The following is a 140985-nucleotide window of genomic DNA, read 5'->3' on the forward strand; positions in this document are numbered from 1 at the left end:
TGCTACGTATTGTGCGTATATCGCTACTTGGTTATTGTAAACTCTTTTTCATCTAAATGTCATAATCAAGCTCAAAATGGTGAACTAGAATTGGGCTATGCATCGACCTGTATCCATTACAGACTTTGTTCAAGAGCTCCTACTGATACCGTGCACAATCTCTGCCTACTAGATTCCTATTAGTTTTTATTCATTGGAGCTCCTCCATTCCTCAAGACATCCATCTGCTTTTATCCATTGTGGCTCCTCCATTCCTCAAGAGATCCAACTGATATTGTGAACTGAGATTCAGCCTGCTAAATTCCAAATAGCTTTTATTCATTGTGGCTCCTCCATTCCTCAAGAGCTCCAACTGATATCGTGTACAATCTCTGCCTACTAGATTCCTAGTAGTTTTTATTCATTGTGGCTGCTCCATTCTTCAAGAGCTCCAACTGATATCGTGTACAATCTCTGCCTACTAGATTCCTAGTAGTTTTTATTCATTGTGGCTGCTCCATTCTTCAAGAGCTTCAACTGATATCGTGAACAACTCAGCCTGCTAGATTCCTAGCAGCTTTTATTCATTGTGGCTCCTCCATTCCTCAAGAGCTCCAACTGATATTGTGAACTGAGATTCAGCCTGCTAAATTCCAAATAGCTTTTATTCATTGTGGCTCCTCCATTCTTCAAGAGCTTCAACTGATATCGTGAACAACTCAGCCTGCTAGATTCCTAGCAGCTTTTATTCATTGTGGCTCCTCCATTCCTCAAGAGCTCCAACTGATATTGTGAACTGAGAGTCAGCCTGCTAGATTCGTAGTAGCTTTTATTAATTGTGGCTGGCTTATGACTCCTAGAAGCCGCGAGGCAATATAGAGTTAACGTTAGGCAAGCCTCTGAATAGCGACGGATCTCCCTTACTTAAGTGAACCAGTAATTGAATTTCTGTGTTTAGTATACTAAGCACGATCCCTGGCTAGTTTAAAACTTATGTTATCGTTGGTGTCTAGTACTTTATATGCTTTAGTATTAACTATGTCTTATTAATTTATTTATCTTGCCAACCACTTTGTTAAAAGTTGGCAATACAAATGGCGTCTCACATTAACGTACATTCTCAAATGTTTTATTACCCTCAGCTATGCATTACACCGTAAACAGTGCGTCGTTGAGAATAACGAACTGTTAGTACTTACCAACGCATACTGACCTTCCAAAGCTTGTACCATTCAACTTGAACTCGGCAAATCTTCCGAAAACACCTTCCAAAACATGACCTTTCCGACCAAACTTGAACTTTTTCGTCATTTTTTGGTCACAGAAACTACCTTTTTCCGGGTTTTTTTTTGGTAGAACGCAACAATAGACGAAGAGTCCCGGTACAACAGTCACCCTGTAATACCCTCAATAGGTCAGCGCTACGGGAGGTTATCGTTTGCACTTATGCACTATCGTACCTAACCTTCCCAAAAACGCCCAGGGAGCCCGCGTTGGTTGACTTTATTTTTCGCACACAAAAGCAAACGCTTACCGACCGATTGCAGTTCCGCACTGATAGCTGGAATGGCGGTTTTCCTGGTGGAAACGGTAGGGTGTCATCATTGGCTGCACAACAATCGCAACTATGCGACCGCTTGGAATGACAAAACCTTCCACAACTCCATATATATATACACGCGCGACTCCACCAATTGCTTTGTGTCTTTTGTACGGCGTTACTTTGTTACATCCACGCCTGTACCTCTCCGGAAACATGAAGCTGTTTGCCATTCCTTTGGTTTGTGTGGTTTCGATCGGCGTGCAAACTGTTGGTACGAAGTTGCTGTACAAAAATGTGGAAACGTTTGACTTCGATAACGAGCTGGATAGTCGCAACGATGAGCAGGGAAAGTCGAGATCCAACCGAACTCAGGAACGAATCAATCTTACCGTACCAGGTGAGTGTTATTGGGGTTGACAAGATCTTTGATTCACTCATTCCATTTGTGGGTTTGCAAACAAACAAGGTACTAAGTGGTGTGGACCGGGTAATACAGCGAGCGATTACGATGATCTTGGCTCCAACTCGGAAGTTGACAAGTGCTGTCGCGATCATGATCATTGCGATAATATTCCAGCCGGTGAGACTAAATACGGGCTAAAGAATAACGATTACTTCACGAGGTACGAGGACGCCAACGAGGACGTGTTGGTGTAGGAGCGGAACACTAATAGCCTCCTCAACTCATTTCCGCACAGGTTGCACTGTAAATGTGATCGGGACTTTCAGAACTGTCTACGCAGCGTTAACACGACCTTCTCCAACAAGCTCGGAAACTTCTACTTCACCGTCAGAGATCAGTGCTACAAGAAACAGCACCCAATAGTGGACTGTGCGGAGCACACCAACAAGTAAGTAGGGTTCACTTTAGTGGCACTTCTTGCTCCAAAACACTCCGTCTAATTACTTTTTTCCGCTAGAGTTTTCCTTCGCCGTTGCGTGCGGTACGTGCTGGACGCATCCCGCAGCGACATGTGGCAATGGTTTGATCTTCCGTTCTACGATGGTAACGTATTGGATGGATTTTAGACCACGCGGGATGATGTGATGGGAAGAATATTTATTTTGCCCGGTATAGCTAAACTTCCAAATTTGTCACTGTATCACATCGTAAAGCTGTTCGATTCTTCTGACTGGGACGGAAATGCATCCAACAACACAATATAGATAGATCTCGCTTTAGTGGGTAGGAAAGGGCACGGAACCGGTTAGGAATAAAGCAATCCACAATCAAATCACCTGTGTTGCCTCTCCATTCGTTGACTAGATCTTTGAGAGCTATTCGTTTTTTTTTTGTCGGAGTTTTTGTTGAGGAGTTGCCTGGCCTCGTCTACTCGCTCTTGGTCTTCTCCGCCAGGAACATGTTGCGGAAGGTGGCCGTTTTGAACAGTGGCACCGACAGGACGGCACCGAAGCACGACCCAATCCAGTACACGATGATGTGCTCGAGCGCCGAATTACCGGCACAGCCCCACTTCAGTGCGGTGGCCAGCACGGGGTTGAAGTATCCGCCCGAGTAGTTGAACGCTGCAAATATAAAGATGGCTGGGCGTTACTTTCGTGACGGTAGCTTGACGATTCTGGTAGGATTTCCCTTTACCGGCAACCACTAGGCTGGTACCGATGAACGAATCGATAAACGCGCCAAACCGGGCATCTTTTTCCGAGATCACCTTCGACGCCAGCCGGCAGCAGAGCGTGGCGAAACCTTCAATGAACGCACCGAGGTACAGGTTCACCTGGAAGAAGCGTAGCGCCGCAATTGGGTTAGAATCACACACTTACACACACATTACAAACGCACCTGAAGATCAGCTTTGCAGTCTTCAAAGGCACGGCCTTCGTGTGTTTCCGCAAGCTCAAGCCACCAGTACAGCTGCACGTAGCGGAATATGCAGCATCCGCCCATTAGCTGAGCCCAAATCTTGAGGGCAGCCTCCTTGAAGCCGACTTCGCCTGGTAAGCAAATAACACAGAAGGGTTTTAATAATGAAAATAAACTGAACTATCTTGATATAACATTCAAATGCTTCAGTACCTAAACGAGTAAAAAATCATTTTCACATGTATTAAAATAAATAGTAAGTAAAGTAATCTTACAATACATAAATGCATGATAAAGATGAAAATTAACTGTCATTTTTTTACTGCGATCCAACTGTTCTGTTCAACTGTAATATATGTCTTTGAGTTTTTACTTATGTAAAAGCATTCCACTATTCTCCGATCTCTATTTTTACGTTATTTTATGTTTCATTTTGTTGTAAGTTTCATAAGTATTTGTTATTTGTAATACTTTGAGGAACTTTAACATTCTTCCGTTCCGTTTTTATACTTTCATATTTTGTTAGACATTTTTGTCCTTTTTTTTTGTTTGAACAAGAGATTTTTCTTTTATATGTTCTTTTTTCCTTTTCGTTTTCTGCGTGTCTTTTTACTGGGTAATACTCTAGATTTACTTTTTATTTTGATTATTCTTTTTTTTAGTTTCATCCATATTAACTTTTTTTCGTTAGAACGGCCTTTGCGTATCAACTTCATAAACCTTTTTATATTATATTTAAAAAAATAATATCCTTTTGTTCCTTGTACTAAATTGTCCTGTTCTGTTTGGTCCTTTCGTTATTTAACTTTTTTTCTCTTTTCTTTTTTATGATTTTTTTCTACTTATTTTTTTTTTTAATCTCGTCACGTTCTCTTTGCAAACATGACGGAATTTGGTTCTTCATTTCGCCCATAGAAAATAGCATTTATTTCCGCTTGGCAATACTATGGCGGCACGGTTTAGCAATACGCTTGCAAGCAGCTGATGGTGAAAGCAGTTAAAAATAAATTCCCCAAGTGTATGTTAGTGGTTGAAGTTGTTGTTGTTTTTTTTTTCGTCTAAGATCAACTGAAGCAATTAAAAAATGTAAGGAACAGGACACTTTTTTTTTGCTTGTCCTCGTACATTCCACGGACGATTCTAGAGCACGCGGACAGCTTTAATGCGCCACAAGTTTCCACTTTCCATCGAAGCGATCGTGATTCGCTCACGTTTCGCTTATGTAACGGATCACACTAACCTTCGACTATTTGTTCCATATAGGTGTAGGGACAGGCCGTTGCCGAGCCCCAGTTGCGGCCCCACCAAATGGTGAGTGTGAACAGGAAGACGGCATACGTTGCGACGCCAAAATTGTCCGCCACTGTAAAGAGCAGGGGACAAATTTGAGCAATCAGCGCGTTAGAAGAGGCCGTCTAGCAAAACACGGTCCATGCCCAGCCGCGTACCAATGATCAGCTCGAAGCAACATCCGCACAGTTCCGCTGCTGCAATCGCTTCGAATATTAAATCCTTCACCAGCCCATCTTTCGACAGCCGTTCGTTTAGCCTACGCGCGACGATCGCAAAAATGCAGGTCAAAGCGATAAAAAATGCACTATAGCCTAGCTGTTCGATGGTCGCCATCGTTCGATTGTGTTACCGCACGTGTGTACTTGATCACCAGCACCACAATAGGAATAGGTAGTTTAATAAGTTATCGAAAATATTGTCACTTTTACTGCCACCAGGGACGGCGGACGCGATGTTGCCCGCGATCTAGAACGGTCACCGTGCTTGACTGTCGCGATCGGATGTAAAAATAAACTGCCAGACCAGACAACAAGACACACTTCGGCAAAGGTCTCTCCCCAATTTTTGGCTATGCTGCTCCACCGGGAGGATCTTCTCCCAAGCATCGTGCGTAAACAGCCGGAACGCGAAGAAAACGCGAGTGTGTGTCGAGTGGCGATCGTTACGAAGCTTCTAGCCGCAAACGTGTTTATGTATTATGTTTAATGCACCACTATGATGCTGCGTTTCCATGTTTCGCGATCATATGTGATCGTAGCGGTTCGTTCGGTTGTAGATAGGATGTGTGAGCACAGATACACACATAAAGTTTTAATCGTGCATGTGTTTGTTTCGAATTAGTTTCATGGCCAAACTAAATTATTGCGCTATAGCTCAATTTGCGAACGATGCGAAGGTCTTTTACGTTGCATGCACCCCAATTTCTCACTGTGATAAATGTTTTATTGTTTTGTTTTAATTTTATGGGTTCATTTATTAAAAAAAAAACACAAAGTTTTCAGATCGAAAATTGGATGATAATTGCACTGCAAGAATCACAAGGCGTTCTGAAAATACAGATACTCGAAAAAATCAAAAATACACATTTAAAACACTTTAAATCCTGTAAAACTACTATTGTTATTGGAAATTGTTTAAAAATGCTGCTAATTCTTAAAAAATCATTAACTTTCATATAGCTATGCGAAACAGACAAATCGACGACGAAGAATTATATAAAAATGAGTTAAAACTATGCAAGAAAAGATAAAACTTTAAAATTAGATTAGAAAAGATTAAGTTATATTTGAAACATTTAATAACCTCATACTTCATCGTATTTTGTAGTAAAAATATGCACATTAAAATCACAGAAATAATACAGTCTACACGCCATCACACCTTTTGTGGTAAAATTGCGCCAATTGAACTGCTCGATGAAAACATTGCACAAATCGTGCAGTTTCCACACACCGCGAATGTGTTGCACCGCAGCCCAACCACGGCAGAAAGAGATGGCTATATACCGCTGTTTTGGTAACACAAATAACGTCGGTTGCGAGCGCTGTCACTTGCGGTGTTGTTTTCGTGCCGATCGCTATCAATCCTGCACCGTGCGCGTACAGTTCTTCCCAATACTGAGCACAAAAGAAGGACCAGTTTATAGTCAATAAGATTGAAGTTACTTATTTAGAAGCGGTTTTATGTGCGGAATTACATATTCGATCGAGAGGAGTTTCGTGTAGCGCAGCATAATCTTCACCGCAGCAAGCGGATTAAGGTGTTAATGCGGAACTTTGACCACCCGGTCCCGTGCCCACCCCTACACACAACATCAAGTGTAGTGTCAGGTAGATTGTACAAGACCACTTTATCTCTTATCAGCAGTGTTCTTCAACGTGCAAGGTGAAAACATAAACGATATTGCGTGGTTGATTTGTAGTGCGAACTTGCCCAAACACCTCAGTACTTGCGTACACGGCCGGACCGGAGGACCGGTTCTGTTTACACCGCATTAGTCCCCAAATCGGATGATACAGCAACTTCGCATAAACCGGTTTTTGACCCAGCAACCGAACCGAAGAGTGCAGAATGTTTGCCAGGCGAATTCTTACCCAAACAAACAGGTTAGTGGAAAGAAGTTTAACGAAAAAGAGGAACCCCTCAACGTGTTTATTACTTTTCTGTTCTTTTTTAGGAAACCTTTACTACAATCTTCCGCTTGTAGAGTGATTTCTTTTGTTGATGGGAACGCTACCAATGACCCGAATGGGCAAACATGGATGCAAAAAGCATTACTACACCGCCGGCAGCATCAATCAGGCGGTGATGGGCCAACCGATAGCATGTCATCGTTATCGGCGACAGCCGTCATCTTGGGTGGATCATTGTTGACATATTTGATAAGCGATAAGATAAGTACGTTGAGCCTGCCATTCTTTGCTGTGAACGTGCTGTCACCGCTTTCCCTTTCGCCTTCTCATCGCGGGGGTCGCGTGGCATACTTCTCAATATTAAAACTAAACACTACTATTTACTCCTCCAGAGAAAGATACACAACATGTCTACGCAAAGGAAGATTCACTCGACACGATACGCAAGGCACACGATACGGTGCGGAAAGATCTGCCAGAGTACACGATGGATGAGATCGTGAAGCACAATGCACCGTCCGCCGGTATTTGGGTTACGTACGGTGTCGGTGTGTACGATATAACGTCCTTCGTCCCGAAACACCCGGGCAGCGATAAGGTGATGCTTGCGGCCGGTGGTGCGATCGATCCGTTTTGGCACATCTTTCAGCAGCACAACACCAGAGAGGTGCTCACGCTGTTGGAAACGTTCCGCATAGGCAATTTGCGACCGGATGATGTGGTGGGCACGAGAGATCTGCACGATCCATGGTCAGCAGAACCGAAGCGTCATCCCATTCTGAAACCGGCCACACTGAAACCGTTCAATGCGGAACCACCGGCATCGGTTCTTGTGGACAGTTTCCTGACGCCGAAGTAAGTGAGCTTTACCACCGGGCTGGGACCACCTAATTATCACTCAAGTTAACAACCACTTTCGTTTTAGTGATTTTTTCTACGTACGGAATCACCTGCCCGTGCCGGAAGTGGACATAAAAGCGTACGAGCTCGAGCTGGAGAATGAAAAGACGGGCAAGAGCAAAACGTTCCGGTTTGCCGATCTGCTCAAATACCCGAAGCACACCGTCACGGCCACGATCATGTGCGGTGGCAATCGACGTAGTGAGATGATGGACGTTAAACCCATCAAGGGACTGCCGTGGGGAGCATCGGCCGTGGGAAATGCCGAGTGGACCGGTGCCCGGCTGTGTGACGTTTTGCGCGACATGGGTGTGCGGCCGGGTGATGAAACAGGGCACGTACAGTTCGAAGGACTCGATACCGATCCGACCAGCACACCGTACGGTGCGTCCATCCCGTTGGCGAAAGCAATGGACCCACGGGGTGACGTGATTTTGGCGTACGAAATGAACGGACAACCGTTGAATCGGGACCACGGCTACCCGGTGCGTGTGATCGTACCGGGCGTAGTGGGTTCGAGGAATGTGAAATGGTTGGGAAAGATCGTTGTGTCCCGGAACGAAAGTTCCTCCCATTGGCAGCAAAACGATTACAAATCGTTCAGTCCCAGCACCGATTGGGATACGGTGGATTTTAAGAGTGCACCGGCTATTCAGAACATGCCCGTTACGTCCGCCATTTGTGCGCCAGCAAGTGGCGAAACGGTGCCGGTTGAGGATGGGTACGTGACGGTGAAAGGGTACGCATGGTCCGGCGGTGGTTCCGAGATCGTGCGTGTCGATGTTACCGCGGACGGTGGTAAAACGTGGATCGTGGCAAAGCTGGACGAAAGTGAACAGGGTACGGGTCCGGGCCGCCACTGGTCGTGGTCGCTGTGGTCGGCAAAGGTACCGATTAAACCGGGTCAAAAAGGACCGATCGAAATCGTGTCGAAAGCGGTCGATAGCAATTACAACACGCAGCCGGAATCGTTTGCCAACATCTGGAACTTGCGGGGTGTGGTCGGCAATGCGTACAGCCGAGTGAAAGTTAGCGCTAAATAATACGCCGCCAAGCGTTGATAAAGGGATCTGCTGATAAGAACTGAAAGGGAATGTTCAAGATTTCATTAGTACGATCTGTCGAAGTAATTGACTGCAGAACAGCCTTGTAAATGAAGTTTAAAGCAAGCAAGGATTCAATGCTCAAGCTACGAGGACTAAACCGGATCTAATAAGCCATTATAGGGGCAGGAATGGTCTTTTAGTGGTTGTTAACAAACCCCATTAAACTGATACTTTTATTACGAGGTTTTTGAAACGTTTTAACCACTTACCTAGTAAGTGTTGTTAATTGAATGCAGCTGAGCTGCAAGGGGGGAGGCAATGTGTAATGTAAGTGAGACTTTTTTCGTTTATGTTGATAATAAACAATTTAAAAAACAAACAAACGAATAGAAAGATTGTGCATTTCTTAAGGGAAATCAGTTTTCTTAATTTCATGTCAATTTTTAGAGTTGAAAACATATTTTCAAGACATAGCAAACACAGAAATAAAAGCTTGCGCTGTAAGAGTCACTTTTTAAAATAAAGAAAAAATGGTTTCGTATGATGACAAAAAACCATGTGCATAATTTAAGCATTTTAATTAATTTTAAAACAATACAAGCATTATACCTTGTGCACACATTGCAGTATGTACTAATCCCCTTAAATTCAGTTCACAACGAGAAAACTTGGATGTGTTCTACAGTTTTGAAAGAAAGAGCTGTATACTGAAATACTTTTCAATCCCAATTTCGATTGTGTGCAGGAACGCGCTGCAATGGGGACCCAATTGGGATGGCCACGTCTTTAAAAAGATACCGAAAGACCACCCAGACGGAGGGAGGCTTGGTTGAACGAAAATGAAAAAAAAAAACGTCCGTCGGAGGGTGCTGTGCAATGGATAAGAATGGTCGTGAGCTTTTTAAGGGAATGCATCCCGTTAAACAGTTGTATTGCTTGTAAGTTAAATCCATTCTAACGGTTCGAAAGATAACAACCAAGTGACTAAGATAACAAAAAGAGCTCCTTTAAACACTTGAACACTAATAGCAGACTACATTTGCCTTATAGATCTTATGTTCTCAAACCACTAAACTAACACTAAGTGAGCATGCAGCCGGGCAACATTGTGTTTCGTTTGTTATCGTTTTATTTTGCAACTAAGAAAGAATAAAAAAAAAAAAACACTGGCTATATCTCCACTTCATTCGTTTCCCTATATTTACCCTACACATTCTGCACCTCGGATCGAGGAACGGAGAACAGAAATTAGTCGAAAATGTAATACATACTTCCGCAGACATTTCTATTTCCAGCACTACTCTAAAACGGCACCATTTAGCGTGCCCATATCGAATGCCACAGAAAAAAAACGTTGTAATGCTTCAGCCTGTCGAACAGGGAGGATGATTTTGTTTATAATAGTAATAGTAGGAGAAATCATTCACCATAAACCTTTTAATGCTTTCAAATAAAATGCACTACACCCTCTGTATATTGCAATTCATCCCATGTGCATTGATTCCGTTTTTGTTTTGTGCAACTTGCATTAAATGTAAGCCAAATCGGTCGACACTGACGGGATAAAAAGGATTGTTGCCCCCGGGGTGTGGAAAGGAAGGTGTACGATTAAGACTACAGATAACAACTACGCATTTTACATGATACACACACACACAAACACATGTCACTGTTATTTGCGAATTGATAGTGTGTGTATAGTACTCGACGACGACCGTTGCCAACCAAACCATAACGTTGATAAGCTGCTGCACACAGTTCACTGGGTCTTGAGGAAGATCATGGAAGATCGTTCTACCACCGGGAGACAGCAACGACGAAGCCAAGCTTCAAACGCCAATTAACGGATGTAGACTAATAGCCTTCCACAGACGGTTTATTCTGTTCAGGTTTATTAGCTGCTGTAACGAATTCTCCCGCTTGTTGTGATGACCACTGGACTACCTATGCGATTTTTGTGTCTAATTAATGTGGTTGTTGCAAATATGAGTCTTTTTTCTTTGTTACGGTAGGTAGAGTTTTGCTAATTTAATTTTTGTTCTCCTTCTTTTCGGCTTCCTCTGAACCGCTGCTGCTGCTGCTTCCACTACTGCTACTGCTTCCACTGCTCTCACGTTCCGATGCCATCTGTTTTGTGGTTAAAATTGTTATAAATAATCACAGTTAAACAATGCACATACATTCTTACGATTCGGTAACGTGCGCAATTTACCTTTTTGTATGCCATTTCGAACAGCTTCAAAGATGACTGCTGCAGGGCACTGGTCGTTTTGCGAACTTCTTCCGGATCGGCTTCTTCCTTGTTTGCCAAGATTTCCCGCACCTTTGCAATTTCTTCCCGGAGCTTATCGCACTGTGTACAGAGAAAAACAAAGTCCATTAGTAACGGAGCAGTTGCAGTGTACTACAGGGTGAATTAACATAAGGATATCAGATTTAGGGTTGAATTACGAAACGTTCAAGAGCGCACATCCCTACACTAAATCAATTTTTTTAAAAACCTTTTCAATATAAAAAAAGGAATCCTTTCCACTGCCTATCATGGATTATTAGGTTATTTGAACCAAAAACGAAACAAATGTAGTGTGGTACACCCTGTACAACATTGAGAGCATCAGCTTACCTCTTCCTTTGGCAGTTGATCTTTGAATTCTTCCATCTTCGTTTCCGTATCGTGCACGATTCCTTCCGCCTGGTTCACAGCTTCGATACGGTCCTTCTTCTGTTTGTCGGCCTGTGCGTACTGTTCCGCGTTCTTGATCATGTTTTCGATTTCGTCCTTGCTCAAACCACCGGAAGATTGAATGACAACTACAAGCAAACAAATGCATTCGAATTAGTCGAAACAAATCGATCGATTAAACATCAAAAGAGTGAGTAATGCGCTGCACACTTACTTTGTTGTTCCTTGCCCGTTCCCTTATCACGTGCCGACACATGCACAATGCCGTTCGCATCGATATCGAACACGACCTCAATCTGTGGGACGCCACGCGGTGCCGGAGGGATGCCAACGAGTGTAAACGATCCCAGCATCTTGTTGTCCGAAGCCATCTCACGCTCACCCTGGTGCACCTTGATCTCGACCTGCGTCTGACCGTCGGCGGCGGTAGAGAAGACCTGCGATTTCTTCGTCGGAATGGTTGTGTTGCGGGTGATAAGGCGCGTAAATACTCCACCGAGCGTTTCGATACCGAGCGACAAAGGCGTAACGTCAAGCAGCAGCACATCGGTCACATCACCGGCCAGTACGCCACCCTGTACAGCGGCACCAACGGCAACGGCTTCATCCGGGTTCACTGCACGCGATGGCTGACGGCCAAACACTTCCTGTACCAATGATTGCACCTTCGGCATACGGGTCATACCACCGACCAGTAGCACCTCGCCGATGTCCGACTTTTTCACTTCCGCATCCGACATCGCCTTCTGGCAGGGAGCAATCGTGCGCTTGATAAGATCACCGACCAACGTTTCCAGCTTCGCACGCGTCAGCTTCAGGTTCAAATGTTTCGGTCCAGAAGCATCCATCGTCAGGTAGGGTAGATTAATGTCCGTCTGCACCGAAGACGACAGTTCACATTTGGCTTTTTCGGCCGCCTCCTTCAACCGCTGCATTGCCATCGCATCCTTCTTAATGTCGATGCCCTGATCTTTCTTAAACTCTTGCGCCAGATAGTTCAGGATGTGATTATCGAAATCCTCACCACCGAGCAGTGTATCACCGTTGGTGGACTTTACCTCGAACACACCCTTCTGAATCTCAAGAATGGAAATATCGAACGTACCACCACCGAGATCGTACACCGCAATGATCTTATCCTCGCTCTTGTCCATACCGTACGCCAGGGCCGCTGCCGTTGGTTCGTTAATCACGCGCAACACATTAAGTCCGGCAATTTGGCCCGCATCCTTCGTAGCCTGACGCTGGGAATCGTTAAAGTACGCTGGCACGGTAACGACCGCATTCTTAACCGGTGTGTTCAGGTACGCTTCAGCCGTTTCCCTCATTTTCATTAGCACGAACGCACCGATCTGGCTGGGTGAGTACATTTTACCATCGCTTCCCTGCACCCAAGCATCACCGTTCGACGCTTTCACCACCTTGTAGGACAGGTTGGCCAAATCTTTCTTGATTTCCGCATCATCAAACCGGCGCCCGATCAGACGCTTTGTGGCGTAGAATGTGTTGGCGGAGTTGGTCACTGCCTGACGCTTTGCCGGCATGCCCACCAATCGTTCGCCCTCCTTCGTGAATGCAACATGTGACGGTGTGGTACGGGCACCCTCGGCATTCTCGATGACCTTGGCATTTTTGCCCTCCATCACCGCGACGCAGGAGTTTGTGGTGCCCAGATCGATACCAATGACGGCACCCTTAACCTGGTCGGATCTGGAAACATATCGAAGGAAAGAAGGTAAAAAAAAAATCTATTAGGCACTAGATTGCAAACGATAAGCAGCAGATTGATTCCGAACTATGACAGCAACGGTGCTAACCCAGTTTTCATAACAGAAAAAATCCATCCTAGTTGCCAGGATGTTACACTCTGGAATATTCTACGCAGTACATAACACAATCCTAGCAACGCGACGCAAAACTACCTTGTTAAGGCCACAGTAGTGACGCACTTACAAACTACCGCATACCGATAACAACTCACGTGTGTTAACTTTCAATTTCACTCGCTGTTCTAAATCTGCCTGCATCCCTACACTGCCTTTGGAATATTATTTCCTTATTCCACAATTATTAATATTTCACAACCGGTCTTTATGTGCACTACATTACAGCACTGTCATGCCGCATATTTCATCATACTTACTTAAAACGGGCCAGCACATTATTAGACAGAGCTTCTCTCTGAAACGAATGAAATGCGTAAAGTTTAGGTTAATTACATAAAGTTGAGAAATGGCTTTATGCTTCATAGAAACAACGCGGTGGTTGAAATTCGTGCAATTCAAGTCTTTTATCATGCATGTCAAAATGCACACCCATCATTTGCATTACATTACCATGTTCAGCTGTTACACAAGCCTCCCATGCTTCTAACCTCACAATTCGATATCAGCAAAGATTGTTCCGGATCGTAACCGGGGGCACCGGGACAGACAAACCAAACCGGTGCGAAACAATTCTTCAACACCGCAAAACGACAACTCCCCACAATTCTACTTACATTAGACAGCAGTCCGCGGTTTTCCACCAGCGTACGGGAGAGATATCTGGCTGCCTTCAACATTTTCGAGCGAGTTAACACACAATGGACACAATGGACCACGCACGGTTCGACTGGAAAAAGTTATGATGCAATTGTTTGGAAAATTTTTCTTCAATCCTCCTCGTGCGCTTGACAGCTACGGCCTGTCAGTTTCTAGAAATGTTTTCTAGAATTTACCACGAACCCTGTGTGCACTAGGTGGTATTTTGCGTATTCCCAATACCGGTAATAATGGTGGTAATTGTGATTTTACGTAAAAATCAATGTAATGCTTGTAAACCTCTTTTTTATACGTATTCCGTTTCCTTTGAGATGCCGTAAACAAATCGGTGTTTGCGAAGAGTCAGAAAATTAAAAATTTCCTATTGCACAGTGCATGTTTACATGCCCCATTCCAGATGGCCACAGGACGGCCCACAGTGCGTAAATACGCTGGCAAATGAAACAAGAATCTGGCAAAATGCACATTGCATTGAATTTATTACGTTCTACAGTTTGAAGACATAACACGCAAATGCTTGATTCGGCATTACCCATAATTAAGTGGCTTAAAGAATATTGAAACCAAGTTAGCGACACGTTATAACCTCTACAATGGGCCAGACTCATACACACACAATGAGAATAATGGTAGTAGGCGAAAGTGAAGTAGGAAAAACGAGGTAAGTAAGAAAAGCAGATATTTCGAGCGGACCTAGCGGGATATTATAACGATATTCGAGCGGAGATATTATAACGGACCGCGAAACGCGTAGAAAAAGTAAAGCAATTCCGAAGCCGGCGCCGCTTTAAAATATTCTAGACTAGACTTCGGCGCTAAAGAATATTCCGGACTGCTTCAGAGTGTTCCAACCGTTGTTCCACCTCGGAACTTCGAGTCGTGGTTTCTCAGTTGATCATGAATTATGACCATTAAAAATAACCTAACGTATGTTTCGTTTACTCTTGATCTTGATCGCAGTCTGATGATGCGTTACATAGGAGCGAACTTCCGCAACTATAGGAAAACGATCGATTTTGAGTATGAAAAGAAACCCCTCTACATGAAGGGTGAGCAGATAAATCTTGGGATACTGGATACGGCTTGTATCGAAAAGTTTCGTTCGGTTAGCCAAATGTATTACACAGGCGTCCGTGGTGCCATTCTGGTGTATGACGTCACTGACAGGGAGACGTTGAACATGCTAGAATCGTGGATAAGACAGCTGGAAATGCACGGTACGCACAAAAACATGGTCAAAATTATTGTGGCCAATAAGATTGATCAGCCGTTTCGGGAGGTTAGCAAAGATGACGGCATGCAGTTCGCCAATGAGCGCGGCATGATGTACATGGAAACCTCGGCAAAAACGAACATAGGTGTAAAGGACGCTTTTGAGGCTCTTGTTCGTAAGGTAAGTTCGTTCGCTTCTCATGCTATATACATTTGCTGATGCAATACATCTTGCATCTTACAGATTATGGAAACTAACGGATTGTGGCCACCTGAATCAGTTAATATAAACTATAACTATAACTATAATTTGGTGGACCAGCAGAGGGCCACCATACCAGTAACCAATCAACCAGTAACCAACCAGCCTTCAATGTTTACCTCCATAATTGAGGCTATCAGCTCCATTTTCGAAAGCAACCAACGAAATGTGAACTATAATTAAAACTTTCCTAAGAGAAGGCGATCCGACCAATTCTCCACAGAAAATGTATTGTGTGACACGTCTGCAACAATCATTTGTACCCATTTCCTTTCCGGAGTCAATAATAAAGAAAATGCACAACATCCACGAATACGAGCACAAATAGTGACTCAGAATTTCTAAAAACTTTGTCTTTTCGTGCATGGCATGCCAAACAAACAATATTATAAAGTACAAGACCGCATAAACGTTCCCGAGCATAGGTTCGTACATGTACACCTCGAGTAGTACACATATTTTATCATGCTGAGAGGAAGAAAGAAGGAGGTATCAAGCGACCGCCTCAAAGCCACTCTTATTTAGAGCCCTCGGTGATTCCACTAGCTTGAGAGCTAGAAATAAATGACCCTTTCTTATCCTCCCTACTACTGAGCATGTCAGTTATTCGCATCGTTATTGTATCCAAAAGATTCTTTAAAGTTGCAAAACGATTTCCTAACAAAACCAAATAACGATATAAATGGAATGGCACGCGATCGGTATCGCGCCGATATATTTGAATTGAAACATCAATTTTGACAACCGCACAAAAAGGCTGCGTTCTTAGGCTTGGGCTGAGCCTTTATTATCTAATGTGCAAATCAACAAAACCCTGCTTGTAAGTCAGGAAGAGAAAACTTGTTAAAAAAAATACAAACTTAATGAATAAAACAGAGTCCAAAATCTTAAACTGAGAATGATTTAAACCAACATTGGAGAATAATACGAAATTTCCCCCTTACCTGACGACCATGGAATAGTCCGCTGTGCATAAAGCTGCTGTCAGAAACATCCCTGTATCATTTGTTGTTACACGTTTTTATGTGTGTTTTTATAAAAAAGGTCGAAGGGCAAACAAGGAACCAATAAAGATAATTGCTTATTGGTTCTCAAAACATTCGATCTCGCAATCTTATCAACCAGTGCCCAGAAAGTAAAAAGAAACTGCGAAACTGGCAGCAGTTTGGCGAGTGCTGAAACTAAACTAACATAACCAAGAGAAACCAAGCTCGTTGAAGCATCAATCATGGCTCCGAATGGTATTCCGAAAATGAGGATAATAGTGATAGGCGAAAGTGGGGTTGGAAAAACTTGGTAAGCAACAAAAATTATACACCAAATATGGCCGAAGTAATAGCGAACAAGCGATTCAGGAACCACTTGCAAAAACCTAATGAAATGAAGAGTCGACTCCGGCACGTCAGAATGTTCGGGCCCGATACCGGTGCTGGTGAACATTCCGAACTGCTTCAGAGTATTCAAATTATTTTGCAAATACGGGATCCATGATGTTCATGACGATTAAACATATAAATGGCGCATTAAGGTAATGTTTTCTTTACCCTTGCTTTGGATCCAGTCTAATGATGCGTTACGCGACTGGGGACGACTTCGGCCAATATAGAGCAACGGTAGGGTTGGATTGTAAAACTAAATCTCTTGTCATCGACGGTGAGAAGGTGGATCTTGCTATATGGGATACGGCCGGGACCGAAAGGTTTCGTACGGTTGGCCCATCGTACTATAGGGGTTGCCATGGAGCCATTCTGGTGTATGACGTCACCGACAGGGGAACATTGTACAAGCTAGAATCGTGGTTAAACGAGCTGGAACTGCACGGTACGCCACACGACAAAGTAGCTAAAATGATTGTGGGTAATAAGATCGACGAGATGGACCAGCAGGATCAAGAGGAAAGGATACGCAGAAGGAAGGATGGGCAGCTGTTTGCCAAAAAGCACGACTCGATGTTCATCGAAACATCGGCAAAAACGAACCAAGGCGTAAAAGATGCATTTGAGCAATTAGCTCGTAAGGTAAGTTCATTTCTAATCGAGCTATATATCAAGCTAATTCGCTAACGTAAAACATCTTATGCTTGACAACAGATTATGGAAACCAACGTTTCGTGGAAGCGAATCAATAGCGCAGCTGCCGTTAATGTACATAACATTCCGTCACCTGCGAAAAAAAGCAGCTGTTGCTAGTTTTACGGTACGATTTTTTACACCAATCACAAAAAGAGACCACTGCGGACAGCACGGTTGTCGTTCTGGTTTTATGGTTTTTGCACTGTTTGCTACCCATGATATGGTAAATAATGTTCGATCAAATCGAAACGTGTTTCTCCCTTCGGTAATTTAAAGAAGAATGTTTCTTTTTTCTTAATTTTGTTTAATACTACTCTACTGCCACTAACGCAGGGTGTTTTAACACATTATAACATAAAATATTTTAAAATATGAATCTGAGGTACATTAGAACGTGAACATTCTTGATTGGTAACAAGGGAAACTGTAATTAACTGGTCATTTAAAAAATATCTGAGCGCAAAAAATAAACAACCCGTATTGGTTGCCTTTGCAACCGGGTTTGCAAACCGTAATATCTAAAAGTTCAATCGGTAAAAAATCTCACCCGGACGCAGGACTGACTATCCAGCTACGGGTAAATAAAGTCAAAGAAAACCAGAAACGACAGGCCTAGAACCAATACTCTATAGAACCCAGCTCATACATGAAGGGAAATTACAGCCAGAATGCCACTATCAGGCTAGAAATGCCTGCAATAATTAATATGAAGAAGTTCAATCATATACACCAGCAGCCAAGCGGCATGTCACATAATTTACAGAGTAGATCAAAAACAATCATATACAACGCGCCAGTTTCAAAAAAAGGAAAATCACAAACAACAAATGTGCTAAATTGGGTGCAGAGATCAGAATGCTTCCCACTTCGATACTTGGAACAAAAAGGCTGATGGATTAACAAAACACAAAAGTCTAGAATATGAACAGTTTACAAAAGCTAACAACAACTAATGTGAAAATAAGAAAACGATGTTCAAACATTCCGACATGAATTCGTAATACAGAACAGGAACAAAGAACAAAACAATATCTAGTGAAAAGGTACAATACAAGAACATGTGGTGCATACAACGAATCTGAATCAGCAAATGCAACGAATCTGAAATAGGTCCATTTTTTACGATACGTCCATTTTTTTACTGTTAAAATTAAAAGAATCAAAGAGAAGGAGATTTCTACAAAAAGGTTATACAATTCTTAAAACAAAAGAATAAGTCTGACCGTTCGGAGCTGCACAAGAGCAAGTACGCGAATTATGAGAAAACCTAACTAAATTATGTGTACCACGTAAATGTTTATCGCACGGAATGGTGCGCATTAACAGTGAGATAAACTACGCCAGAGGCAACTAGCCAGAGGCAACAAAAACTAGATGCATTGATTACGCGTAGTGAAATGCTCGGCTATTGGTGCAAGCACCAGAGAGTTTAACGTTAGAAAAAAAAAAAAACTGTACTGAAGAATAGTAATAAGCATTATTTTTCAACAACGCAAACTTAAAGTTAGCAAACGGGGAACCTGATATATATTTTTCCCCGGAAGATCATGGTAGACGTCGTTAAAAAAAGTAAACTGTTATCGACTACGATGCTAAAATAAATCATCATACATTGACAAAAGGAGATTTTGAGTGTCATCGATTTCCAAACCTCTTAAGCCTTGTTACCCAACTTATATACTACCTAATTGTTGAACACTAATGGGCGTTAAGCCATGAATTGAAACTCTCCTCTTCTGAGCAAACAAGGAACGCGAGATTTCAAGTTGTATTGTTTAATATTGAGTCCCATCTTCCGTGCCGTACAACTAGATACCTTACAGTGGTGACAATCGGCAAGCAAACTTGTTGCAGGGAGTAATGGTTGGGGCATGACAGACACCGGTCAACAAAGTCGTGTCGATTCACGTAAAACATTCAACTGCAAGTTCTGCACTTTTGATGAAAAAGGAATTCCTACGTTACTTCGTGAATGTGCGTACACAAAACCGCTCAGTACGAAGCCCGGCAACTATGGCCATATAGCCGCCAGTCTATACTGGACACGCCTTTATTTGAATTTCAGTATCAACACAACTGACAACTGCACAAATAGGCTGCGTTCGTAGTTTTAGGATGCGTTTAATATCGGCTTAAAAATCAGACAAATTCTGCTTGAAAGACAGGAATGGAAAACTTGTTTAAAAAAAATGCAATCTTCATGAATGAAATAAAGATCACGATCTAAAGACAAAGAGAAGAACTTAACCAACATAGGAGAATATAACCTGCCACGTGAAAATGGAGTAGTTAAAAAATATCCTCTTTCCCCCATTTCACATGACCGTGGGATAACCCACTGTGCGTAAAGATGCTGTCAAAAACATCCGTGAATCATTTGTTATTTTTGTATGTGTCAGATTAAATCTTAAAAAAAAGGCAGAAGGAAAAACACGGAACCAATAAAGAGAATTGCTTCATCGCATTTCGTTATTGCTTCGTGAAAACATTCGGTTTCACAATTCCACCGAATAGTGTTTTATTGGCGAAGGAAAGCTGCAAAGCTGGGTGTCCGTGGGATAATATAGAAATCAAGCATAACAGTACGTGAAAACATCAACAATGGATCAGGACCGTATTCTAGCGACGTTCAAGATATTAATAATAGGCGAAAGTGGAGTAGGAAAATCTAGGTAAGGGTGTTCCGTTCTACAGGGTTCCGAAGCTTTACAGACGCTTCCAACGCGGTGCAACATTTAATCATGACATCATGCGAATGTCATCAAAAACATACAAAAAACACGAATGGCGCATTAACGTGTGTTTTGTCTACCCTTGATCTTTCCACAGTCTGATGCTTCGATTCACAGAGAACGATTTCGACAGCGATCAAGCGCTTACGATCGGCGTGGACTTTAAAACGAAAATGCTCGATATCGACGGTGTGAAGGTGAAGCTCGCTATATGGGACACGGCCGGGCAGGAACGGTTTCGTACGCTTACGCCTAGCTACTATAGGGATGCCCAGGGAGCGATCCTGGTGTATGACGTCACGAAGAAAGACACATTCCAGAAGCTAGAATCGTGGTTAAACGAGCTGGAAATTTACGGCACGCGCAACAACATGGCCAAAATGATTGTGGGCAACAAGATCGATCAGCCGAACCGGGCGATAACCAGGGACGAAGGGTTTCGGTTTGCTAAAAAGCACCGCATGATGTTCATCGAAACGTCGGCCAAAACGAGCGAAGGTGTAAAGGATGCATTTGAGGAAGTAGTGCGTAAGGTAAGTCCGTTGCTAATCAAGCTGTATAGTTTGGGCGATGTAATAAATCCCACGCTTGCCAACAGATTATGGAAACCGACGGGCTATGGGAACGAAACGATTACGGTGATGGCGGCGTTGATCTACATGGCAATCGAGTACCCGCGGCGGGTTCGTGTTCTTGTTAGCTTCCAGCTGGATCGTACGGGCAAATATGCACCAGACACAAAACGGGATCATCTGCAGACAGAGAGATTCATCGCATGCTTTGCAGCTCATTATCGTGCTCGCCTCACCCTTGTACCATTCAACATAATATTCACACCAACGGTACGGTGAATAAGTTTTTTTTTTTTAATTTGTTTTTAATTCCGGTTTTGTGTTTAGATAAAATATTTTAGCCCTAGTGTAGGCACTGTGTATGTGTGATTACATTAAGTTATTCTAGGCGAAAATAAAATAATTGGAAAGATTAAATGATGCCTAGGGGGGTAGATATTGCACTAATGAGAACCCAAATATAATACATTATTGATGAAGCCAAGTTGCTGCAAGCAGCGCGTACCATAAACACGATTTGGACGGATGGAAATGATGAGCCTCCTGTGGAAAACATTTTCCGGTGCGCCGAGCAAATCCCGAACACAGCCCGATTGCCCGAACATTGCGAAAGCGAAACCCAGGGAGCAATGCCCAAGTGGGCACGAAGCGAAAGATTGGCCCATTTTGAACCGAATAGCAGGATTGTTCGGCCCATAGAGAGGGCGTGAAAGGAAAGGCCGTGCTAGTTCTCATTAGTTCTCGGCTAAGGTTTGCACTTTTGATTTTAAATAATATTTGATATAATGGAGCTAATAACTTACTCGAAACTTGAGGAATGTACAGATAAACAGAATGTTTTTCATGATGTAAGCGAAAACCCATATTTTTGCAATGTTTTAATATATGCTTTTTAAATTCCCCTTACTTCTACAACCACCTGCCCGGGTAGGTCATACATTCTGTACGGGAGTTTCCACTTTTAGCCGTTGAAACGCATATATTTCCGCGTTTTATCCGTTAAAATGGTTTCACACAATTTAATCATTTACGGCAGCTGTAATCGAATATTTACACTACTTTGACGCATGGAAGTGCACACTCCCATAAAGAGTGCATGACCTACCCGGGGAGGTGGTTGTAGAAGCAGGGGTGTATTTTTGGTCATTTGAATAAAGGTCAAATGAATGTCCTAGGTTAATCACGCGCACTTCTCTTCGACGCCGGGCGTGGATATTCACAACAACCCAAGTCTCGGAAGAGCAGAAAGGCAGTGCAAATGTACGAATGGGATGGAATGATTCCTTTTGTGGAGTCTGATCGGTTGTAGGGGTAAACATTGTTCCCTGGGTCGCAACATCAGGCTCTTGCCTGTATGCAGTAAAAAAAAAAACACACGGCTGGAAAGGGACTTTTCCCGTCCAGTGTGTGGGGCGATAACGCCGGGTTGGAAAAATTCCATCAGTCACTCGGTTCGGTTCCGCACGGTAAGGACACAACACGGTGACACCTTTTTTTCCACCCGACGTTAGTTGTTGGCGAAATGTCGCATTGAGCAAGGCTTTTACCCTGCGGCACTAGAACGAGCAAATAGGGAAAATTTAACTGCGCACGTGTGCCCCTGTGTGTGTGTGTGTGTGTGGCTTTGCCGAAAATGGGGTTTTAAGGCAAATGTCGACCGTATGTTTAGTGGGTGGGAGAAAGTAAAGAAAGCCCAGCTAACGGGATAAACATTAGCAAAAGGCGTAACGTTGCCATCGGACCATTGCCAGGACGCTGTTAAAGCGCAAAACCCTCCCCAAGGGCGTCAACGCGGCGTTGGGCCCAACATCAAAGGTGCTGCCCGTGTGTTGAACATTACATCCCGATGGATAATCTGTGATAGAAAGCGTGACCTGCCGCTGCTGGTGTTACTAACCCCTCTGCGGACTGCGACATCTGATTCAGTTGATGTATGGTGTCACCGTTCCGCGCAAGGGAGACGCGTAAAATGTGTGCTGCGAAGACCACTCAGGCCCTGTTTCAATGAGGAAAAATCTTCCCAAAAAGAAAAAAAAACCTTTGGTGAACATATCAGTGCTCAGTTTTTCATCCCAAGCTCACGAGCTACAAATATCCACCGGATGCGTGTCTGGCGTTCTTCCTTACTGGTAAATCTACTCTTTTGGCACCGTGCCATATGAGCCGTCCTGGAGCTTTTTTTTTTGGTGTGGTACTTGGGACAAGTTTCCCCGTCAAGTGGTAGAGCTAATCGATATTCTAGCGCTGGTTCCGGCGGCGTGAGAGCAAGACAGGATACACCACCGAGTGTGGTCGTTCCCGTGCAGGGGAGGGGAACCGCTTGGTGTAAGACGCAAACCGGAAGGGGGACGGATTGTCTGCAGGAGTTTTCGGCAGAATATTTCGAGGCTTCGGTGCAACACACGGCCGCCGATCCGTGTGGTTGTGTGTGAAAGTGGTTTGGTGCAAAGTTTACGGCTTCCGGTTACTTCCAGTGACGTGACGCTTTAAATGTCGCAACCGACAGATAGGTCCAGAAATGCGTTGATGCATCATTAGGGCGGACAAACGAAACAAAAAGCACAACGCTCACAACAACATCATTATTATTTATTGGAGCTTCCACAACAAGTGAGATTTTGTAGCAACCAACACAGTGCTGCGTGCGGTATCGATTCAACAGGACATACAAGATCCACTGTAGGAGATAGAGTGCATAAAACAGGCTCATCGACGGTACGCACGCTTTTCGAAACAGAAGATTCCAGGGACAGTGCCGGTCAACTGTCTGCCGGAGGGTTGTCGCGACAACAAATCGCAAAGGTAAATAATACTCCGAAACAGTGATATCCAAACAAAGCGAGCACTAAACCATACATTCGTTATATTTAGCTTTTTGTTGCTTAGAAAGTTTGTGTTTTCCTAGAATTCTCTTAATTGCTTCAGCTAGACCAGATGTGTTAGGCTGAACTATCAATCCACGTAGACGCTTCCTGCACGTAGCGAATTCATACTCCTTTTTAAGTAATTCCGGGGAAAAGGCCAACCTGACCGGAATTAATGGTGACAAACGTGTCCTAGCAGCGGCTTGTTGGATTAGACAGTCTCGGATGATTACGATTCATCCTTTTTGCGTGTTACCAGCTTTACCGGTCGAACGAAATGCTGTGTCCGATTTGTCTATATCTGATCCTTCGGGACATGGACAGTTGAAATTGGCTATGCACGACTCGATAACACGCGACTCCAGAGTTGGGGAGTTCTAAACATCTCAACTGGGACGGCCCGATGGCATGATGGTAGCGGCTCCGGTCTTCACACGACAGGACTGGTCCAAAACCCCACCCGGACCAATCCCTCGTACGCAGGACTGACTATCCAGCTACGGGTAAATAAAGTCACAGAAAGCCAGAAATTGACCTCTTGAAGTTGTTCTTGCCGATAAAAAGAAGCAGAAACATCTTAACCGATTGGCCCCCTCGTGTACACCGAACCGGATTGTGCGGATTCTATTCTGTTACGTTTCAAATCAAAGCTCTAGTTATGCAGAAAGAAGATACTAGATCTCTAGACTTAACAGAAGTAGTGTAATTAAATTATGATATACTTGCGAATTTCTCAACGCATTGTTCACCACAAACGATTATTATTAGCGTAGGAAAGTGATGGTGTCAAATATATCCATCGAGAATATCCCATTAGGCACGAACTTGCCACAACTCCCGGCTACACGACAACCATTATCGGTCGTACAGACTTTTATATCTAGAACCACTGTACGGTGCTCTTCTCTTCTTGCTAAAAATGGACGCGACGTTCCAGTACGCCAATGGCAGAATTGTCGAGCGGTTTCGTTTAGTAGACCATGGATTAGAATTATCCATGAGGTTATTCTGTACACATAGCGGGATAATTAATTAAATAACTAATAGGCAGGGCTGATTTTGGATTTCCATACCAGTTCCATAACAGTTGGAAGGTTGGTGGGCTAATACCAAAATCCCATTCGGACCGTTCTTCCATAGTCAGCACTAACTATTCGTCAACGTAATAAAACATATCTAATAGGCTATCTATAACACTAGTATGAAGTAGCAGGTCGTTTTCAGTTCTTTTGAATGAACGAACCAACTTCGTTCGTTTAACACTGTTGCGGCAGTTCGCAAATAGTCCCCCGGATAAAGTATCTTGAGCGAAGCCTTCGTCCAATGTAGGAGCATTTGTTGATCGATCTGAAACGGCAGTTGGAGCGAACTATAAGAACGAGATAAAGTATGAGAGATTCAGTTCTTCACAAAGAACGAATCGAATCGCTCAAGTTCATACAAGCCTAATGATTTACATAATCCTGATCACGTTACATCACGAAGAAAAAATATTTCCAATCCAAATTTCTGATCTTCAGAGTTTTTAAAATTTTCTCAACTGTTGATCAGAAAATTCAAGTCAGCTGCAATGATTGAAGATAGGTTGTTTTTTAATGGAAACTTTGAGCTGGGCAGCTATATTCGGATAAGCTACAGTGTAGATGGCTTACCGTTTTTTGTGCCTCCTTCTATCAATCATTACGCCATTGTAAAACTTCCAGACAACTCGGACCGACCGATGGCGTCACAGAAAAGTTCCACCACACCGGCCCTGGCGGTAACGAACCGTATCCTGCGCTCACCGTCCCACGAAAGCTTCTCCACCGATCTGTCGCTAATATCGATTTCCGTGTCGTCAATGAATTCGGAAGCGACCAGCGTATTGAACCGGTCCAGCTGCAGTTTGCTGAATCGCACGATGGAGGAAAAACTTGGCAGTCTGCTGAATCCTAAGGATAGTAAAAGAAACCGGTACGGGTAGAATATTTTTAAACCTTCCCACTTTGGCACATTGATGCATAACTAATCTTGTTTTGTATCGAAATTACCTCCTTTTCCGGTGTTGCGTGTGTTTCGAGGCAGCTCGTCGACGCTGACCGAGCGTTGGAACGAGAGCAACGATCTCATACGGAACTGTGCCACACTGTCGGCCGCGCTGGGCATCCACAAAAGCTTCAGCACTACCGACATCTACCAGCTGCCCTCCGATCAGCACAATCTCGGTCGACTGTCCACATCCGAGCTGGCACTAACACCATTCCAGAAGGTGGGCTATTTGTTTGACCATTCCCGGTTGGAGCACGCGTCCCGCTCCTACTCGACCTGGGTTGCGGTGGGTGAGTTGGCATCCACCTCCCAGCTACCATCACCGCACGGTGGCCAAACGTCACAAGTGCCGACACTGACCAGCACCAGCAACCCGGCACCGAGCTTCACCGTCACGGATCTGATCAGCTCGGTAAACAAAAAGATCCGGCAGAACTACATCCGGCGGCGTCTGTTCACGACGTACCGTGCACTGGAACGGCTATCGCAGAGCGAGTTTAATCTCGATCGGCTGGAGGCGGCCGCATTCGCCGCGACCAATCCCGGCCCGACGGAGCTGATCGTACCGTCCACGAGCATGTCGAATGCGTCCGCGTCACCGGTGGGCGGAAAGTCCACCAGCTCACCGGCACCGGTCGGTGAGGGAAGCACGGCGGCGGTGCCCGAGCACGGGGCAGCGTCGTTAGCGTTGAAAAAGTCCAGCAGCGGAGCAGCTGGCGGCAGTAGCAATCCCCGGGCACACCACGGCCCCAAGAAGCATCTCACCTTTCACGACATCGAGAACGAGCGCGGTAAACCACTGTCCAAGTACGAGCGTCACATGCTTATCTTTAACTGGTTGCACACCATCGACGACACAGCGCTGGAGATCGAAAACTGATCTCCACAGGACGATCTGCGCGCCGACCTTCGAACGATACGGGGCGATCGAACTGGTGGAATGAATTGAGCGATAAGAGGTGGCTTCTTTGCTTTCCAAACCAAAGAAAGGCTGTGTGGCGGCTCCCCGGCACCACACACACCGAAGTGAGAAACAAAACAAGTGCACAAAGAAATTTATTTACACCACACCAATATGCGCACTCGAACGAAAGCTATACATACATACCCGTACATATTGTCGTCCTGCTTTTATACCCCAGTCACGAAGTGCATTGTTCTTGTAGGTTATTGAAGCGTACGCGTGTCTCGTTCTGTTAAATGTGGTAAGCTCTACGTTATATTATCGTACGTTCTATCGCACGTCGCATCAACAATATGCCACCAACGTGTGCAATCAGTGGAATACCTCGGAATACCCCGGTACAGAATAGATATTTTTGATAACAATATGTGTCAGCACCTGTCATTATTTTAAAACACGCAATCTTAACGCTTTACTTCCTTTGCAGTAACGTACTTTATCTTCCTTGGATGGAAAAGGATATGAGTTCTGTATTCCGATAAGTAATCAACCATCACTGAGCCATTACATACAAGTAGAGCGAAATGCGATAGACTGCTTCAATTCGGGGAATTCATTTCCCGTGCTATGTGTGATCGGTTTTGCGGTCGATCATACAGCATAGCCAGTGTAGGACTGACTATCCTAAGCTGAATCTAATTCTAGCCAGCAAAAAAACAGGTCTAGAATCGATAACGGTTGTAATGCCAAAAAAGAAGGTACACGAGCAGCAGGTGGAACTCTAGGATAGCGTATATGCCAATTATCTAATCTAACAGTTCAAAACCCATTCCCTCGGCTACTGTGACCACCAACGGTCACCACCTGACCCCAGATGGATCTGTGCAGGGTAAGGCTTTGTTCAGATGGGAAGTTATTACTCACTCTGTGAATCAAATCAAATCTTCGATCATCTCCAACGCTTTATTATTACATTTCTATTAGTCTGTTTAATTTTGATCATTTACAGTACATACAGAAACTTCAGAGCTATTGGAGATATTGGCAATAGGGTCATACGTTATCTTTGCACAGGCTCTTTTCAATGCTCTAAGGTTCTGTGAGTTTTGTTCTCAACATGTGCACCGTAATCAATAAGATCCTATACAAATTTGCATCTTCAAGTAAACGCTATAATTTCAAGACGGAAATACTCAAATCTCGAACAAAATTCCCATGTAAGTCGTGCAAACGGCACCCTTCTGACTTGAACAACATGTGAAGCTCGTGAAGTAATATGAATTACACTTTTTCTCAAGATATATTGAATAGGTTCTAACAGCAATATAGCTTCCAACAGCAAAAACCAGAAACAAAAAGTAATATCTACTTTTCTTGCACGTGTATTCGAACTTATTGATCACGGAGTGCATTATTGACCCAACAGTATTAGCAATATTTCACTAGCTAAAATCCGGACTCCGGAAAACATTTAATATGATGGTTGATGAGCAACCACATGATCAGAATCTCGACACCTTAGACAACTCTCGTCTGTAGGAAGCCTTAACTTCCAAATCTCAATACATACCAATTCCAAATAACAATTAAGAGACTAGCCAGCAAGAACCAGAACCAGCCAAACGCAACCAAAACAACGTGAGTGATCTACCGGACGGTGGACGACGAGCAATGTAATGTACGCTTGCGGGCTGCACGATAACATAAATAACCAAGCCACATATTTTTAATCTTCCTTCATACGTACGAATAAGCTGCATTTTGCTGGAGGTAGAACGTCCACACACCACCACTGTTGAACGTAAAAAAATATATGACGATCAAGATCGAGGTTATATTTTTCTGCCCCCGTTGTTACAATGTCAATGTTTCTACTTGTTGTAAAAAAAAATCCCGACACCTTCCAAAATGGTACCGGAGTTGAAAAGCACAAGCGGCCATATATACCCCGGCGGGCTTTGCCCAAAAAAAACCCCTTTTTTCAGCCACACGCCGACACTCGTAACGTATATTCGTTTGTGCGTTTTTATGCGCTATCGTTTTTCCGAAACACACACAGTTTTTGATACACAATTCTTTATATAGACATAAACAATCGTTTTAGATAGTGCGGATTGTTAACATTTGCTAGAATAATGGTATTGTCAACAGATCCTTTACAGGCTTGCATGCGGGCCCCGCTGTGAAGTTTGCGTGTGTTGGCTAGGAGCGAACGAAATGATGGTTAAGTGCTTTTTGCTTCGTATGTATGGCAAATATTTTAAGTGTAACGCGACCCAAACGACTATTGTGAAACGGTTGAAAGAAGTTTTGAGTTATGCTAGTGAAATGCGCGATTAGCAGAATTAACAGAATGAAGAAGGATGTATTAGGGTGTAAAAGGACGATTAGGCTCGCGTCATGTGTGCAGTTGTTTTGTGGATAACATTCACCCAAACAGAGATCCAATCTAAATGTCGTATTATGCTGAAACAATTTTACAGGCTACACATAACATATAACAAATATCCTTATACCGAAATACCATCGTACTTGTACATAGGATAAACTTGAAATAGTGGAAAAACATCTAACAATAAATTCTTACAACATTACCGTGTGTATTTTTGTCTGTTCTCGGGTTTATAACTTAATTTCGCACGCTATGTTCAAGATTTTCAATCAATTTATTTCCAAAATTCGTACATTGTATAAAATAACGAAGCTGCTGCTACTGTAGCACTGCCACTGTCTGATGGCGCCACTTCGTGTGTCGGTAAGTTCTGAGTACACGTATTGTCTTATCCCTTTTCCTCACTATAATACTTTGTATTGTTGCAAACCACTAAAACAACTGTTTCGATCGTGTAAAACAACGATCCTATGTCGGGAGGGGCACATTTTGTCTGTATTATATGCATGTGGACGGAACTACGTTCCCGTATCAATCATACTCGTTTCGATGCAATGCGCAAGGAATGTTACCATTAGGTGGAGATCCTAATGCGTTAGGCCTGCAGCTGACCACTTGGCCCTCGGAGAGTAACTCAAACATTCAACAACATGGGTATAAACAATTATTAGTTGCCATTTGCTGGATTAAAGCCCAGATTCGTCTAAGTAGAGTATAATTTGTTGTATTCTAAATCAAATTTTGTATCTTTTTCCGAGGTGATCATCCATTCGAAAATAGCTAAATGCACTTTTAATGATGAGTCTCATGTGTTATGTAATTTCCTATTACTCTTCCGCCGACCACTAGGTCCTAGGCCAACCAACCTACCAGTCTCATATGTAAGTAAGCAGTACTGAACCTGTTTGATGGTTTGATTTGTTTTTTGTTTTTGCAGCCAAGCGCTTCGCCCACAAATAAATGCTACTTAACTGTTGACACGCTGCAATCAGACAAAGAAACACTAATTCTTCCTATCCAACCCTACATTCCTTAAAAGAGATTCAACTGTTTACATTCAGTGACCTTTTTTTTGAGTGAGGTAAAAGCAGTCATCTTGAGAATACTAGCAAGTAGCTTACTTTACAGAGATTAATGTTTACCACTATCCGGTTTTAAAAAATACAAAACGTTCCCGTGTTGAATAACAAATCGTTTCTTTTTTCGTTAACATAACCGTTCTGGGTGTGTGAGTGAATTTTTCTTATTGTTTATAATAAAAATTTTAACCCCATAAGTAGGATGGGATGATTTTAAACTTTTAAAACCACATTTACAACAAACACTTAACAATGGCTGATTTAATATTACAGAAGTTGGGTATTTTTTTTTTGCACGAAAAAGAAAGAATTAAAATTAAACCTTTTATCATTCAAGCTTTCTTCAACTAAATACTGGAATGTATAGTCTACCGCGTAAACGTGTACAGATCGTTGTTAAAAAGATACCGTGTATATCAATCATCAAATTACATGAAAAGATTCATCATTTTTCGTTAAAAAATATTTACAACTCCTGCTTTCTTGCGTTCATAATGGTCGTTACGATAGAGTGGTCTGATCTTGTGAGAACAGTATATAGCTGCAAAATATTATATAAAACTTTAACTCGCTCCTACACGTTTTACTTGAAACCATATAACGAAAACAAGTGGAATTGTTTTCCTAATAACACCGTTAACCTCTAAGTTATATTTGTTGTACAAATAGCAACAGATATGACTGCAAATGATTATGAAACTTGCAGGTTTTGCTTTTCCAGTTTTCACGTTAGATAAATGCAACAATAGATTACTTACGGGTTTGAAGAGTACATGTAAGAGAATTATTTGATGCTGGCCTGAAACGAACGAACTGATCTCATATCCGTTCGTTTAGTGCATCCATCTCAGCGCGCTGTTGATTCCTTTTGGTTGTGAATGGCTGAATCTTGTTTTTCTTTTAGCCGGTTCCTGCCCTGTTCCTGGCTCGGCTTAGCAATTACTGTGCCGTGCGCCACGCATCAATGGAACAAGTAACGATGGTGGTCCCGCTTGCCTTAGGAACGGATGCGCCAGCAATTCCGACGCGGTGGCACGCTGCACCGGATCACGCACGAGCATACGATCGAGGAAGTTCTGCAGCCGGCTGGACACTTTGTGTGAGTTCTTCAGCTTTGGCGGTGGCATATCGCGGATGCGTCGCATCGCTTGCAGCGGTGGCTCATTGAAGAACGGTGGCTCACCGTCGATCATCTCAATCACCATGATACCGAGCGACCAGATGTCTACCTCCGGTCCGTACGGCAACCGGGAGATAACTTCCGGCGACATCCAGTACGGTGTACCTACGAGCGATTTGCGTTTCGGCAGTTCTTGCGACACCTGTGCACAGAAACCAAAGTCGGACAGCTTTACCCGTCCGTCCGACGCTAGCAGAATTGAATCGGATTTGATATCCCGATGGATAACACCCTGGCGAAAGGAGAGGAAAAGAATAACACCATTAATCGATTGACTTCTTCTGTTTTGCTAATAAATATCTTACCTGTGAATGAAGATAGGACAAAGCCTTAAGGCACTGTTTGCAAACGGTAGCAATTTGTTCCTCGTCCATGCGGGAATGTGTCACGATATCGGTGAGCGCACCGCCCTCCAAAAATTCCATCACTACCCACAGTTCATCATTCACCAGGAAGCTGCTGTACGTTTCCACAATATTCGGATGGTGATAGTCACGCATAATAACAACCTCGTTAAACAGCAACTCACGGCGCTGCTGTTTTCGCAGGTCCATCTGCTTGACTGCCACTTGCCGACCTGCAACAACAACGATACAGTTGAAAGAAAGCGGTTTAATAAATGAATGCCGTATGGAAATGGTGTGTGCCGACCGGCACACAATGTGTAACGTACCGGTGGATTTATCTGTCGCAATGCAGACGGTACCGGTTGAACCTTCGCCGATTTTTGTGTAATTTTCCAGATTTTCACGCGGATCACCCGCAGACACCACCATCTGTAGTGCGGCACGGAACTGCAAAATCGATATTCAATTAATACGTACAATCCAATAACAAAAACCAGGACATTACAGGGGTTTCGAGTTTAAACCTTCTTCATTTTTTCGAATTTTGACCATTGCTTGACCCTTTTCAAGTTAAACTAGAATTAGTGAAATTTTTCCAATTAAAAAATGAAATTTTAGTGAGGCCTTTGTCAACTTAGATATATGCAAAGCTTTTTGATGCTGATGTGATCAATAGAATAAAGCTAAATTTATTAATAAAGCTTAACTAAAAACAACCTTCAATCTGCAAGGAATTCAGATCTAAATAAATCATTTAGCTCTGCTTGCTCCAGTTCTATTTAAAAAGAATTGCGGTCACAACTTTCTCGAATACGCTCCGAAAACCCTGCACATTCAAAACCATTCTCCTACCTGTTCATGTGTAAGCCTTTGTTCCGTTTTTACCGGTGGCTGCTGCTGACTCTGTCCGCTCTGTGTGGTGGATGAGGTACTTTGGGCAACGGATACGTTACCACCACTGGAGCTCGATGCACGCGAGTTGCTCTTCGCGTTGCTGATGGAATTGTTGTTAAACATGTGGTTCGGATCCGGTGCGCCAAGTCCTGCTGCTGCGGCCGCTGCACCTTGTGTGCCACCCGTGTTGGCGTTCGATACCGATGACGGCGATGGCATTTTCTGCTGGTGTAGCGCATTTGCATTGTGATTATGGTGATGGTGGTGATTTGGCATCTGATTATTGCCCATCTGCAATGGAACCTGCATTTGTTGTTGTTGCTGCTGCTGATGGGCATGATGATGGTGATGAACGTTTGTTGGGGACAGCTGTGAACCGGACAGTTGGGGTGTTCCAGCCGAACCACCGGGTCCCATAATACCGTGCGGATGGTGGTGGTGATGGTGATGACCCGGATGACCGGGTGGAAGATGGTTGCCGTTGTTTGCATCTCCCATGTGACCATGCTGGCTGAGTGTGCCATGGTTGTTCACCATGGAACCCTCCTGCCCGGGATGGTTCGGACCGGGCTGTGGTTTACTGTGCAGTGGAGGTGGTCCACCACCTGCTGCCATCATACTCGAGCCGTGGAAATTGTTGTTGCCCGGTAGCTGGCCAGCATAGCCTGCATTAGGATACTGCCGGTGCATACCATCCGAACCAGTTGGTGAGGATTTTTGTGATCTAAAAGTATACGAATTGGAAGCGTTTAGTAGAAAAGAAATGAGCTGAAATTAGTTGAGTTAAATAACTAAAACCCACAAAGGTGGGGTACGGCACCTAATTTCATCCTACTATACTGCTTGTTCTCCCCCTTTTACCCAAGGGTAAACCAACATTGGCTGTGGTTCGTGTATGACAAAAGGAACGACGTCTGTCCTCTGCACATACACACAGTGCTTTCTTTTATGTGGGAACGCGCACAATTAAGCCCCTTAATGCAGCCATTCGGGAAGGGGTTGCGAGCCAAAATGCCACACATCAAAAGCACTAAAACAAACCAAACCACCAAATTGAGAAACAGCGAGACAGTGTATCCATTTAAAGCCATTGTGTCCACGGGACGGACGGTTCGTGCGGGTATTTGGAAAATTGAAATCGAACACCGGCCGGTTCCGGTTGATTGCTGCAACTGGAAATGCAGTGTTTGTTATCCATCGGTACAGCTGCAAAACTGCCTTTGAGGGGGACGGTAAAGCTTGTCATGGATGGATGAACACTCTCAACCACTAAAGAAAAGGTTTAAAAGTGCATATTCTTTGGCGATTTAAAATGCCAGAAATTATGCACAATCTTGTGGATTTTTTTAAATCTTTAAACAGCGATATTAGATATCATTGTTACAGGATTTGACAATAGATAGCCCAACTTACTGAATCGCGCAAGCGAATAAGATAAACGGGGAGTTTGATAGTGAAAAACGAAACACTTTACTGAATCGCATAGACAAAAATGTGTGCACAATTTAGTGAATGACAAATCGGTCAGCCTGTTTACGTACAGGCGGATTCAAGAGTTGAAATATAATATACAAAATTTAACAAAAGTGTAAACAAATTATGTGTAGAATAGGTATTAAACATTATGTTTAATTATGACAAATATTAGTGATTCGTTTTCAACAAATTTAATTGTCAAATATTTAATTTTATACCTCAATTCTTGAATTCTCCTAAACATAAGGTTGTTTATGCGTTGAGTCCGTTTCACTAACTCGTACATCCGATTCCATATCCAGTTTTTGTGATACATTAAAGTGTTTTTTGTGTCTTTCACTATCAATCGTCCCGTTTATCTTATTTGTTTGTGCGATTCGTTAAGTTGGTCAGGCCATATCCCATATCTCTATTGTTAAACCCTGTATCGCTCCATATTACATATCCATGTATTGCTCGTTATTGTTGGTGATTAAAACGGCGACGAATTTTATCACAATTTTCACTTCAATAGGTCGCACGATAAGCACGTACATCTTGAACCCCGATAGCGGATCGATCCCAACTCACAATTAAACACATTTTCCCTCTCTGTTAACATTACTTCAAAACTTCTCAGCTCTGTTCAGGTTGGCTCTGTTCGGCCAAGGAGTGCCATTCGATGATGTTAAATTCCAAATAATCCGGGTTAGGGAGGAGTGAATAAACTGCCGGTAGGCGGTTGTGCTATTTTGAGCCCAAAACGTGCCTGGTAAACAAAACATCACGGTGGCACGAATTCAAATGACCAAATCTTACACGGTCCCCCGGGGGCACACAGTACACGTGACCAGAAAACGATAATTACAAACACAACTTACATGCTTCTAATGTTCTCGGTCTTACATATGGAGGCTTCCATGGAAAGTGCATTGACAGTGGCATAATTTTGCATTATTTGGCATTAAAGGACGATAACTTTTTAACCGGTTAAAATATTGTTTGATAAGAAAGCAACTTCCGCTCGAGCTCCATTTCGAAGAATGTCAAACCAAATTGTACCAGTGCTTCCTCATGGTGTAACTAATTAGATTACACAACGGTTGAAGGTGGAGCAACCGGTTCACTGGCAACCGGAAAATCCTAAACATAGATGTTTCAGTCTCTTGATTGACAGGACTGCTTGGTGCGATTGCTCAATTACGTATCAATTACGCTTCTATTGGACAGTTTTGTCAAGTGCTTCCGGCCTTTTTTGGTTCCGATTCATTGAATTTAAACTCTCTCATTATGTTATGAACGCAACGATACTTGCAGATGTTATTGATCTTCTAATAGATCTGAAGCGATAAATTGGTTAAAGACTAATTTATTGTAAATAATAGTGTTTTCAATTATAATATTGTTTAAAATACATACACCACCAACTACTGTTCAGTTAATCTTGTTTAGATGCACGATTCTCAATAAGTATTTAATCTCATTGACTAAATTAATCTCCAATATGGGCAATGCGTGTGGAGTCTATAAAACTTTGAATAATAAATAAAATAAAAATAAGTTATATCGAAGATTCCCTGGATGGTCAAGAAATTTCACAGACTCATAATTCTTTACAGATTTGAAGAATCTTCAACGATTCATTTAAATTACTATATGTTATTTCTGAACATTCATAAATCCATAAATCGCTTGAGAGTAAAATCGGCAACATAATAGACGACAACTGTGTAAGTTTGGGAAAATACACATAATCGAGACATTAATGGTTAAAAATTTGGGATGAGATCGCCGTGATAGAACATCGTCTATAAGGTAATTAATCATTTTCCCAATGTAACCTGCTGACCGGTGTTTGTCTGGAAACTCGCTATATAGGAGAAGCGAATCAATGTATTAGCCCCATGTAAAGTTCGTTTACACTTTACGCACAAAAGAGTTTTTGGAAGCTCAATGAAATTAATCTTAAAATAGTTGATAGATTAATATTCGTTTGTGGTAAGTAAAACTCCGTAAAGGTCGCATGCTAATCATCCAATAAACATTGATTTCAACCATTTGCCATTTGACTGAAAGTAAAGAACCAATATAAAGATGATGCAACCATGTGCTGTGTTTAATACATAAAACAGTTTACAAACAAACGAGATAACAAAAAGACATCTTTACACGCTTGTCAATCGTTGTGCAGATGTGTCGCTCGAGGGTAGAAAGAAGGTGTCTCCGGTGTGTTTTGTTTCAGCATTAGGTCGCTTTGGTAGCATATACAGTATGTGTGCCTGTCACGGTTGGCTAAGCACTGATAGGCGTCTTTGCGTTCTATTTCCGCGATTGTTACTAATGCAGAGCGAGAGAGATCTGGAACATGTCCGGATGCACCGCACCATCACAACCCGCGAACCACGCGCGGTGTCCTAACGTTAAACTACCAACCCATTCATTGAACGGGGAAAAGTGATGCACCGTAGCAGTGCAGGAGACAAAAAAAAGCAACACAAAACAAATCATGATGATCATAGGAGCATCTGCAGCGCTGCAAAGTGCATGGAACGAAAACGAGTCGAGAGGTTTTTAATGTACAAGTTCTGCCGGAAGGCGAAGCTGAAGTAAAAAGAAAACGCATGATAAAATCAACCTTACTACGCTAAACGCAAACAAACGGTGCATTCTTGTAAACACGCACTAAATGGCTCGCTAGAGATAGGTTTTCTGTTGATTGGAATGTACATTGCTCCCAACTGAATCGTCAAAAGTTTACACATTTAGGAGGTGGAGGTTAATGTTTTGTCTGGCTCGCAATGCTCACGTTTCTTGCTGAAAATAAAAACGTGCTAAGGAAATTATTGGTGGACCAACCAGAAGCGTGCACAATTCGAGAGCCTTGATGATTGCAGTGAAATCGAAATTGATACCATCACAGCAAACGACGAACGGTGACCACGCTCCAGGCGATGAATATGAGGTAACTAAATGCTGTCTAATCCGCTTTTTCTTCTCTCTTCGTTATGCCTCCCCATACACACACTCACCTGTTATGATATAGCGAAGACGTTTCCGTTAGCACACTGACCGGATTGGAGAGGTTTCCGTTCGAGCCCGTACCATTGGTCGAAGCAGCCGTAGACATGTTGCTGCTGTTCGTGTTGTTGCCCGCTATCAGATTGCCACCGTTCATATGCGGGGCGATTGCATGGCCTGCTGTTGCCGCTTGTACGCTGCTCCCGCCAACAGCGCCTGCTTGAGCTTGATGGGAATGCATGTGATGGTGCTGCTGCTGCTGCTGTTGCTGCATGTGGTGCATATGCATTTGGTGCTGCGCCATTCCTGATGCCAACTGGTGCTGCTGCTGATGTAGTTGTTGATGGTGTGCATCGAAATTGTTGTTAAAGTTCGTCTCCAACGTCGTTCCCGCGGGCGAAATTGGTGGATAAGTTCCACCCGTCGGCCCCTTGGCGGGTGGCTGCATCGACGGGAAGCTGTTATTGTTCATTCCAGGGAAAGGAGATTGGCCTCCGCCAAGCTGTTGCGGCGGTTGCATCGGTTCCTCCGGCACGGATGGTGGCACATTGGTATTGGCACGCAAATCTCCACGGCGTACCCGCGGTGGACTGGAGCTTCGAAGTGAATTCGAACGTGCTACATTAGATGTTTTCGGCAGTATGAGTTTCCCCGGTTCGGATGCACCCGTACCCGGTACGGCCACATTTCCTCCCGGGCCCGGTGGACCGTGGGGCCGCACGATGGTCTTTAGGTCCAGTATTTCGGTCGGTGTGATCTCGGACGGATCGACCAACGGCAACGGACGGTTGGATGATTTCAGTATCTGATTATTGCCAACGATCGACGCCCATTGCAATGGTAAACCGACGTACCGACCTTCCCGCTTATCAAAGCCCGTATGTACACGGTGCTCGAAATTGCTCGGGAAGGAAATTTGTGGCTTTTTCTTTTTCTTCGAAAACATTTTGCTTGCAGCTGGGCTAGAACTGGATTGATTGGATGTTATATGCACAACAAAAACACAACACAACTTATGGCCGTGCAAACGGGTTTATGTCACTTTTACCACCCCAAATTCGATAATACGTTGAACTGGAATGTGTGTTTGCGTCGCGTTTCAGTCTAACTCGCATACGATCGTCATGAACGTAGGAAGATCGCGCACTAACGCACCACCTTTCTTACCCCCCTTTTGGCACTTCTTCACAACATAGCAAAGAGACACGACTACGACGACGACGACACACACCTTTTGCCCAAATGCTCCTGGGCAACCTGAAGTGGGACAGATGGAGTCACCCAAAAACGGGAGCAAACTAACCAAAGGGCAAATAAAATGACTAAATGCGACGAAGATGCCACTCTTTGTTATTCACTACAGCTACGCGCTTCGGGGTCGGGCTAGCAAGTTCCAGGGCTTCTCACCCGTACAAGCTCTGGCCGTGCGGTTCAGGAAAGCGGGAAGTGGAGTGGAGTTAGAGTGTGTAAATTTATTTACACATCGTTCCAGGCGTGTTCCGAACGCTTCACATATTCACTACTACCCGAACGCGCACACGCACGCTGCAATGTTCTACGCAGTAACAAAACAAGCAACTCAAGCGCGAAAGCAAATTCCCGTGAAAATGTTTAAAACACGGACGAGCAGAAATCGTAAACTCTGCCTTTTTCTCTTGGATGAAAGCGTTTATAGTCCTTTCCCAATGCACCAATTCGTGGAATGTCACAAAAGCCTTTTGAACAAGTTTATATTATCTGGCTGAGCGTTGTGAATTGCTTTCGTGTGAGTGCCCATGTAACATTCGAAGCAATTCTGTCCAAAGTGAGTCCAAGAAGTGCGGTAAAATTGAATGAGCAAAACAAAAAATACTACATACAACAAATCTGTAAATAATTCGGACCAGTTAAAAATTACAGTAAAAAAGACTAATAGACCAATGATGACCAAACCTTAATGTTGGTGAAATAAATAAATGCGGGCACACAGTTCGAATGGAATGCACTCTCATACGAAAGAAATGCCGCCAGGTTAAACAGAAGCTAAGAAATATTTATAAGTTAATGTATCGAAACTATATGCACGTGAGCTGTTATAAAATTTTAATACAATCAAGGAAAGGTCAATCAAATCAGATATTGGTCATTTTAATATTTTTATCGGACGCTTAAATGACGTTAGTCGATGTGTCAGCTCGCTTGGGTTTTATGGCCAATGTTGTTAACTGGGTGAGGCACATTTGGAAATTGAAAACAATATTCCATTCAAAACAAACAATTTCGCCAAGATTCGAAACTGTGAGTCGCTCTTTGCTTTAATTTAGGAATTTAATTTTCTACAGTTATCCTTATGTTATCCTTTATTAAAGAATATCTCATCTTCGATTTATGCAGAAATCAACGGATAACATGTTGTTTTACTGACATCTCAACCAGGAACGTATTCTTTTTTAGCATCCAGCATCCAATACAGAAATGGGATCTTCTACCTCGGATAGTGAACTAGAACGCAAGCCGCGAAAGCATAAAAAAAAAGAGAAAAAGTCTAAAAAATCTAAAAAGGAGAAAAAACATAAAAAAGACAAAAAGCATAAACGCCACCGACGAACGCGCTCATCGTCATCCAGTACGGGAAGCGAAAGCGACGAATGGGTGGAAGCTTTACCAGCTGCAGAGTTCAAAAGGGACGCCGAAGAGGTGTCACAGCAGCTGCACGAGCCAAAGCTTGAGCGTGAAGATTGGATGAACAGCATGCTGATTCCGACTTACAGCAAGGAACCGAAAAAAGAGGACAAGAAAAACCCGACAACTGAACAGTACGATCCCAAAACTAGTGTCCGTGAGCTGAATCCACATTGGAGAAATGGAGGCACAGGATTGCCAAGCTTTCGTAAACCGGCAAACGAAGATGAGGACAACGAGGATGGTTATCGGTATCACCGTACGGCGGAAATGCATCAGCAACATCACCGAACCAGTAGTGCGGGATGGAAAAAATCAGCTAAAGAAAAACAAGACCCTTCACAGCGAGAATGTAAAGGTGAAGTTGAAAAAACAACCGAAAGGGTGACTAAAGCAGAGCCTGCTAGTGAAGAGTTCTTAACAGACGAGCAGTTAAATGAGCTTGGAGCTAAAATAATTAAAGCAGAGTTGGTGGGTAATGCAACACAAGCGGAAACTTTGAAGCTAAAGCTAGAGAAAGCCAAAGCTTATCGTCACGAAATGCAAGCCAAGAAAAAGCAACAATTGACCCACGACGAAGCGGCTCACAAACGAAGGAAAAGCACGGAAGACACAGTTACGTACGTTACGGGCAAGCAGAGCAGCGATTCACAGAGGGCCAATGCTAAAAAACAAAAACGCTACCAGCAAAATCTACCACCCGGGCCCGCTCTGTCTGATAAATTCCGTTCAGAGCGACACGAGAACGACAATATGGATGCACAGTTCTTTAAAGTTTCCTCCAAGCTGGGTGACGGCAAACGGTTGGAAAATATATTCGACCATCAGAAGGCTTCCTCTTCGACGGGTGGTGTGGATGCGATCGAGGAACGTACAGTGCGGGATATGAATCGAATGAACAAGGCACAGGCGGACTGTGAACGTTGTTTGAACTCTGGCAAATTTGGACACGAGCAGCTAATTTCGATGGGTAAAAATGTGTACCTTTCGATACCGACGTGGCGTGCCTTGCAACCGAAGCACTGTTTCATTGTGCCCGTTGGTCACTACCCGTGTTTAACGCAGGTGGACGAAGATGTACATCAAGAAATAGTCGATGTGTGCAAGACGTTAGTTCAGATGTTTCGCAAACACCAAATGGAGGTGGTTTTCTTCGAAACCGTCCGCTACCTGAACCGCAATCCTCACATGTACATCCAGTGCGTCCCGGCAAAGGATTACGAGATGGCCCCGTTTTACTTCAAAAAAGCCATTCTGGAGTCGGAAACAGAATGGGCAATGAACAAGAAGCTACACAACGTGGATGGCTTCAATGTGAGACGTACGATTCCGAAAGGATTGCCATACTTTTGGGTAAACTTTAACATGGAGAGCGGGTTTGCGCACGTGATTGAAGATCAGGAGATGTTCCCAGTTACCTTTGCTACGGTAAATATACTTCAGACATTTGAAGTGTGCCTATTGGTTGATGTAATTGTGCTTTTATTAATTTTTTTTCGCAGGAAACAATTGCCGGTATTCTCGGTTTAGATACGAGAGATTGGCGCAAACCGCGCAAAGAAATGAACCCGGCACAAAGGGTGGAAGAATTTAAACACTGGTGGCGTGAATATGATGCAGTTCTACAGACGAAATAATAGACCTTAAAAAGACCAAGACCTGGAAATGGCCGTAAAGAGAAGCACATTCGTAATGGAAAATAAATTGATAATTGTAAAAAAAAAATATACCAACAAAACACAGTCCCGGTTCTATGAAGGGTTAACACTGTGCAGCACTTTGTTTTCCGGATGTTGACGAAACGTCAAATGCCGCGTTTCATCTGACACATGTCAAACGTGTCGCCATATTAGCTTCTTTCGATCTCTTTTTCCGGTTGCGCTTGCAAGTGAAAGGTACGTCGGTGGACAATTTGCCGTAAAAAGTGCTGTAAATGTACGAAAAACGATAAATTCCGTTTTGGTTTTGTATGCAATAGTTACCGCACTTGCTAACGAATACTTTTGGAGCATATTGAGCGTGGTTAATTGAATGTAAACGGTGCTAATTGCCGTATAACGAGTGCCAGTAGCAGGTTATGTGGCCTCGCTGCTGTTGTGTTGTGATGGAACCGAGAATGATGCGATTTACCTGTCCTAATGCAAAATGTGTGGCTTCCTTTCTTTTTAGATGCCTGGAATCACTGTGAAGGACGTCGATCAAGACAAAGTGGTAGAGGGTGTTGCCCTTTTCCTCAAGAAGTAAGTACGGAAGCGGTATCCTTCAACCTGACAAACGATGACGTATGGTGTATTGGTGCGTCTCGTTCTATACAACAGGTCTGGAAAGCTGAAGGTTCCGGAGTATGTGGATCTGATCAAGACCGCCAAATTCAAGGAACTGGCCCCAACGGATCCGGATTGGTTCTACGTGCGTTGTGCTTCGATCCTGCGCCGCCTGTACCACCACAGCCCGGCCGGCATTGGTTCGATCTGCCGCATTTATGGTGGACGTCAGCGCAACGGTGTGCGACCGTCGCACTTCTGCCGTGCCGATGGTAGTGCCACCCGCAAGGCTGTCCAAGCTCTGGAAGCCATCAAACTGATCGAAAGGCACGCCGACGGTGGCCGCAAGCTCTCCAGCCAGGGCCAGCGGGATCTGGATCGTATCGCGGCACAAATTTCGAGCAAGAAACGCGAAGCCCAGAAGAAGGAAGCCGCGCAGGTGCTGAAGCTGCAGGATTAAGCGGTGGCTGTACAATACCTGTGCAAACACACATACACAAGCGTGAGAGTTATGTGGTCAGAATATAAGTTTACTGCTACTGTGGCCAACAGCGATCCAACATCGCGCTGTTGAGTGAATGTAAGAAGCGTGTTGTGTGTTTTACAGTGAGAAATTACGCATGATCCGTTGGTTTTAAAATCGTGTTGATCGTGGGCTGGTTCTCCGTGTTATTGAAAATCCGTGTTGAGATACGGTGTTTCGGAAGGATCCTTTGCTTGTGAAGTGTCTTCCCGGTGGTCCAGTGTAATTGACACCATGTGTAGATGCTTGGGTCGTTCCAGTGTGGCTATTTCGTTGTTGTAAAGATTCTGTGCGGTTGTGTGTGAACCATATGGCATGTAGCAGAAGACGATTTGGTGGATCGGTTTAGTTTCTCTATTTTTATTTCTCCTTTCTAATAACACAAAATAGAGTTTTAACTCGATGTAAACATTAACTGCAAAATTAGTAACCTTAGTTTATTATAAAACTTACTAAATTTTGATTAAATTTCTCTTAATGATATTTTCCTGTCTTTACTAGATGGACAGCGCGGTCCGTTGATAACGTCGCAGGTTCCACACAACAGGAACGGGATACAAAATCCTATCCTAGGCAGTTCCCCCGTAGTAAGAATTGGCACGTGACTATACGTGTTAGGTCTGGAAAGCCAGAAATGGCAGACGCTAATAGCAAGCAAAAACAGGATCGTTAATGATCAGTAACAGAGGTTGCCAGTATCATCAATTCTTGCAAAAAGTTTTCCGATTCAGTGAAACGTTGCATTTGTACTACATGAGCTATTGGTACTTCTGGCAGTCTCGGAACTGACCCCTCGAGAATGGATTTAATTCTGGGTAGATCTCGCTCATCAATTTCCCTCAATGTGTGTCCTAACTCGTACTCGAGCAGCATCTTCGATAAACTGTAATCGTTGCTAAACAATGACAGTACGACCAGATCGTCCTCGCCTTGTGTGATACCCTGGATGTTATTTTCGATCGCATAATTAAGCAAACACTTGGCACACTCAATGTGCCTCATCAGGATGGCCATACCGAGCGCCGTCATGCCTTGATGGGTTAAGTACAAGTTGGGTTTGTACTGCAGTACCAGCTGCATCAATTCCAACGAGTTAGTCCGTGCCACTGATTGTAGCAACGTTGTCTCCATGTTGTCGGGGGCATCTATCGAGCTAGCGTCGTAATCAAGAATCATTTTTACCATATTACAATTGTTATGGATGTTAATGCCTGCAGCAAGATGCATTGGTGTTGCTCCAATACTGTTCACCACCGACACATCAACGTGAAGCTCGAGCAACCGTTGTACGATGTCTCGTCGACCGCCCATTATTGCAGTGTGTATCAATCTGTTACCACCACTGGCATCATCGAGGTCCAGAACGGAACAACCCTTTGCGTTGCGTAGATCCCTTCGAACACACTCGTCGAACAGATACCGACCCACTGCATAGTCCTGGGAGTTCAGCAGCGAAAGATGAACTGCGGCCAAACCGCTGTTATCCGCCAACAGTGGATTGGCACCGTTCTCTACCAAAAGCTTAACCATTTCGAGTGTATCTCTCGGAAAGCAATGATGCAACGGAGTTTCACCTCCCCAATCTCTATAATTGACCGTATCAGTCAAATCAACACCGGTTTTTGACGCGAGAAGTATCTCGTACATGCAACTACTTTGCTCGATTTGCCAGAAGCATCTAGTAGCCCTGTCATTCGTGGAAAACTCGGCAAAAACTATAACATAGTTACTTAGCGTGGCGTTGACATACGATAAGAAATCCTTCAAATTTTCGACCAATGACACTGAATCCCGCAGGGCAAATGTCTGATCTTGAAAAGGCTCTATGACTTCATCCTCAACAGTTAACACATGAAACGTGACTGGGATGGAGGACTCAGTGCTGATCGTAAACTTCTGCCATATCATCTCACTCAACAATGCACAGGTTTCCATCCTGGTTATCATATCTTCGCAGCTGTCACGTGTATTCCAAAATGTTACACTTTTCGGGTTTTTGCCGAAATGTGTGAAAACGGACTCCCGTTCAAAGACGATACCGCCAAGAATGCCTAGCTCCTCGATCGTTCGCATTTGACGGGCCCAACTGAGCAACTCTTTTACCATTGCATGATCATCTGCTTGTAAAGCACAAAATAACGAAGATGATCCGTATGACTTTGACTCCTCTACGAATGAGATCATTTTCCAGCGCTGCAGCACAATTAACGCATGTCGGAAGTGATCAAGATGGGTGGAGGAATTCACCACACAATTCTCATTCACAAGCTTCTGGATCAATTCAAACACCGTCTTATTTTTGCTCCGTATCGCTGCGTGTAGCGTTGTTGAGCTATCGAGCCAATCGAACCCTAATGCGCGCAGCGAACGAATCATTCTGTCTGATGTCATACCGTTTTGAACCGCCACAGTAAAAGGATGTTTCGCAACCGTACCGAACAGCTCGTGGTTAATGGATTTAATTTTCTGGATTAGTCGACATTGACCGTACTTTACGAGTATGAGAAACGTGCACTGTTTCTCCTGCATGTTATCCGTGAACATCAGATCCACCGGAACCTCACGTTCCAACAGTAGCTGCACACAGTTCCACTGCTGCTTAAGGGCTCCCTGATGCAGGATGTGGGCTAAACTTGTAGTCTCCATCGATGTGGTAGGACACCGCACTAGCAAATGCTGCAAGGCGGATTGTTCACCCATACGCGCTGCTGATTCACAGCAAGCCAGAAATGCATCTGGAATAAACTGCCTAAAAGCTTCATTTTCCAGCAGATATACCGCGGCTGTATAGTTTCTAGCCTGCACAGTCGTTTTCAGCAGAAATTCGAATGTGTTTCCTTCAATATCGGCCCTTGCCATCATGCATGTAAAGATATCATTCCAGTGCAAGATGATGGCAAGCAGCAGGATCGCTGGATGTGGTACCGACGATCGTGGTAGCAACAGATCCGTAATCGATCGCACACAGTAAAGTAACGCATCTCCTAACGGGCCACGATCGTTCGCCGTATGGAAGCTTTCAAAGAACGGCAGCATCTCTCGAACACCTGCTGTGTTACCGTGCCCGATAAGCATTCTCAAAATGGCGCCCCTATTAACGACCGCTACAAGATGGACGAACAGGTCCGTTTTGCGAACGTGAGTCATAAGCTCCTCCCAGTCGAACATCTCTTCTTGTATTAAACGATCACCAAGAGCAATTGTACGATCGTAAACTGCCTGAAAGTCTCGGAATGCCAATGCCGTCGAAACTTGGTATTCTGGGTCGTTACAACGATCCAAAAACCCGGCAAAGTATTGATCCAGATACTCTACAACGGACATATCAGCGTTACAAGGATTTATCAACTCTGGAAGCTGTAAGAAAGCCGAAGCGAGGTATGATTTGTTCCGCGTACAGCAAAAACGACCCTTCATCTCTGCCCCTTCTTCTCGTCCTATCTTCTGCATCGTCGGGATGTCTTTGGATCGGAATGCTTCTAGCAATCGGTGTTGGAGCTCAACCCAGTGATTCATTTGGGACAACGTTGGAAGGGTAATGTGAACCTTATTAGCGCCACCATTTCCGAACAGTCGAACCTCGGTGTTGGAGAACACAAACGCATTGATCACGATCTTCTCCATCGAACTATCCGTTAGCAGATTGTAGGACAGCGTATCATGGGCCAAGAAGTTACGATAGTTCTTCCCCTGTATCATAGGGATGCGACTCTTCAGGTAGTGGAAACTGTCGCCAAAGTATCCGACTGTGTACAGCATCTCACAAAGCTCCAGCTGGATGTGTTCGATTGCGCTTAGCATCCGAGTTGGCAGTCCGAACAATCGCGTAACCAATCCATCAACCGTGCTCAGACCATACTTTTCGAGAATTGCCCCCAACTGATTGCGACTTTTGTCGTACAGCTGCTGTAAATGAACCTGATCGCGTTTGATCAATTCACGAGTAAGTTCCTTATTCCAGGGGAGTTTGAGCTCTTTGCAGAACGTTTCCAACACCTTCCATTTGTTGTCGATGAAGAAGATATCATTGTAGTAAGACTTTAAACGTCTGTTGAGATGCTGCAACGCTTCCTCGTCGATCTTTTCCGCGATCTTGAGATCCACCGTCAACTGACGCGTTTGTTCAATGTATTCGAACTCTTCGACGCTCTCCATCGCTGCAGAACCATTCTTGAGAAGGCCGGCAATGACGGAAGGATTGTACTTTAGCAAACGTTGATCCTTCCATTCTATCGTCAACGATTCGACGTGATTAGTTTGCCAGGACAAACGCACCTTCTGGAAGAATTCGCCAGCCCATCTCATCGTCAGCTTCCAATCGAACAACTTTCGAACGGCAGCTAAATCGTCGCTGGAAAAACATGCTCTCCGTATGCTGCTATATTTAAAACTATCGTTTTCAATGAAATATTCACGCAACTGGTTCACAATGTCACGCTTCACTTGTAGATGCTTCTGCAAGTGCCTAAATATAGGCATCTCGCCGATTGGTTCATTTTCTAAGTCAAGGAACGTGGCTTTCGCTTCATCGAAATACTGCGTCACCTCTGTGAAGCCAGCTAGCTGACGCTGCTCCAACGCCTCCATATCACCGGCGTAGAGTACCAGCGATCGCAGCTCTTTAAAAGTGTCACACTGACGCATATAACCGTAGAACGATTGCCGCACAATCGCGACGGCGACTACATAGAGTAGCTGAAATGCCATCCGCATCATGCCCAAATGCGAACGAAACGCATCACAGAGCCTTCTATCGAATGTTTCACCCAAAAGTTGCTTCTTCAACGAGATGCTGTGCGATAGCACTTCCCGGTATGATTTGTTCATGACGGGGTAGAGTTCTGTCAGCATGGAACCCATAGCACCGGCAGCCTTTCCCGGCATGTTGGCGGAGTTGGTGGTATTCTTGATGGCTTCGCCAAATACCTGAACCGTCCGTTTCATACATGCAATCTCAGCGTAGGTGGATTTCGACTTAAGCTCATCTGGATTCCGTACGATGTTCTCGCAATAGAATACGGTTTTGTGAAGAGAGTAATATTGTCTAGTTTTGGAGTAACATTTCAACAATTTGCGTTTGATGCGACGATCTTTACCACGCATCAGATGCGACAGATTGAACGATTCACCAGCCACAATGTCCGCGACAATGGTTTCGGTCGCTTTTCCTTTCTTCCAATCGCCTATCAACCGGTTCACTACATTTTGTGGATGAGATACGTGACGTAAACGTTTCTCGATCTGCTCTATCAATTGCTCTCTGTTCGTCTTATCCAATTGTTTTATCTTCTCGGTCATTTCTCCGGTCCACAGTTTATCAATTCTTTTCACCTTGTCTAGCATATCCTTGATTAAGCTATCCTTATTCGCGGCAGTTGTACTCTCCACTCGTTGCTTTAGTTGCTTCAACACATGCGCTTTGTTCGGCAGGTCCGATGAATCTATTTTTGCCATCAGATCCTGGATCAGTTTGTCTTTCTCTGTTGAGCCTGACGACTCACTTTGTCGCACTATCGACAACAGTTCCGTTTCGGTTCCTTCCAGATACTTTCTCACTATTGCCAACTGTTCGCTTACCATGCGCACAAATTCTATCACAAGGCATTTGTTTACCATGAGACGATACTCCTGAAATTGTTCCGGATTGCGAAAGATGGATAGAAAGATGGCCACACAAAATATGGCTTCCTGCATTGGAAGATGCGCCAGGAATTGTTTGTGCTTGAGAAAGTACAGATGATTGTGCACGGTTTGCAATCGATGCAGGAACAGATCGTCAACATCCGCGTACAGACGAGTGTTGTGCTGCACGTTTATATCACGCCAACAGTCGCTTATAACGTCGACATGGTTCTTCCACTCGTTTGGATCCTTCGTTCCGGGCCAGTTGCCGGACAGCTTCCGAAAGCCAAAGTCGGACAGCTTCCACAGCGTGAACAGACGCAAATCTTCCGAAAGAACCACATTCTTTACACTCAGTTGAACTAACGCACTCGCTATGTGTTGAAATTCGTCCTCCTCCTTGAACTGCTTCATAAGAAGAAACTTTTTGAATATCTGCAGCGAGTTGTGTCTCAACATCTGGTAGCAAGCGGTTGCATCATCCAGCCCATCAATTTCTACGTTTATCAGAGCTTCAACCAATTCGCTGTCTTCATTCGCAAGTGCACACTCGAGCACGGTTTGTCCTTCGCTGTCGACGGTGGTACTATCAAACAATCCGCTCGCCAATAAACAACGCACCACACCGATATGACTCACACCGCCAATTTTCACACACAAATGCAGCGGAGATTCGCCGTACGAACGCCGAAACTCCAACACGGTATCGATGGTCGCCTGTTGAATGCATTGTTCCAGGATCGTTTCATCGCCGATCGTGATCGCCTCGAAGAGGGTTTCAACCAAACTATTCGCCATTCCTAAAAGAAGGCACATATTTTATTTACGTCAACAAAACCACACTTTTCGTGTGCACTGTCACGCAACTTACGTCCAGATTGGTGCGCAGCAATCGAACGACTTGCGGAGATCGTGAGACGATCAAGTGGAATTCCCCAAGCAGCTAAAAACCTCTCAGCGATTGATAAACAGTCTCTCACAGAAACTCGCGTTTGTTTCCGAGAGAAACACGCGTTTTGTGACGCACACTAGCAAAATGTGCGATTTGTATACGCTTTTTTATACATAAACTTGATGCAGCATCATATCTGGACGATAGGGAAATTTGAGTGTATACTTACTGGAGCAATTAGGATGCATTACTCGTGCAATTGATAAATGATGACCTCCTCTGTTTCAACCAATTATTCTCCTGTGAGACAGAGATTCGTTTCAAACCCGAATGATTTACAACAAACGAGAAAAATTATTCCTTCAACCAGACGGAGATGAAGTAAATCGAATGCTCTCTGGGAACCTTAAAATAGAAATGTGCCAGATTTTACTGATAACTGATGATCATACCATCAAAGTATACATTACCTGTTGGAGGAACAGTAGGTACCCGGGACATTCACCTTGTACTTGCTTCTCTATAATACTTGGAGTTGGGCTTTACCATGAGCATGTCGTCATCTACAGCACACATTGATATCGCTTTCATGTATGGAGTTTTGATGATACCAATCAAACATGCCTGGTGTCTTCAAATGCTGCGGCTGATTTGGTCGCATCAGGTTGAACGGCACAAAAAAAAAGCCGGACGCAAACGCAAAGCCGGAACGAGTACGACTGTACTCCTTATCTACATTGTTGGCTCGCAACATTTGCTTTATCGCGTAATTGCGGACAATGAGGGCACTGTGGAGATTTAAATCGAATAACTCTGTCATAATTGTCTTCCTTACATAGATGCATCAATAGCTCTAACTTTCTTCGCAAAGACTTATCATATAACTGTACCCTATCACCCTAGGGGCTAGTGTGTCACCTTAACACGTTCAGCGCCTCATTACCCAAATTTGGGTGATGTCTAATGGAATTCGCCTTGACCGATTTTGACACGGCATGGAACGTGTTAAGCCATTCGTTCTCTACTCACTGAACCATTTGAAATTGTGCTTCGATGTTCGCCCAAATACATACCGATCGAATGATCTAGTATGCAGTGAATATCTTGACGATCCCACCAAACATCCCACCGAGCCGAGGGTGCTTCAGACTATCCTTGGTGATATTTGTGAGCAAAAGATGTGCGGAGAAGGAGATTGAACCACGCCATAGCTGAGCCGTTTGGTGAAGAAAATATCCTGTCTCGGAGCTGAAGGCCGGTAGGATGTCGGACCCAAGTTCTACGAATAAGATGCTCACCAACGACCCGTCCAGCACGAGGCATTGAGGAACTCGGCGTGATCTTTAACTGGACTAAACGAAGCTTAACCTGTCGGAGATCGGATGGCGATGCCATGAGTTCAACTGTGAGCTGTTGCAATTGCTTCTGTTCAGTTGCGTTTGTAACATATTTGCAGCAGAACTCTCCTGTGCGCTTTTTGCTGTTCTCATTATTTTTATCCCCGCGTTCTGTAACAAAACGTGGAGTTTGACGATTAAATTTTTTAACATGTTAAAATTAATTTATTGTCGAAGTTGGTTATGTTGTGTCATTGATAATAGTGCATATGCCGAAAGCGCAGGAACTGCGCCTTATAAATTCAGTTCAGATCTCTTTGTTTCCTGAGAGGGTTTGATATAAAATGCGTAAATCTGTGTCTGCGTACCGTATTCCAGTACGTCTTAAAGATAGATGATCGTTACTGATCTGTAACCGAGGTAGCGAGTACCAGCAGTTCGTCCATAAAGTTTTGCGACTCAGTGTATCGTTGCACCTGCACCACACGAGCTATCGGTACTTCCGGCATTACGGGCAATGACCCCTCGAGAATGGATTTAATTCTGGGTAGATCTCGCTCATCAACCTCCCCCAATGTGTGTCCTAACTCGTACTCGAGCAGCATCTTTGATAGATCATAGTCGTCGCAGAACAACGACAGTATTACGAGATCATTCTCCTCCACTATAGTAATTCCTCGGATGTTGTTTGCAATCGCATAGCGAACCAAACACTTGGCACACTCGATGTGCTTCATTAGAATGGCTATGCCAAGCGCCGTCATGCCATTACGATGCTTCTGTAAGTTGGGTTTGTACTGCAGTACCAGCTGCATCAATTCCAACGAGTTTTCCCGTGCCGCGCACTGCAGCAAGGTGTAATCCATGTGGTCGAACAAGTCAACCGAGCTGGCGTCGTAATCAAGAATCAGTTTTACTAGACGACACGTGTTTTGCACAACAATGCTCGCAGCCAGTTGTGCTGGTGCTACACCGAAAGTGTTCACCACGGACACATCAACGTGAAGCTCCAGCAACCGCTTTATGATATCTTGCCGACCAGCCATTATGGCGGTATGTATTAACCTGTTACCACCATTACCATCGTCGAGTTCCAGCACGGAACAACCCTTTGCGTTGCGAAGATCCTTTCGAACACACTCGTCGAACAGATATCGACCCACTGCATAGTCCAGTGAGTTCAGCAGTGAAAGGTGGATTGGGGCCATGCCGCTGCTATCCGCCAACAGTGGATTGGCACCGTTCTCTACCAACAGCTTAACCATTTCGAGTGTATCTCTCGGAAAGCAATGATGCAACGGAGTTTCATCTCGCCAACTTGTGTAATTGACCATGTCAGTTAAATCAATGGCCTTCTCTGACGGGAGTAGTATCTCGTACATGCAGCTAATTTGCTCGATTTGCCAGAAGTATCTCCTAGCTCCACTGTCTGTGGAAAATTCGGCAAAAATTATGGTGAAGTTACGCAGTGAAGCGTTGACAAACGATAAGAAATCCTTCAAATTTTCTATCAATGAAGCTGAATTCCGTAGATTAAAAATCTGATCTTGAAAAGGCTCTATGACTTCATCCTCAGTGGTTAACACATGGAACGTGACTAGAGTGGAGGACTGAGCGCTGATCGCAAACGGTTGCCATATCATCTCACTCAACAATGCACAGGTTTCCATCCTGGTTATCATATCTTCGCAGCTGTCACGTGTATTCCAAAACGCTAACCCGTCTGGCCTTTTGCCGTAACTAGTGAAGGCTGCATCACGTTCAAAGACAACACCGCCAAGAATGCCCAGTTCTTCGATCGTTCGCATTTGATGAGCCCAACTGAGCAACTCTTTTACCATTGCTTGTTCACCTGTTTGTAAAGCACAAAACAACGAGGAATGTCCGTGAGCATTTGACTCCTCTACGAATGAGATCATTTTCCAGCGCTGCAGCACAATTAACGCATGTCGGAAGTGATCAAGAAGGGTGGAGGAATTCACCACACAATTCTCATTCACAAGCTTCTGGATCAATTCAAACACCGTCTTATTTTTGCTCCGTATCGCTGCGTGTAGCGTTGTTGAGCTATCGAGCCAATCGAACCCTAATGCGCGCAGCGAACGAATCATTCTGTCTGATGTCATACCGTTTTGAACCGCCACAGTAAAAGGATGTTTTGCAACCGTACCGAACAGCTCGTGGTTAATGGATTTAATTTTCTGGATCAGTCGACATTGACCGTACTTTACGAGCATGAGAAACGTGCACTGTTTCTCCTGCATGTTATCCGTGAACATCAGATCCACCGGAACGTCACGTTCCAACAGTAGCTGCACACAGTTCCACTGCTGCTTAAGGGCTCCCTGATGCAGGATGTGGGCTAAACTTGTAGTCTCCATCGATGTGGTAGGACACCGCACTAGCAAATGCTGCAAGGCGGATTGTTCACCCATACGCGCCGCTGATTCACAGCAAGCCACAAATGCATCTGGAATAAACTGCGTAAAAGCTTCATTTTCCAGCAGATATACCGCGGCTGTATAGTTTCTAGCCTGGACAGTCGTTTTCAGCAGAAATTCGAATGTGTTTCCTTCAATATCGGCCTTTGCCATCATGCATGTAAAGATATCATTCCAGTGCAAGATGATGGCAAGCAGCAGGATCGCTGGATGTGGTACCGACGATCGTGGTAGCAACAGATCCGTAATCGATCGCACACAGTAAAGTAACGCATCTCCTAACGGGCCACGATCGTTCGCCGTATGGAAGCTTTCAAAGAACGGCAGCATCTCTCGAACACCTGCTGTGTTACCGTGCCCGATAAGCATTCTCAAAATGGCGCCCCTATTAACGACCGCTACCAGATGGACGAACAGGTCCGTTTTGCGAACGTGAGTCATAAGCTCCTCCCAGTCGAACATCTCTTCTCGTATTAAACGATCACCAAGAGCAATTGTACGATCGTAAACTGCCTGAAAGTCTCGGAATGCCAATGCCGTCGAAACTTGGTATTCTGGATCGTTACAACGATCCAAAAACCCGGCAAAGTATTGATCCAGATACTCTACAACGGACATATCAGCGTTACAAGGATTTATCAACTCTGGAAGCTGGAAGAAAGCCGAAGCGAGGTATGATTTGTTCCGCGTACAGCAAAAACGACCCTTCATCTCTGCCCCTTCTTCTCGTCCTATCTTCTGCATCGTCGGGATGTCTTTGGATCGGAATGCTTCTAGCAATCGGTGTTGGAGCTCAACCCAGTGATTCATTTGGGACAACGTTGGAAGGGTAATGTGAACCTTATTAGCGCCACCATTTCCGAACAGTCGAACCTCGGTATTGGAGAACACAAACGCATTGATCACGATCTTCTCCATCGAACTATCCGTTAGCAGATTGTAGGACAGCGTATCATGGGCCAAGAAGTTACGATAGTTCTTCCCCTGTATCATAGGGATGCGACTTTTCAGGTAGTGGAAACTGTCGCCAAAGTATCCGACTGTGTACAGCATCTCACAAAGCTCCAGCTGGATGTGTTCGATAGCGCTTAACATCCGAGTTGGCAGTCCGAACAATCGCGTAACCAATCCATCAACCGTGCTCAGACCATACTTTTCGAGAATTGCCCCCAACTGATTGCGACTTTTGTCGTACAGCTGCTGTAAATGAACCTGATCGCGTTTGATCAATTCACGAGTAAGTTCCTTATTCCAAGGGAGTTTGAGCTCTTTGCAGAACGTTTCCAACACCTTCCATTTGTTGTCGATGAAGAAGATATCATTGTAGTAAGACTTTAAACGTCTGTTGAGATGCTGCAACGATTCCTCGTCGATCTTTTCCGCGATCTTGAGATCCACCGTCAACTGACGCGTTTGTTCAATGTATTCGAACTCTTCGATGCACTCCATTGCGGTGGAGCCATTCTTGAGAATTCCGGCAATTACTGCAGGGTTGTACTTCAGCAAACGTTGATCCTTCCATTCTATCGTCAACGATTCGACGTGATTAGTTTGCCAGGATGAGCGCACATTCTGGAAGAATCCGCCTGCCCATCTCATGGTCAGCTTCCAATCTAACAGTCTTCGTATGGCAGCCAAATCGTCGCTAGAGAAGCATGCTCTTCGTATGCTACCGTAGTTAAAACCATCGTTTTCATTGAAATAGTTTTCCAATTTTTTCACAATGTCACGCTTCACTTGAAGCTGCTTCTGTAAATGTCGGAATGTTGGTGTTTCGCCGATTGGTTCCGTTCTTAACTCCTCAAACGTGGCTTTCGCTTCATCAAAATACTGCATCACCTGTTTGTAGCATGCTAGCTGGCGCTGTTCCAAATCTTCCATGTCACCGATGTACAGTACCAGCGATTGCAGCTCTCTAAAAGTGTCACACTGGCGCATATACCCATAAAGTGACTGCCGAACATCGACGACGGCAACGACATAAAGTAGCTGGAACACCATCCGCATCATGCCCAAATGCGAACGAATCGATCCAAAGAGTCTGTTGTCGTGAGATTCCCCCAAAAGTTGTTTCTTCAACGAGATACTGTGCGAAAAGACTTCTCGAAATGATTTGTTCATTCTCGGGAAGAGTTCTGTCAACATTGAATTCACTGCGTCCACAGCCTTTCCCGGCATGTTGGCAGAGTTGGTGGTATTCTTGATGGCTTCGCCAAATACCTGAACCGTCCGTTTCATACATGCAATCTCAGCGTAGGTGGATTGTGACGGAACTTCAATAGGTTTTCGTACGATGTTCTCGCAGTAGAACACGGTCTTGTACAGTGAGTAGTATTGTTTTGTTTTGGAGTAACATTTCAACAACTTGCGTTTGATGCGACGATCTTTACCACGCATCAGATGCGACAGATTGAACGATTCACCAGCCACAATGTCCGCGACGATGGCTTCGGTCGCTTTTCCCTTCTTCCAATCGCCTATCAACCGGTTCACTACATTTTGTGGATGAGATACGTGACGTAAACGTTTCCCGATCTGCTCTATCAATTGCTCTCTGTTCGTCTTATCCAATTGCTTAATCTTGTCGGCCATTTCTCCGGTCCACAGTTTATCAATTCTTTTCACCTTGTCCAGCATATCCTTGATTAAGCTATCCTTATTCGCGGCAGTTGTACTCTCCACTCGTTGCTTTAGTTGCTTCAACACATGTGCTTTGTTCGGCAGGTCCGATGAATCTATTTTTGCCATCAGATCCTGGATCAGTTTGTCTTTCTCTGTTGAGCCTGACGACTCACTTTGTCGCACTATCGACAACAGTTCCGTTTCGGTTCCTTCCAGATACTTTCTCACTATTGCCAACTGTTCGCTTACCATGCGCACAAACTCTATCACAAGGCATTTGTTTACCATGAGACGATACTCCTGAAATTGTTCCGGATTGCGAAAGATGGATAGAAAGATGGCCACACAAAATATGGCTTCCTGCATTGGAAGATGCGCCAGGAATTGTTTGTGCTTGAGAAAGTACAGATGATTGTGCACGGTTTGCAATCGATGCAGGAACAGATCGTCAACATCCGCGTACAGTCGAGTGTTGTGCTGCACGTTTATATCACGCCAACAGTCGCTTATAACGTCGACATGGTTCTTCCACTCGTTTGGATCCTTCGTTCCGGGCCAGTTGCCGGACAGCTTCCGAAAGCCAAAGTCGGACAGCTTCCACAGCGTGAACAGACGCAAATCTTCCGAAAGAACCACATTCTTCACACTCAGTTGAACTAACGCACTCGCTATGTGTTGAAATTCGTCCTCCTCCTTCAACTGCTTCATTTGAAGAAACTTTTTGAATATCTGCAGCGAGTTGTGTCTCAACATCTGGTAGCAAGCGGTTGCATCATCCAGCCCATCAATTTCTACGTTTATCAGAGCTTCAACCAATTCGCTGTCTTCATTCGCAAGTGCACACTCGAGCACGGTTTGTCCTTCGCTGTCGACGGTGGTACTATCAAACAATCCGCTCGCCAATAAACAACGCACCACACCGAGATGACTCACACCGCCAATTTTCACACACAAATGCAGCGGAGATTCGCCGTACGAACGCCGAAATTCCAACACGGTATCGATGGTCGCCTGTTGAATGCATTGTTCCAGGATCGTTTCATCGCCGATCGTGATCGCCTCGAAGAGGGTTTCAACCAAACTATTCGCCATTCCTAAAAGGAGGCACATATTTTATTTACTTCAACAAAACCACACTTTTCGTGTGCTCTGTCACGCAACTTACGTCTAGATTGGTGCGCAGCAAACAAACGACTTGCGAAGATCGTGAGACGATCAAGTGGAATTCCCCGTGCAGCTATAAACCTCTCAGCGATTGATACACATTCTCTCGCAAAGAAGAGAGAGCGAAACTCGCATTTTGTGGCGCATACTTGTGTACACGTTTTTTATGTGTAAACTTGTTTTGGAAGTATAGTATCGGGTATATGGGGGACTTTTGAATGGGGAAATCCCCGTGCGTTAAGACATAACACCATACTTATGAACAAAGAGTCTCCACCGATAGTATTATATAAATTAATTAATTAACATTTAATTCATTATGATATACCACTAGGGAAATTGATAAATGAAAGCCCATTCGGTTTTGAACAATATTCCGGTAGATTCATTTAAAAGCAATTATTGTCATACAAAACAGAGATGTGTCCCACAACCTTTGCATTTCTAATAAATGGGATAAATTATTCCTTCAACCAGTCGAGGACGAGTGGTGTAAAGTAGGATATTATACAGTCCGCACCGGCACGGCGCATACCTACCAGAACTTCCCACAGAACAGTCTTCAAATCAAAGGCACCAATTTTACCAGCGTTTAACAGCATCGAATACTCTCCGGAAACCTAAAAGTATAATTTGTTGCGATATTGATTACATACAGAAATTCTCTATAGTTCACCATTTTAAAGTTGCATTCATGAGCTGAAGTCAGATTGTTCTTGGGAATTGTTAAAGTGTCGTAATATGACTCACAGACACTCATTATGGCTATCACGGGAGAAAACTAGGAGGACTAGGACACTATTCCTCCACGAACTCCAAAATTGAATGGACCGTCGCAATTATGGCAATTATGATAATAAAAATATCGTGTTTTACATTACCTGGTAGATAAACATCGGTAGTTCGGGATATTCGTCCTTTACTTGCTTCACAATATCTAAATAAGCCATGCCGGGCTTTACCATGAGCATGTCGGCACCTTCCTCCACGTCACGTTTCTGTAACAACAAGCAAAACCAATAGATTGAACTTCCAAGCTTTTAAGCGCTGATTACAATACAGTCGAACATACCGCTGCCCGTTTGGCAATGCCTTTCGATCCCGGTGGCAGTTGGTAGCATTTCCGATCGCCAAATGCAGGTGCGGATTTGGCCGCATCACGGAACGGCCCATAGAAGCCGGACGCAAACTTGACCGAATACGACAGCACCGAACACCGGTTATCTAGGTTGCTGGCGCGCAACATTTGCTTTATCGCGTAAATGCGATTGTCCATCATGTCGGACGGTGCCACAATATGGGCACCTGCCTTAGCATACGCCAGGGCAATCTCAGCGATGCGCTTGGTGCTGGGTTCGTTGTCGATAACACCGTCCGGTGTCAATACTCCACAGTGACCGTGATCGGTGTACGGGCATAGGCAAACGTCGCACGCAATCAACAGATCGGGGAAAGCAGCACGTAGTCGGGGCAACGCGCGTATCACCGGATTTGTGGCGCAATCGGCACCCGTACCGATGGAATCCTACAATTAGAAGACCATAAAGCAAATTGATAATGAGCATTCATGGTGCATGTTATCGCAGCTGTACGAAACCATCGTTGGCGCAACATACCTTCGGCAGCGTGTCAACCACTCCGAATACTAGGATCGATTGAAGACCTTTCGTGACCAACGGCTTCAGGTGGGCCAGCAAGGTGGTGAGACCGTAACGGGCAACACCCGGCATGCTTGGAATGTGCTGAACAGCTTCATCGTCGTCGCTGTGAAGGAAGTGAGCACAAAAACGAGATTAAAACACTGCTGGTTTACGCTTACACAAAGCGAGAACTGTTTCGTACACCAAAAACACGGGATACATCAGGTTGTGCGCTTCAATCGCCACATCCTGGCACTGCAGTTTACGCAGTGTTGGATGGAATATACTGCTATGCAGCTTGACCGACGACATTGGTAAGTTAAGTTAGGCGAAAGTGTCACACCAGGAATGATTTGCAAATTGTACCGAGCGCGTGTGTCGTTCCAGGCGAAAGTGTGTGCGGCGAATGAAGTGGATCTGCCTTACGCTGGAACCATCCCTGTCTCGGTGGGGTAGGATTGTGTAATTTACAATCGCGATTGCTAGTTGTTTGTGTGGATGGTCCGTATTACATGCACTTGCAGCACGTGTACACGCATACTATTGAAATGCCGCACGAACGGTAGATAGCACTTTTAGCAAGGAATGTTTTTGCGCTGTAATTGGGTTTAAAGCCGAGCTATTTACACGGTTTATTCATTTCTGAACACGGCAACATTAATACTGTTTAATTTACTAAACAAATAATACGATTTTAGACGAGAAATTAACTGCTTTTGCTCTCTGTATGGTGCCCGGAGTTTCCGCGAAAACATATGTTTTTGACAATACATAATTCAAGGTAGCTAAAAAGTCTAACAATACAGGGGTTCCGATCTTGTGAAATGGCAAACGAGAAGTGTAAAAAGAAAGTAAAATGGCTCATGTTTTACTTTAATTTCCGTCATACTTAAAGTAAAATTGTGTTGTCTACATCAGATTATGTACCGTAAATTTTGGATAGGACTAATTCGTCGATAAAATGTAACGCTCTACCCTGCATATCTTAACCGTGGCTTTTCAATCCGTTCAAAACTGACAACTGATTGTTGTGTTTGCTATTTGTTGCTACTGCGGCAATTTTGCCTAGCGTCCGTGCGATTTTGTTGCTTTTGTGTGTTAAATTATACTTTTCCACCGCGTAATGGGTGCACAGGTTAATGCGGCTGAGTTGTTGCAGCAGGCACTCAGCTCAAACATTATACCGAATCAGGAGTTTCTGCTGCAAGGCTCGATTTTAGATTCAGCGGCAGAAAATCTATTACACCGGTACGGGGTCCCCGCTATTGGGTCATACTAAATCATCAAACAATAAATGTTTTCTTAATTTCAGATTGCGAGGACTTTGCGACAACGTTGATGCTAGTCCGGAAACGTTCAGTGATATAGAAATGTGCTTCAGTTTGAAGTTACCAACCGAGAAGGTAATTTACTGCATGTTTTTCCACCGCAAATACAAACGCTAACCGTAGGTTCTGTCACACATCCATGTAGACACCGGTAATGACGGTACGGGTACGACGAGCACAAGACGTGGAAGCACCGCTGCAGCTACGTTACATCGGTCAACCGGAGCTGGGCGATCGGACCAGACCGACGTTGGTTAGAAGCAGCTTGGACATTGCTTGTACACCGCTCGTAATTGATTTTCTAACCGAGATGGGCTTTCGTCTGGATTTTGAGTACTCCACCAAGGGATACATGTTCCGGAAGGGTCGCATGAAGATTACGGTGTCTAAAATACTGAAGAACATGACGGAACCCATTTCTCAGAGCTACCTGGTGGAGCTGTCCGTGCTCGCACCGAAGGGCCAGGATGCGATTGCTGAGGATATGCGTATTTTCGCCGAGCAACTGAAACCGCTGGTACAGCTGGAAAAGATCGACTACAAACGATTCGCCCAAATGCCGTAAATATTCATCATTTTCATCTCCGATTACCTACTGTAAGTTTTTAATTTTAATATATTCTTGGTTTATTGTGAAAGTATTGAACTTTTCCGAGTAAAAAACAAACACTTTTGCTTTGTAAAAACAAACAGTAACGAATTGAAAAAAAAATATCACAAATCAATCGAATATAACGCCGGAAGTGGCTGATGTGGTCCAACTTTACAACATATATCTACATACGCACTTTTCCTTAAATATTGTCCATGGATTTTTGAAATGGTAATCTTGGCACCTTCCTTAAATCAACGGTTAATCGATACGCACAGCGGTATTCGTTGCTAAAAGCACCGGAGTAAACCAGGCGGGGAAAACGCTAAAGGATCACAGTTTCAGATGCGGTTTGTGTTGCAAACTTTTGGCGTGGAAGAAGCACCCGTTTGGATTTTGGCTCTGTCAGTTGAAACGCTCCCCAAAAGCTATAGTGGCAAAATGGGCCGATCGGGTAGGTCGGGTAGTAGTGTTGCAGTCAGTGCGCACAACCTGTTTAATGACATCCAGAACCATGTGCGACACCGGACCGACTGCTTGTACCATGCTCGGTGACGTCAACCGACGCGCTGTGTGGATAATGCTCTAGACTGGTCGATGCAGAAGGGTTTACCGATTCTAGAACGAACAGTAGTAATGAAATTAAGTAAAAAAAGAAGCTAAACTTAAAAAAATGCAAACCCAAGAAAAACTACAGCAAACGATGGAAGAACAAAACGGAAACAGGTTTATCATACAAGGGAGCAACCAGTGAGCTGGCGAGGAAAAGGATGTGATTGCTTGTGCATGTGACGGCAGGTGAGCAATTAGGTCAGAGTTTGATAATTAGAGCGGGAAGTGCGCTAAAAGAAGGCAAAAAACATGAAATGATACGTATCAGAAACGGGAGCGGGAAGAATGCAACACCAGAGTGTTTCTAAAACCGATTGTCACATACACCGGTTGGGCAGGGCGTCGAATGGCTCATTGCGCAGCTTTCGGCTGTACGAGGAGCATCGAGGAGCATTGGGCGTAGGCGCGAGAAGAGAAAGAAGAGAAGAAACAGAGGACATGATAAAGAACGATGAGCAGCGAATGGTGGCGATGGATGCATTCAAGTAGAAACGTCAATGATTAAAGTTATGCACAATGAGCCTTTTGCGAATAGTCATTCATATTAGTGATGAGTAATACGATTCATTTCACAGCCTGGCGCGGAGTCGGGTGCGAACCAGTCGGAATCGATCGACCGACCCGAAGGTGCAGTGGGTTCGTCAGGTGAGAGTCAGAATCGATTCCGACTCGCGGGTGCAACAAGCGCTGGTCGATCCATAGGTACAAGTAGGCTTTGTGTAGCGAGTTCCGATCGGTAACGAGTTCGAGTAGCGGCTACTGAGATTATTTCGATCCGATTCCGGCTCGTGACTACTACCGCAATCTACTTGGAATCAATTCCGACTCGAACCCGCTTCGCTCATGGATCGAAGTAGCTTATGCTTTTTTTAACCCACCCAACCTACTTGCAGCTACGGATTGACACGAACCGCTTCTAGTCGCTTAGTGATGACTCCAATCCGGTACTAATTCATGAATCTCTGAATGAATCTTCGATTACTTAGCAATTCATGAATCTTCATAAACGAGACTCACTGAACACTACCGCTGATCATCGTTCAGCAGCGAGTGCACTCTTACCTTGCTGTAGACAGCGCGTGGTGCAAATCATTTTCGTTTGCTGTGCCTGAATATTCTCCATGTTCACCTTCATCGAGAGATGGCCAAACAGGAAGTAGCCGAGTCCCATACCACCGACCACGGCTATAAACAGATACCCATTGTAAACCATCACTGTCAGCATGAGCGCATATCCCAGCATGCTGTGAAACAGAAACGTAACAGCTTCCGCGAGAAGCGTCCGAACACGGCGTGGCAAGGTGCTGCCACTCAGCGGACTATTACTGACGCTTCCTTCCAACGATAGCAGGGTGGCACTTTCGCTCGGTGGGCAGGACCCGGATCGTACCCGTTCTCTCGCCGTACGAGCGCGCACCTTAGCGCCGTGTATCTGAAAGTGAAAAGAAAAGCAGATAATTACACTGAACCAGTTGCATTTCATTGTTCTCAATATCACTCTTTTTTATCATTTTAGATAAACGAAGTGTTGTTTCTGGACCGAAATGCTGCAACCGGGTAACGGTCAATGAACTGATAAGAGTTTATCGCGCACACCTAAACTTACCTTTAGCCCTTCGTAGGCAACGGATAGCGCTGTTAGCGTGAGACACAGTGCCACCATTGGTCCGGCCCCATTGACGGTCAGCCCGGAGAAGAACACATCGCCCACGTCGGAACCCCACCAAAAGGACATGTGCATCATTGTGCGACCGGGTTTTGTACTGTGGTGTGTGCGGTGTGCAGCAGAGCCCTTGTAGAAGATGTATGGTATGCTTAACCTACGACGGATGGACAGTAAATGGTATGCTTAAGTAAGTAGTCAGGTTACAGGGTACACGATAAGCGACACACAAACACATGGTCTATGAAATGGAGTGGGGAGGAAACAATAGTTTACAGAACGCAATCTGGTACTGATAAGGAGGAACACGGTGCGTAGCCACGCAAGCCCGAAACCGATAATAGATGACCACTCTCGGTATGGTTATGTGGCCCGGTTTGTTTGACCACTTCATCTGTTGCACTTGTGTATCCAGGAAGTTGGTAGAACCTTTTTTTTATCGGTTTACAATCACAGCCATGATTATTTAACACGTTTAGAAAGTACATTCAGGTTTTATGAATTTCAATCCGGTTTGGTCATTGTTTTATGTAATAGTTCGACGCGTGTCGTCGCAATCCTTCTCCGATTCTTTCACCTTCACAATACTTACCACCTGCGGAGAAAGGGGAATGTCCGTGTAGCAATCCTTCTCAAAGTTTAGATCCTTCGAAAAGAAGAACCGTCCGTGGGCGGATGCGCCGTTCTGCCGCTCATCCGCTAATCGTGACACAAAAGAGCACTTGTGGCAAAATTGTCCCACATACACCTGTCCCACATACAATCAGCACAATTGTTCCCTCATTCCATATGTAGCACACTAAAACACTAGCACTACCCGAACTTCTATCTGCTGATGCTGCACTTTGCTGCCAAAACTGGAACCTACGTACGAATGAAAACAAATCGAAATGCAGCTGTGTCCCCGTCTCCCGTCAACGCACAGTGGAGCACTTTTGTAAATGCGAGGTTTGTATTGTGTAAAACCCAACCGTAAAAAAACAAGGTACAATCGTACACACAAGCAGTGTTTTGCTCTACAGTGAGGTAATCTTTAGTAATGTTGGTGGGGGGTTTGGACGAAACCCAATCGGACCGAACCAAAACAAGATTGCCTTGAAAAGGGAAGCGGTGTTTACACGTAACTGCAATCAAAACTCCATGGTGGGCAAAATTATATTTTTGATTATTTTAAATATTTTCGAATGGAGTTTTCATACTCAATTGTAATTGTTTTGGTTTAACTTTTGCATTAAAAGCTAACATAAAATTTTATTGTTTAAAAACCAAATTAACATTTGCTTGAAAAATGTTTGCATAGTTAAAATTAGATTTAACGAACATATTAAAAACAATGGATTTGTTTTGCGAAAGAATCAAACTTAAAAAATAAAATATAATTCCTTGGTTTACTGATTTAATTTAAACATCAATAAAGAAGAATTTTACAATTTTTCATTAGCATTTGGAATATCCAAGACCGACGAAACATTGAGCAAACAGTCGCTTCGCTTGTTAACCTTTGTGTCCAGAAGTTCCTGAACGAAGTGAATATTCAAAATACTGTCGTACACGAATCTGATTATGTATTTTGCGGATTTTTGCACAAACAGAGCAAAGGTTAAAAAAGGGAAAAACGCATTACGGTTTAACTTTTCAAATAGGAATCCTCGTGCTAACCTTCACCTGGAATTATTCTCGCAGCAGTATGGATAACCTGGGAAACTATTGCGGTTGATGAGGGTCACTTTGAATCGAAACCATTGAAGGGTGAGAGTTTCGAACATACTATCGGTGTGTTGTGCTTAAAGCATCTTTTGAGAAGAGTCATTCATATAAACCTTCTAACGAGGAGTCATTCAAATCAGGAATCGACTCACCATAGATTCTTGAACCCTCAGAGCAGTGGCGGATCATGCTGCTTGGAAGTCTAAAGCCTCCAATTTCTTGGCTACGCGGATGACGCGAGGTTTGAAACCTCAGACTCCTGAGAAGGAGGCTTTTACCTAAGAAAAACCCACCTGGAGCTGGAGAGTATCAGTTGACGGTGACGATCCTGAGATTGTAGCGGAATTATACTACCTTCGTGCTTACTTCAGATAACAACCTAAGCTGCAATATCCGCACGCTTATTGCAATGAGAAATTCATGAGAAATTCCAGTTAAGCAAACAACATGATTTCATAAAAATAAACACAAAATTTCATTTTCCCGCCAGCTGCCACATGATTGTGTTAGAACCGTGCTTAATATAACAATAAGCTTAAAGGGCTGCGTACGTCGAACGCAACCAAATGCAAACGCAGCCCAAAAGCTAGCAATTCAAAACCGTCGAACGAAATCCGTTACAGAAATCATGCGACAAGAGCCCGATTTGGTAAATTAAAACAATTCTTAATATTCTTGTAAATACAAAAAGTAAATGCACACACAACGCTTATAAAGAATAATCTTTTAGTAAAAAAAACCCACACACACACACACGCTATTAGTAAGAACCACATCTTTAGACCATTTTTTTCCTTTGTCTTCTTTGGCTTCTTGGAAATATTGTAGTGAAAGCAACGAAACAAAAAAGTTGTTTTGCCGTGTTTAATGTTTTAAATAACAAACAACAACAAAAAATATGTTCTTGACAAGCTGTGGGTCACCGTAAGCGATAACGCGCTTCGTTCATTCATTAAATGTTTGATAACTTAAAGCCGAGTTGACAATATTTGGCATTGTGGCACATTGCGAAATAATGTGCAGCTTCACCTTCGTCCTGCAAGCGAAGATCTTATTTGAAGCAAAGGAGAGTGATCGACACCGGATCGTTGGGAACGAATCCGCCCACGGAAGCTTTTTCCGTTAACCTCTAATCTAATCGAACGCTTAAAACGTGCAAAATCGTCCATCCGCGCCACCTGATGCTGCGATTCTAGACTCAGTGGACCCACCGGGAAGGAATGCTTAAACCCGTGCCAAAAAAAATAAAACCCCTCCCAAGCCACTGCACGTTATCGCGGTGCTGTCCGCTGGTACAGCAGTTGATGGGGAGCCGCCAGAGCCAGTGGCGCATCCCAGCGCATTGGCTACCGTTCCGGCTTCTAAGCCGTGAAACGAGCGCCCCATCAATCCTGATCCCGCTGACCTCACACAGAGCGAGACACGGTACGGTACGAGCGCGAAAAGGCAAACACGACCACCGTGTTCCGTTGCTGCCGTTGCTGCTGGCCAATAGCCTCACATTCCGATCCTTACGCGAAAGCAGATTAAAAATAGTCCGGGCCCATCATCCTTTCGCATGCGCTTTCCCCGCACCGTCCCTGCTCTTTTCGGACTTGGGATTTTTTTTTGGTGGGCATCACAGCCAATGGGGTAGAAAAAAAATGACCGTACGTAATCACACCACATCCGGTCAATCGTAACCGGCAGGAACGGTTGAAATGTTGGTGATTTAAATAGCAAATATTGATAGTAGATACCTTAGCAGAAGGGCGCTTTCAAGCGCTTCAGTGTGTGGGTTTTTGTTTTTATTATTAAAATCATGATTTGCCGCACAAGCGATAACGACCCATTTTATTCACTTGCTCCTAATCGTTACATTACTGCTGTGGGAAAAAAAATATTTTTTGCCGGTAAACCGGGAGGAATAGCGCCCCCAACCCAGCACTCTAAACGCGAGTGTTCATTTTTGGGACGTTTGGGCCAAAATCGGGTCACTCGATCGTTTTGAATAGAATGAATATATTCTAGTCTTGTGTTTAATGAACATATTTCGAAATTTTAAGAACAATAGTTTTTATCTGAAAAATGAAAATTATTTTTTCAGTGCTGGAACGATCGTTTCCCGGCCGGAACATCCACACACAAGTATAGCTTCATCGGTTGACGTGAGAGCCAGCTGATTAAAGTCCATAATGTGGTCAAGAATGTGCAAGCCAAGTTGGAAAAGCGATAGAGATTTTTCCTCATTTTTGACAATTGTCTCGACTTCGCTGCCTCAGAGTTTCCAAATTAGATTGCTAGTTCTCAATCGCGGCCCCAATACTGATTGGAGACTCTTTAGTTAGATCTTCAAATGTTATATTTAATTATACATTTTTCGTAAACAGAAATTCATCTGAACAGTGTGTAATGTGTGCTGATCACTTCAAACGTTCATTCTCTGTAACGAGATGATTGAAGACTTTATCTTGAGTAGCTACCTAATTGCCCTGGCTAGACCTCTTGAGGTTGTTGGGCCGATAAAAAAGATCATTAAATCCTTAGCTTTCGAATTTAGATTTAAAACAAGAATAACTTTGAGGTCTGGCCAATGCATGCAAACCAGTTTGGAAATCTCTTTTTGTACTCTGTACAGTGTCGTGAACTCGTTTAACTTTTTTCTTGTGCAACACACTACAACACAGCCCTTATCGGAAGAATATGCAATGAACTTTATGTGTACAGTGCGTCATGGCCCAATTGTCCCAAAATGAACACCCAAATAAATGAGTGAATCGGAGTTTCATTCCTAATTTTCACGGCCTACTCAATATTCATTACATTTTCGTTCAAAAGCATCCAAAAAGTCAATGTTTCTTGTTGGTTTGAAATCAATATTTTTATTTATAAAATATGTTCTTAAATTGAAAAAATGAAAATAAAGCATATAAATAAACAATTTGTATTAAAAACAAGAGATAAACACTTTGTTTAAAAGCGGTATGAAAAATCTTCAAACAAGTGACATCAAACTTAACTTAATGATCATCATTCTCACCCCTTCCTTTATCAGTGGTAATTCTTCCCTGGGCGAAAATAAAAATCCCCCCCGTTCAAATTGGTCTTATCGTCTGCTTGTTTGCAACATGGCACCGTTCTTCCGGTGCCGGTCCATCGGATCGTGGGAGAGAACCAAACGTCCGTGGATCCCTTCCCTCCCATCGATTATCATCGATACGCCGCACAGACACAAGGTTCTACAACGGACCACCGATTTCGTGGGAGCGCAACCAAAATTGCATCCCCCCCACACGGCGGTAGGTTGCGTCACCCGATGGCGGTTTGATTTCGGGGGTCCGAAATGTTTGATAAATCACCTGCGCAACCATGTCGAGGTGGCCCCTACCAGTTCAAAACGCCATCGATCTTCCGGGCGGGTCGAAAATTTTGGAGCCCGCGCGGTGGCCCAAGTCTGTAAATCATCCACTTTGCCAAATCACTGTCCCTTCCAGTTGGGAACCGGGTTGATAATGAGTGTGTGTTTAACAGGGTTGATTTTTTTTTTCGCACGCTGCCACATTTGCCGTGACGAAGCTGCTAGAGGGCCCAAACTAATTCAATTAGAAATCAACCCCCTTTCGGATGGGGCTGGTAGATACGACAACCACGGTCACCTGGTCCTATCACCACCTGTATGATTAACACTTGCCGTGTGGGGTGTGAGGCGTGAAGGGTTGCGTTTAAATCTTTTGGGAGTAAGTCGCCAATTAGTAGCAGCCTAAATACGTTCGAACGTGTGCCCCTTTCAAACAGTCCCAAAATTCGTTGACGGGTCGTGACCTGCATGCCAGAGCTTAGTGGCATCCAACAAGGGTTTGAAAATGTCTCTGAACACTCATACTGCCATGAGGTAATGTTTCTTCTATTCAATCCGTTACTTTGGTCAGAATATTAGTGTTTTAATAAGGTTTTATCTAATTTGATTTTGTCTCTCTTCTTTTCAACAAAAAATAGTCACATTTTCACTGGTTATTATATATTCTAATCTTCCTCCATTTTATACTATCAAGTTATTTGTTTTCATTGTTTAGTATTCTTGTTAGTATGTTTGTATATTTTTTAACATTTTCTTATAATTATATTTAATTTTTGTATTGCGTTATTAAATACTGAAATTAAAATTTTTGTTGTTGTTTCCGTTGCTTCTTTTACATAAACGGGAAGAGTTTTTATCTTTGTTGTTTATTTATTCATTGTTTTCATATACTTTTTGCATGTTTTGATGTTTGTCAAAGTTAGTATATATTTTTTTATCCTTTTATGATTCCCTCGTCATACCTCTATCCTATCTTTATCTCTCGCTTTATGATAATTTTTTCAATGTTACTTTTTCTTTTTGTTGTTTTGATGTTCTTATTCAACTAACATTTAAATCAAATATGTTCTTCGATATTTTATGTCGGGTAGTTGGGTTAGTTTTTTTTGTATAACTATTAGTATTATAACGGAATTACTTACAGGTATAAATCCTAATTAAGCGTACGCATTATAAGTTTTGGAAGTTATATTTTACAGTATGCAGTGCTACAACTCTTAAAACAAAATCAATAAATTAATAATTAATTAATAAATATATTAACTTCAAAAATAATATAAATTGCACCAAAAACATGATAAAAATAAAAAAAAAAGTTTTCAAAATAAACAATTCTTTCGTGATTTATTTTCACCCATAATAAGCAAATAGAAAACTGTGTACAACGGTTGACAGTTTCTCTTAAATCGATCGCTTTTTTTTAGCGATCGCATAAATAATATACTTTTTACATGTTTTTTAGTCATTTTCCACAGCCAGCATCAAACGTAGGGTGGCAAGTGGGCAAAGCATAAATATTGGTTGTACGGGTGGTGTGTGAGTTGTACGTGCGTAACTGTTAATTAAATTATACCCCTTTCTGCGTACGATCTCTACGGGGCATAGAAATGAAACAATTACGGAACAAATTTGCTATCAGTCGTACTCGTGGTTTTTTTTTTGTCCTCAAAAACACGTGAAAAAGTCAGTCAAAATTCTCCGCCCCCAAAAAAAAAAAACATTCGCATTCGCCCCCACCCCCTCCCCCTCCTGACGGAAGTGTTCCGTAAGCCGTGCCAGGACATGATGCGCTTTGTGTCACTGGACGCTCCGGCTGTTCGTAATTGGTTCACCGGTAATTTGATACACCGTATTTGGCGATTGGCGCAGAAAACCCTTCTTCCAACCCCAAGCCCCACCCCCTTCGTAAAGAAAGTGAAAAGCATTCGCGGCACGCGCGGGGATAACCCGTTCGCGCGGTTTTTGCCACAGGTTCAAGGACAGCCAGAGGACATTTCGAGGCCACAACGGGTTAATTTGTGGTGCGTGAAGGAGGAAGCGAAATGGTGGGGGGGAGGGGGGGGGAAGGAAACAATGTTGAAGACTTTATTGTCCACCGTCTGATTCAATTAGGCGTGCCCGTACTTAGTGAAAGTTGCATCGATTTTCTCTCCCGGGGGGTGTTTTTTTTTTTGGGGGGATGGAAAGGGTACACTAAACGAATTAATGGTTTCACATTTCATTTTCAAAGGAAAAATCAAATAATTTCGATGTTTTTTTTCCAACTGCTTCTTAGTACCTTTCGTACCGAGACGTGATAAAGAAAAGTGACACAGTTCATCACCAGTGGCCGTGTGTTTAATTGCAATTGAGAAGAAGAAAAAAAACCTTTGCTTTTTCCCACTTATGCCACCCCCTCATCGATCGGACCCGATCAAGCATCAATTGCGCGCTCATCTTCAATTCAAACTGCACACCACTTTTCCAACGCAGCGCAGCAATCCGAAAGCTAAAGGAAGCAAGAGAAAAAAAAAACTCCCCCCGAATAAACGAAAACAAATAGCCCCGCAGATTTGCCGGCCGATAAGGTGGATCTGAAACTGAAATTAAATATATCAATATAATTCATCGCCCTCGCCGCCATACGACCGCCCATAAGCCCGCCGATCGTTCACTGTTATACGGCCGGACCGGCCGGGGTTTCGGTTGAATGATAACGCAACAACGCACCCAATTGAACGGTGATGGTAAAAATTGGTTCGAAAACTCTCCGGGCAGGGGAGGAGACGATCACCAGTTTCTCTTTCCTTAACTCACTTTCTTTGCCGTAATTAGGCTCCAACTTTATTGTGAACATCATTGGGTACCATGCGGGGTAAAAGTGAGCTCTTGCAGTGTTGTGCGTAAGAAATCTTAGAACTTTCAAGTGCATTTTGTAGGATTTTAGATTATTTTACTGCTGTTCTCAAACGACGGTATTTCTTTCGATGATATCTGACAGATATCGGCTTCTGGCATCTCTACTGCCTAAGAGCCTGATACACTCCGGAGCGGCCTGGGGAAAAGCTACTTTTTGGGATTTTTACTCTAGATGTAGATGTTGGGGCGGCCGGGTGGTAAAGATGTCTTGGAGTCTTGGCTATCCGGCTACGTGGTAACATTAGGTCTAATAAGCCAGAAAATGGCAGGCTTCGACCTTAGAAGGTCCTTACGGAAAGAGAGAGAGAGATGTATGACAGAAATGATTGATTTTTTTTATCTAACATCTCTAAGTGACAAAATATAGATTGTTTTCCTAATCTAGCTTGTTGTTTAGAAAACAGAAAATCCGAGTCTCCAAGAACGCACCCTGAACATGGACTAGGAAGCTTAAGCTCACTGCACACAGACGAGCCATTAAAAATGGTACGTACGGACGATCGAAGAACACATTGGGTTGAGTGCAAAAATTGAAAAAAAAAATCTTAAACCATTTTTGAATTACGATGCCCACCAACTTGAACTTCAATCCACTTGTTTGAAGCTATGAGCCTTTGCTTGGTGGCGTTGCAACACTGTTTCGCTTGCCGGATTTGCCACTTTCGTACGGAGTTTCTCATGAAATTCGGGAAAAGTTTTAAGGTTTAAAATCCTTTTTTTATGGCCGAGTAAACTCGCCGGGAGTAAGGTTTACTGTTTGGTGAAGGAAAGGGTCTTCAGACGAGTGTGGATTGTACCTCCGTTAGGTCACTCTTAATAAGCTCTTAATAAGGTCTGGCCGTACTCTTAAATAAAAAAGGCCTTTTTTATTGCAGAGTGTTTTAAGTATTTAGTTTGAAGCAAGTTTTAATTAGATATCAGCGTGATTTAGAATAGCTGTACATTAATTGACTAACCACCCTTCCCTGGCCTTCTAGTACCTGTCCGTAGCTATTTTGGTTGGAAAGCCTTTAGAACTTTAGAAATACTTCGAGAGTAAGCGGATGGTCTACCGCATCACCGAAAGAAGCTTCCGATCGACATTAATGTAGCTAGAATAAAGTATACGACTACACTAGAATTGATAAACGCTGTACGACGAGGTACGATGTCGGTATAGTCTTAGGGTACCTCGGCATGTATTACAAAAAAAAAACAGGATTTATAATGCAATAATTGATATCCCACAGTATTCGAACTGTAAAGCCACTTGCTCATCCCAGTGGAACCGAGTCGAATTGCTTTATCAGAGTATGCTTTATCAAGGAATTTTTCAAAAGGAAAGAGTCTGGTTTAAACCAAAAAAACCACAAAGATCTTGGGTAATAGGATCAAAAGTTTTGATAAATTATTATGCAACGAAAGTCAATACGACCAACAAATTAATTAAATAATAATATTTTTTACACACCATGCAGGGGGTAGGGGGCCCCGGTAGTGTTTTGGTAACGGCTCCGGTCTGCACACGATAGGGCCGGTCCAAAATCCCGATCGGACCCAAGCCAGGTAGCAAGGATAGTCTATTCGTTTAAGTGGTAAAATTAAATCTAGTAAGCCAGAATGGACAGAAATGATCCAATAGGTTGATCCGCCAAGAAAAAGACATTCAATGCAATGCTGATTAAACATATTGGCGAATGTTAAATTTAATTTGAAACATTCATAGTAATGCGGCCTTCCCAACATACAATTTTCAGCTCTTGTTGATGTAAAATAATTAAAAAGCTATATTTCTCATCTGTACACTGTTAATTTGTTCCTGATAGCCCTCAATAGTTCTTGACGTGTAAATAATTCGAAAAAGGTACATAAGTCTTAAAGGTTTTAAGAAATAATGATGCCAATATATTTACTATTTCGAGTAAAAAAGTATAAACATTCTTAGAAAGGCTTGATATAAAGATAAAGAAACAGATAGACAGATGTAAAGCAGACAAAGCTATAAACCAAATTAAAAGCCTATGGTTCAGTACATCAAGCTATAACTTAGTTGGCAGTAAGATTCAAACCATTGTTCTGTTGGAGTTAAAGAGAAGTTGTGATAACGAAATCGTTACATTTTATATTGCCTTTTTCGAATGATTGAATTTTGAAATATTCGAAAAACAACAATTGAACTAAAAAAAAAGGAAAACTATTTCCATTTTTCAATTGATTATTGAAATGAATGTGATGTAAAACAAAAAAAATCGATTATTGTTACTGAAATCCGGCACTGGAAACTGACGTTCGAACGGGGATAGATTTTCTTTCCGGACTGATATTGCCCTCCTGCGTCCACGATTTTGCAGAAGAAACCTCTGACTTACAACAGTATGCGCCCAAATATCCCGCGAAGCCTAAGCGGAGACTAAAGTAATAATTTCTTTCGATCGCAGTACACATAAACAAAACGCAACCAAACATTAGCGAATTATTATTTCAACGTTTGTTTTCGTTTTATTTTTCTCATTTACCTTCCAGCATCGAATCGCTTTTCCGACCGTTTCCCTACACTATTGCTCTACCATTTCATATACACATGTGTATTGGCACTTGATTTACTTTGTTATGTTGCTTGTATATTCATTATTGTGTTGTGTTGTAAGGTGTAAGGTTCACATTTAACCGAGTACAGTACGCTAAATGTGGTGCTATAAATGTTGTGAGGGATTTACGCCTCACATGGCTGCTTCCCCCCCATTCTTTCCACGCTTTACATCTATCTGTGTTTAACCTGCTTTTGATAAGTATTTGATCTGCTTTGTCTTAAGATTAATCTATACGTAGTATGTAGTATGTATATATATATATAAACGCATCTCCACTACGCTACACTAAGCTCGTTCCGTCTGCTACAAGAGTTACTCGCTATCGCAATGGTTTAAATTATGACATTACACCTACAAACTAACCACTATTAAACGTTTGATTCGTTTTCATTTAGGCACTCGAAGTTCACAATTACGTTGCTATTAGATATTATTGTTGATATTACGCTTTCCTGTAGTTGTTTCCGAAACGCTACGCTACCTTGCCCCCCCCCCCAATGCCTCGTGATGGAAGAACTCGATTTAGACTGGTTGGGCACCGGCCGCCGGGGATGAGAAGGAGGGGGGGCCGCCCTGGGCGGGTTTAAGGGAAAAGTAGTAAGGCGAAATATGAAGGAATTCGAGTTGCAGTTAACAAGTTTGCTAGCAGTACATGCGGGTGTTGGTATCCGTACTAATATAAGTCGTTTATACTGTTGATATACCGGCTACAAAACAGGGTTACAACACACAACAATGCTTACTAAATCTTGTTGCTTAAATCGTTATTCGTTAAATATTTACGCACGCAAAAAAAAAACGTTACCCTACTGTACACATCATCGTGTCTACGATCTGTTGGCACCGTGTTTTTTTTTTTGTCGGGAGATAGAGCCAGAAAGAGAGATAGAGTTCGAGAGAACCAAAAACACGGGAAGTGCAGTTTAAGGGATCGTTTAAGCTCAAGTCAAAATGCACCGTTACGTATCAGTTGCGTGTAAATTCGTGTGGATTTAAATTTCAATATGTCTCACTTGCTGACTCGAGCACTTCCTTCCACACAAGGTGATGTCCAATTTGCAATCTTGACCCCTTGGTTTGTCCTCCAAAGTGATTCGCTTTCGCCTGCGGCCCGTATACGGACTACGTGACCTGCAGCCAATGCTTGATTTATCCAACGCCACTCAGTCACCGGGATAGGATCCGCTTTTTTCCAAATGTTTGTTTTCGATCAATGGTTCTGTGTGTCTTTTTATACGGTTATTTGCTTGGGTGTCTTATTCGCTACACTGTTTTGATCCAACACCACCTCCCCAGTGGGTGCGGGGGGGGGGGGGGGGGGGGGGGGCAGGACTATGTACTGCAACCCAACCAATTGAAGTCTAATTTTAGCTACCACTCAAAAGGTATAATGATGATGATGCAAGCCAGAAACATAAAACCTTTCCAACCGGCCGATCGTAATCAAGCGGTACACCGGCGAACCCTACACCCGGTGACAAACTGCACTTGCACACAGGGCAAAAGCAAAACGATTACAGGTGACTCAAAAACCGAAAAGTGAAAAACAAAACAAAAATCACACACCTCAATATCGCGGAGCAAACATATTTGCCCAGCGGCAGTGGGTGCACACAACGAGGTCGATGCGTAATAATAGGGTCTAGTTCAAGAAGTGCCTGCGCGAAGCATTATTTTAAAACGTTGCCCCTGTTATGTGAAACTCTGCGGCAGAGGGGAAAAAAAAAAACAAAACTTCGGTAGCGCGCACATTGCACCCATCAAGAACTGCGCCGCCTTCTCTCCTTCTGACTCCCCCGTGCTAGAAGTCGCTTGTTTGTTCGGTAGACCGTTCGGGAAATTCCCAACCGGGTCCCTTAACATTCTAAATACACTTGGTGCCAAACAACAGAACAACGAAGGTGCGAAAAGATGCGGCCCTATCTTATATACCTTTTTGGCTAGCGTTTGCGAAGCCGGTAAGGATGTGTGTCCTGTGTGTTGTAAAATGCAAATCATCAGCATTTTTTGTTGCATTTTTGCTCTCGCCATTTCAGTCCCGTCGAAAGGTTTCCCACACCTGTGTACCTGTGGGCTGGCTCCTATGATAGAATCTTCCGACCGACCGTGTTTGGGAGTTCTACCTGTCCGAAGGGTCTAGGTGTTAGGTGTTATGGGATGAAGCGGCTATACAGCGGCTCTACTCTTCACAATCTTCAATTGACCCATTAGCCATCTCTCTTGATTGAAGACATCTTCTAGGCTCTTGGTTTTGCTAGTAACAAGCTAATGGCACCCAAAATTATGGCACCTGCGAGAATTGAAGCTGTGTGTGTGTGTGTGTGTGTGTGTTTAATGGTGGGGAAATCCCGCGCTTTCCGCTCGCTACCTCTTGTAGCTGGAGAGATCGAAACAGTAGACAAATGTTAACACACCGGGATGATAAGGTGCGTTAGGGGTTCGGTGTTAATCCCAACGACACCTGCAACAAACCATACAAGGAAATCAGAAAAAAAAACACGAGACCTGCTCGTGTTCTGGTACATGCTTTTACAGCAAAACCAATCCTCCCTCTCTCTCTCTCTCGCTCTTTCTATCTCTCTTCCTAACAATGTTCTTCTTCGCGGATTTAAGGAATTCATCCCTCCTGTGTGTCGGTATCGTATAGTAAAATATCACATTTCAGTTAAATAAAACAAATATGATTAAATGGCTTACAAAAAAAAACGACTGCCTACTGCAATTCTAGCTTCCTTTCCCCTCCCGCTGAATATCCCTATGACATCTAGCACGCTGCTGCAGATTGAAATCATCCTACCACGAGCGGTGATCGCACCGTGCCAACTAGTGATCCGGAAGGTGGAGTCGCAATCACCTCACCGTGATGGTGATGGTGGTGATCATCGACCTGCTGCTCCTGCTGCAACCACTTCTCCACGTACTTGCGGCTGATGTTGTACTTGGTGGCGACCGCACGGTAGTCACCGCGGCACGCCACATCATGGTAGAAGCTATCGATCGCCTGCTGCTTCAGCTTTTCCGACTGGCTACCGTGGCTGGAACCATGGCTGGAACTGCCGCTACTATGGCTGGTGTTGTCCTCCTCCGGACCGCTGCACACGGACGAGATCGAGGTGGAACTATCGTACCCGGACACGGGCGACGCCTGCGGTGAGCTCCAACCGCGTCCCGTTGGTACGGCAGTACCGATCGGTGCCCCAACACCGCGGCCGCCCGTTTGCGAGGACTGTGCGGCAAGCAGATACGCCGGTGGAGCAAGCTCGTACGCGTGCTGTTCGTAATAGGCGGGTGAGCTAGCGCTCCAGATGATGGGATACTGCGGCTGATGGTGAGGAAGCGATCGGGCAGGTGACATCGCCCGATCAACAATAGCCGGAGATTCACGCGTCGAATCCTTATCGTCATCGGCCAACGCAGAATCGGGTCGCTGTTGCTTTGGGCAGGTGATCTTATCTTCCGGCACGTCCTCCTCATCCAGCAGGTACGGTTTGAACAGTTTCACCGATTTCGCCGGACGGCTTGTGTCGGGCGTTACGACCGGACCACTCATTGCCGACGCGGATCGTTTACGTTCCGACAGTGCGGTGTTGCCGGCCCGACGACAGGAAAGATCCCACGCCTGTTCCATCACACCGGGACGTTCGTCATCGACTTCCTCCACACTGATCTCCTCGTCTTCACACTCGAACTGTTCCTCCTTTACCGTACGATCGTACCTGATCGAGCCGGACCGATGGTCGTGTGGTGATGGCGGGCAGGGCGGTGGAACGGGTGAGCCGGTCGGGATGGATCCGGGCCGGGAGAGATCGATCGGATGATCGTATCGGTGGGCGGTAGCGGCGGCTGCCGTGACGGCGGCTGCTGCAGCAGCCTGTGCCGCTGCCGCGACCGCACGTATATGGCCGTAGTAGTGAGTATCGTTCGCACCACCGGTCGACGATGGTGGCGTAGCGGTGGCCAGCAACGGTACGGGCGAAAAGATGACAGACTGTTGCTGCTGCTGCTGCTGTTGGTGGTGGTTCAGCGTATCGCCACCAGATGTCGCTGGGTCACCGTATTGGTGCAACTGATGGGATGATGATGGGGACCGCATCAGCGCGTTGGGTGACGCAGAGCAGAGCGATGAGGCAGTGTGTGCACCGGAGGAGGTGGAGGACGTTACCGACAGGGGCGAACAGGAGGCAACAGGTATCGCGGCCGATGGGCCAGCACCGGTGTGGGTTAGCACGGGTGACAGCAGACCGACGGTGGTGGCGCTTGCGCTATTCCGCGCGACACGTTGTCTGACCGCGTCCATGCCAACTTGCTGCTGCGGCTGGGACGGCTGTACCGTCGGGACCGCGATCGGATGAAACGCGAGCGGATGTACGGGCGGCTGCTGCATATGGTGCTGGTGCTGATGGTGGTGGTAGTGTGCGGCTGCTGCAGCTGCTGCTGCTGCGGCCGCTGCCGCCGCTACCGATGGCGCTTGCATCAGCCCGTGATGGTGGTGCATCGGCTGATAATGCAGGTGATGATGCGACGGATGCACATAATGCGCCGGATGATGATGGTGGTGATTTAGAAGATTTATTTTCATCGATGCACCGCCGCCGGCCGTGTTGCCGGCGTTGTTGCTACCGCTGTGGGACGTCACACCCGATGCGGTTCCGGAACCGCCGGCACTGCTACTGCTGTTGGGGTGCGTGTTGGTGCTGGCGCTATTGCCACCACCGTTTGCCACGACCGAGCGCAGGTTATTTTCCACCTGCAGCCACTTCTGTATCTGCCGCCGGTGGATGCCATACTTGCGGGCGGTTGCCCGCTGGTTTCCCTTGCAGTCACCGTCGTTCCGGTACGAGTCGAGCACCTGTAGCTTGAACTGGGGCGTAAAGATGCGCCGCGAACCCATCTTGGCGGCGTTGTGTGCTGTGGCGGACGAGGGTGATGATGAACCGGCACCCGCACGTCCCGTGGACGACTCACTTTTGACAATCATGCCCGCAACCGTAAGCGAACCGTGTGCCATACTGTGTTGCTTCTGGTGTCCGTAATTTCCGCACATTCAACGAATAGAGGGACCACCGGGGTATTCTTTTGTTTCTATCGTTTGTAGCTTCTGTTTCTTAAGGCACGAGGTGTTTTGAGAAGAATCGTCTTCCTCCCCTGGTCTTTTTTTTTTTTGCAGAATAACACCGAAAAACTCACATCGGAACTGTTGGAGGCACTCACGGTGTTTGTGTTGGTACACACAACGGGATATGCTTGTTACTTGTGGCACATTACGGAGGGGCACCAAACCATTGCAAGGGTTTAGAAATTATTCCTAACTGTCACCGCACAAAACTGTCAACATCAAAAAAACTATTCACCGACTGCTTGTTTTTATGGAGACGCCCGGTGCGCGGTTTCCCGTCGGGTGTAGCACACCGCGCTCTGTGTGTGCGTTACGATTGCACTGCACCGCACTGTATCGCAATGAGCGGACGCCCGAAAAAAAAAACCACTTCTTCAAATCAATCCACTTCGGGCAGCAAACTTTATCGTGGGCACACGCTTGGGTAATTAGAAGATATAACGAACGTGCAAATTATCGCCCGTCTATTTCGCTTTGTATAACGCACCGTAACGCCGCGCACATTCGAACGGGAGACGCGGGTTGACACACTTGTGTCACGAAACGGGCGAATGTCAACCTGGAGCAAATAATCGGAAGGCACACCGGAAGAACACACAAAACAAAAAGCACCGAAAACAACTGCACTGCGGCACGGATTGTTGGCACGACACAGTAACGCAACAAACAATTCGCCAAGAACGCTGTGGTGCGGCTGGCTGCCCAAGTGACAACACCTGAATCGTTGCGAGCGTGTACTGCCCGCTTGGCTGGCTGGCTGACTGACTGTGACTTGGGTCGCTCGACACTGGGCCTGGCGAGCTCCGGGGCGAGTAAACGTGCGTGCGCCCTGCTGCAGTTTCTGTGAAGAATTAAAGAAAAACACATCTCTTTCTCCGAACCCGAACCCGACGGCTTCGTCGATCGTCGGTGTATGGGTGTGTGTATATTTGCGATAACACCTACACACGCACCGCACCGCATCGGGATAGGTTGGGTGTGTGTGTGTGTGCGGTTGATTCATGCTTCATCACATGATCGTACCCCCGGAGAGGAAGTGTGAGCAGGAGAGCATGAGACCCGCTCCGCCGAGACAAGTGCCAGAGAACCTGCCTACTGTGATGTGTGTGTGCTGGAGGGAGAGAGAGAGAAAGCGCGCGCGCGCGAGCGAGAGAGTGAGATAGTGTAAACCCGTTTCGTTCGTGTGTCGGACAGGTGCGGTGTGCGGTGTGTGGTGTGTGGTGTAGTCCATTCGTTGGAATGTCGTTCGCTGTTTTGTGGAAGCAAACAGGGTGGTGGTGGAAAGCGAGAGGGAGAACAGGGGGCGGAAAAACGCGCACCAAACGAGACAGTCAGCCGTCAGCCGAAGCTGGGGTGATTTTTTTTGTCCGTGTGTATGTTCGCTCGCACGGCTACACATTCATAACCGCCTACTGGTCTGCCCGGAGCATCCGTTCTTTTTCATTCGCTCTCTACAGTTCTCTTTCTCCCTCGCGCGCACATGCACAACGGGTGGTTTTTGCCGATCTGCCGAGAATGCCACTCGGTCTGAACGGACTAGCGAGATCGAAATGTTCCTCTACCGCGGCCTCACTCTCCTCCGCCACTTTTACCCTTCCTTTCCCACACACGCACACACACACGCAAACAACGGACGCGAGTCACAACTCGTTTTCTAAACCGTGCGTGTGTATGTGCGCGCGCCCTGTTGCCGTCATCTCCAACACTGCCGCCACTTTTGCTGGGGCGGCTTAGACCACCTTCACCTTTCACCCTGCGTACGCCGCCCGTCCCTTCCCCCCTTCCCTGGCGTGGTTTCCGCATGCGTGACAGCTCATCTCGGTTTCGGTCGGGGCCGGTTCGGAGCAGATTCCAAACCCCGCGGATATGATTTATCGACGCAATCCCCCAAATGGTTGCGGGATGATCAACTCTTGGCTTTTTTTGCTGTTGTTGCTAAAGGTGTGTGAGAGAGTGAGAAGGGAAGAACAGTGTCTCCCTAAAAATAATTTCAATTGGACACATTCTCACCGCCTGGCCCACCGTTTCACGATCGAGTTTTTTTTTCGAACAGCCTGTGCCAAAAATGTTAAAATAACCGCGACCGCGATGTTCTCGCTTCAAAGGAGACATTTTCTCTTTCACTCTAACGTTTGCCATCGCGCGTTTATCTCGCTCCATCCCGTTTTACCTCTCGTTCACTCGACGATCGCTCGATGACGGTCGGGTTCTACGAAAAAGCATACAGAGACATCAGTTCGCGCTACTGATGTGTGGCGATGTGTGCGTATGCGAGAAGCAGACGTGGCAACGCAGCGTTCAACATCGCAAAGCGCGATAATGTCGCAGCACGACACTCGGTCTCGCTTGTGCATGCCTCAGACTAGCTGCAACGCACACTACCGCACACCGTACCGCACACACGCCTAACGCAATGGTTCGACGATTGTGACGGCATCTCTCGTTCTATTGCTTTCGCACACACCGGGGCGAAACCACCCATACCCACATGCGCACACCAACGATCGAAAAGGGGGCGCGGAAGCAACGCGCAACAGCTTCGCCTGTGTGTGGCGAGCGGCGCAAGGCCTGCCTAGACCGCACCAGACAAATTGTCGCCACGGCGGCTCGGTTCGGCTGTGTGCTCGGGCGTCCGTCCATGGCAAGCACCAGACAAAGCGTCGCGCGGCTGGAAGCAAACCAAACATCGGTCCCGCCGGATGGATGCGTTCTTCGTTTCTCTTTTCCCCTCTGTTTTGCTTGCGTGACGTTCCGTCGCGCGCGTTTGGTGGTGTGGATGGGTACCGAGAGGTCACTACCGGAACGCAGTCAAAATGTCATTAACAACACTACACAGGGGTAAGAGGCAGGGAGCGGGGGGTACAGAAGGGGTACGCCTTACAGGCATTAATAATACGAACATTGACAAGTGCAATGAATATGAGCTGCAAGTGTTGCGAATCGGGAAATTGAAGTATTTAGTGATGTATCGAGCAGGATCTCGGCTGATCTCTTTTCATTAGATCTTCTATTGCTTACATTTGATTGATTTCAAGACGTTCAGACATTCAAAGATCTTGATAAGATCAAAAGATCGTTCAGCTTCTGTTTGGCATCATTTGAGCTAAATGAATGTAATCTTAATGTACTATATTCCAATTGATGAGCTGTCACGAACTTCTGAATGACATTTGTAATAAAGAGGACTTTGAGCTACTAGCTATATCTATCAGCTAGTAATTGAATTTGTTGAAATGAATGATTGAAATAGGTTTTCCGTGCAGAGTGATTCGAAGCATCACTGAACTCTGAAAAGATTCATACGTATATAAAGATTCTCCGAAGTTGAATGTCTGAAGGCTTTTCGATCTCTGGAGACTTATTCATCTCGAAAGGTTCAAGAAGCTTCGCAGATTCTTGAAATACGTTTTTTTCAGTTTCTTTTGCTTATAAAGTGCTGTCAGCCATGGAATTCAGATACAGATTTAGATATTAAGTTGAAATCTTATTTGGCCACTATTCTAATTTGTATAATCTGGATCAAATGCTCTCAATATTACTCAACATTATATTGGAGTGTTGAAGAAATTCAAGGAGTGGAATAACACCCAGGCCTATATGGATCCAGGATCGTAGAATTAAATAAGAAGAAAACATCAATATGCTAGAATTCCTAAGAAGCGTTGCGACAAAGTAAGTTTGACCTTGTATTAAGCTGGAACTCAATGGTTTTTTTGCTAGAAATCTGGTCGGAAAGTGATAACTGGTCGGAATTCTACGCACAGTAACCTACATAACTCACATTACGTAAGTCGCAAAGACATAACTGAGCTATTCCGAGGTGCACTTAGACCAAATGGGGCGCGAAGTTATGACATTTCGGTTCTGAGGTCAACGGTGCCGACCAATAAACGTGTGTATCATGCGGAAACGTGCCGTTCTACCTGTGGTCCCTCATGGCCATACGATTGGCGGACCCAGCCGGGGTGGTCTCGGGTGTCCTGCGAACCCGGAGCGACCAGGTTGCATAACCTTACAAAACTGCCACCAAGTGAAAGGTCCTTGAAGCGATAGAGCCGGTGAGCGGCTAAAAAGAACACCACAAACGCACCATCCTCCCGCAAAATCTAGATCATAACTCAACGCACCGGTGTTGCGGTCACCTTCGGGTGGCCGACACTTACGCACCTGCACCTCCCTCCCCAAGATGAACTCCCCCACTCCTCCCCCCGGCAATTGCGCAACATGCGAAAGCGGGCACCGGCTTGAAACCGCGTGCGGGTTTTTCTTGTCCTTTTGTCCTTCACCGCCGGGTGTCGGGTGTGACCTCGCCGTGGTTTTTTGTGTGCCAAGTCGCGAAAGGCGCCTGGCCGGTAGGACCTTTCCTTGACTTTCCTTGCTGTGGTGGTTGGTGGTTCGGAAGAAGGAAAAAAAACACACATCACACACGGGCGTGTCCTTCGTTTTGGGGGTTCCTTTCACTGACCTACTGAAGGGCGATTTGTGGAGCGTGAGAAAGCTGCCGGTTCGGGAGCAAGATTTTCGAATTCTTCGAGATTTTCGAAGTGTAATAATTACGGAATTGGACGCCCGTTACCGATAAGACGATTGCAATCATACTAATTTTGTTGCGTATTTAAAAGTCGATAAAACTGTGTCACTGAATGAAGCGAGCAAAGGGAAACTTGGGTCAGTTGCTAAGTGCGTTCGGGAGAGTCCTTCGGATATCTTTGGGGATTTTGGATATCTTACTTCTGCCTACTTAGCACATATTGGCTAAATAAGGTGGTAGGTATTAGAAATAGTGAAAAAAACACCAACACATCGAGACCAGAGCCCGGACGATCGAGAAAGTCAAAAGTCATCGCGAAATCCATGTACGCATTAGGATGGACTCTTTATGACGGCTTAGAGACACGTGGTCTGCAGCATTTCGCTACACTGCTGGTGTTAAAGATTGCTCCTCATACACCTCGTGGTAGCATAAAATTGCGCGTCACCTCTCGCTAACACACACCAGCGGACAGCCAAGAACAAGTTGAAGCGGTGCGAAGAACGTGCAGCACGCGGAAAATAGCGCCAAAGACAAACGGAGTTCGCTAACATCGGTACAGTGCGTGACACGTTGGACGCACCACCCCGATGTTCGATGGTTGAAAAAGAAATGAATATATCGCAAACAGTGCTGGATGAATCTGATTCAGATTCACGAATTTTAATGCATCTTCAAACTGAATTAATGAATCTGAATCATTATTCCAAAGATTCCTGAGTCCTCAAGGTTTGTAGATTAATGAATCCAATATATGATTTTGGGTTTTTTTTCTTTTTAATTTTGAAATAAGATTTTTTATACAGACAAAATAAGCTGCAAAACTATCATTAAACAAAATATTTGAAAAATATTTAATTTTAGTTTTTTTTTTTTTGGAAATATAAATTGTGGTTTATTGAAATCAACATATTTTAATTATATTGTAAACAGTTATATTTAGAGCATGTACTGTTTTAATAAATATAGTTTCCAAAAATATGAATTGAGAAACTTAAAGTTTCAGATTTAGGGATTTAGATTTAGGAATCATGAAAGTCTTGAGAGTTGACTTCTCACTTGAATGAAACGTCACAAAAGATTCATATGAATGACTCTTCTCAAAAAATTTATTAAGCACAACACAACAGCGGAGGAAAAAAAACAGCTCCCAAGACGAATTCTAATGATCGTCATTTAAAGTTGTGAAAATGATTTTTTTACATCTTTTCGGATATATTCTGTGTATAATTAGCACCTCACATAACACTTGGAAAGGAACGTTATTGCATAATTGCAATAAACCCCCCCCCCCCCCCCCCCCCCCTTCATTTCTCACCCGCCCGTACGCCGTCTGGGGTGGTGATCGTTCCTGGTTGCTACAGCCAAACGCCAAGAATGATGATTATTCAAGCCTCGATCCACGCCCGATCGGAGTAGGCATACAAAAAAAACACCCTCCCCCCGAACATAGGCGACTTTGACGCGCAGCGAAAAACGTGATTCTGAGCATTCTCATCGTTCTTCCCGGAGTGGCGAAGCGATGGAGAGAAAAACAGCGAACGAAGCAACAACATCTTCAACGCTAACCACTGCGTATGCCCAGCAAGCGCCCCAAGCTGGGAAGAAGGGTTACTTGGTTGCTTTTTGGGTTTTTTTTTTACACACCCCGTTTATGAGCTCTCGCTCTCGGGGTTTTTTTTTGTTTGTCTCTTTTCGGCCGTCGTGCTACTTCTTTTTTTTGTATTCTCACTACTTACGGCGAACGGCGGCGTCTGCCTGGCTGCTACAGCATTTGCGCTGTTGACTCAACGCAATGACGCCAGCGGGTGTGTGGGTGCGGCCCCCCCCAGGAAGATGTGTGGGAGGGGTGTGTGTGCGTGCGTGTGTGTATCGGGACGGCAACACCAACGCTAGCGCGATGATGCTAATGCAGAGGGCAGAAAGGCAGGCGAAAAACTCCATGCTGTCTGCCGCTGACGATGCATAATCGCGGATCGCGGTAAATCCACCCGTGCACAATGTTGGGCGCGGAATGCATGCACTGGGCGCAATGGGTCGGTGGTCGAATGGGCGAGGCGGACGGGGGGGTGTCGGGTGCCATAATGTTGCAGGGCGTTCGCGAGTGGGAGTCATTTCCGGTGAACGTGCGTTCTAAATCGTTAACGTTACTGGGACGGATGATGGTGATGATGGTGAGGTTGTTCAATATCGACATTAGAATGTTATTGCCATGCCCATGGGTGCATTGGAGAGCAAATGGGGGGGAATTTCTGATAAATACTGTCTTACTTATAAAATATTTAAAACCCCTTTTTCGGTGGACTATTTACGAACGATGGTTGTGTCAGGCTAATTATCGTTGCCGCATCCGATAGCTGCACCGTACGTGGTCTGTTTTAAATTGTATTACATTTCAATACATTTAAACTTAGAAATTGGAACATTGCCCTCGAAGGGTTAAGCCAATATTTATGTTTTATAAGTAACACTAAATCAATCAATAAGTTAATTTAATTTGTTTTGTACAATTGGACCCAAGGACGCTTTTATATCCATTGAGCTAGAAATGGTTAGCAAAAAATTATATTAATATTTTTTCTGAAATATAGTATAAATCATAAGACGTATTTTGTACCATTTTTTGTTGAAAAGATGCTTATAACATTTTTAATTTTAATTTATACTTCTGATTTGTAAATATTTGGAGCCTTGATTCAACCTTTCTAGTGACAAGAATGACATAAGGAGCTCTCTTATGGATGTGTTTATGCGGTGTCATTTTCATCACATGATCAACATCATCACAACCGTACAAGACGCCGACCAAGAGGGATAAAAAAAAAACATATAACTTTAGCAGCGTATTTTCAACTGCGCCACGCTTTATCGGAGTGAACCAACTGTGGCGACAATTTGTCTGGTACTGTCTAGGCGAGGGCTTCACAACCGGACACATGGTAAGCTGGGTGCTTTTGCTTTTTTTATCCGCGCTAAGTAGCTACGGGAGTATTCAATGCAGCGAAATAATGATGCAATCGGGTCCATTACTTGGTATGAGGTTAAATTAATAAAGCAAATAGTAATAAACATTAAACCAATCGATCAATATATGACGCTGTGTCTCACCGCTTTATGTCTGGTTAACTTTTTTAAATGGTTAATATGTTAAAGAAAGTCTCGAGTTCAGTTGGGCTCACCTCAAGGTCTTGAAACAGTACATCAATGGTCTTGAAAGGTATCTCATCTGGAAGCTGGTCTTCCAGGGTCTTCATCCTGAAGAAGAACTGAGCTTCCTGGTATGAAGAACGGTGCAATAATCTTTCTTGTTAAAGAGCTTCATATTTAGGTTATTATTCAGGACCACCCAAGTCTACAACAGATCTGTCATCTTGCTATCGACCACTACTAAATGTACTTCACTATCTTTGATTACCCGACGCCACTCGCTTAATCACGCTCAACCTTGGACCAACCATAAGAATGTGCTAGAATCAGCAAAAAAAAGATCAATTCTGTGGTTATTTTCCGTTCAATCGTCCGGGCTCGTTTATCGATTTTAACACAACAGCACAAAACTACATCAAAGATCCCCTACGTAAGGACTTTCAACAAATGCTTCAAACTACCATACGTACGCTCACTTCCCGCGCCTGCTGTGGGAGAATACCGACTGTGATGATGTGCGCTTTAAGTGCTTGCTGGCGCCTCGGTACAAGCTGCATGTGCGAGGCGTATGTTGACTCATCATAATGACCATTACTGGTAATTTGCTTTGCTGAAGGTGCAATCTGAACAAAACAAAAAAAACTAGACACACAGAGACTACGAGCAATCCTATCAACTCGTTAAGGTCTCGGAGGGAAGCGAAGAAAAGAACGATTCAGGGGGTTTTACTCATGCCGACCTTGATCGATTGTCACGATCGCGAACGGAGGGAGACTAATTATATGCTTCCTGTGACAATCTTTGTAATGATGTGACTGCTTTTGTAATGGAAAGCTAACGCTTCCGTTCGTGTTCGAAGCTCCGTTATGAATCTTTTTTTACTGAATCATACATTGTGTTTGGCATGCTCGATTTGTTCAGTTGCGATCGCGATCTGTTGACTGTGGAGAATTATCGGAGTGCAAGAATTGTGGAGGATGAAACAAGTTATAAGAATTGACAGTATACTGTCAATATACAGCCACCTAAGATATTAACTTCAACATCCTACATTTGTCTACCTTGTTGAGAATAGCATCGACGTTCAATGTACTCTGAATGTAACTCATCACCGATAATGGCTTTACATCTCCGTCTTGATAAGTCTTCAAAATAGTGAAGTATAGACTCCATACACTATAGTATAGAAGTTATGGTAAAGTTTGGATAAAACTCCAGCACAGCATCCATTAAGGAATAGTTACTAAAGACACTTTACTTAGCGCCCGGTCTATCTAGCGCTGTAAGCGCTTGGAAGTCTTAGACTACTTCAAGAGTCATCTTGCCATCCAAATTACTTCCAACTATTCTGATGTATGTTTGCAAAGTGATATCGCTTTTTATTATTACGTCTGTTTTGGCTGCTTATTAGGGAGATCATTATAGTGACTCCTCTAGTAGCCTCAGCACATAAGAAGTTTTATCTGATTGTCTTCTCCTCAATGAAATTGAAGAACTTTTCGTTAAATACGGATCAAGTCCGTGACTCCTGATAAGATTCCAATTGTACCTACAGATTATTCTATCCCATGGAACATCGGCAAGGTATACATCAAAGACTCTCTGGACCAAAATCTCAACTATCCAAGATATCAATGAATTCAGGTCAAGTCAAGTCTGGAATACTTTCTACGCGTCACTCAATGTTCCTATACCTGTTACGAGCGAGCGGACCGATTGAAATTTGATCTCACTCTGGTGTGTTCCCAAACATGACGTCTTAGTATATTGATATCTTTCTACACATAATATTTTAACTGAGAGATCTGAAGATCTTCATGCAGAAATCAATGCTTTGCTGCAAACAAAAAACTGCTCTGTAATTCCAAAAGTTGTGTAGACTTAGAGTTGAAGTTCAGGGACAAGCATTTATAGTCAGTTTGTCAGTTTCGGTTACAAAAAGCAGTTAAGAATTGGGCTTAAAGAAACTTTCGATATAAAAACTAGTATGCTCGGACTTTATGTTATACTTCCAACATTAACTGGTGTACAAGTACGCAGGTTAAAGCCTTCGGGAGCAAACTAAGGACATATTTAAATGAAGGGACATTCAGATAGATCCCTCACGGATAGGTAGTTTAGATGCTATAAGCCGAAAAACCCAACCAACCCAAATCTCACAAACCGTTTCATCTCCCAGCAATGCGGCGACGGCAGAACTTGTTCCATGCTTACGATCGCTAAATCTCGCTACGTGGCGCTATCGAACGTTTCAGCCCCCTGTTCGCGCTGTAGCGCCCTGTGCCGCGGGATGGAATGAAAAATCACCCGCCACATCATTCATCCACCCGCTGCGGCCGCCTGTATGCGAGTGGAACGATCATCATCGTTACGTTCGTTCGTTCCATCGTGCGTTGGCATAAAATTCTGTCCGCTAATCCTACCCAAACCCTCCCGCCCCAAAACACCCTTCCGCCTTTACCCACCCACCCAAAGCTGCCACGAAAATCCGGGCGCCATGGTGAGCCGTTCTCGGTTCTGCGGTTTGATTGGACCCTCTCGCTCGCGATCATGGCCGGCGGAGGCTGCGTGTGTGCCGCTGGCGTGGTGGTGTTTGACGGTGCACGCGTTCGTACGCACACACACCGATCGACTGACGGTTTGGCCCTGGATCGCAGATGCGCCGCTTTGGCTGCCGACGCCGATCAAGCTCGAAGCGCCTCCGGTTTAGCTTGTTCTCGAGCTGCAAGTCGACGGCGGGGGGGGGGGGGGGTTGCCAGTGGGCGCGGGAGACCCGTGGAGCACTTCACCAAACCCCCCCCCCCCCCTCCCCTCTATCTTTCCCCTCGTATCACCTGTCCCGTTCTCATCCCATCCCGTTCACGCTCGCCCAACCGATCGCTTTCATCTCGTGAAGCTGCCAATTCCAACCAGTTGTCGCGTCATGTCTTACGTTCCCTGTGTTCGAATCCACCCCCTTTCGCCCTCGTTTCGCCTGGGCGACGGTGGCGCGCACCTATTTGGTCATGGTGATCAAGAAGGCGTCGCGTTTTCTTCACCGTTGCTGCATCTTTCGTGCCCTCTTCTTCGCATGTGGTCAAGCGATGGGCCGCGTTCCACCATAACCACCCCCCCCTCCCCCCACCCCAGTTCGACCCCCCTGTTTATGTCACCTCCACGTTCGAAAAGGAGCCAGGATGACTGGGCGCGATCGTCGTGGCAAGAGATCGGCGATGGTTAACGGGGTGGCGGTTGGAGGGGGGGTTGGGGTGGCGGTAAGTGAAGAAAATCTTGTTTGCGTTTGCGTGGCCATCCGCCTTCATTTCCTTTCAGACGCCTCGGCCCCATTACCATCGTCCGCGCGGGGTCCGTCTCTCTCTCTCTCTCTTTCTCTCTCTCTCTTTCTCTCACTGGGTCCCGCCGCCCGGGCGACTTTCCAGCGCATTAATGATTTTCCAAACATAGTTTACATCTTTCGATACAGGTTTCTTATTTTCTCGGTTTGCTAAGGCTGTGGCCAGCCTGTACGGACGCTCCTTCGCTTGCCCACTTTTGGGCGCATCCTCCTTCTCCTCCGCGTAGAAGGTATTTTACCTTTACGGTTTCGATGCTCTTTTACCCCTTGTTGGCGTTCTCGGTTTGGTGGCTGCATGATTATTTGCTCGTCGTTTTTTTTTCGTTTCGTTGTTTCGTTCCTTCCTTTTCGGTGTGTCTTCCTCGCTTTGCGTTACTTGTTATTGTTGCTCTTCGTGCTTTTTTTTTTGGTGTTCCCGTGTTTCCTTCGATTGTTCGCTATCGAGTTTTGTTTTCTTCCTTGCCTTTTTTTTCCTCTCCCTGTTGCCTATTGCTCCGGGTGAAGGAATAAGGAGCGAAAAAAAACAACAACAGGAGAATCGAACTGCTTTTGTTATCTTTCGGCCGCATATATTCTGTCTTCGCATTCTTTCGAACTCCTTTCGGGATGGGATTTTATATTGCTCTGGCGTTCTGCTAAGATTTCTTCTTCTATTTTTCTTCCTTTTTCTATAGCGCGTGTTTGTGGATACCTTTTACAAAAACTCGCTTTAAGTCACCCTGTTTTGTTCCCCCTTTTCGCTTAATCTCTTTTTCCTTCACAAACAGTTCTTCCTGTAGTTTTTTTTTTAATTCTGTTGTAGAAATAAAAAAAAATAACAGGGAATGCATGCAGGTTCCGTTTCTTCGCATGGTGATCCTGGTTGCAAACCGCCGAAAAACCTGCCACGCGGTGCAAATGGAACGATCGCGCGGATGCACCGCACAACTAACAAATCCGGGTAGGATCGAGCGAACGCGAAAAAGAGAGAGAGAGAGAAAGAGATGGACATACATGAAAGAGAAACACACGCACACACGAAAGAAGAGGTATGCGGGTCTACTCACTATATCGGGACAGATCATCCTGCGTGCAGGGGAGCAAGCGCGGTGCATGAAGAAGTGGGGCACTAAAAGCACTAAAAGAAACATGAAAAGAATAATGGGTTTTATAAATTTTCAATTTTTACATCCGTGCTTGTTTTTTTTGTCTTCTTCCTTCAGAATGAAAGATCGTCCGCATACACCTTCTTGGACAAGAGTCGTTTATTTAAGCGAGAAGAGAAAAAAAGCGGCGCGCTGAACCGGATGAACCAAATCGATCGTGTGATGCGTGTGCGTGAGCAGGGGCCCAAACCGCGCGCGCGTGAGCGAGAATGGAGAGCAACGCAAACGCACCCGTCACACGATCGCTAGAGCGAGATAGGAACAGGCGGCGCCAAACCAGCTATTCGATCAACTGCAAATACAAACACACACACACACACACTCACGTAAACGATTCCATGGAGCGTCACGCGTATGATCGAATCGAGATCGAAGCGCCGGACAGCGCGCCGAATGTGTGTGTGTGCGTGATCGTCGACACGGGTGTGTGACAGGAAGTTTCCATTGCACAAATTATGAAGCGTTCCGTTCGCGTCCGCCACCGTGCTGTGTTTCCCCCTTTCACGGGTTGTAACGTGGCGGCGCCTAAAGCGGCCGAACCCGGGGTGTGATTTAAGCGTAAAGAAGGGATTTTTTATTTTCATTTTATATCGTGGTTTAATGCGGGTGTGTGTGTGTGTGTGCTTCATCCTGTGCTTCTTCCACTTCTGCCACTGTTGTGCGTTGCGAGTGGATGATCTCTCGCTCACTTAATCGTGCACCAGTCCTGCAGACTTCTCAGCGCCTGCTTGTGTGTTTTTTTGTTCTTTCTCTTGTTGTGTTGTGTGTGTTGTTTTCGTTCATTGCAATAATAACAACACGATCAACCGCATCACAGCAGCAGCAACACACACAGGATGGTTAATTAAAGCCCTCCGCGAGCGTGCACTCCCTCTCTCTCTCTCTCTCTCTCTCTCTCTCTCTCTCGCTCTCACACACTCACTGACGTTCGTGTGCGCCGTACCTCGTTTCGCTGTGGGGCGCTCTCTCGCTTTTGCCGGTGCGGTTCGCTCGCTCCGTCTCGCTTGCACCACGACCAGTCGCCGATCAGTCTCGTGTGCGAGGGCAAACTAGGCGCCACCAGGCGCGATAAACTCACCACACGGTTTTTGGATGCTGCGCACCCCGAACGTGGTGTGTGTGTGTGTGTGTGTGGAGATTGGATTCGAATTGGTTGTGTGTTTGTTTTCTTCTTCTTGTTATGCTTTGCTTTGCTTTTCACAGCAGTGTTCCACAGCAAAGCATTAACTGCGTTCTTTTTGGACGTGGATGTTGCTCCCAGTGGGGAAATAGGAATACAAAAAAGAGCACTCCCCCCTTTGCGTTTGTTTTAAGTTTCTTGGGAGGCAAAGGGAAGCTATTGTATCGGTGGCGGAAGGTAGAAGGTTGGACTTGAACTTATTACTTGATTTATTGAAGGTTGGTGTATTTGTTTTCACATTTTATGAGAGAAAATTAATTTTTATGTCGTTTTTAAAATAGTTACCGAAGAAAAGTGAAGGTATAGCGCAAATATGGACAATTCTTTCATTCTGGAAGCTTGTATTACTACTAGGGAATGATCAACCTGCTCCATTGAAAGGTATTAACAGTTGATATACAGTCAGCAGAGTGGCCCAGTGGTAGTGGCGTCGGTTTTTCCACGACAGGACCGGTCCAAAATCCCGACCGGACCAATCCTTCGTATGCAGGACTGACTTTACTGCTATGGGTAAATAAGGTCATAAGGAGCCAGAAATGGTAGGCCTAGACCTCTTGATGTCAGTATGTTCGAGATCCTCAGGAATATATGCATTTTAAGGTGATATACAGACAATATAACGAAGTTCTAGTCCAAAGACTGCATTTATCACCATACGAATAGACAAATTCTCAATGTTCCAGCGTGTTTTTCTCAAATGGGACTTATTTTTTCTTTTTAAGTCTAAGAAGTTCTTAAAGTCCTGTGAACCGGGTGAGCCTACGTTTTGATAAGAAATTCTCCACTCACACTTTGCTTTCAGAATTAATTTCTCTTTGCATTCTAGAAACGTCTTGAAACGTCCGCCATTTTGAAAATTTGAACATCCGGAGCCACAATGACTAGTTCGACGTGTCTCCTTTGAAAATATTGTCAAACTTTTTATATTGAATGATTTTTTTTTCTGGTTCTGAAAAATGTCGCTTACAGTAAAACATTTAAAACAATGTATTTAATTGTTTAAACTCTTGTTTTGGTCATTTAAAAGATTAAGTTTCACTCCGTTTAACCTACCCAGACAACCAGAACCGTTGAAATTTTGTTCATAACTATCCCGATCGCAAGAAAACCATATCTTTCGAAAGATCGTTGCAATGCTGCACCTTTTTAAATTGATACGTATCAAAGCGTTCCCGAAAAAGGAACTGGAGGAAAACGAAACGAACACGCGAAGAAGAGATGCGCTGGAAGCGAACAAAAAAAACGGAATGAAAACTTTCCATCCCTGAAGAATCAAACAAAGCGGACAGACAAAAAAAAATCCCGGAGCGGCCATTTCGTGTGTCCGATTCAGGGCGCCATGTTGGCTCCGCACTGTCTGACCCAAAAGGGTCCACACACGCACAGTGTTTATGCTACGGTGCCAAACCGGCCAAGCCGAATCCCTAGCGCACCCGGGCAGGTTTTTCCTTCCGAAATTAGGGGTTTTTTTTTTGTTTGTTCCCGGACGGCCGCGCACTCGGGGTGTGTGCGTACGAGGTGTGCCCGCAAACAGGAAAGCAAGGACCGAAAGCCGAATAGAACAATAGCAACGGCAGGGTTTCAATTTCTTGGAAGCGTCAATGCGATCGTGCGTTGCTGTGCCCTTCTGTGAAGCTTTAACTGCCAAAGCAAACGAACACGACAACGCACGGTTTGCACAAACGGTAAATAGAAGAAGTTAAGAATTTTGAACTGTGTAAATGTAAGTAGCGAACGGACATCGGTATAACGCGCGGACCCAGCCTGGCAAAGGTTACGCACGGTGATCTTCCGGGAAGCGGGAGATCGCGCACCGGGAGTTACTGTTTTTCTTCACCCTCTCCTCCTCCTGTTTGGTTACTTCTTTAGGGGCTGGAGAGCAACACAAGGGAGGGGGGAGAAAAAAGGTTAAACGTGCTGTAAGGTAAACAACAAATAAGATATGAGTATTTTAAAAAAAAACAGTGTCCGTTCGCTGGGCTGACGGGGAAGGTCTGATCGAAACGGAAGGAATAAACCGGGGAAGCTGGTTGCACACAGCAGCGAATGCACAAAATCCACCGAATATTGTTTTTTTTTTTGGGAGACGAAAGAACGTCGAAGGGCTCTTTGTTGGGGAATCGTCTTCCATTTTTTTGGGTGTGTGGGTAGATGATATTGTGTGTTTGGTGGTATGCCGAGAATGAAACGAAGCCTCCACACACCTCCCTTACGACACACCGTGTGCACTTATGGGGCTCGTTCGCTTAAGTGCTCTCCCTTAAACCGTCCACCGAGATGCGCCACAACGGGGATGCAGCTTCCAAGTGCGTTTTCTTTTGGCGCTTTGTCCCTTTTTTTTCTCTACCTTTTATACCTGTGTGTGTATGTGTTTGGGTTACCTTTTATCATGTTTCGTTTTGGTGGGAGGGGGGGGGGGGGGGGAAGGCGGATGAAGCAAGGAATTTGGGAAAGGGAAAGGGCAGGGCAAGGTGTGAAAGCACACGGCAGTAGCCCAGCTTCATGTGGAAGGTGCATCTGCACCACCGCTCAAAAGGGCTCGATTCTTTTTTCCTTTTTGTTTTCCAGACATGTGAAAATGAAGTTGACCTTTTCCCTGCTGGACATTTAAAAGGTTCAAGCATGAATGGATGAATGGTTGAAGAAAACCCAAAAAAAAAAACGCCGGAATTGCTAATTTTATGTGTTGCTTCTGGAAACTTTCGCTTAATTTTAGCTTAGAAACCGAATCAGCAGCAAATTGGCTTTGGTTCCACAGCCTCGTCCCGTCATGTGTCCGGCGTGATTTGTGTCTGGCCTTGTTGAGCTTGCACTAAATAACCCATTAGTTAGCGTAATTTCTCTGAAGCATCCCGGTCGTAAAGTTATATCTTTGTAAGCATCTGTCAGTACCACTACAGTAGCTGATCGGTTGGCTGGATGGCTTTGCTTTGGAGGGTGTTTTAACGAATCTTTACACTTATCTACGGGTCACTTGCGTGTAATGTGTGCCTTTCATTAAAAGTTTTATGTGCAGTAGTATGTCTGCTAGTTACGCAAGGGCTAGTCGTGTCTAGTCGTTGTTGCACTAGAGAGCCTTTGGAATTGATTAAATTGTTCTCCCAATGAAGTTCCTGACAGAAAATATTCATGACTCTTTGCTCCCAATGGCAGAGATCAATTGGAAACATTGTAAAATTGTGTATAATAATTAATTTTTAATTTGCGCAACTTGGGACGGTGATCAGAAGGATTTTTGGCCCCGTATGCGTAGAAGGACAACGGAGAAACCCGCTACAATGACGAGCTCTATGAGCGAAATTACTGTCCTACAGCGGATTAGAGTCGCCAGACTCCGGCGGGTTGGTCACGTCATGAGAATGACACCGTACGACCCAACCCGTTAAGCCCTTTCAGGTCGTGCACCTGGACAGAGAAGGCAGGATTGATTATCTAGCTACTGGCAAATAAAGACTTATATAAGTCTAAGGATTCTAGGAGTTGTGTTGAGGTTGTAGTACCACTGCAAAAAATAATTATAATAAAATTAACAAAACAAAATAAAAATATTAAAATAAAATTTAAAAAGCTTAGAATAAAAAGGATCTGTTTCAAATGCTGGTACACAGTTTGTTCAACAAAGCTGACGGAGAAAACGATCCTCCAACGTAGATTAGGATAGGTGAAGGACGTAGGTGCACGGGGTATCCGTACAAGAGCTGTCAGGGTGGAAAAATGTTCTTTTACATTTGGAATTCGAACGACAAGGTAGGGAAATGAACGATCTTTGATCATTGGGCCGAAAGATTGGCATGCTACCATATTTCCGTTTTAATTGTGGTAGTCGCCACACAGTGCGTAACATAACTATAGTCTTTGTCCTTTTCAGTGACTGCTGCATAATAGTCTTATGCTGTTATAGGAGTCTTTTAAGTCGCACACGATCGAGCGCTCTCCACTCCATCTCAATTTGTGCCTACCATTCCTCTTCTGTGTGAAAGTCGTGAAAGGACTTTACGGGTTGGATCGTCTGGTGTCATTCTCATGACATGACCAGTCCACCAGAGACTGGCGAGTCTAATCCGCTGAACGACAGTGAGCTCATCACGTCATTGTAGCGGCTCCTCCATTTGTCCATTGTTCTTCCACACATACCGGGCCTTCTGAGAATCTTCCACTCTAACAGGCTTAAGAGGGTTAGGTCAGTGTTGGATAAAGTCCGTGTATCAGGGGCGTATGTGAGTACTGGAACTATATAAGTGCTACGTTCTCCCAGCTTCGTTCGTAGCGTCATGCCTTTCGACTAGGGTAGAGGTTGACAGTCAACACCTTAACCTCAACATAATTACTGTTATCAGTGCTGACCATTGTCCCAACATAGGGGAAATTTTGGACGACTTCAAAGGTGAGATCATATATCTACATCTGATTTGTTAGCAGGGTCACTAATAGTGCCACCATTAGTTTAGTATTTGCCTTGTTAATCTCCAACTCGAGGTTTTCTCCTCGCCTGCTCAATCCTTTGATAATCATCCGTCACGTAGGATATTAGTAAAAGAAAAACAAAAAAAATAAGGAAACTCGAAACTAATGAAAGGCAACTCAGACTCATTCAAAAGTTGTGTGTAAGAATTAAGACATTCTGGTTTTTGTGAATTCTGATATCTTTTTTAAAGGAATACTTTCGCCTTTCTTAGAATTGTTTCAAATCAACCTCCAAACCTAAACGTTCATATAACTACGACACGCACTGTACAGATTTAATGTAAGAAAGAAGTTCTCCTGATCAAAAGGCAATGCAAAATATATTAGTTTTACAAGCACCAATCGTGTCTCAACACTGCCCGACGTGCCACTCACGATAAGAAATCGCACGGCGGGAATAGCTCGACGTGGAATGAACATTAATACCGGCTGCTTAATGCCGCAACCATCTTGCCGATGAAGGAAACCCCCAACCTTCCTTCAATTAAAAAAAAACTTGAACTTGAATGCAGCCTCACCGCGCAAGCACGTTGCACTGCCGGTGTGAACAGTTTCGTGGCAGAAACGAAACAAATAATACCACGATCGCCACTCGGTACCGCTTCGATGGCTATCGAAGCACCGGATGTTGCTCCTTTCGGGGTCCTCCCATTAGATGCTCGTTATGATGATGATGAAGATTATTATAGCCACTGGAACCGCTCCATCCAAACAAAACATTTGCTACCGGTTTTGCTTTTTTCCTCCCCCCATTCCCGTGGCCCACGTTTCTTGAGGTTCCCTGCCTACCGGGCACGGTCGTTGTAGTTCGTTTTGAGCTTTGAGAGCTGGAATTTGGTGGCTTGCTACCCAGATTCTGACTTGTGATAGCAGCCAGAAGTCACCGCACGGTGGCACAGTGATTCACCGCGAACCGTATTTCTTCCCCACGTGTTTTACGAACCCTTGGGACTGGTTTTTGTCTTGCTTTCCGTCTATATTTTCGGGCGTTCGTTCGCACGGCACTGCTGCTGTGCTTCCTTCGGACGAGTCTTTCAAAAACCCCTTGTTCAATAGGCACACGGCACCGCTTCCAATGGCCGCCTAGCCTGCGCCCCATCTGCTGGAGTGGAGTAGTTTACATATCACTTGAAGATTTCTGTTATGTAAATGTGCCTTTTTCGGTTTCGATCGGTTTCAGAATCGGTACCGAGGCAGCGTAGACGTGCAGGCTCTCGACGATCCTCCGCTTCTCGAGAGGCTGTGTACGTACGAGACCGTGGGTTGCCCTTGCTAATGGTGATGCCGGTGGTACCGGAACAACCATAGAATTTCTTCCCGGCCACCTCGTTGGCGTACTTCACAAGGCTGCCTCATTGGGCGTCGTTGGGAAAGGAAGACGGTAATCGCGGACCAGCAGTTGGCCGTCTTTATTCCGGTAGCAATACCCAGTAGCCCGAGTGGTACCGTGGTTGCAGTGGGTATTTTGGACCGCCCAAAAGCGCTCAGCAGGAGCATTCACGAGTGGCATCTTGAGTGGTGCACCGGAAGCCAAACATTGAAGTTTTGTTTGCATTTCCAAGCCATTCTCGATGACGTTGGAAATGCTGCCACACAGATTAGCTGGGCGTTTCGTTTGTGCTGCAGAGGTTCGAAAATCGTCAAGTTTGGATTGCTCATTAACAGCACGGTGCGTGTGTGTGTGTGCGCGGGGACATGAGAACCTAGCCCAAGATTTATTATGTCCGATGATTGAGCCTTCCCTGTCCGATCGGTACTGAATTAATGGCAATTATTTACGTCTTTTGCGCACTTTGATGTTGGGCTTTCGGTAGAATTTTTGTGCGCGATGTGGACAGTGGCGGCACAGTGGCCCGCACTTCCTTTCGCTCAGCGGACACCAGCGGGACCCAAAAAAAAAAAAAACCAATCGCCATCAATCGGAAGAAGATCCAAATCGGAAAAATCGGTCGATGCGAGAGGGGGTCTCGTTTGAAATGGGCCGATAATTAACGAACCGTGCCCTTTTGCAGGTCTCCGGGACGTGCGCGTACTTTGATGTGTGCCGACCCACACAGCCGTCCGCCTTTGATCGGTGCCGAAAGGAAGGCAGCGAGCGTTGAGCACTTGATTTGATTATGATTACCCGGTCGGTGCCATATTCTGCTCCGGTGCTTGATGTTGTTGCGTTTTGTTTTTTTGTTACCAGACTTTCCACGTGTTGCGCAGCCCATTGTCCGGGCCTGGCGCTCGCGTCAGAACTTCTGCGCCCTGCCTGTGTGTGTGTGTGCGGGTTCTACTTTCGCCACCGACTCACGTTATCAGACACTCGTACCGCTTTCGATGATCGGTCTCGGTGGTAGCTGGTACGAATGTACCCCTGACCAACGGCACTACGGTTAGTGGTTGCCTATGGGCATCTTGTTTTAGAAAGAATACAATTCCTGGAAGACTGCCAGGGAGATCTGGACTCAGGGTGTATTCAAGTCTTTACACAATTTCAGAAGACACCAACAAAAATCTGATCGCTATTAGATAGTGCAGTTTAGCATGTTTTTTGTCCAGAGCATCTATTAGATGTCTAAACAACTTTCATGAGAAGATGATTGTCCGGTAAGGATTTCCCTGAACTCAGAACACACAAGTCTTCTTCATCTTCATGGGAGTCTCTCGCTAGTGCATGTCGTACCGACATGGTCAGATCTCTAATCAGTTTCTAGAGCACTCGATCGATGGCTGCATTCCTCCATCAACAGTTGCATGCGATCTTTAACATCACCCCTTGATCGTGTGTACTCCTCTTCGGCTTGACTCGAGCGTGTCGCTGAGTCTGGCATGCTCATCACGTGCCTCATCTTTCGCACTCTTTCGGCTAAATTCTGTCGTCAGGAGTGTAGCAATCCTTCAATAGTGTAATCCAGCACCGCTCGGTAGATAACACTGGCTCTCCAAGCGTACAGCAGGTTAACATTTAGCCCAAAATATCTCAGGAAATCCTTGAGAGATGGGTGATCTGGCTAAATTGAGAGCAGGAATATCCGTTAGTGTCTGTACTTTGTGTGAAAGACTCTTTTCTGTTTGCGATCTTACGGAATCTCTTTAAAATGGGACATCAACAACTCGACTCTTTGACAAGATAGGAATTTAGAGGAGAGTCCTTACTAACCATCTCCAATATCAATGCAATGCAAGGCTATCAAGCAAGTTTTTGTCGCATAGACGGCTAAGAATTACAGAGGAAATTCTTAATCATTAATATTGTGAGGCTACAAGACAACGGGGATCACCACAAAGAGGGTAGCGAAGGAGGGTGTAGCAAGCTCTTATGAAGTATTTCTGCCCACAGGTACTTCAGCACAGCAAAAGACAAGATACAAGTGTTGGTATCAATTGGCCACTGGAGTGCACGGAAATAGAAACACATAATAGTAGAATTGATTTTGGGAGGGGGCTTCAATGTTTCACATTCTGCTATAAGTCACGTCTCTAAGCATTCTTGATCCTACAGATCCTAGTAGGCTTAGTAAGGTTGATCCTGGATATCCTCCTGTACTCTCTGGGTTTTCAGGAATAATTAGAAGTCTCATAACTTATTGAAGAAATCAAAATCTCTTTAACGTCCTGGACTAGGTAATTGCGATGTGAATTCACGATTACTAATCCTGCTTGAATTCTTAGGACTCATTTGCAAAGTCAACGCTCAACAAGAACCAAACATTTAGGATGCATTATATTGCCCATTGGATCTCGACCAGGTTCTTCTAAAACCGGCAACTTTATGCTGTTAAAATAGAATGTCTCCGATAGTCTGGACATTATCCTCAAGCTGTACACCGTTCCCCGGACACCCGGATTAAACGCCCGGATAATCAACACCAAAACAGCAAATAGGTGACTAAAAATAGAGGTGTACACGTCCTCCGATATCGATGCTGCCACCACTGCTTCACACTTCTGCATCGGGCTTCATCCTTATCAACGCCCAGCCAAGAAGAGGCGTCGTCCGCTCGACTTATCTTTTCCGGCGCTGCTCAAGTATCTTGCAAGATAGTAACGGCACCGAAGCGAACAGCCACTGTCCGTATGCGTCTTCGTCTTGAAAATGAACACAAATTTAGCATTAAGACAATCGCACCACCGTCCAGCCCCCCCCCGATTCTGCCTGATGCACAGAATGCTAGCAATTTCGAGTAGCACTTGTTGTGTAATCTTACCGCCACAAATTCCACCTGTCTTTGTCGCATCCGGTACCGGGAGGGGGGGAGGATTTGCCAGTGTCCACTGGGCTTGTGACACCAGCAGCAGGACGTGTGTTTGTCCATTGATCTTTTTATAGCGCCACACACGGTTTGATGAGACCGGAGCGGTGCGGACATACTTGACGCGCAGCTCTTCGCGGGGGTTTGTGAGCAGCGTTCGATGGGGGTTTTGAAAGCCGTGAGAAATGAGATGAGAGTGAGCGCACTGTGCGTTGTCTCAGTACCGAAGGTTAACGAAGAGTGTGTTTAAAATGTTCAAACAAATTGTTCCAACATTCCAGTGCTTTGAAGTTCCGCTGTCACGCGCCAATTTATCGTAGGAAAATGGTGAGGACAGTGTTATTGGACGTTTAGCGAATACCTTTCGGATTTGCCTCACATCATCGCCATTCGCCGACTGTACTGCGCCGAGCCTGCCACAGCCCTCAGCCAATCCGTTTGATAGTAACGTAAAATAAACACGCCACCAAAACGGACCAAACCTGGCCGGGGCCCAAGTGCACACGAACGGAAGGGAGCAAAAAAAAAAACAACACACCCAAGCGCACGGCAACACACGGAGAGACACAACCGGTTTGTTTGACTTAACCTCCATAAAAATATGATGTCAGTCAACACAATCGCGAACTGCATGTGCGCGGCAATGTGGGCTCCGGGCGCTTCGTGCCTTCGTGGGACGGGGGGTTTTTTTTGTTTCGTGGAAAAAAACGGAGCGCAACAAACACGCGCTTCGCCGGCCGTTTTCGGCAGGGGAAGGGACTAGGGCGCGCCGGGTACTCTGCTGTTGATGCTGTGTTTGGTGCTCTGCTCAGGTTGCTTCTTGTGCTGCTTCACAAGATCCGTTGAGCTTTGTTCTTCAGTTAGTGGATTGACATCTTTTATGTTAACTGCGGCGATCAGTGGTTTTCAAGTTGGTGAAGTTCTCGACTAGCTTTAATAACCCTTTTTAATTTATATTCGGCAGATGCCCCTCAGCGGATGTCAAAAAAAGGAGATCCGAATCGAAGAAATTCTAGCACAATTTCCAACAAATTGAATTTCTTGTTGATCAACAACTGTAGCTTTAAATTCGTAGTAATAGTTCTGTCTTTCTGTGCTAAATTACTGTGAAACATCCTTGATTCATTGCCGTTTTCCCGAAAAAACCATCCCAAAATTCTCCATTCGTCCATTGAAAGCGTTCGCCTTCCCACCTCCCCGCCCAAAAAAAACCCCCAAACCTTAACTAGAGTGGGCAATTTTCGTATCGCATACATTTTGTGACTCCCTTTTCACAGCTTCGCTTTCTTCCTTTTGCCGTGGCATTTCATCACTTTTTGCTTTGTGTGTGCGCGTGTGTTTGTGTACCGTTTTTTGTGCGTGTTTTTCCATTCTACTTTTAAGCATAGTTGCCTTTACCTCCGTTTGATACCCGGTCCTTGTTGGCCAGAGAATGGCCACGTCGGTGGACGGTGGTGCGCGAAGGATGATCGCACGGCTTAGCGGATCCGCAAAACCAAAAAAAAAAGGGTGTAAGGTCTCGTTTGCGCACCCCCTTTGGGAAGTCCGTTGCGCATTCTTTCACTCTTCATCGCTCTTCACTGGCGGACGAAAATTGACTCCTGGGCGAACGAAATTCCAAAAGCCGCAGCTAACGCAGCGGAATCTCGCCGAATGGTGATGGTGGAGGCGTGCACACCATCAGAACCTCACATTCCGCCTGGCTTTATTTATTTATTTTCGTCAACTGCTCCCCCGGGGCAGCCGTCCGCTCGCTGGTCTACGGACCCGCGTCGTGTTGGAGCTTTCATTTATTTAAGTATTTATTTGCCCCAAGCTTTGCCGCACGATCACCACCATTTCCTCCCCTCCCGAACGAACTGTTCACCACCGCGACGCCCATTGGCCTGGCGCTGGCCACATTCCAGCGTCGCCATATTTGATTGATACCGCGCGCTTCGAAATGGACAAGAAAATCGAGCGGTTTTTACAGTGCGCGGGCAAGAGAAACATTATTGTACCGTATTTTACACGTTTTTTTTTTTAACAATAATATTCAGCTTTGCTCCCTTATTCACACGCACCGATCCTTTTTTGTGCGTGGGCACTTATACCGACGCCGGTAGATGTTTTGATTTATATTGCCCCATTTGCCAGTAACTTTAGATTGATGTTGATTTCGTCGGTCTAACGACCGGTGTGCCTGGGAGTGTGGCGCTGGTGCGCAGAACGGAACCTAGAAGCGATCCGCGGCGCGTAAAGATCGGTGAAAATTAATCACTTTTAATTATACACGCAATGCGCCCGATGCTAATGCTGGTCCATGCTGATGAGCAGCGAACAGGGGATGCAACTTGAAGGGCGGGTTGGTTTTTGTTTGAAGAGTTAGGTCTTTTTAACTTCTCGGGATGATCGTTGGCGTTATGGTTTGAGGGACGCCATAAAAAGTTTAAGGAAGCATTGGAACTCAAAGATCTTGGAAATCCAAAACAATTTAGCAGCTTTGAGAACCAAGCAATAGTAGGAAGTCACAATGTTCTATATCTCGGAGGTCGAGAATCAGCACATAACAGTGGGATTTGGGAGTGACCAGTTCCCTTGTAAAAAATAATCACTGGTGATGTGGCTGGTGGATTATTCAAGCCATGAATAAAATTGGCAAGCTCGAATTGTCGAGCACGATTTGCGAAGTGCGACGGATACATAAGTAGTTTGTGGTATAGAAGAATCAGCACCGTCCTTCCACACCTTTACGCCCCTTTACGATAGACTGACTATCGGTAAGGAGATCAAGATCTCCGAATTGAAGAGCCACAGAGAGGGAGAGGAAAGTACATATGTGAGGAGAGGACACAAATCGCGCATTATTTGCTCCATTATTTGATTAGACAAAAAAATTAAATTAGAAATAATTCATCGTTCAGACTGTTGCTTCAATTAATCAGTTTTTTACTGTATTTGGACCTAAAATTTCATCAATATTAAGAAGACATTATCAAATAAGTTAATTTTATTTTCCAATTATTCGTAACTCTTATGTCCCTTAGGCCTGCCAGGTGACCCGGCGAGATATGTCTAGAATGAAAGCAGTAGTTATCTGGAATTTTATTGCCTAAGAAGGAATGAACCGTTTATAAAGAGTTAAGTGGTAATACTTCAAGACAAAATTTTTCTACTAAACTTATATGAACTGGATGGTGATTTCTAAGCTAAAAAGAGCACAATTTCAAGTAAGAATTGATCCATCACCTATGGTGATATATGATGCAGAACTTAATGCCTTATCACGCGACCTCGGGCACGCCATTATGTACAAAAGTCATTTTTTGTCGCTGTTTAGGGATAATATTTAGGAAAACTTTGGGATACAAATAATTTTACAAGGGGGTTTTAAAATTAAGATTACCGCGCACGTATGTCATTACTATACTACTGTTAACCGTTTGCTTCTAAAACAATCATATACCAACTTTTGTCAATCTTCCCCCAATCCGTATTGTGGATAGCTTTTGTGAATCTGTAAGCTTGGAATACCCTGTAGATATTCACGATCAAGTCAAGTTCAGCCTCTCGGTGGAACGGGTCCTTTTGCGATTTGATCCCGCGCCGGGTGCGTTGTGGAGTTGTTGAAATTTCGATTGTGCTATTTGACCGGTCAGACCAAGTATGCGTTGAAGTCAATAAGAAAGACCCCAGTTGAGGTAAGTATTTATTAGGACATTAAGCGATTGTAGTGGAGTTTAACGAGGATTTTAGATGGAGATGTAGTGGAGATTAACGAGAATTAACTGGGACTATGTAGAACTTACATAGTTCCAGTACTCACATACGTCTCTGAGACATGGACTTTTTCTATAACTGACAAAAACCTTTTCAGTCGCGTCCAAAGAGAAGATGCTCACGATCTTGGCCCCGTATGAGTGGAAGAACAAGAGAAGGGCCGCTATAATGACGATATCTATGAGAAGTACGGAGAATTCACTGTCGTACAGCTGATCGACTGGTTCCGGTGGGCTGGTCACGTCATAAGAATGACACCGGACGACTCAGTCCGTAAAGCCCTTTTACGTCGCCCACATAGACAGAGGAGGCGTAGTAGGATCAAATTGAGATGGAGTGATGGCGTTGATGAGTCTGGCACAAAGACCTGGATAATAAATTGGCAGAAGAAGGCGCTCGACCGTGAGTGGTTTAAAAGATTCCTGCAGCAGGCCAAGATAAGTAAGCGGTTGTAGTGGCAATATTCCGGAAAATAGAGCAAAGGTTTTGCTTACATCACTACGAAAAGATTGTTTTTAAAATTTTGTAACAATTTCATCAAACTACCGTATCGGTTTTCATCCAGGCCAGCAAAAAGCATCACCGTACAATCGTAGCACGTTGTAGATTCAGCTTGTTCCGTTTGATTCTCAGAACCGCCATACCCGGTAAAATGCCTGCAGCTTTTTCAACTTTCTTTGCACAAAATGCGTACTGTTCTGTGAAAGCCAACAGTTTTGGGGAAAAACGCCAAAATTGTTTGCGCAAGTGCGTGCAGTGCCAAAAAAAAACCAGCGATGGAAAAATACACACGTGTGTGTGTGTGCGGCAAAAAATGCACAACAGTACACCGTTCAAATATTAACAATAACGCCCTCCGTCTAGATCTCTTGGATGGCGCTCTGTTTGTTGGTGTAGCATCTGTGCAAATCGATTCGAATTCTCGGGAGTCTGCGAACGAGGCGTCGACCGTACGATAGGCCGAGGGAAAACCGTGGGCCGGTACAATCGGATCATTTGTTGCTGATCAGTGCAAATGGATGAACAGGATCTACAATGCTCGATCGATCGTACGATGTGCGCAGCACGGTGAGCTGAGGCAGCTGACGTAAAGTAGGCACGTCACTTTGCATCTTGATGCGGATGTGGGAGAACCGATCCGCTGCAGCGGACTACTTGATGAATGTGTTGTTGATGTGTGTTTAACGCCTACCGGCTGGACCTGGTGGAGTTGGCCGTGTGGCAGCTGTAATTGCCCCCCGTAATGGTGGCCTATGGAATGTATGAATCGCAGCTGATCGCTATGTTTGATCGCGTGGAGCACGGTGTACCCGCAGATCGATATCGTCGGTGGTATTTCATTGTCTGTCTACATGTTGTGGAAGCATCTGGATGTTCCTGGTACAGAACGGATTCTCATAATGTGACGAAGTTGGAGTGGAATTCTAACACGAACGTCCGCTATGATTCACACTGCACTGTGAAAAAGACCTTGAATTTGACCTGTTTGGTTTAGTAATATCGGTGTGGTTATCTTTATTGGACAACCGTGAAGTTACACCCTGTTAGTGATCAACTCCCGGTACCTATTTGACACCTGTTTGCCGGCTGAGTAACGTCACACGAAGTAATTGCATCGCCCAAAGGGCGCAACCACTTGGAAGATTCGCCGACGATGCCGATAAAGTGAAAAGATTGCCTCCAGGGGCCGCTCATTACCTCCCCGGCAATGGGCACGGTGGTGAGTGCAATTCCGACAACATTGTGCCCGGTGACTTGGGTAGTGCCGTGTGTCTACTGCTACTCCACTGCATGATGTGCCGGAAAGGTGTGCGGCAAAGAGAAAGACCGTAAAAAAAGGGGAATAAATGGTCGAGAGTCACGAGATGTGAAGCGAGAAGTGACTCGTGTGGTCTCCAGTTTCTCCTGCCCCCGGTCACCGCGTGCCGAGTCACCGGTGTCCAGCGCATGTGGCCACGCTCGGAGCCAAGTGGGCACCTACCGTTCGCTACTGTTACTAGCGCCATTTTGATTGAGCACCTTTCATTATCGGCTGCCTCCTTATTTCGCCATCAGCCTTGCAGCCAGCCGAGAGCAGGAGAGCAGGAGCCTGTCAAGTCAAGTGCCGGGGTTTTCGAACGGGTCCGCCAGTTCGGGGTCCGGTTTCACCATAAATGCAACTGACTCCACGGGCGGTTTTTTTTTCTTGCTTCTTTCGTGGTGGGTTGAAGTAGGCCGCTGCTCCCCCTCCGCCTCGCCTCCCCCCTCCCCATGTCGTGGCTTCGGCAAACACACCCGGTCGGTCACCTAATTGATTAACCGTTATGAACGGGGTTGTGATCGCCAGGTTTGATCGTTTTGTCCGTCCAGGTGGCCACGCCGGACGCCGCGTTCGCGAACGTTTGCGGGAAATCGCTTCGCACCAATCATACGCACACCCACCCTTCTATCCAAACCCGACCCGAGCGTTGTTGGTTTACCGATCTGATTACCGACCGTTCCGTGGCGTCAAATTTTGCGCCACCACTGTTGATATGCGCATTACCGCAACATAATAATGGTTGGCGAAAATAAAAGTCGTCGAGGTGTTGGCGTAGCAGTGAGCGTGTAAATGCACTGCCGGAACGGGCGCTACAGCGTTAAGTGTAACAAATTATATCAATCACCGGGCCAGTTTTTATGGCGATTCTTTTGACGTGTGTGAGTGAATTTGAAACCAAATTGTTTGAATTTGGATAAGTTTGGATAATACTTTAAAATATCACAGTTCTGGACTCCATTATGCGTAGTACAGCCATCAAGGTTAATCATCAAAAGTTAATTAAAACGTTATTAAACCCTTTTGCAGCCTTTGTTGTACAATACTCTTTCCAATTGTTTATTAAAAGAACCTTATTATATTTCTTGATAGTTTTTTTTCAGAACAGCAAACTAAGTAACTGAGTACTGAGTTCTGCGTTAAGCCAGTCTGGTTTGCATTTTGAAATAGAATAATAATTAATATAATAATAATAATTTAATAGTGCAACTATCCCAAAAAATTATGATGCATATTTAATAAGGAAATTGCCGAACAGAATGAAAAAAAAAAAATTAAATTTATAAGAATGACAACCTAGAACATAACGTCTGTGATAGAGTTAAATATAATAAGTTAAATAGCTAAATATAGATATAATAAATATAGTTAAATAAATAAGAATAGTCACTCTTCAAACTGAGTTGAATTAGAGTAGAATAAAGACTAAAGGTACACGTATGTGTTGCTCATTCTTTTCGGATTCACAAAAAAAAAACTCTTTTATACTCACTCACTAGTGACTAGTGACGAATTAGTGACTAAATTTCTTCACGGCTTAGTTCTCCCACTCTCCGCGGCGACTAGCGATCCACTCTTGTGAGATTTGATTCAGAGATTTTTCACTCTCAGCGCCGAATAGCCATTCGTACTTGTGAGATGCACAAAAATAATACACCATAAGGCTTTTGAACTCACTCACTCTTTGCGTGACTGGTGACTGACTAGTGAGTTACTCTTGTGCGTTTCAACTCACTCACTCTTTACGACGAGTATTGTCGCACTCTTTTGGGATTCAATTCACTCTCACCCAGGATCCATTAGCATCTCACTCTTTTGGAAAGTGAGAAAGAGTGAGTGAGTAAGAGCAATCGAATGATTCATAATAGCTCTGCAAGTTGAGCTAAATCCATACATTCACTTCCCGGTTTTTATTAACTCTCTCATCATTACGCAGTGCTCTCTTCTACAATCTGCAAAGGATCTCCGGTGATGCTACATTTGTTAATCTCTGCTGTTATACTACTAAATTACTATACTTCAATAAGCCGTAGATGAAGCGTTACAGAGCGTTACACAAGTGTTAAGGTGTTGTTTGTTGAGCAAACAGGACTTGCTTAAAAGACTTCTTTTTTAAAGCAAATATCTTTTTGCCCTGGTGCTTTATATCAATGCAGATAAAGTATGATGATATAAATATTTTATCAATCAAGAATTATATTGCCGATATATTGCATACTATCGATAGATAGGAGATAGTGCATTAAAATCCACATTTTAGGCTAAAACTTGCCAATCGAAACATTCGTTACGATTACACCCTCAGCACGATATGTGCACCTTAAAGAGGATTGCCCTAGAGACGATATGCAACGTAATTGTACCGTTGCATTGTGCAAGCTGCCCCCTTCCGCTTCACGTGCCTCACCCGCACACGCTTCGCCGTTACCCATCTAACGCCGCTTTCCGCAATAACCTGCAGCGGAAACGGAGCAGCCGGACTAGCCAGACGAATAAACGTCAACGCGCCTGTCATCCGGGAAAGGGCTGACAGCTAGACGAAAGGCAAACAATTGCGCACCCGGGCAAGCCTCAACTGTCCAAGGCGGCGCAAGGTGATAAGGACCGGACGGCCGATTAGACGTGGCAGTTGCGTGCGCTGGGCATATTTGGCATCCGCGCCAATGGGTCTTCGTCTAGTCGCGGCTGGCCCTAAATTGATGATGGGCAGGTCGGTGGCCCATACTGTCTGCGCGATCTGGCTGGAATAATGCATGTTGCTTTTCTTTACAAAACGACTTTTTTTTCTCCTTCGTTTGTACCCTCCTCGCTAGTGTGCCGGCACCACTTGCGCTCAGTGGCGAGAGTGCAGTGGCCGTACGGTGGCCGTCTTTGCAGTTGCAATAATTGCTATTTGCATCATGGTGGCGCGCGGTTCGAATCGGACGTGTCTCGCCTATGGGACGCATCGAATCCGGCACGATACGGCTTGATAGTAGTTTGGTAGGCACGATGTTGCATCGCCTAGCCACGTGACCATGCTGCAAATAATAATACGCCATTCGACGCATACACGCCGCGTTGTGAATTCCGCGACCCGTGGGGGGGATACCCGGGGGGTTTTTGAGGGGAGCCAGGGCACGGAAACTATGCAACGGCCAGCTGGTTATGCAACCGGGCAATAGCAAATCAGTGAACTTTGTGGCTGGGGCTCAATTTTTGGACTTTCCAAGAATTTGCCGTACGAAGCAGCACACACTGGGCGGGGAACACCATCCGGCGGATCAAGTTCGGTCCCGGTGTGGTTTTTGGAATGCAAACTGCAGGCGGTGCACCAGCCTGGATCCGGTGACTTCTGAGAATGAAGTTTTTTTTTTTGACAAACGTCTAACCGCATGCTTTATGGTCGCCAGCATTCCAATGCGGCAGGAACCATGCTAATCCCCGTGGGTTTTTTTTTTTATCTTGCGTTGGAATGCACCGTGCGCTGGGGTCGTGCTAATCCGGCGGCTATGTGTGTCAAACGGCTGGGGGCATGATAGATGAGTTGAAATTAGTAACCTCCCTTGGTTGGTGGACAGTTTGTTTGGCGATGTCAGGTTTTTTGCTAGGTTTCCTCTGGGATACGAATGCCTTCGAAAAAGTCTGCTTGATTCATGAATTAATCAAAAGTATAAACACACACTTCTCGAAGACCCTAACAATGAAATGTCTTAATTTTTAACTTCTCTTAAAACATTCAAAATGTAAAAAAATAAGGACTTTATGCGTTTATGCTTTATCTTTTGTTAAATTCCACTTTCCCCTTTTCAAGAACTTAAATTCACCCATATAGTGACACCTCAAACTAAGCAGATGTGTTCGATACAGTTGGCGCAGTTTGATCCTTAGTGATGAAGACTCATACATGAAATCCTTGAAGAGCTAAGGCTGGGTTCTGTGAGTGAATATTTCGATTTGATATCCATGGAGCTTACTGTCTAAGTTTGACATATGTTTGAGATTGTCCCAAACTCTGCCAACAAATTTCCTGGAGCACAACAACAGACCCCAGACGAGGTATTCTTCAAAGCAACTAATAGAAGCAGCAATTCCCGCAAATTTATTGGTAACATTTACTTGGTCTATGAAAATGTTCATAAATAGTGGGGTGATATTAATAACACTAGAAGTCACACTTCCTCTAAGACTGGACGAGTGAAACTGATTCATGTTTACCCTAATGAATTAAACATAGCTAGGGTCAAGTCTCTCTAAGGTAGTCTCAAAGATAGCAAGTCTCTCAAAGCTGAACATTTTTGACAGTCCCTTCATTTTAAAGACATTTTGTGTCTCTCAAAGCTGCAAAGTCTCCCTAACATGACATTTTGACTTGAAAAAGTCAATTTGAACCTTGAGGACATATTCTTCACTTTCTTCTTGACATAACGACCTACTAGGTCATGCCTGCCATTTTTGGCTTACTAAATTTAATGTTATCACGTAGTCAATTTTCCAATTTTCCTCCAGCCCGCACCATCAGGTCTAAGTGGCAAAATCATGAGTTGTTTCCAATTCCATAAAATTATTATTAAATTTCAATACATAGAACTGCCGCAACATTTTGAGAGATCATTAATTGTCATATCCAATTAAGATAATATTTGTTTTATTCTTATATATACAATATATAAAATATTATAAATAATATATAAAATATTTCAGTTTTAAAATGCTAAACGTATTAAAATGATTTGGAGGTCATTTTAGTGTTAACAAATGTCTAACAAATGAATGTGACACATAAATATGAAATCTGACAATACTGCCAATGAGCCAATGACATTCTGACGAAACTCAGTTATATAAATCTTATGACAACTAGAAAATAGAAACACGAATGTATTGGCAAGAATATTGATTAAAGATAAGAATATCGACGAACAAATGAAAATTAACATAATCATACACCAGTGCTCGTTTTCTATCGGAGTTTATTGCGTTTGTATTCAAACATTGCCAGAAGTTATGGAAATACGTTTTTAATTAAGGAAAAAAACCATCCTTCGACAATAACTTAAGACACATATTTACAGGGTGTAGAATAACATAATGAGTCACGCATTCCATTGTGCTATAATGTGTTTAATCTGGCAAACTGTGCAAAAAACATCCCGACTTCCGCGTTTGATTAAAACAAAACCTGAACAACCAATTAAGCGAGGATAAACTCAACTCTTTGCTAATTCACAACAGGCAGAGTTAATTTGTGGGACCTCACACTCTCAGTCCTCCAGGCTGGGGACGCATGCTGGCGTAGTGCCATAAACGGCATCGGGCAGAAAATTTGCATGTCTTACCAGAAACTGATGATAACTCTATAATTGACCGAACTGTGCTGGTAGCGAGCCGAAGCGCAAATTTTAACTCCATAAACATGAACGACACACTCGAAAGAAAAAGGCAAAATTTGCCAAATCGTATGAAAGCACTTCCTTGTTGCACACTGTGCGGCTGTGAATGCTGCTTTCAACAAAGCCGATAAACAAAAGAAGGAAGGATACAAAAAAACACACACACATCTACCGAAATAAAAGGCGTGGAATCATAAAACGATATGTTTATTTAGCTGCCACACGGGATTTGCGGGAGGCGCGCACGCGATATTCGAGGATCAAAAGTTGCAAATAAACAGCAATAAAAGCAGTAGCACAGACAGAGAAAGAAAACAAAATGAACGAGTGCGGGAGCGGGAAAGCAGAACAATGAAGCAACCGAAAAACAAACAGCATCCGTGGCGTTGAAATTGCGGCGTTCGTTCGTCGGTTGGACTTCGAAACCGCTTCGATCAGCGCAAAATTTCGGAAGATGTCCATAAAATACCAAATCACGCCGTTGCTTAATGTTAAGCGGGCTCGTTCTGAGGACGCGTTTGATGTTGAAACACAAACGATCAACCTCTCAAGTTACACCCGATGACTCACGGCCATATTCTTGTGGCGGTGGTTTATGTGTTTTAGCAAGCGTCAGCTGAAGCTTATCACACTGGTTTGAACAGGCAACAGGTTTGTTTTTTAACATATCGTTAATTTGTTAGATCGATGAATCACTTGCAGGGCGATGAAGTTAGGCAAGAATGAATAGAGCGTAATAGAATCACATGTGCAATGATTTTTCTTAATTATTCTTTTCTTTAATACCATCTTTTCCGTTTAATGTTGTTACTTATAACGCACACAGTCATTGCCCGAATTACGCGACACTCGAATCGTGGAAGTAATCGTTTTATTTGCCTAACTTTAAATTTTCCCAAAAATACGTACATTTTAGTATTATAAACAATAATTTTGGTTAAAATTTACTCTAAATCGAAATAAAATATCGAAATATTGAAATAAATGTAAAAATATCAATAATGAATGTACTTCGTATGGATAAAAAGAAGAAATCGATCGCTGAATGCTGAATATACACGATAATATAGGAAAAATTACGAATTACGAGAAAACTCAATGAAATATTGGCACGCATCATTCGCGTAATTCGGGAAATGACTGCATTGCGGTGTATTAGAAACAAATTGCAAGTGGAAAAATAACATACAAATAAATTAAAGATTTCAAATAATTTAATAAAATTTGTTTACTCAAGTCTGTTCAAAGTACATAATAACCCGATTCAGAATTAAATCTCCTCTCTTAAAAAAAAAAAAACAAACACTTTTCACAGGTGGTGTAAATGTAAGTTTGGAAAGAATAACATGTTCACAAGACAAGGAAATATACGGGAAATGTGTTAACTGTAAATGGAGCTGGAAATGTGTCTAAAGTAAAACGAGGAATGCTTGCCAAATATTACTATCAAATGTAAAGTAAATAAGTTAATAGGTGAACTTTTAGATTTTTAGTTAATTCCTCTAATAGCAGTAAATATTCTGTTTTAATCAGTTGTCATTTATCTCAACTAATTGATTTGTGCAGGAGAAATATATAAATTTGTAACGTTTTATTCACAACTATTGATATTGATAATTTATAATAAACCATGAATTTTGATTATTTATTTACTTTCTTATCTTCGCTTTTCATTTTACTATGCTGTTGATAATGATTGAGAACAAAATATCTGTAAATAATCTGTCTAATCGGACACATTTAGCTTAGATTTGAACCTATAACAGTTATTCAAGATAAAGTTAAGATTTCAGCGTTAAGTGACAAGTCTCAATAAACATCCCTTGATTATACTAACCCTTTAAAAATTGGAGCAGCTAAGATATCTGCGAATGAAGACAAAGTCGAGTTGGGATTTGATACACGGTCGTGTGGTGTAGAGACAGACACCGATATCACTAAACCACCGGGACGTCTCTACAAAGTGTTGTATAACTAGCAAAAAAAGAGAACTAGTTGAAATTGAATAAATACGGATGAAATTGAATGCATTTTGTGTTCTCTTGTTCATCACAAGCTCATCACAGCAAATATAAATTTAAATACAATGTCCAGTGTTCAGGATCTAGCTCAATGACTCAATCGCTTTGGATGGATAATTGTTAAAAATGTGAAACTAATCTGAGAAATTTAATCCTATATTTTGTCACAGCATCAAACAATGGTTCACCCAATAGGAAAGCGCACCATAAAGATCAACCTGCAAGCAAAAACCACCTGTAGTCGGGGTGTTTGAGCTTTAAACAAAAACAAAAAAGAGTAAAAACTCCGATGGCGTCTGATGGCGTGTAGCGTTTCATTCATTCGGACATAAATTTAAACTCGTGAATGTCAAGCGCATTTTGTCATTGAAGCGCAGCGCGCGTATGTGTGCTTATGCGCCACGGAAAGCATCGTAGCTTGAATGGGTTTACCAAGGCGGTGGGGCCAGGGTGATTGATTTCGAACTTAGTCAAATTGCGTTCGGTCCGCGTGTGTGTCTCTAGGGGGTCCTCGGTGCCCGAAGCGTTAATTCACCCACTGTTTGGAGAGATACATATAAAATCCACATCGTCGATGCGATGGATTAAAAAACTTTAAGTAATGTCCGAACATCGGAAAATAAAAACACAAACAAACAAACCCACTTACCGGCGGACTGTGCGGGGGGTGTGTGGTGTCCCCTCCCCCCTGCCCCCCCAATCCTAGCGCGGGAAAGGCAACGACTCGCGTATCATATTTCATTCATCACAGAAAAAGGAGCATTCCGAGCGTGATGATGCTCTCTGTGTGCGACGGAGTTTTGCTTTCCTGTGTGGCGCGCGTGTTTGTGAATGGCGTGCGTTTTGTTCAGATCGCTTGAAAATTGTTTGCCTTTGTCCGTTGCCTACCTTTTTTTTTTGCATACAGCGACAGTCTCGGCTGCTGCAGACTTCAGGTGCTATTTAAGCCGTTGTTCGGCTAATGTTTCTCTCCTCGCTTCTTGGCTTCTCGCAGTGTGTGTGCTTTCCCCCCCCCCCCCCCCCCCCATTCCTGGTGGCACCTACTCACCAAAACGGTCTCCTTGAGATGAAAGACCTGCTGTTGTTGTGTGGTCATCAGTAGAAAATACAGCAAAATCGTTGTTGGTTGTTTCATGTGTTGTCCAACCAAACGTCAACGCCTCCCCCGGGCACATTCCGTTTCCTGCGAGTTAAATTTATAGCTCCAACGGATTTTTGGGGTGCCATCGTGTAGGTCTTAACAGGGATCTACAGACCACAGCCGAATTGTCCACCGAAGCGCCATTTTTTTTATTCGTTGTAGTCGTTGTTGAAAACGCACGACGATGGGCCAATGGGAGGGGCGCGCGAGGGGTTGAAAAACAGGTTACTGGGGTGCTTTTTCCCACGATCGATGGAATTAATCATCGTATCGAAAGCCTTTACTGAAGGGCGTAGTCCGTTTAAGGGGGTGTTTTTGAATAGAGTTTGCTTCGTTACTGGCAATAGATTGTTAAATGGTGAGTAAAATTGTTGAAGAAAGTTACCTAAAGCGGTTCGATTTAGCAAAGTTTGTTAAAAACATTTCACGTCTTTGACGGCTAATGTTTGAGCCTGAAATAAATGTAATTTAAATATGTTAAATAAACTGCTTATGTGGCCTCCACGCAAACAATAATCATGTCAAGTCTTAGTTTGCATTCACCATCCGGCGTTAGCCTCTGCTCTCCCTTCTTTCCTTCCTTCACCCCTGTATCTCCTTGAGCAGAAAAAAAATACCATGGAAATGTAAATAAATGTTTGACCAAGCTGGGCATCCCAGTTTTTTTTGGCATACCCCCCCCCTGGCACGGCCACCACCGAAACCTGAGCAGCGTTTCATGCAAATCGATTAGACGGTACACACTCAATTGAGCAAAACCGGGCGCTGCAGTGTACGGTCGCGTTTTGTTGGTTGCTTTACCCGCCTTTTTCAAGCCAATTATCGAGCACACGCTGAACGGAAGTGGCCGTGGGATGTGCAGTGCAATAATTGGACCGTTTCGCATCTGCCTCGTTTGATTTGGGTTTTTGTGATCGGAAATAATTTGGCAGGTGCGCATACGGTAAAGATGTGTCTGGAATAATACCAACCGGCTTGTCTGTATGAGTGTGTGTGGGGGTATGTTTGGCTAGACAGCAAAGTTTTAGCAATTCATCACCTAGAGGATTGAAGGTTTTTCAGAGAGCTTTCGAGTAGTAGAGGACATTTATCGACATTAGACATTAGAAAAATATTGCTTTAATATCTCTTTTAATTTAATAATCTTAAAGTAACACTCGCTGATGTCAAAGATCCAAAGAAACTTCATGAGTTTGCAATGAAATTGCAATTCCTAGTGGCGCTTCAACATCATCAAGTGTCGCTAGTCTGAGTCCGAAGTCCGAAGAGAAGTATTTAGTATTTTGCCAATCGAATTACTCGTCCTTGTCCTACTACTCTACATCATTTTGATTTAACAGTCTGCACAATAATGTAGCAACCCTTTTCCAATAAGTAATCTTCGTCCTAGCAGATGACAATGCCACGCCATGAAGACCTATTAGTCTTCAACTAGGTTGTCTCTTGAATTCCTTTGAAAACACCAAGAAGAGTATAAGATTTACATTCTGAAAGGGCTCGTCTAATGACTTCTATAGACACCAATAGTCTGACAAGTCTGTTCCACTGTAGAACGGTATCCTTCAGAGTCTAGACCAGAGTATTTGAAGATTTCTTTTAATACAAAATGTGTTTTGTTGGTACAAAATGAGACTTTTTACCAAAAGGGATTTTTTTTTTCGTCATCTTAAGTTTCGACGTCTCAAATTCGTTTGCGAATGATGGAATGTTTGCTGCTTACCAAAGCCTCTTCCAGCTTTCCGCGTTGCGATGTTGTTGTCGGTGATGACTTTTGACCCAAAGCATTCGCAGGAGCGTCGAATTCGCTGGACGGCTTCAATGTTGCAATCACCTACCTTCACGTGAGTCGTGATTTCTTTGCAGGGACGCTGCTGGTGCCACCATCTTTTAGGTATTTGTCTTGTTAATCAACAATTCCATGAACTGAGTCCCGCAATTCCATGAGTTTTAGCTTTACTGTATGTTTCCGTGTATAGATCCCATAAACTGGTCTGTAACCTCAGTCTGTATAAAATTTTATAATCTAAAATATGGTAGTATAAGCTAAGTATTATAACATAATTCAAAATTCCTAATATATGGAAGACTAACCATCGTATTTATCAATAACATAAAAAAAAAACAGAAACATGACTTTTTCATAGTAAATTTAAAGTATTTATAGTTAAGGCTCTCTGTTTTATTTCCCAACTAGCTAGAACGATCAGCCGTGCAATTATGAAAATAGAATAGTCTTAGTTATGTATAGATGAAAAATGCAAGATCCATCCACCGTGCGCTATCTCTAGTTCTACCTCTAACAAAGAGAGGTCACCGGGGGGCAATTAAAATGCACCACACATCAACCGATGCAATCAATCAGAACGAAAAGTCTCAGTCCAGTGCCACTAGCCCACCAGCCATCGATTGGAATTTCAGTTTGAGAGAGAAGAAAAAAAACGCAAATAAAGACTCGCAGCAGCACAAGTCCTTGGATACGTGACACGTGATGTCGTCATTCTCATCCGACGGAGCATCTTGTGATGGGGAGCGTTTTTTTGTTGTTGTTGTACGGGTGCAGTTCTCCTCCCAACCCCCAATAAAGCATTCCGTCGCAAAGCGGCAAAACTCCGTAAGCCAGCCGTAAACCACAAAAACCAATAACCTTCAAAGCCGCTCGTCTGTGACCCCTTTCGAGCATTGCGTTTGACAGTGGGCTTTGACTCGGCGGCTCGGGTCGGTACCCAGCCGACCATCAAAGGCGGCGCTTAGGCGGTTATGTTTTGTTTGGGTTTCTGCGGTCCCGGTGGCGCGCTGTGCGCATCTTTGCATGCTCTTTTTTTAACATCTCCTTCCTCCTCCTTCCAAGAAATCCCCGCTCGAGACTGTGCGACTGTGTTGGTATGCATGTACGATATCGCGCCTGAAAAGGGGTGATCAAACGGACAGAGTGAGGTGAGTCCCGCTTGTGGTCGAAACGTCAAACGTGTGTTAACTTTGACGAACATGGAACGTGAGCAACCTTATCAGTCAAACAGGGCGACCTAGAGAGACGTCAACCCTTGCGAGCAGCTGAGCAATCGAAAGGGCACACCGACAGCAGCGGGGGTGGTTTCGGGGATGCAAGTTGTTGTTTGGGATGGATGCTCCGTCCCGGCTGATAAGCCCGACCGGATCGCTTTAATGGTGGCGGGCGTGTTAAAGGGCGATTAACTGTTGCGAGTGCGCGGCTTTTGTGCGGATGGATTGAACCCTTTGCGATGTGTGTGCGGGTGGAGAGGGGAGAGAGGAGGGGGGGATGGAGGTGCTTAAGCTAATCGCGTTTCACTCAAGCTGCACGCACCGCCAGCCAACTGGGCGACAGTCGTTCAAGGAGCTGTGTTTTGTGCTGTGGCCGCCGTACGAGAAACGTGATCCTCGTGTAGAACGACGGTAGCACAAAACAATAACCGCCGGGCGATAGCGGTAGATCGTAGTTTTGATGGTAACGCTTTGCTTTTATTGGAAGTTATTTCAGTAGAAGATGTTTTGACGTTGCCGTTTTGTTACGTGCGACGTGCAAGGACATTATGATTGCATAATAAGGGTCATGTAAAGTTATCTTATGTTACGTCTAAAAAAATGCACTATTCAAGATGGGTTAGTGATTGGCAAAGGTGGTAATAACGCTTAAGCAGTAAAGTAAGTAATAAGTAATTAATTTACGATAAAGAACCATCATTTCAAGTGATTTTATAATTTTATCTACAGAAATAAAATTAAAAGATCATTCTAGGAACATTCATTAATTTTTAGTACTTTACAAAGATTTTTTTCTGACATTTACTAACAAATTTGACAAATAACTTATTTTAGTTCCGTAATTTCAGATTCACTTTACTCGCAGCAAACAGCATGAAAATTTTTTTGGTTGGCGGTCCGGTTGGGATTTTGTACCAGCCTTATCGTATGAAAAACCAACACCTCTACCATTATGCCATCGAGCATCGTGTAAAGTCTAACGTTAAAGCAACGTTTTATAGTTTTGAATTACAAATTTACATATTTAAAAAAAATGTATATGTAACTTGGTTCACACCAAACCATTAATAGTGTCAAATATTCGAAAAAACGAAAAATGTACTCAAAAAAAATATTAATATGGGCAGCATGAAGAGACATGAACACACCGGATTTGTACCGGAATAGAAAGGAAAGAGACGAGAGACAACTTAAACAGCATGTGTAGAAACTAGAAAACAACTACGTGAGCAAGTGAAGTGTGAATGGAGGAGGGCAGTTTTGCTGGAGCAGCTGAAGGGTAAGGCTCCTTAAACGATGTCAAAGGTTGGAACGGCTGTCCGCTGGGCGGGAAGGTGGGTTGTGTATAAGTGTTAATGTTGAGGTGGGAGCTAGCGTAGCGGAGTTTACATTACGTCCCACATTTCGTTTTGTGTTCGATTCGTTTCGATTTATCGAACTCCGCGGGTTTTCGTGCGTGTGCGTCCGCTCCCTCTCGTGTGTTAGCTCCATCGATCATGGCTGGCAGGCGGGTTGACGATGATTTCATCCGTCCTACGGCCGCACCGTGCACGTGTTCGCGCCCATTCCAACCCCCTTCCCGGTTCACACACCCCTTGGGCGGGGTGCATCCCACACACACGGTCATTTTCAGGGAAGTGTTTCCCTTTCGCCCCGTTCCCCGCCCAACACTGCCCAACGGGTGATCTTTGTTGGGGCTGCTTGTGTGTGTTTTTTTTTTCGCTCTTCTGTTTGTATGCGCACTTTGCCTGCTGGCGCTGTTGCCGCAGCGCTGATCACGTAAATTCGAAGCAACAACAGCAATATCCAATCACTAACAACGGTCCCTCGGGTAACCACAAATGACAAACAACGCCACCAGCGCGCTACTATGCTGCGGTGTGTCTTCGGACGCGAAATGACAAGTTTCCAGCGTTGTTTACTAGTTATACTGTACAAATAGTATATTCAAAATAGAAGATAAGTTTAAGTAATATTAACGAACGATTTATTATACTATAGCAGTTATACAATAGCAGACTGTTGAAATCTTTTGAAGAACATACAATACATAAATAAACATATGTATACAGTAGCTACAATGATCCGGGACAGGGGCATTGATGTTCATTGGGTAGTAGAATTTATACGCTTTTGATAATAACATCAAAATTACTATTAATTTCTTAGTAATTTAATGAAACAATCTCAAAATTTCTTTTCAAAATGCGATGTTACTGTCGTTGCAAAAAGCACAAAATAAAATATGATCAAACAATATGAATTTTTAAGCTATTTGGGTTAAAATAAAAAAAGAATATCGCTGTTTATATACTTAATTAATTTAAGCTTATTTTAAAGACTAATAGGACTTATTATGATACACGAATAATGAGTATTAACACCACGAGTTCCAGCAGAACATTCGATACCATTTCTGGATTCTTTCCAAGTAGAAGTGGAATACTTAGAGGAAAAAATTATGATTTTTCCTCCTTTCTCCCACTATTTCAAGTATTGAGAAGCATTACAGGGGTTTGAGTTCAAGTGAGAAAATGAGGAACCATTTCAGGACTCTTTACAAATCGAAGTGTAATACTTAACGATATAAGTGACATTTTTTGTCATCGTCCTCTGTTATCAAGTCTTTTAACACGTTGCATAAATGTTCTACAAAGTTTTCACAAATCACACATTTGCAAAGCCTTGACAGATATGGTCGGTTGAGAATGTTTTGTAGAGAAAAAAAAAATCAATTTCAGGTAGCTTCCTCACCAATTTCCAAAAGTTTCATTTCAACTTCAAAAGAATTGAGATCTACTCGAAGCAGTCTCATTTGAACTTATAAACCTTCTTAAATGGGGTGAGGTGTTACAAAAACTATTATTATAATTAAAATTAAAGAAGTTTGTACTCGTGTGTTATACTAAACTGTTGATAAAAAGCATCAAGAACCCTTTTTAGTACACTGTAATTAAAACTTAAGGACACCAATTGTGTAAAATCAGGCTGCAATTAGACTGCACGTCTGCCTTGTAGCAAACGAGCGTACTAAATCATCCTCTGTCACGATAAATTCCTATTAATTTCAAGAAACTTATCCATCAACTGTATATCCGCTTGGGCGTAATAGGTTTTACCCTTGCCTCAACCACCTCCAGACTGGCAGAAGGGAATGGCTGACACGGAAAAGACTAGCACAACCGGATGAGGTCGCCTCCGTTAGTTGGGGACAAGCGGGTGTGGGGCCGGCTGCCGAACGGAGGCTAGAGTGTATCGACCACACACACACACACACACGCGCGGGAGGCGGAGGGTGGACAGCGAAACGATCGAATCGCGGCGGCTAAAGATCGAAACGCAAACACCACCACCACCATCTCCGGGCGTACGTAGCCGCTAAAGGTTTGCGGGCTTGGGCGAGACTGCTTGGCGTCATACTGTCTGCCGGAGCGTCGTTTGTGCATACATTTTGTTGTTGTAGCGCGTTGTTGTACCTCACCACCCCACGATCGGCACTGAACCACGGATGGCAGGGTGGGACGCTCCCGAGCAATGGGGATTCCAGAAGCCGCAGTGAGCACGGAAAGGCGGGCGGGAATGGTTTGTTGTTTAAAATGAAGGGAAGAAGGAAAAAAAACACCCCACAAGCCAATTCCCGATGTCCATTTGATGCCTCCCACCCCACCCCTCCTCTCCCCGCGGCAGGAAGGGAAGGTCCGGTGGTGTGCCAGTGTTTGCGTAAGTGCATGTGCATCGGGGAACGCGATATGGATGCATTTGGTCGTGCCACATCTCCGGTTGCAGGCAGCAACTGTGTGTGCATCAGAATATCGTTATCAACGGCGAGCAGAACACAAGCGCTGGCATGGAGCGGTACCAGAGGTCGTTTCATTTCTCTCGCAAAGCCATCCCCAGCAAAGCCTGCTAAGCGTTGGGGTCGAGTGGTCCAAAGCGAAGGGCCGGTTGTTGAAGATCGCTGGAGAAAGATCACCAACGCCATTCCCTGGAAGATGGTTGCAACGGTGAGCAAATATGGGCGACAACCCCGGGTAAGAGGAGCGAGAAAAGAAACGGCCAAGAAAGCGCGCTACGGATGCGTTCCTTCCCATAAAAAAGGGCCCAAAACGCATAAAATAAGTGCAGCCAGCCTGTCAGGGAGACTATGCTGGGATGGTGCAGCATAAAGCATGATTTTTTTTGTTGTTTTACTTTCAAGAAGCGAGGCGTGGATGGTGGTGGCCTCCGACACAATGGTTCTCGAACACCCGAAATGCCTCACGGCAAAGTATGAGTTGCATCGTTTTGCAGCTCGTAAATAAATCCCACCGACGGGAAGCATGCACAAGCAACTGGTCCAAATGTTTGATTTTGGTGCCTCTGTTTGCTGAACATTTTTCGTCACCATGGTTTGCTTAGACAACAACCATTCCTGCTCGGTGGTGCTACTGGATAGGAAGTGTTGTACCAAACAAAAAAAAAAGCGTTTGTTTTGTTGGCTTATGATAAAGGAGACATTAGACGATCTTCTGTTACAAGGTGCTAGAAGAGGCGAAATATTCCATATCTTGATTTATCTTCAAACTTTCATTCACATATGTATATGTTCTCGTTGCATTGTGCCGAGAGTAATAATATAATACAGTATATTTTTTATGGTAACATTTCATAACTTCATTTTTTTATGAAGAACAGTCCAAAGCATCCACTCGGTGTGCCCTTTCTAGTGGCAGCGAACGGAATGAACGGGCGTTGTTTTCATTTCTGACGTCAGCTTCAATTATTTAGCAGACAAGTTGTTTGAGGTCAATCAATTCATTGAGTTGCCTATTGCTGATGGACTAATCATCTAAACCGACAAGGCATGTCAATCGAATCAGATCGATATGATTGAGCGAGCGAGTACCCGTTATGAGCAGGGAAATGGAATGTACAGAGCAGTTAGAAATTTCACACTGTTGTCAATATTATTATTGGTGGTATGTGTTACAGTTGGAATATTCGTAGAACTATTGTAAAATGAATGAATAATCATTTACATATTAAAGTTTTATTATATGATAACCTTTTTGCTTAAGCTTTATGTCAGTTGTGTCAAACTAATTTTATTGAGGTGTTTAAGGATTTTACAATGTACCCGGTGATATTGTGTTATTAATATCGATCTTTTCCAAGATTAGAATTGGTGTTATTAAACTTATTTTAGAACTGGTCCCTTCCAAGCAGTAATATGAACAGTCTAATAGTAGCAGTACTAAGCTAATAAAGTCCAAAAAAGGGTCAGAATAGGAAGATCAATACTTTAGAGGATATTTAGAGTCAAAAAAATTATCTTTTTGTTGGAAGGCTAAATAAAATTCTATGAAATTGAATAATAACACCAAATTATTACAATAAAATATCTTAAATGTCGTACATCACAAACTTACAGAAACTCAACAATAAGCGAGTTAAGAATGTGTCTGAATTAATATTGGTTCTATTTTTGCATTTTCTACAAAATGAATTCTTCTTCGTCATCGGAACAACAACCTCAAGAGGTCTAGGCCTGTCATTTCTGGCTTTCTTTGACATTATTTACCCGCAGCTGAATAGTCAGCCCTGCGTATGGGGGTTTGGTCCAGATTGGATTTTGGACTGGTCCTGTCGTGTGAAGACCGGTGCCGATATCAATACACCACCGAGCCCCAAAATGAGTACATTATTTAAATATCATGTTGTAGTACCAATTATGTGAAACAAAAATGTTTTTTCCCCAATGACTGAATGGGGAAGCGTTTAGATAATTTTCTTCCAAACATCTCCAATATCCAGGACTGTTACAGTAAAAGTCCATGAAAGCCCATCTATAAGTATTATTAAGGCTATTATTAAGGGTATTTATTATGTAAAATGCTCATGCAATGTCTCTAAAATTGAATTCTACCCTAAAGTTTTAAAACTTTGAATTTGAATGTACAATAATAAAATACGTTTCTCTTCTTTATCGGCACAACAACCTCAAGAGGTGCCACTCCTGTCTTTCTTTGACTTCATTTGTCTGTCATCAAAGGATTATATTGAATCTCTCCAGTTATACACCTTATATAGCTTACTATTTAGTGAAAATAACAGAAAATTCTCACAAATTCACGTACTGTTGGGCCACTCACACAACTAGGATGTTTTGAGATCATGTTGAGATCATTTGTTTAATTATTGAGATGTCGTTGATGAAACAACTTCCATTTGATTGTGAGAATAGCGAATAGATCTAGCTATTCAAATCGACCACTATTTCTTAAATTTTATCTTCAATATCTTCAATATCTTCGAAATTTTACAGAATATTATACATGTTCAATTGCACTCGAACCATATCTGAGAATAAAGAATATATTGACTAATAGTTAGAATATCCGACGTTTAGCCATAAAAGATGTACTTTGCTGAGTGTTGCTACTTGAAGAGTTATATTTCCATAAGAGCGTTGGATTTCAAAAATGGAAGAAAAACTAATGATCGCCTTCCTTGCAACTCCGCATTAGAAATCCTTTGCAAGTTCCACTACACCACATCGAAACTCATTCCGACATTGTATGCTGTGCTATAAAAACCGTCCGAGAGCCCGCTACATCAATCATTCTTTTCATTGTAAATGCTCGAGCGTCCCGGCAAACCGTGCCTATATACGTTATGCGATCATAACTCGAATTCTTCGAACAGCTTATGGGTGTCTCTCGAACCGCCCGGTACGGGGATGCTAACTGTGTTCTGTTTTTTAAATTGGCGTCCAAATCAGCAGACAGTTAGGCAAAGGCAAAGGCCCCTGCCCTGCAGTTGGCCGTTGGTCGGAAGATTTCGATGTTGGTCCCCGGTGAAACAGCAACTTGATTCATGCTCTTCTCGATCTTCTTTTCGCACCATGTTGATCAACAGCAACCCCGGTTTGTGAGTGGAGGAACCACCAAGTTTTACGTTCCCAGTCCCCGGGAGATGCGTTGCGTCTCTCTACGTCCGAAAACGACGTAGAGCCCGGTGCTGGTTAGCGTTGTTGGGTCCATCCAGATGAATGTAGCATTTAACCTTCGCCGTGATCGATCAAAAACCCCCGTGCCAGCGAAAGCGTAGCTTGTCGAAGGGTTTTCGGTGGCAAGAAACGGGACGGGTGTGCGAGTGTACGAGCATTGAAACACTTGAGCCGACCACCGTTTCCAATCACAGGTCATTCTCGTCCGTTCTCTACCCTGCCCGCCAACGCTCGTCACCTGCATCTCCTTCGGCAAACGAGGTAGCGGAGAAGCACGCAGCGTAGATCTGGTGCCTTCCTGTCTGCGCCGTTCCGAACCCGAAACCGGCGAGGGTCGGCTCGAAGCGAAGCAAGGCGAGCATAAGATGGCGATTAAAGGCACAGCAAACGAGGGTGTGTGTGTGTGTGTGTCTGTGCGCCGCATGAAGACGGTCTGAGACCGGACAGACTTGTTGGCGGCAGCATATAGCGTCGGGTCGGCTTTCCACTTCGCCGTACGTTAAGCGGTGGCGTTGGAAAGTGGACGAAATGTGGTGGGATGCTTGCAGGAAATTGAGGATCGCTCGTCGTTTGCCCAGACCGCACACACACACACACGCACACCAGTCCCAAAAGAAGAAACGAAGAAGAGAAAAGGGACCCGTTAGGATGGGTGAGGTTGTAAAGCAAACGTCCGGCAGGGGTAAGGGGGCGGGAAGGGGAAACCAGAGAACCTGGCGCGGGGTGAAATGTTACACATTTAGGAATGGTTCTCGGACCAGCAAAACCGAGCGCTATAATTGATTGCCCTGTCCGCAGTTGGGCACAACAGAACATCTTCCTTTTCCCTTTTACGGCCCGAAAGTTTCGGTCCCCGTTCGTTCGACGCCGTATCCCGCGTTTTGCAGCACATCTTCTGGTGTTGGGTTTTCCCTTCAGCCCGAAAAAATCGCACAAACGCCGTTTTCGAACCCTTGAGCGCGGAGACCCGCCATCTTGGGGTGTCCCGTTTCTCGGAGGCTCGAAACACCCGCCCGTGGACCCCGGCATTGCATCATTGCCCGTTTCGCCGCGGACGCATCAAATGACAGCGGACAGGCGAGTGTGCGGGTCGCGATCGCACAGGATCTCTCGTTACGTTATTGACAGCCGGTTTTCACTGCCACTTTTGCGCCGCATCCGGTTCTGTGGCCGTTTGTGGAAGGATAATGGTTGATGCGCCACATAATCCCACTGTTTGGCACTAACGGCAGCGTCGAACGAGCCGCGTGGAAAGCATTTGGAAAGTGTCAATTTCCAGCAGGAAGAACCGTAACGGTGACTTTCCTTTCCTTTTTTTTTGGTGCGGTACGAAAGAAAACGATCTGGTAGCTCAAGTGAGTGACAAAGTTCTAAAGTGGATAAGGGATGGTTTTTGGAGTGGGTTTAAAAGCAAACTTAACTCGTTGTAAGTAAAATGAATGCAATGTGTGTTCCAGAACGCCTTAAGAGCCACTCGCGTTTATGCTTTTTTAGATGATTCATTCTTATTTATATGACGACTGGTTTTAGCTTAAACAATCTTAGGTGCATTTGATACATTTTCAGTTTATTTTCTGTTTTGATTATTTTTTACGCTATTTGTGTTTCTTTCTAAGAACTTTTTAAGTTACGTAATAACATTAACTTGTACATATTCTCTTTATTTAAAATTGCTGTTTATTTATTCGTTTGCAAGCGTTACAATTATTCAAGAAATTTATTAAACTTTCTGCAACTTAAGTTTTTTATCAAGATTGATCGATTTTGAATTTAAAAATGTTGTTGTTAAATATTATTCGTCAATTACATTCTCACTACTTTTTCTCAATATTTTTCATCATCATATCCTAAAGATACTTTTTAATGAATTATCAAAAAAAATTGGGCACTTCTATTTTTTATATGTATTTTTAAAAATTCTTGATTAAACATAGAAATTATTCGTTATCTATGATTATTGGCTGTAATCTTCGTCTAAAATTGTGGATACTTCAGATGATTTAAGACCTTGAAATACATCCGAAGATAGTTAAAAATAGAGATGCATAGCTAATGGTTAAGTTGTTTAAGTTATGTATAGTTAATAATGTGAATTAACTTGAGAATTTGTTTTAAGTCGCTGAGAAATTGTTTAAGATATTTTGAGCGAGTGTTATATAATTAAAAATTATAGCGTAATTAGTAACATACATTGCACAACCCGTTAAGTAGATGGTATAAACACGAGTTACACTAATTACTGCATGAATTATAGCGTATGAACTACGAATGAACTAACGAACGAAATATTCAAGTTTATATCTGCGAATTTTGTTACAGATTTGTTCATAAAAAATGTACAAGTATTCCCGCTGTATTTATTGTTTTAGTATTCTGTGTCATTTTGTTCATTCCTGTTGATTATGTCTATTAAATTGATGAGTTTGTTTACATTTTTCAGATTATTTTTATAATATTACTCATTTGTTTCCTTCGTTTGCATTTTGTTCGTTAAAATTTCTATCGGTTCCTGTGTTATTCAAGTTTCAATTATTACTTTATTGTTGCAATTTAATGTTTTAAATGCATTTATCAGTTCAATTGATTTGTTCGTTTAAATATGCTTGTTACATTTAAAACATACTCCACTTTCGAAAATTAAATTCCAGAAATAATCTTAGAGAGAAATTACTAAATAAAATCTAAACCTCTAGATCTAAAGAGGTTATCTAAACAAAAAAAAAAACAAACATAGCACATCATATTTCAGACCGGCTGAAACTCTCTGCCACCGGAAGTTTCCGATTATTCAACAGTACCGGTAAATTTCGTAAACGAAAGAAAGGCAACGGCAAAAATAGATAACCAAGCATTAGAAGCCGTTTGTTTGATCACGGAGGCAATTTGTGCGATAAAAGTTCTCGCTATTTCAAACAAAAAAAAAGAAAAACGGATATTGTGGTGTGGCTACGTACAGGTTAGAAAAGTAAACCACAAACCACGCGGCCGTTACTTCCCTGGTTCCCGTGTGCGAATTCCTTTGTACGATTTCAACGAACGATAGCAAAATTATCTCACGACCGATAACGGGTGGAATGTGTCCGGGTTTTGCGCACCCCCAAAACCCTCCCGTTCACAACCCCCCTTGACATAGGGCGTAACCTTTCGAAATGGGATAAAAACAGACCTTCACCTTCGTGTGGGACGGATGCGTCGCCCTGAAGTCTGTCGGTCGTCCGGCTCTTCACATCCTTTACCGACACGCGGTGTACGCGAGCGGTGTTGCAATGAGTCCGTCAACCTGGGGACGGAACACGACATTCCCCACCGTTTGGTGGAATTTCGCAAGCAAAACAAAATGCCCTGCGAGCAAGATCGATCGCAAAAAGGGCTGGTGTGACAATTTTCTCCACCGTGGACCGGAAGTTGGTTCTACCTGTTGGGTTTGCTTGCGAGAGCACGTCCTCCAATGTGGCGAACCTGCGTGTCCCGGTGGAATGTATCCATTGCTGATTGATGAACGTTCCCGGGACCTCCCTTCCCGATCCGGCCGTGATGGATTCGACCCGGGAAATATGCTAATGAACGCGTGTTTTTTTTTTGCCAGTCCCGGTTGCTCGCGACTGCTCGCCGTGTGCGTGCCGTGGTTTGTGGGAAAAGTGTAACGAAAAAAGCGCAACTCACACCGGGGGCATTGATTGATCGGGTTTGCAAGGAAAGTGTGGACTACCCATCGGCAACCGCTTCGTGGAAGGTGTTTGCACAGGCCCCGCCGGTGGGGTGGCCCCCTTATGTCAACAGGTCGGCCGGACGGCTTTTTTCCGGCCCTCCCTCCGGGCCGGACGATCCGCTTTTCGATCGGAAGACAATTTGTCATCGGGTTGGTAAACAAATCAAGCGAGTCATTTGCGTTTGATTGAGAGATCGGTGGCAGATCGGGGTTTTTGACGGTGATAACTGACGCACTTCGGCGTTGCGATTAGACCACGAGGCACGCTCGCTGCGCGGGTTCGCCTCGGTACGCTCTACCCATATTTGTGCGCATTCGTGGGACTGGCAGGTTGATAGGTGAGTGTGTTTAACAGGGCTAGACAATTTCGATTTTGAACACACGATATGTTAAAAAGAGATTTGCAGACAGAATGTTGGAAAAACCATTTTTTGCGTATCAGGAAATTAAGTCCTATATCAATATCTCCACATATAATGAACTTGCAAACCAATCTCCTCAGCCAACTGATCACCACGCAAAGAAGTTAAATGTCCATTGCAATTTTTGGAAACCCTAGATGTACTGGAATTGCCTGAGAATGTCTTTAAATTAGCATTTCAGGAATACTTAACACAGTTTACTGTCAAACGTTAGTTAAATCATAGCTTTTGCACTTTGAAAAGTGCCTCATAAACACGTAAATTCGGGTTCAGTTCAGTTCAGGTCAGCTCAACAGTTGATATTTTTGGTAGGCAGGATAATGTACTGGCTACCGAACCTCCAAACCTTATGCTACAAAATAGCAGAAGTTTCCAATATAACCTTGGAATCAAGAAGACACCTAGTCACTTTGGTAGAGTACCTTTGAAGGTATCATTAGTTCTTTGATGTCAAGGAACTTGCATCTTGTTAGTAAGAGTAGTTGAGCAGATCGCCTGAAAAGATACCAAATGACTCGATCGCTTCTCTCACAAGGTTAAACTAGTAGTCACTATTGAAATATCGTCGGTATATAGATAAGGTCGACATGGATCCTGATCGTTGCAAATACCTTCGAGATCAATGATAAAATTGTGAAAATGCTGAACTATGTAGACCACAATTGTAAAAAGAAATATTGAAGAAAGCTTAAGAAGGCTGTGAAGAAATAAGCATTGTTCATTAGAAATACTAAATATTAGTAAATGTCTCATTAAAAAGGGATATTCATAGACTCCGGAAAGAAAAGATTATACTATAAGTTTTATAGTAGAGTTTGGAAATTCATTAGCGTCGAAAGAACTCGAAAAGAGCAAATTGATATATTCAATGATTGAAACTGAACGAACGGTACAGTTCTTTCGTTCTTGTGGTCTACGGGATCTTGAACCTGCCTTACAAGCTGTTTAGCGTGCATCATTCAACCTATTCAGTTTTGAAAGTTTTATATTGAAAGCATAATTCAACCGACTTGGCAGTATCGATAGTTCATCCTGGGAACTGGGATATCATCATATCATCATCATATTTAATAGCAAGTTAAATGAAATTGTTTTAAATCAAATCTTGTTTTGTTTAATTATAATCGTGACTGTTAATTATAAAAGAGTTTTATTACTTAAAAGATGGATGGTTTTATCCCCGTTTCACCTGTCACTCTGTTCACTTTAATGATGCAGTGGATAGATAAATGACCTGATAGCGTAGATAGGTGGTTTGATGGCCTGATGGATAACTTCCATCCGGATCGTTCCAAATAAAGACCAGAAAGCCCCGATATTATAGAAACAAGGAAGGAGAAGAAATCGTATTTAGTTGATTATGGAATCGTCTACCCTACATATAAGAGGGTTCAACAACAAAAACAGATTTTTAGACCATTTCAAAACCAATCAAAGTTAATTTTATGGTTACCATACATGTGAATAAAAATTCAAACTGTCTCATTTGAAAACATCGTCACTTTAGTGCTCGCTTAACTAAATGTTTTCCATAGCATCGTTACCATTTTAAACGATCGTGTTTGAGTGCGATGATCCAATATTTCCAGTTTCCCTTTTGGACTGTGTATTTGTTTTTTTTTTTTTGTTGCTCCTCTTGTCATATCAGTTTGAAGTGTCTCCTTTTGAAATGCTACCGAAAGTTTGGCCATAACAATTATTCCACAGGAGAAACGGATTTCTCCTGCCATATTCCCGCAGTGGCGAAATGGCAAACTCATCAATTTCCAACAACCGAAACGGAGCATCGGTCGTGACGGTGATGTTCTCCGTTGTGATGAACGTAAGAAAAAGAATGCAACAAAACCGACCATAAGAAAAAAAAAACGAAAACCGTGAAACAAAAAAGTATCGCTCAAAAAGGATGGTCGGTTTGGAAATAACTGTATCATGACGGGGATCACTATAATGAGTTTAAAAAAGCAACGATGTACCCAAGCACTGGGAAAGACACAACACAGCACGGTCGGACGGAAACACAAAACGCACCCCAGGGAAACACACCCCAACACGTTAAGATGGTTGGGCTGTTGTCGTTGTTGAATATTGTCGAATGCGTTTGTTTTCTTTTCCAGCGCGACAAGAAAAAAAGAAACTTCACATTGCCGGTGGTTGTGCGCTTTGGTCTTTTTATTTGTTGCTTTGCATTTTTCTTCCTTCCTACTACTGCAACCACTTTGACGACAACATCAAAGAACGTCACCGCGCGTAGGAACTAAAAACAAAACACGGCAAGTCGCAAATTTCCGTGGCTTTGTCGGGGAACTGTTGCTGACCGTCCGTGGTGTTGTTGAGTGGCCGAACCGATGCAGTTCGATCGGTTCGATTTAATTCGCATACAGGGCTTGGGAAAGGCGCAAGGTTAGCCTTGAAATCAAAAACAAAAAGGTAGAAGGATTTATGTGGCACGATGTGATGCACTTGGCAGTGGTGACAAAAAAGGGCTTTAAAGAGCATTCAAAAGAGAGAATTTTTCAAAAATACAAAATAAAAAGAAGAGAATCATAAATAAGTAATGAAGAAAATAAGTACATTATAAGATAAATAGAGTTAAAACCAGAAAAACGACAAATAAAGTAGATTTTAAACTAAGCTAAAAAAAGTAACATAAAAAAAGAGTAATAATAAAAGAAAATAGTAAAAACAAATACAAGGAATAAAATCAACAACAGAGAAACATGTGTGCACAATGCACATAACAAGTATCTAATAGGAGAAATAGAGTCGAAAGCAAAATAAGCTTCAAGTAAAGAAGATTGTACGAACGAAACAAAAAACATAAAAGTGGATTAAAAAGATAAACCACAAAATAATAAAAGAAACAAAGAAATTAACCAAATAAACAAACGAAATAACTCTGTAATATGTAACAATATCCAAAAATATTACATTATTAAGTAAAATTCCAAGAAAATAAGATTTGAAACTAACAAAACAAATCTAAAATACAAACAAAATTGACACTGTTGCGCTAGTCACTTTCTTTGCTTTATGTATCCCGTCACATTTCATCCTGCACTTCGAAGCAAATGGGTCAGTGCAAGTGTTGGAGGCCTTTGTGTGCGCGCCACACCGTCCCCAGTTCTGAAACGACGGCAATAACTGCATCACGGCTGGCCAAAAGCTGCCTTATCGCCTTGCTTGTTAGTTGCGGCACGGGCAAAATCGCACCACGGCGAAACCCCATCTAGATAAGGATGAACGAAACGCGTCCCGAAAAGTCACTGCACAAGGTGACCGAAAATACGCGTCGCTGGCGAACGTTGGTTTGGTTTTATTCACATGGTTTTGTTGGTATTAAATGCGAAAAAAAAGGGAAAAATCCTTTCTGACGACTGATCGTTCCGTCGATTACTGATGAATTCGTCGCGGGTTTTCGAGACGTCGGAATTTGAATGGAGTAATACGAAATAAAAATAAAACAAAATACACGAGCATATTAAACGATCGCTTGTGTGATAAACATAAAGTGTTATTTGGCAAAAATAGTTTCATACATTAGGGAAACTGTAGAAATGAGCAGAATAAATTAAAATTCATTCTGAGATGCTTCACGAACGACTTACGCGGTCCATAAAACGAAACAGAGAAACAAAAGAAAAACAAACGCACACTCACATTAAACACCATGAAGGGCAAAACGTGAGCGACCGAGAGAATGGGGCGTTAAATGTGTGGCGCGTAACGTTTGGATGGTGGAAATGCGCGCGCAAAAAAGAAAAAAAGGGCGCATTGGGGGGATACGCTGCGTTCTACGAACACAGCGACACTGCTTTGCGGCCATAAATAAGCGTACCGGGGGGAGTGACTTCGAAGCGGCTGTTGACTGGCGCGCCGACACTGCCAGACATTGTGCCGCCATCGGCGCGATCACGTTTTTCCCCCCGGCGCGACAGCACACGCCGCAGAACGTTTTTGTCGTTGAGGAGGTCAGGAAGGTAGGGGGAGAGGTAAGCAGGAGACGGATGGCAACGGAAGCTGATGGTGTGGGTTTGTCCGGGTATGCCAGATTGGATCATGTTGCACTTCGGTGGTTGCGAAAAGCGCGATGAAGATTGAACTGCAGTGCGCAATTTTTAATCACCCGAATGGTATTTTTATATTCGAGTTTTCCAAAGAATTTGGCTTAAACACAGCATTTATTTAATAATATAAATGATTAATTTCATTTGAATTCGGGTTTTTTGTTTGTTTGTTTATAAATAGCAGTTGGTAATTTATTCAAAATTCCATTAAAAAAATCGTCCCCTCGCTCGCTCGTGCGTTTGGCTTTTGGTGTTCGGTGCATAGAAAGGGCGGAAACCACTTGCCGGATGGAAGTCCCCAGGCGTGACGGTGCTCTGTGTGGCTGTTAAGGAAATGCCAAGGAAAAACACGCCACCGCGTACACGAGACGGAAGCACATAAGCACACGCTCTACACCCCACGATCGAGACAACCGCTCGGAAATGATCGGATCGGAAATGTCGTCGACGGTGGTGACGAGACGAACGCATCGTATCACATCTCGGCCATACATTCGATGCGCTGCTGCACCTCCCGAAGCCCTTCCCCGGTATGAGTTTGACCGTGTCCCGTGCGGCCGGTTGTCTATCGGCCACCGTACGCCCACTTTCTCGGCGGTGACGTGCGGTGCTTCATTAATTGCGAGCGCTGCAAACGCGATCGCTCGAGAATGAATGGTGTGCGTCTAATGTGGTAAATTTAATTATTATTCTTCTCCCGGGGTCCGTTAGTGGCCTTTTTTAAAATGATGGCTACTGGCGGGAATTTAATCTGGAGTTTGATGGACGGACGCCCGGCCACGGGAAGAAGGACCTGTTCCGGGACGACAGTGTGTGTTGAGTTATGTTTTATGTTTATGGTCGTTGCAACGTACATTGAATGATTGAAGATTTGTTTTGATTGTTCAGGGGAATACATGAACGGAATTGATGTAATGTAAAGAGTGCGGTGCGACTCGGTGGCATGATGGTAGCTGGTCTTCACACGAACGGACCGGACCAAAATCCCAACCCCTAAAACACCTATTAATGGGATGCTAATGTAAATAACATAGGAATGCGATCCGCTATAATAGCGAATCTCAGGGACTGCCTGTTCTCGTCTATATATTCGATAAATATTATTACCTTAACCTTCTGGTTTATAGTGCTATTTGTTGTAACTATAGGAAGTTTACTTAAAGGGTGTCGTACGTAAAATTGCATAACTAAAAAAATAGGGCCATTAGGGATGTTCTCGATCATACGGCCTTTGGCCGTCATAATGGAAATAAAAAAGGGGGTTTCTCTCGAAATTTTGAGTAGAAGTAGTTTAAGTTTAAGAAATTGATTTTACAAGTTTTTAAAATCGAGCCAATTTTTTTTAAATTATACAAAAAGGCGTAAGCTCAAAACACAACGTCGCAAAACGATTCTGCTGACGAAGTCTCATTGTCTCTTCATTAATCCGGAACTGCTGTTCTTCACCACCAAGAACAAATTTAATGTCCAAATGGCGTTTCAGAATCCTACAAAGTTTGCCAAAAAATAAATGATTTTTCAAACGACCTGCTCATGTGCTCAAACAAAATAGTGCGCGTTCGTTAGTCAGTAAACAGAGAGGTCTCCATCCAGGAGTATCCAAAGATGCGTCTGCTTCTTCTGTAGAAGCAACAAGAGGGTCCTACGATCCTATGGCCTTATCTAGTTTAGCGCCACTATTCAATTTTTTGGCATAGAGAGAGCGACAAATCCAAGTTGGAAACTATCGTAGTCAAAGACATTTAACTCCCATCAACGCACTGGGACTAAGGCGGCATAAATGGGCTTTTAGAAAGCGGGCACTACGGAAGCATCTCATGGAGGTCAAATAAACAGGCAAGCAGACAAAGTGAGTGTAAGTGTGGTAGAAACTGCAACCATTCCTGTACTAAGTAAGTTGAATTAAACAATTATGCCAAACACTTACTAATGTCTTATATTTTCTTGTCTGAAAGTTTGAAAAGGATCTTACACCTAGATGAGATGAGTATGTAACTGTATCACTCTTTAGTGATACAGTTTAATATAATAGAGAAAAATAATAGATAACACGGAGAGCAGGTAGTTTAAACGGAAAAAACGATAATTTATAGCATTATAGCAAATGAACTAAGAATGGGTGTAAACGGAACACTAAGCGAGAAGTCTTTTTCACAAGTAACAAAATATAACTAAAATTTCTTTAAAAATTATTACCAACAAACTGATCCAACTTATAATTATGTTGGGCTAAACGTTAATGGAGATTAGAAAGAATGGAGCAAACTAAAATCGATACCGCTACCAACATACTTTGCCACATTTGAACCTCGCAGGTTCAAACGCACCCACCGGCCGTACAATGTTATCTCGCACTTATCGTTTGCCGTTCCGGTGGAAGAAGAAATATTTAAACACTTAAACGGCGCCATAAGTGCACCGTTCCCTGTGACGATTGGTTACATCATCGGGAGCCGAAACACAACCACACACAGGCCAATAATTGGACTCTGCATGCTTTGGAAACGCCATCGACTAACAGGCGAAACATACCGTGACGGTTTTGGTTTTTCAGTTTCATTTTCCAGCCTAATTGGAGCAAGGTTTCAACAGGCAGTAAAGACAGCCCCGGGTACAATTCCACTAGCCAACGCGTATTTGTTTGTTTTGTTTGATTTGTTCGCTTTTCGCTTTCTTTGAAATTTTCATGGACCAGCACGGTACCGGATAGCACGTAATCCAATTACTACAAATTGCACACGGACGGTACATGGAAACCTCCCGGTTATGCTACCGCACTTGGGAACAAAACTTTCCTCCTCGGCTTCGGTTGACCGTTGCACCATCGATTGCGGATGGTGTACCGTCGCCGGTCTGTCTCTCGGTGCCGAAACACCCCTAAGGGGGATGCGATGCGATACGAGCGACTGCATGTACCGAGGTGAGCTGCACCGAACAGGGGAATATACCGCTTGACCTCCTTCGGGAAATTATGAAAAACAGTCATATCGATTGGAAAACAATTTGGAAAAAAGGTACAGTTGGCATTGACGGGCCACAGTGTGGGTTTGGTGAGAAAATCTAGAGTTGGTGTGGGGTTTTACGTGGAATTGAATGTATGATGTGATTTAGCAGATTATTCGATTTTCTATTATTGTAAGCTAATCAACGCTTTTTATCAATATTATAGTATTTTTGTAATAATATTTTATGTATATTATTTTAATTTAATAAAAGCTTCACTGCAATAAAAATAAATACTATGTTTTACGTCCAACATACAGAAGGTATCCGTAATACGCAGTAATTTCTACGCGGCTATTCGAAGATACACGACTATCAATGTGAGTTTAATTTACAAATTTAAAACAAAAACGAATAACAGTTGACGATTAGGTTTAATTGCACTAATTGCACGCTAAACTAATTTAATGCCTATACGTTCCAAGCTTTATAAGTTTGATTCATTCAAAATGTTGCCCAAGATGAGAAATATTTTGTAAAAATAAGTGAATCCGACTCAATAACGTTTAATTATAAACAATATTGCATACAGATTCAATATAAGTGTTCTAGATAAGTCATACTCCTCAGTTTGCTATAATTGCTTATTTATAGTACCAATAATCATAATCGGTTTTTTTATAATATAACAACGTAATTGAATCTATACAAGAAAAATGTTATTTTAAACTCACTGATATTCATGCCTAATTAACACTAGACCAGTCATTTTGACTGGAACGCTTAATTTTCATTACATTATTTTTTTGGTTAAACAATTCTACCATAACTGATGCATGACTTTCACATATGTTTTCACATATGTATTACAACATCATCCAGCTCTTCGTAATTGTTTGTAAAGTGATCATCAGTGAAAAACGCCTAAAACGGTTGGTAGTTTTAGTGTTAGTAAAATAGTTTCCTGCTTATATTTAATTATCGATGTTACATTTAAGTATTTTAGTACAAGCAGTCCCCGAGAGACACTATTACAGCTGAGCGCTATAATCCGCGATAGATTTACGCGTATGTCGAATCCTGATGCAATATCGTCTATACTACAATGTTACAGAGTTGACTTTCTTTTCAGACTAGGTGACTCTTGAAAAGAAAAATCGTTTTTATTATGTTTTGGTCTAAATTTTGTGCTATAAACTAACAGCAGCTGTCGAATTTTCTGTACTCACAATATAGCTAAAAATCTTTAGGACAAACCATTCTATTTTTCTGACATAAAACTCAAAATAAAACAACATAAATCGCTTTTCTTTTTGTGCGCAACACCTTCGAAACATACTACATTAAAAAAGGCAAAATCTGCGGTTATATGAATTCAAGGTTAAAGTATATAATACCACAATGCATGTTGAGCACGACGCTAATAGCTCTCATGAATGGTCAAAGCTATTGTGGCTCTCCTCGCCACAACTTTTTGCCATAATTGAAAACGATAAAATCGGCCACGCGAAGCTGATCCTTTCCGTGCGCAAGTGGAATGGGTTAGGTTCGGTCCCGCAAACCGCAACAAATTCCGGACGGCTCCATCATGTCTGACGAAAACGAAAGCTTCGGTACACAGTAGCCTCCTGTCCAGGAGGTAGAGCCGGGCGAGCTACTACACCGTGGAGGGGCAAGAAGCGTTGCCGAACGGCATCGTAGGCGGATGCGATGAGCAATGCCGGTCGGTTATAACTTCATAAATGTGCAAAGATTTGTGTTTGTTCTTGTCGTTAGAGCGTCTTTCTGACACGTCAAGGAGCCGCGATCGGTGTCGGAAGAGTTTGGACACAGTGTGTGGACACCTTTTTTGTGTTTCTTGATATTTACAGATGGTAAACGTTACTGAAGTGATGATGTGCAATCGGTTACGAAAGTAGGCAAGTAGAAAGATATAGGATAAGGTAATCGAAGATTTTGGGGTTATTTAAAAATAATTTTTATAATTTTAAATTGGAAAAGTATAACAATATTTACACTGTGACAAATGTACACCGTAAAAAGAAAGAAAAGCTTACTTGTATCTACTCCCTCAAACCAGCAGTTCCGGAATGCTATTTTGAAACCGCGCCAAGTACTGTCTGCATGCCGTTAATTTGTCAACCCACCCAACACCCAGCCCGCCATAACAAAAAACACGGATGGCACGTGTCGTCGTCGGGTTCGCCGCTTTTTTCCTGTTTAAGTTGGAGGTTCCTGCCTTATTTTTTGTCACCAGCCCCGCCATATCTTGGGTTGCCGCGATGCCGCCGAGCGGTTGAGTTTGTTTATTATTTACCTGTCTGTTTGGATTTTGCAAAACATAACAATTGCCTTTCGGCAAGCCGCATGTAATCCAATACACTTCTACCGAAACGCAAACAAACTCCAACCCAACGCTAAACCCGGAGGTTCAAGTAGAAGCCATTTGTGGACCCGCGGTCAGAAAAAGAAAAGTTACATCATCGGACGGAAATAAAATGCTTCTAGCACGGATTCGCGAGCAGTTCTGGTGAAGTTTTTTTTAAAGAATAGTCGTTGAAATCGATCGTGATTGGTATAGAGTACCGGATCGGACCTGAAATCAGAGGGCAATATCATTCGCAATGTTTTAAGAACAAACACATTAGTTGAAACATTATTTGATTCGTGTTATTAACATTCTAATTGTTAAATTATTTAATAATAAAGCTTTACTATTTACCCATTTGCAAGGATACGCTTCTATATTTAGGCAAAATGTTTTTCTTATGCTAAAAGCACAAGCCACCATCATGGGACCGAAACCTCGGTTTGGCCGTTTTACAACGCAACAATAGCGCAATGCCCAGGCTGGAGGTGAAATGTAATAAAAACAGATGTTTATCTCCCATCATAACGATTAGCATAATGATTGAAATCAACCCGATAAAATACGGCCCCCATTGGGTGGTATGAAGGGGGGGCAGGTGGGGTGGGGGCCTATTTGCGTGTGGGATTTATGATACCTGCCCCGCTCGCCGCTGCAAAACTTATGCTCGGTTTTCGGTTTAGTTTGCGATTTTACGCAGCATCGACAACAGCAGCAGTTATGAATAAATGGCGTCCGCGTGTGTGCAAAGGACGTTTTGCAAGGTCGCGAACAAAACGGTTAAAATCTGAACGTATGGCGAACGGTGGATTTGGGTACGGAGGTATACGGTGGTATATAAATGGTAGCACCGATCGGCACAACCGATTTGGTGGTGACCACAGGCATCACAATCATTTATGCACGGATCGTTAGCATACATTAGCGTGAAAGCTGGACGCTTCTTGGTGATCAGATGATTGTTTTTTTTGGGTGATGTTTGCCTGGTTCGAACGGACCTAATTTTCCCGGTGGTCAACTGATAAGATTCGCATTATGGTCCGGATCACCCCTTTGGATTGCGTCATCTTGTACTGAACCCGTACGAATAAAAAAAAAACGGGGAAGGAAGTTTACAATGGCCATTTTGATTGTTGTTTATACCGTCGTAATAAACGCACACGGATATGCGGTGCTGTATAGCTAAGCAGAACTGTAGGGTGGCGGGAAACGTAAGGGATTTAAATTCCAGCGCCATAACTCATAGCAGAGCCTCGGAACGGTGAAAGTGCTTGATGCTACTCCTGGTTGTCGCAACAACTTGCGAGCATCGAAGCGGACAAGTTCCGTTAACAGAAAAAAAAAGGTTTAGTTATCAACCTGACCGGAGGAGCCTGCTCGAATGGATGAGGTTCCAGTGTCGTGGGAATCGTTCGTCTAACCATTTGCATCCGTATCACATTTTGCATACGCGCGCGCAGGTGTTCAACTCCTTCCAAGACGCTCGAGAACCTTTTTTTTCCCTCCCTCGAATCCTCGGGCGGCAAAACGGAGCGTTGAACGATTTGGCGCAAATAATAAACACATAAAATGAAGTGTTATGACACGACATTTGATCCAAGCGTTGAAGCGTTGGTTTAAAACATGGCGATGCACAAAACAGTCGATCCTGGCCGGTGAACGCGGTGGACATCATCGTAAATAATTTTATCGATATTTTCGAACATCGCTACACGATTAGCCGAAATGGGGTTTACTTTTATGCGGTACGATTGTTTTCTCACGGTTTAGAAAAATGACGATGAGTGTTTTTTTTTGTGGCTTCACCCCGTCTCGAAATGTCTGTTGTTTGACTGATGCATAAATGCAAACGGCTCGAGATCTGTGTGGGATCCCACAATAATCGTCTCGCACGCACATAATTGTCGGACAGCCGGAACACGGCCTAGTCGTAATGTTGAAGATTCTCGTAAATTATGGGACACCGGTTTTGAATAAGCAATAATCGCTGCGAACGGTTATGCCGCACGGTTGGGCGGTGAAAATTGCTTGTTTTGAAGATGTAAATTGCTTTGGAGATTTCGTTTTTTTATGATTTTTATTTCCTTTTATTTTTACTACATGTTGAGTTTCACTGTAGTATCCGTCTTTGTGACATATTGTACGTCTTTAACAATTTTAGACTTTATCTTATTCACCTAAATACAAGCCATCAATGTAATTACTCCATGTCTGTTTGAGCTCAATAAAGGGTTTTAGAATAGATAGGACATAGTAAGACAAACGGGGAGATTGATAATAAACTGGATAAAAAATCGTGTTCACTAATTATTAATTTGGTCAGATTGTTATGATGAACAAAATTTATACAAAGTTTTCAACAGAAGTTAAAAATTATGTTTTAACTGTCTATGCGCTATTAGGCTATGACTTTAAAGGCTGGGTTGTTCGGTGTCATTCTAATGACATAAGTCACCCACAATTACCAAAGATGGTTAGACACGTTTCTCTGGTTACTTGGAATCGATCTTCGTTGAATTTGGATCAGGATTGGTCGATTTCCTTGTGTCGAAATAGTTCGGATATAGATCAGGTTGTCAGTTTGAATATCGAATGGCACACAAATCCAATATTACAGATATGTATTTGCTGACTTGATAATACAATAGCAGATAGAAACATTTCAGTGATTGATCAATAAGTTTCATTTCAACATTTGATTCGTAAATTAATTAATAAATTATAATATATAATTTTGACATAATTATAATTAAATAAAATTTATAATTTTGAAGGCGCTGGATCTGTGAGAGATCCAAAAATAATCACTATCAAATTCAACATCAAATTGAATGAGACAGATCTCATTTCGAACGAAGGTGATCCCATAAACCTAAAGGAAATTCCATTTTGGTGGAAAGGAATTCCAAAACAGTTGATCGTGATCCCGACTCAATGGATGTCGATCTCAACTGACCCCAGAAATGGTGTAAGGGGATGGCAATTCGTGAGGCTATCATAACTTACTAACTTAAGCTACATGTTCTAACAAAACTTCTCAGCAATTACAAAGTTAGTTTGATTGTAAAACAGAGAATACGATGCAATATTTTAAGAAAAACATCATAGAACCCTGTAAATGAAATGAGTTATTTTTGGAGTATTAGCTGAGCTAATCTAAACCTATGAGTGGAGCAAACGCAACAAAGAGTTCCAACCAGTTTTGTGTTTGCCGATGACAGAATTACATCATCAGAATTACAAGAATTTCTGAGAAGCTGAGAAGCGAAACAAAAAATTCGTCCATCGTGTTGAAGCATAATTTTGAAGTGATTGTAAATGAAATCTACTTCAAGTGTGTACGCAAAGCAAAGTTCCAAACATCAAACAGCACACCCCCGGTGGACGTGTCGGAGCACAAATGGTTTGTTTGATCAA

At 43.8% G+C, this 140985-nt stretch overlaps 17 protein-coding genes across 17 annotated transcripts; 9 read left to right on the top strand and 8 right to left on the bottom strand.

Moving 5' to 3' along the window:
- The first annotated feature begins 1606 nt into the window (after positions 1–1606).
- On the top strand, positions 1607–2551 carry LOC128715345 (phospholipase A2-like). Its single transcript, XM_053810231.1, has 4 exons — positions 1607–1919; positions 1989–2145; positions 2221–2373; positions 2443–2551. Exons 1-4 carry the CDS (start codon positions 1607–1609, stop codon positions 2549–2551), a joined length of 732 nt encoding a protein of 243 aa, XP_053666206.1.
- Positions 2552–2852: 301 nt separating this feature from the next.
- LOC128710358 (aquaporin-11) lies at positions 2853–4973 on the bottom strand. The gene is made up of 5 exons (XM_053805411.1): positions 4796–4973; positions 4588–4710; positions 3327–3478; positions 3123–3261; positions 2853–3049 (listed from the first exon to the last, which is right to left on the bottom strand). The coding sequence occupies exons 1-5, from the start codon at positions 4971–4973 to the stop codon at positions 2853–2855; spliced, it is 789 nt and encodes a 262-aa protein (XP_053661386.1).
- Positions 4974–6710: 1737 nt separating this feature from the next.
- LOC128708272 (sulfite oxidase, mitochondrial) lies at positions 6711–8715 on the top strand. Its single transcript, XM_053803232.1, has 4 exons — positions 6711–6745; positions 6817–7037; positions 7165–7627; positions 7698–8715. The coding sequence occupies exons 1-4, from the start codon at positions 6711–6713 to the stop codon at positions 8713–8715; spliced, it is 1737 nt and encodes a 578-aa protein (XP_053659207.1).
- A 2031-nt stretch (positions 8716–10746) lies between these two features.
- Positions 10747–13964, bottom strand: LOC128719062 (heat shock 70 kDa protein cognate 5). The gene is made up of 6 exons (XM_053812683.1): positions 13902–13964; positions 13545–13582; positions 11616–13111; positions 11342–11529; positions 10931–11071; positions 10747–10845 (listed from the first exon to the last, which is right to left on the bottom strand). The coding sequence occupies exons 1-6, from the start codon at positions 13962–13964 to the stop codon at positions 10747–10749; spliced, it is 2025 nt and encodes a 674-aa protein (XP_053668658.1).
- A 606-nt stretch (positions 13965–14570) lies between these two features.
- LOC128718673 (ras-related protein Rab-18A-like) lies at positions 14571–15601 on the top strand. The gene is made up of 3 exons (XM_053812293.1): positions 14571–14605; positions 14905–15337; positions 15401–15601. The coding sequence occupies exons 1-3, from the start codon at positions 14571–14573 to the stop codon at positions 15599–15601; spliced, it is 669 nt and encodes a 222-aa protein (XP_053668268.1).
- A 1069-nt stretch (positions 15602–16670) lies between these two features.
- Positions 16671–17607, top strand: LOC128718674 (ras-related protein Rab-18-like). Its single transcript, XM_053812295.1, has 3 exons — positions 16671–16714; positions 16980–17436; positions 17509–17607. Exons 1-3 carry the CDS (start codon positions 16671–16673, stop codon positions 17605–17607), a joined length of 600 nt encoding a protein of 199 aa, XP_053668270.1.
- Positions 17608–20091: 2484 nt separating this feature from the next.
- LOC128719066 (ras-related protein Rab-18-B-like) lies at positions 20092–20922 on the top strand. The gene is made up of 3 exons (XM_053812687.1): positions 20092–20162; positions 20320–20755; positions 20821–20922. The coding sequence occupies exons 1-3, from the start codon at positions 20092–20094 to the stop codon at positions 20920–20922; spliced, it is 609 nt and encodes a 202-aa protein (XP_053668662.1).
- Positions 20923–25378: 4456 nt separating this feature from the next.
- LOC128719064 (uncharacterized) lies at positions 25379–26566 on the top strand. Its single transcript, XM_053812685.1, has 2 exons — positions 25379–25611; positions 25723–26566. Exons 1-2 carry the CDS (start codon positions 25379–25381, stop codon positions 26564–26566), a joined length of 1077 nt encoding a protein of 358 aa, XP_053668660.1.
- A 4427-nt stretch (positions 26567–30993) lies between these two features.
- LOC128719061 (serine/threonine-protein kinase PAK mbt) lies at positions 30994–37901 on the bottom strand. The gene is made up of 5 exons (XM_053812682.1): positions 36967–37901; positions 32441–33206; positions 31915–32035; positions 31547–31818; positions 30994–31473 (listed from the first exon to the last, which is right to left on the bottom strand). The coding sequence occupies exons 1-5, from the start codon at positions 37899–37901 to the stop codon at positions 30994–30996; spliced, it is 2574 nt and encodes an 857-aa protein (XP_053668657.1).
- Positions 37902–39409: 1508 nt separating this feature from the next.
- LOC128719063 (CWF19-like protein 2 homolog) lies at positions 39410–41253 on the top strand. Its single transcript, XM_053812684.1, has 2 exons — positions 39410–41044; positions 41119–41253. The coding sequence occupies exons 1-2, from the start codon at positions 39410–39412 to the stop codon at positions 41251–41253; spliced, it is 1770 nt and encodes a 589-aa protein (XP_053668659.1).
- A 532-nt stretch (positions 41254–41785) lies between these two features.
- Positions 41786–42493, top strand: LOC128719068 (40S ribosomal protein S19a). The gene is made up of 2 exons (XM_053812688.1): positions 41786–41856; positions 41935–42493. The coding sequence occupies exons 1-2, from the start codon at positions 41786–41788 to the stop codon at positions 42338–42340; spliced, it is 477 nt and encodes a 158-aa protein (XP_053668663.1). The 3' UTR covers positions 42341–42493.
- Positions 42494–43072: 579 nt separating this feature from the next.
- Positions 43073–48823, bottom strand: LOC128718675 (uncharacterized). The gene has a single exon (XM_053812296.1). It carries the CDS (start codon positions 48821–48823, stop codon positions 43073–43075), a length of 5751 nt encoding a protein of 1916 aa, XP_053668271.1.
- Positions 48824–50655: 1832 nt separating this feature from the next.
- On the bottom strand, positions 50656–56409 carry LOC128719060 (uncharacterized). The gene has a single exon (XM_053812681.1). The coding sequence runs from the start codon at positions 56407–56409 to the stop codon at positions 50656–50658; it is 5754 nt and encodes a 1917-aa protein (XP_053668656.1).
- Positions 56410–56942: 533 nt separating this feature from the next.
- LOC128719065 (delta-aminolevulinic acid dehydratase) lies at positions 56943–58433 on the bottom strand. The gene is made up of 5 exons (XM_053812686.1): positions 58324–58433; positions 58098–58245; positions 57554–58006; positions 57363–57479; positions 56943–57101 (listed from the first exon to the last, which is right to left on the bottom strand). Exons 1-5 carry the CDS (start codon positions 58431–58433, stop codon positions 56943–56945), a joined length of 987 nt encoding a protein of 328 aa, XP_053668661.1.
- An 811-nt stretch (positions 58434–59244) lies between these two features.
- Positions 59245–60014, top strand: LOC128707661 (mediator of RNA polymerase II transcription subunit 18). The gene is made up of 3 exons (XM_053802619.1): positions 59245–59369; positions 59434–59524; positions 59595–60014. Exons 1-3 carry the CDS (start codon positions 59245–59247, stop codon positions 60012–60014), a joined length of 636 nt encoding a protein of 211 aa, XP_053658594.1.
- A 523-nt stretch (positions 60015–60537) lies between these two features.
- Positions 60538–62397, bottom strand: LOC128708963 (high affinity copper uptake protein 1-like). The gene is made up of 3 exons (XM_053803945.1): positions 62260–62397; positions 61716–62085; positions 60538–60659 (listed from the first exon to the last, which is right to left on the bottom strand). Exons 1-3 carry the CDS (start codon positions 62395–62397, stop codon positions 60538–60540), a joined length of 630 nt encoding a protein of 209 aa, XP_053659920.1.
- Positions 62398–75616: 13219 nt separating this feature from the next.
- LOC128707969 (TSC22 domain family protein 1) lies at positions 75617–77872 on the bottom strand. Its single transcript, XM_053802926.1, has one exon. It carries the CDS (start codon positions 77870–77872, stop codon positions 75617–75619), a length of 2256 nt encoding a protein of 751 aa, XP_053658901.1.
- Between the last annotated feature and the right edge of the window lie 63113 nt (positions 77873–140985).

This window comes from Anopheles marshallii, chromosome 2, assembly GCF_943734725.1.
Source record: "Anopheles marshallii chromosome 2, idAnoMarsDA_429_01, whole genome shotgun sequence".
NCBI lineage: Eukaryota > Metazoa > Arthropoda > Insecta > Diptera > Culicidae > Anopheles > Anopheles marshallii.

Bases quoted from the DNA above. Each gene is read 5' to 3' on its own strand.
- LOC128715345 (XM_053810231.1), top strand. From the start codon at position 1,607: ATGCGACCGCTTGGAATGACAAAACCTTCCACAACTCCATATATATAT. The intron at 1,920-1,988 runs GTGAGTGTTATT...CAAACAAACAAG, and splicing joins AATCAATCTTACCGTACCAG to GTACTAAGTGGTGTGGACCG. The intron at 2,146-2,220 runs GTACGAGGACGC...ATTTCCGCACAG, and splicing joins AATAACGATTACTTCACGAG to GTTGCACTGTAAATGTGATC.
- LOC128710358 (XM_053805411.1), bottom strand. From the start codon at position 4,973: ATGGCGACCATCGAACAGCTAGGCTATAGTGCATTTTTTATCGCTTTG. The intron at 4,711-4,795 runs GTACGCGGCTGG...TGCTCTTTACAG, and splicing joins TTGCTTCGAGCTGATCATTG to TGGCGGACAATTTTGGCGTC. The intron at 3,479-4,587 runs GTTAGTGTGATC...TTTGCTTACCAG, and splicing joins TATGGAACAAATAGTCGAAG to GCGAAGTCGGCTTCAAGGAG.
- LOC128708272 (XM_053803232.1), top strand. From the start codon at position 6,711: ATGTTTGCCAGGCGAATTCTTACCCAAACAAACAG. The intron at 6,746-6,816 runs GTTAGTGGAAAG...GTTCTTTTTTAG, and splicing joins ATTCTTACCCAAACAAACAG to GAAACCTTTACTACAATCTT. The intron at 7,038-7,164 runs GTACGTTGAGCC...TTACTCCTCCAG, and splicing joins TTTGATAAGCGATAAGATAA to AGAAAGATACACAACATGTC.
- LOC128719062 (XM_053812683.1), bottom strand. From the start codon at position 13,964: ATGTTGAAGGCAGCCAGATATCTCTCCCGTACGCTGGTGGAAAACCGC. The intron at 13,583-13,901 runs GTAAGTAGAATT...CATTCGTTTCAG, and splicing joins ACCGCGGACTGCTGTCTAAT to AGAGAAGCTCTGTCTAATAA. The intron at 13,112-13,544 runs GTAAGTATGATG...ATATGTTTCCAG, and splicing joins AATGTGCTGGCCCGTTTTAA to ATCCGACCAGGTTAAGGGTG.
- LOC128718673 (XM_053812293.1), top strand. From the start codon at position 14,571: ATGGTAGTAGGCGAAAGTGAAGTAGGAAAAACGAG. The intron at 14,606-14,904 runs GTAAGTAAGAAA...TCTTGATCGCAG, and splicing joins AGTGAAGTAGGAAAAACGAG to TCTGATGATGCGTTACATAG. The intron at 15,338-15,400 runs GTAAGTTCGTTC...TGCATCTTACAG, and splicing joins TTGAGGCTCTTGTTCGTAAG to ATTATGGAAACTAACGGATT.
- LOC128718674 (XM_053812295.1), top strand. From the start codon at position 16,671: ATGAGGATAATAGTGATAGGCGAAAGTGGGGTTGGAAAAACTTG. The intron at 16,715-16,979 runs GTAAGCAACAAA...CTTTGGATCCAG, and splicing joins AGTGGGGTTGGAAAAACTTG to TCTAATGATGCGTTACGCGA. The intron at 17,437-17,508 runs GTAAGTTCATTT...GCTTGACAACAG, and splicing joins TTGAGCAATTAGCTCGTAAG to ATTATGGAAACCAACGTTTC.
- LOC128719066 (XM_053812687.1), top strand. From the start codon at position 20,092: ATGGATCAGGACCGTATTCTAGCGACGTTCAAGATATTAATAATAGGC. The intron at 20,163-20,319 runs GTAAGGGTGTTC...ATCTTTCCACAG, and splicing joins AGTGGAGTAGGAAAATCTAG to TCTGATGCTTCGATTCACAG. The intron at 20,756-20,820 runs GTAAGTCCGTTG...GCTTGCCAACAG, and splicing joins TTGAGGAAGTAGTGCGTAAG to ATTATGGAAACCGACGGGCT.
- LOC128719064 (XM_053812685.1), top strand. From the start codon at position 25,379: ATGGCGTCACAGAAAAGTTCCACCACACCGGCCCTGGCGGTAACGAAC. The intron at 25,612-25,722 runs GTACGGGTAGAA...GTTTCGAGGCAG, and splicing joins AAGGATAGTAAAAGAAACCG to CTCGTCGACGCTGACCGAGC.
- LOC128719061 (XM_053812682.1), bottom strand. From the start codon at position 37,901: ATGTTTTCGAAGAAAAAGAAAAAGCCACAAATTTCCTTCCCGAGCAAT. The intron at 32,036-32,440 runs GTAGGAGAATGG...TCGATTTTGCAG, and splicing joins AAAGGCTTACACATGAACAG to TTCCGTGCCGCACTACAGAT. The intron at 31,819-31,914 runs GTACGTTACACA...TTGTTGTTGCAG, and splicing joins TGCGACAGATAAATCCACCG to GTCGGCAAGTGGCAGTCAAG.
- LOC128719063 (XM_053812684.1), top strand. From the start codon at position 39,410: ATGGGATCTTCTACCTCGGATAGTGAACTAGAACGCAAGCCGCGAAAG. The intron at 41,045-41,118 runs GTAAATATACTT...TTTTTTTCGCAG, and splicing joins TCCCAGTTACCTTTGCTACG to GAAACAATTGCCGGTATTCT.
- LOC128719068 (XM_053812688.1), top strand. From the start codon at position 41,786: ATGCCTGGAATCACTGTGAAGGACGTCGATCAAGACAAAGTGGTAGAG. The intron at 41,857-41,934 runs GTAAGTACGGAA...TCTATACAACAG, and splicing joins GTTGCCCTTTTCCTCAAGAA to GTCTGGAAAGCTGAAGGTTC.
- LOC128718675 (XM_053812296.1), bottom strand. From the start codon at position 48,823: ATGGCGAATAGTTTGGTTGAAACCCTCTTCGAGGCGATCACGATCGGC.
- LOC128719060 (XM_053812681.1), bottom strand. From the start codon at position 56,409: ATGGCGAATAGTTTGGTTGAAACCCTCTTCGAGGCGATCACGATCGGC.
- LOC128719065 (XM_053812686.1), bottom strand. From the start codon at position 58,433: ATGTCGTCGGTCAAGCTGCATAGCAGTATATTCCATCCAACACTGCGT. The intron at 58,007-58,097 runs GTATGTTGCGCC...TTCTAATTGTAG, and splicing joins TGGTTGACACGCTGCCGAAG to GATTCCATCGGTACGGGTGC. The intron at 57,102-57,362 runs GTAATGTAAAAC...TTATACTTTTAG, and splicing joins TACCGATGTTTATCTACCAG to GTTTCCGGAGAGTATTCGAT.
- LOC128707661 (XM_053802619.1), top strand. From the start codon at position 59,245: ATGGGTGCACAGGTTAATGCGGCTGAGTTGTTGCAGCAGGCACTCAGC. The intron at 59,370-59,433 runs GTACGGGGTCCC...TCTTAATTTCAG, and splicing joins GCAGAAAATCTATTACACCG to ATTGCGAGGACTTTGCGACA. The intron at 59,525-59,594 runs GTAATTTACTGC...ACATCCATGTAG, and splicing joins TGAAGTTACCAACCGAGAAG to ACACCGGTAATGACGGTACG.
- LOC128708963 (XM_053803945.1), bottom strand. From the start codon at position 62,397: ATGATGCACATGTCCTTTTGGTGGGGTTCCGACGTGGGCGATGTGTTC. The intron at 62,086-62,259 runs GTAAGTTTAGGT...TTTCACTTTCAG, and splicing joins TTGCCTACGAAGGGCTAAAG to ATACACGGCGCTAAGGTGCG. The intron at 60,660-61,715 runs GTAAGAGTGCAC...TGTTCGTTCTAG, and splicing joins CACGCGCTGTCTACAGCAAG to AATCGGTAAACCCTTCTGCA.
- LOC128707969 (XM_053802926.1), bottom strand. From the start codon at position 77,872: ATGTGCGGAAATTACGGACACCAGAAGCAACACAGTATGGCACACGGT.